General features: G+C 32.3%; 2 protein-coding genes, 1 long non-coding RNA gene and 3 pseudogenes across 3 annotated transcripts; 4 read left to right on the forward strand and 2 right to left on the reverse strand.

The window, feature by feature from the left end:
• The first annotated feature begins 36 nt into the window (after positions 1-36).
• LOC128159970 (uncharacterized) lies at positions 37-1,435 on the forward strand. Its single transcript, XR_008240219.1, has 2 exons — positions 37-264; positions 702-1,435. It is a non-coding gene; the product is annotated as an uncharacterized LOC128159970 (long non-coding RNA).
• A 21,793-nt stretch (positions 1,436-23,228) lies between these two features.
• LOC128161716 (prion-like-(Q/N-rich) domain-bearing protein 25) lies at positions 23,229-109,835 on the forward strand. Its single transcript, XM_052825079.1, has 19 exons — positions 23,229-23,241; positions 31,474-31,528; positions 31,913-32,004; positions 33,189-33,368; positions 33,488-33,613; positions 40,785-40,916; positions 61,350-61,481; positions 73,966-74,097; positions 75,948-76,079; positions 81,783-81,914; positions 83,912-84,043; positions 97,079-97,210; positions 102,172-102,303; positions 105,378-105,509; positions 105,712-105,843; positions 106,024-106,065; positions 107,500-107,617; positions 107,704-107,803; positions 108,001-109,835. Exons 4-19 carry the CDS (start codon positions 33,338-33,340, stop codon positions 108,220-108,222), a joined length of 1,959 nt encoding a protein of 652 aa, XP_052681039.1. The 5' UTR covers positions 23,229-23,241; positions 31,474-31,528; positions 31,913-32,004; positions 33,189-33,337; the 3' UTR covers positions 108,223-109,835.
• LOC128161717 (nuclear apoptosis-inducing factor 1-like) lies at positions 62,451-65,625 on the forward strand (annotated as a pseudogene).
• Positions 109,836-122,655: 12,820 nt separating the features above from the next.
• On the reverse strand, positions 122,656-126,934 carry LOC128159244 (uncharacterized). Its single transcript, XM_052822309.1, has 3 exons — positions 126,929-126,934; positions 125,118-125,359; positions 122,656-122,785 (listed from the first exon to the last, which is right to left on the reverse strand). The coding sequence occupies exons 1-3, from the start codon at positions 126,932-126,934 to the stop codon at positions 122,656-122,658; spliced, it is 378 nt and encodes a 125-aa protein (XP_052678269.1).
• Positions 126,935-131,550: 4,616 nt separating this feature from the next.
• On the forward strand, positions 131,551-139,474 carry LOC128159245 (prion-like-(Q/N-rich) domain-bearing protein 25; annotated as a pseudogene).
• A 3,204-nt stretch (positions 139,475-142,678) lies between these two features.
• Positions 142,679-144,179, reverse strand: part of LOC128160272 (uncharacterized) — a 4,590-nt pseudogene continuing 3,089 nt past the window's right edge.

Below are 144,179 nucleotides of genomic sequence, written 5' to 3' on the forward strand. Positions count from 1 at the left end.
CGCGCGCTGATTGGTCGATCAATAGCCAGCCGCCAATTTTCACATTCGATGCTGCCATGTTGTCTGCCATCACCGAGATGGTAAAGTGAATGAAAATAAGGGAATAAGGCTGTGCACAAGGTAAAAGAAACATTGTCAATGGAGTGTTTACTTTTGGAAAATCCACGGCTAAACGGAGGACGAATATAAGTGAATGAATCGAGTCTCAACACCCATGGCTACTGCATGCACCATCTGCATGATCATGAGCACGTTTTTGAAAAAGTAAGTGAAGTAATGAAAACATATTCGTTGAATGGCAGTTTAAACAGTTATTGGAATTTAAAACGAAAGACTGTGATCTTTTATAATGAGTTTAACAGTATAAGGCCGTCCCTATGACAATGCGGGATGTCGAATCGAGCAAAACGCTCGTTATTGACATCGTTGTGATGCATGAACAAATGATTAAAATTTATTTAAACAACGCCAAATTTAGGAAATTATCATTACATAGTGTAAAAGTACATTTTATATGATTTACATTTTTATTACTTAAATAAAAGAATTCATGTTCTACTCGCATAGTCAGAGTTAGAGTAGGCCTAGTGCAAATTTGTAGCTTTATATAGATTTATAGATTGAGTAAGTATATGATAGGCTAACTTGTTTTAATCTGAAAACAATTGTGCTTATATGAAATCCATTTATCTTCCCAATAGGTGTCTGCCCTGGTGACTGGGTTACACAGACCTAAAGAAAACCATGCCAAAAAAAAACCCCCACTGATTTTATGATCAAATGATGCAACCTAAAAAGAGTGAAGACAGAATTTGTGTAAGACTTACGTAGAAAAGCATATAAACAACAGTGCTGAAGTCTGACCATTCCATTGTGGGCATTATTGTGATATTCGGCTATTTGTGTGATATTGTTTATGTGTGAAATTAAATCGGAGAGCAGGTACAGGAGACCGTCATAAAAAAGACATTGAGAATGCCTTAAAGAATCCGTGATTAATTGTAACATGACCAGTGACCGTGCAGGGCTTAATTGTGAACTACCGGTAAAAGTATCGACCTAATTTCCGAAAAATATGGTATATGGTTTGAACTTCGCTCGCTCATTGTGAACTTTTGACAAGTCCATCTGTGCATGCATGTTGTGATCAAACTGCATTCAAGTTTATCGATCTGCAGCAACAAATCATCACCTATCGGTTGAGTACCATTTGTCAAATTTCAATATGGTTTGTTCATCAGTTTTGTGTTTATTTTTGAAATTTATAAAATGTGTAAAATTTTAAGTTAATTACTTGTGTCCTTTATCTCTAATTTTGCTGCAACTGTTTAAGTTAAACAACATCTTTGTCAATCACCAGTAGAAGTTATTTGTTAATTGATTGAAAAGCATAGTACATGTATTAGTAACTCATTATTAAATGATTATTAGTGTTTATTAATTGTTTTTCTTATGTTGTAATATCTTAAAGTTGCTATGTCTATCTGTAAGCTTGCGGCAAATTTGCCGCAAACAGTTTGCCGGAAGCTAATTTGCATACGAATTCTGAACTTGCTGCAAATTTGCCGCAAACAGTTTGCCAGAAGCTAATTTGCATACGAATTCTGAACTTGCCGCAACTTTGCCGCAAACAGTTTCCCAGAAGCTAATTTGCATACGAATTCTGAACTTGCCGCAACTTTGCAGCAAACAGTTTGCCAGAAGCTAATTTGCATACGAATTCTGAACTTGCCGCAAATTTGCTGCAACTGTTTGTCGGAAATTTGCAGCAACCTCTCTGCAAATTTGCGGCAACTGTTTGCCAGAGGCCTTATATTTTGGTAAGGGTACACATGTATATAAGTTCTACTTTCACTTTCTAAATGTAATCTCCCTTTGACAGCATACTGTATCATCATCTTTTAATATTTAAATAAGCTTATCATCGTTACCTATCCTATCGCATTTGTAAAGTTTCTGTCATTTTAGTTGCAAAAGTTATTTTTTTCATTTGTCAGACTGCATGCACTGTTGAGTTGACCCCATATTGACCCTGTATAAACAATTTCTTATTAAATTTGTGTATTACATATGTAAGTAAGTGTAGACACTTATATTTTTTATATGAGTAATAATAGGAAGGAAGGAGTATTTCTTTCTTAATGTATTATAATGCATCAAATACAATGTAGGTCATGACCTTATGGGACTGTTCTGACCCCACGAAACAGGAAAATACAAAATATCTTCTAAACTTATTATCAGTCATCAACTGGTGCAAAGTACATTAATGACCCCCAGGTGTTGTCTTTAAACCCAATCCCCCCCCCGCCTTTATGAAATAGGAAATGATATGATACACTGTATATTTTGTTAACTTCTGAGATCTGAGATCATCATCCCTAAACCGTTTAATTTATTTTTGCTCTTTGTGTCATTGCGCGTAAAATTGTATTGTAAGATTATGCCCCCTTGGAGACACCCTGACATTTTAGAACTAGAAATAATAATGTATTTTATCTTATTCATATGTTATACAGTAGTGTTTGATCCATGTGGGTAATTCCTAGCCTAATGATGTCACTGCTTTGTTTATGAGACTTTACAATTGCCCCAAATAGGTGAATACACATGGCAGTGATGCATATAACATTTTGTTTATAAATCTTAAAAATTGAATTAAGCAATTTCCAAAATGTTAATGTGAATCACGAGAGAAAAATCAATCAAGAAATGATTTAAAATTTGCTACTGTACACATGTAAGAATGTATTTTAATAAAAGAAGACTGAATCTTTATAAGCAGGTTAGATTGGGGGGGGGGGGATGAATGTGGAGTATAAACATTTATAATTTGAATCATTTATTGTTATTAATTAATTTTAACTTGTCAATGAATACTACTTATTGATCCCAAGGTAGAAATATGACCTCTGATCGTATCTCAATAGATCATTTGTCAATTATGCAAGGTGTAATGTAATTTTTTTTAAGAATAACATTTTTTACCAGTTTATAAAAGTTTTTAGACACCCAAATTATATTTTGATTTTAATAGATTATTCGACAAGGAAGGGGGGGGGGGGGAGAGAACAGTTTATATTTGAGTTTGTTTGGGAGTGGGGGTTCCAAGTCATATATTTGACAATTTTTTAATGTAATTTAAAATAAGACTAAGCCATACTACAGTCATGAACATGAATAGTATAGAACAAAACACAAACTAATACATGTACATGTATATATACATAGGAAGTATTACAAAACAGATGATTGATCTATATCTGGGTTCTTAAATTGAATCATATATCATGTACATATTATATTATTGTTTCTTTGTTCAAGGCATTTAAGATGGTATGTAGGTCATGATCCCAAGTGCTCTTCCTGAAATTATCAAATATCATAAAAACCATTGAGATCCCCACCTTAATCCAAAGATATTATTCCTCCTTAGGTCATGCAGGCGCATCAGATCATTATGGCATGTAAGTCATGACCCTAAGGGGTCATCCTGACCCCCTTAGAATCAGAAATTGTCAATTATCTTTAAATTATTGATGTTTGATGATCCTATCTCTATTTAATCTTTATTAATTATTAAGTCTCCTGAATGAAGTTTGGAGACTTATTGTTTTTGTACGGTTCTTAATACATGTATATATTCTTCATCTTCTTTTTCTTCTTTCCCGCTCTGAACTTGTTTCTCAGAGATTGCTGAACATAATTGTACAAAACTCTAGGATATGATAGGCCTGCAAATCTACATGTAGTTGTGCACCCTGGTTTGATTTTTCTCATTTTGGGTTAGACAACCACTTTTCGGGGGGGGGGGGGGAGGGGGGTGTCAAAAGGGTGTGGGGTCTAACATTGAACCTTGTAGGAAGAATCATAGACTCTATTGTAAATGGTAACTTGAAAACGGACAAAGATAATAATAGAGGGTTTTCATAATCATATATTGGCTGTTACTGGCAATATATAGGGTTTATTAGATCTGACCCCTGGGGTCATCCCCACCCCCCAGGAATTTGAAATTACCATATATCTCAGAAACTGTTATAATCATGACCCCTAAACCATATATATTCATGTTTCTGATGTCAAGGGGCATCAAATCTTATGTAGGTCATGGGCCCTGTGGGTGTTCCTGACGCCCTCAAACAGCAAGTCCCTTAATATCTTCAAAACAGTTGAGATCCCCACCCTTAAACCATATATATTCTTGTTCCTTGTGTCAAGGGGCATCAAACGGTATGTAGGTCATGGGCCCCGGGGGTGGTCATGACCCCCCTTAAACAGGAAGTGCACGAATATCTCGAAAACGGTTGAGATCCCCACCCCTTAACCATATATATTCTTGATCCTTAAAGGGCATCAAAAGGTATGTACCGGTAGGTAATGGGCCTCAGGGTTAAATTTAATTTATCAAAACCGTAATGCACATCTATGGAACAGTTCCTTTCATATCCCAAGATATGATGTGTCTATCCATTAAATCATAAAAGGAGTTCTAGGATCTATGTTTTTTTTTAAGTGATAAACGTCAATTTTCTGCAACATTTTGACTCCCTGGATGAAATTTAAATTTTGAAAACCTTACTGCACATCTATAGAACAGTCCCTATCATATCCCAAGATATGATTGTCTATCCATTAAATCATAAGAGGAGCTCTTGGATCAATGTTTGTTTTTTTAGTGATAAACGTCAATTTTCTGCTACTATTTGACTCCCTGGATGAAATTTAAATTTTTAAAACCTTATTGCACATCTATAGGACAGCCCCAATTATATCCCAAGAGATGACGTAGCTACTCCAAAAGTTGTAAGAGGAGTTCTGGGAACCATATTTTTTTTGCCAAAAAACGTCATTTTTTGTTGCCCACTGATCCCCTTAATTAAAAAAAAAATTCTGGAACCTGATCATGCCTCAATATGACACCCCCAATCATATTCTAGAAGATCATTTGGCTACTGCTTAAAAAAAATGACGTTTTTTAAACCAGTTTTTTTGTAAAAAAAACGTCATTTTTTAGCCATTAAATGACCCCCAGGACAAAATTGAAAATTCCGAAACCTTATTGCGCATCTATAGGATACCCTAAAACATATTCCAAAAGATGATTTGTCTACTTTTGAAAATGTAGGAGGAGTTCGAGGAAGAAGGTTTTTTGTGAAAAAACGTCATTTTTTACCAATTATTTGACCCCCAGGACTAACAGAGAATATTTGAAACCTTTTTACAAAACAACATGATACCCCAAATCAAACTCCAAGAGTTCAGTTTGCTAGTTTATAAGATGTAAGAGCAGTTTGAGAAAGTAAAACATGACAGACGGACGGACAGACGGACGGACGGACGGACGGACGGACAGACGGACGGACGGAACAGGGTAACAACAATATACCCGAACTTTCTTTAGAAAGTGCGGGTATAAATACATCAAACAAATAATGTATTCATGTAAGCGAAAAACAACGTAAAGAGTAAATAGGATTTGATGCCAATAAGCTTGAATCATTTGGGTGAAATGAAATTCTAAAGTACATGTACACCTACATGTATACATAGTTTCACATAATCCCCCCCCCCCCCCCCAAAAAAAGGAAGGGGACTTGAAAGTTCACTTTTTTAATGTAAATTTAAGAAAAATCTTTGCTGAAAGACCCCCCCCCCCCAAGATGATACATGGCTTTATTAAACTTTATTTAATTTAAATTACCTTAATATGTCACTAAATTAGCAACCACATTGCATCTGTCTTTGAACTCAAGAAAAAAATTGGATCCTGGATCATTCATTACAAAATTTTCAGGCTACATCAAAATGTATCTTTGAAACCTCTGTATTATACCCATTTCATACAAAATATAATAAATTCTATAGATAAATAGTTAGATATATCTAAATGAGTTGCAATTTCAGTACATTTGTATTATATATTATAACATAAACAAAATTATATGATGACATTTATACATACATATATGAATATGAACTTATTTTACACTTACTTATTAAAAGCAGATGTCATGCAACAATTTAAAAATTGTTTTGGTTCAAGTTAGCCGACTTGTTTCCATACTTTTTAGTACAAAGCTACAAAAGACAAATGGACTGTTGTTATAATACACATACATTTACAGATAACTATGCCAATTATGCGACTCCATACATTTCTGTATTTAAATGCATTATTTCCTCGAAATGCTTTCCATATACTTAACTTTATATACGCATCTCAGTAATCATTTCACTTAGCTGCAATAGAAGACCTCTTCGTTGCTTTCCTTTGGATTTGCTCTAGTTTTTCGCTATTTCATTTTTTTTAATTTTTGAAAGGTCGACATATGTCTTATGGGCTTCTATACGTAATGATTCTTCTAAAATGAAAATAGGAGATGACAGCCGAGTAGTAGCTCTCTGGGGGAAACATCACTTTTTATCGTTATTAATTTTAACCCGAATTTCCCCGAAGAACACAGTTACAGCTCCGTGCTACATGTTGTAGCTTTCCTCTTCTGCCATTGGTAATTTTACGGTATGAATTTCAAATGTCAAATGCTTGACAAATACTACCTCTGCTTAATTCATCATGCAGTTCGATCTCTTAAGTCCGCGACGTTTAACTGTGACATACAATAATTTGTCGACAACAAATCTAAAGCCGATTCCGGCTCAAATCCGGATTCGTTATCAAATTATTTTTAAGAAGGCACATGGATTCTGTTGATAAAACATCTTTATTCATTTATGACTACAAATATTACAGTATAGTTTAAACCAATAAACAGGGACAATAGCAAGTTCTTTCTTTACATATCATATGTGTTAAATAGCGTATGTCAAACATATGATAAAAACCACATGAATAACGTATGTATAACGTGAAAAACGAGTGTATAACGTATGTGTTACATTTGGGAAAATTAACATATGTTACACCTGTGTGTATGGATTAATGCGTTTACACACACATGTTTTACATGTGTTGGAAAACACGCTTGGTTCACGTATGATGCACATGAATTAATCGTATGATGATCTCAACAATATTTGAAACGTATGTGGCACATTTTGCTGTGTATAAGGCCACTTTTTCTTTTAAAAGTGCAGAAGTGCAAAAGAGGATATTTGAAAAACTGTTACATCTGGGAAGTTTACCCTGAGTAACTTAAGTGAGCGAAAAGCTTAAACATTATTAAACAAGCATTTAAGCAAACTTTTACATTGTTCTTACCTTGCAAAGATCTGGATGTAAATATATCTAACTGTCAATCTCAAACCAACGTGTCTTTTCTTTAGCGATTTCGTTTGCTTTTGATGTGATGGTTTGATTTCGTCACATATCTTCAAGAAATCTTGAAGTTCTGATTTATACTGTTTGATGTAACGAGTTTCGCCAAATTTCTTTCCAGGGTCCGAAGATATTGCGTGATTTAAATATGTTAGAGCTAATCCAGTATGCTTGTTCCCTTGAAGGTTACGATAGCGTGCATCCGCTACCAAAAATAATTGTTTCCTTCGGTCATCCATACCCTCCCATACCCTCCCTTATTGGGTATATCTCTGCTAATAATTTGCTAGCTTCCTCCAAATCATCTCTGTCATAAATTTTACGTTGCGAAAACATTTTTCTCCAAAACCCTTGGACCTATACTTTTTGTGTCATTAGGGTTTGAAGCCCCAACTCGATGAATTTTAAAATTTCATCCTTGATAGCGGATGTCGGATTTCTTTCAATCTCACACCCCTTAATGTAAGATGCAAAATAATACATATTTGTTATGATTGAACTATCAGATATTCCCAATGATTCCATTAAGACAGCCGATAGATATTTATTAGAATCCTCTATTTCCCCTCTGACGGCACTCGCAATAGCAAGTCTAGATTGATAAGCAACATGAAATAAGTTTGTATTTGTTGTAGAAAGATTTACCGTTTTTAACAGTTTAAACCAAGGATGATCTAGCGAGGATTCTGAAAATGACATAAAAATCGTATCAATACCAGCACATAAAACATAAGCTAGTTTATTAGCATCCCTCATATTTCTTTTGTATTCTCCAAACCTTTGGAATGATTCCAAAAGAGCGTCTATTTTGGGGGACTCTAGTATTTTATTATATGCTATTGTTTTCAAAGCATAGAATATTTCATTACACGAATCATCAACTTCAGTTGTTCTAGGTCCAACAAGCTGTTTACAAAGTTTTCTTGACAACTGCAAAGTAACACAGTTATATCCTGATTTAAATAGGACACTCAAGAACTCCTGAGGAGTAATATAAGCAGAGACGTATTCAATAATCCGTTTCCAAATTCTCTTTTTTTTTGAGCTATAATCTCGCCATTGATGAAACATATCCTCTTCCAGAACAATTTCGCTTTGAAGTTCAACAGCAACTTTGATCGGGTCCACATTATCTCTTAAAATACTAAACATATCATAGTCCGGTGTTATTGTGCTGTGGGTGATTCCGCCATTTCGGGTCCCAGTCCTAAACTTTGTTTTGACAATATCTCTTCGAGACTTGGGAAAACCTTGTCAGCCAATGTCAGTTAGTATATATGGCACAAATATTGAACTCGAAATATTAAACTGCATTTCTGTATTGATTTCTCGTTTGTAATGCAATGCAACAATATAATCATTCATGGTTACCGAAGAGAGGCAATTCATTGTTAGTAATAAATAAAAACTCTGCAGGGCAGTAGTTTAATCGATGTTTGGAGCTAGTTGAATTGATATTTTTATCGATTCAATCATTGAAAAAAAGCGTTACCTTTTTGTTTAATATTCTATTTTAAGTTTTTAAGGTCTTCCGTTTCCAACGGAAGACCTTATTGTTTTCGTACTGTTTCTTATTAAGGTTTTCCGTTTCCAACGGGAAACCTTATTGTTATTGCTTTGTTTCTTTTTCCCTATTCTTATTAAGGTCTTCCGTTTCCAACGGAAGAACTTATTGTTTTCGTTCGGTTTCTTATTAAGGTCTTCCGTTTCCAACGGAAGACCTTATTGTTATTGCTTTGTTTCTTTTTCCCTATTCTTATTAAGGTCTTCCGTTTCCAACGGAAGACCTTATTGTTATTGCTTTGTTTCTTTTTCATTATTCTTATTAAGGTCTTTCGTTTCCAACAAAAGACATTATTGTTTTCGTTCGGTTTCTTTTTCCCTATTCTTTTTTTTTCTTACATATTTTGTACAGGCGATTTCTCAGAAACTACTCGGTCGATTAACATGAAACTTTCAGATCTGATAGATATTGCTCTGAACCTTATTGGAAATTTTTTTAATGATGACGTCACTTCTGGTTTTGAGATATTAACAAATCGAAGGTTCTCATAAACTAAAAAAGATACTGAGTTCAAAATTTCAGGAATGATAGTCGAAAGAATGTATAATTTTACAGCTCAAAAAGCGCCGAAGCTCGGTAGGGCTCCAAAACTGAGATAAAAAGCATTGTGATTTTGCATGGTTTTCTTAATTTATTTTTTTATCCGGAAATATTTTGTTAAAACATGTTGAACAAAAAAGATTTATGTTTGAAAGATCTTTGATTTGACATCAAGAAAAAGGAGCTGGTCCTACAAATTAAGGACCTAGAGTTCTTAAAAGTTATCGCTCCATAACTCAAAAGCGGTTAAGATTTCAATATGGCTGTCGCTGCGAAATATGTCCATTATGATCTTATTATTGTCGTAACAATAATATTTTGTTCGTGTATTGCGTAATGTGAGTGCAAAAAGCTAGACTTGTTACCATGTATTTGTGTTTTATTTGGCAAATAAACGGGGTGTTTGTGCGTATAACTGACATAAAGGATACCAGTTCACATACGGAAAGTGTATAAACATTTTATTTTTTTCTAGTGAAACACATTATGGATTAAGGAACTGCTTCTATGCAATGCATTTGAGTCGCATTTAAATCTAACTGGATTCCGAGCTATGTATGTGAACAATTACATGTACGTATCCGATCTCTTGCCCGCGGCCGAAGAAATAGGTCGCGGCTACATTAGCGAGCGGTCTGCCGTTATCTAATACACAAGATTTCGTCTCGCTGTAATGCACACATGGGTGTATTTTTGTAGCTGCAAACTCAAAAATTCCGATTTTGATATAAATAAAAAAAAGTATACCTTTACCTACTTCCATAGACAGTGTAACAGCTTACAATCGGAAAGTGTTAAAAAAGTTTAATTCTTTTCTAAGGAAATACGTTATGTGTAAAAGAACTGCTTCTATGCAATGCATTTGAGTCGCATTTAAAATCTAGCTGGATTCCGAGCTGCATGTATGTAAACAATTATACGAATCCGATTCCTTGCCCGCAGCCGAGGAAATAGGTCGCGGCTGGATTAGCGAGCGGTATCGTTACTCAATACAAAAATTTTGCGCCTTGCTGTAATGCACACATGGGTTTATTTATATAGCTGCAAACAAAAAGAATTCCGATTTTAACGATATTAAAAGAGTAAATGAAAAAAGATTATACCATTACCTACGAAGTAATGCTGTTTCGACCTCGTAATTAAAAGAAAAAACAGATAGTATGGATGTCAATGAAAAAAGGCGTTCATTGTGATCTTGTCTATGTCATGAAATAGTGTTATTGTTGGAAAATCAAACTGAAAACATTTCACACCCACCACGTTGCGTGTACATTTACATAACACGGGCTGGTAGACGCCGCGCAAGTGGACAACCGATTCGCTGTAGTCTAGGACACATGCTTCTCGTGTTTACATGTATACGTTATCACACATTGATTCGTTGTTAAATTATTTCAATTTTAAAATATATTGGTTAAAGATGCATCAAACCATTGATTTAAGTCATTGTGCGTAAAATAAAGAAAAAAAAACTGCCATCAATAAACATAATACAACGTTTTACAGTCGTACGAGTTGAAATGTAAATACATTCACCTGTGTCCATTTCTGACATTTTACTGGTGAGAATTTAATGCATTACACTACCCATTTCAACAAAAAAGGGCGATATTCACAACATGATTATTCCAATCGCACAACTTAAGTATATTTAATCTGTGATAATTAATTTGGCTAACAAAATATTAGAATTCCTTTATGAGAGAGAGAGAGAGAGAGAGAGAGAGAGAGAGAGAGAGAGAGAGAGAGAGAATTAAGCAGGGTGTAGTTAGTGAAAGTTGAAATATATCTAATGAAAAACGTTCAAAATAAGGCAGCTTAAGTGGTACAATGATTGTGAACATTTCGGCGTGGTTTTACAAAAGGAGTGTAAAACGACCACGAATTTTTACAGATTTGGCTACAAAGAGTTAAAAAGAGATTGATACAAAACAAAAGTGCAATTTTATCTTGTAGATCATAAAAAATAATTAATCCATGCTTGCCAAAAATAAAAAATGTTATCATAAGAATTTTTTAACATTTAGATCCGCCGGATATTTCCATTTCCCTTCTTTGTTTGGTGCCTATTTCAGCTGCATGTTCCGATATGTCGGCCATTACAGTATCAAATTATTTTCAATGCAAACCAAATGAATGATCTTACAAAGTTATAGACGTATTTACACAGAATTGCTCTCCTTTCGACGTTAGAAATATTCAAAGTAAATAAAAAAAATTGGCATACAAAACAACCCCTCAAAAATACAACATGGTAATGTTTGGAAAAGATAACCGTTTGGTTTCACCCTTCGAATGATTGCCAATGGGTTTATTCATCCTGCATGTGTAGCATCGATTATAAATATCAAAACAACAAATCAACAAATCAGTTCAGTCCTGCATTCCGCCGTGTTTCAAGATAAAGTCAAATCCTTATATCTCCTACATTTATACCTCAACCATTGCTTTCAAACTCTTCAATTACAAACAAAACCTACAAGACCTTAATAGCGAACATCTGAAAGTTAATCCTCCAATGTGTTCATGTTCTTCCTAACCCTACAACTGTAGTCCCATCGGTCATGTATTTACTGGTGATGTTAATGTATTTTAGTGAACAACGAAGACTTAAGACCAACCAAAAAATAGGGAGCCTAAATCCTTTACATGGCGTCAAAATTTCATACCTATCATAAACTCTGTTGAAGAATACGCTAAGCGATGAGCAAAATCTGAAAAAGAAGGCATTGATACCTTGTCATAGTGGGTTAAAAGCACCAGATGTATATTAAAATCTCGTATTAAATGACTAAGAGGTAAAATGAAAACCATGCATCCTTTTGTTTTCAAATAAGCAGAAGTGAGAAAAGAACTAGATAAATTGTACGATCAGTATGTTCTGGTCCTTGTGGATAAGGCAAGTAACAACAGTGTCTTTGTTTGTAATGCACCTTACATTAATTGCATTTTCAAAGAAGTAAGTTTTGATTCTACACATGGTAATCCTACTAACACCCATAGCAGCCTCTCCAAGCAGGAAATACTTCAAATTCATAAATGGGTTAAGGATATCTTTAATATCACCAATAAACACAATTAATTTGATTTAAACCCCTGTCACACCGGAGCTGCGTCCTCACGGCGATCCCACTGCGTCCTTAAATAATGTAAAACGCCAAGTTAAACGCAGTAGAGTCTCCTATAGCGCCATAACAACGCAACGACATCTTTGTTTGTTGCGATTGGATTGCCTAGAACGTTTTAGAACGCCATGCGACGGCGCGCGCGTTGAACATTCACAAAATACGCGCTGTGGCTCTGCGTTCTGATCTATATTACAAATTTATACTAACCTACCAAAAAGTAAAGAACGTCTTTTGGACGAAGTCAGCGGGCAGAGCACGACGTGGACGTGCGGTAAAATTTTCTAGCATGTCATGAGCGCTCGTCGGATACTCAGCGAGAGCGCAGTCAATCGCTAAGCAGAACTCTATGGGAACGCAGTTATTCGCCATGGGAGCTCCGGAAGAACGCCTCGGTCGTCATCTGGACTCCGTGACATCTCAATTTAAAAAATTTTCAAATAAAATTGTACATATTATCTAAATTTTCCTTGCGACCTTACGGCGATTCCATGAAACGCCGTGAAGCCGTGGGAACACAACTTGGTGTGAGAGGGCCTTAAACGTATTTGTACTGGATTTCAAAGCTTCACAAAAGTTCCTACAAACAGAGATATATAGCAGGTTCCAGTAAATGTTCTACCAAACCTCTCTCTTTATTCCTTACTAAAATTCTTACAGTAGTGAAGGAGAAACTGCAAAGGTACTGAACAACAATATACTCCAGAAGTGGTGTGAATAAGATGTGGATACTCTTAAGAATTATTTGAAACTTTGAGATCTCAAAATCTTACCAAAATCAACAGCATTAAAACGTATGAGTTTTTGACGCTTTATACAATCATTCCTCATGACAAATCAAAATCTAGGCTTTTTGATATCATCAACAGGTGTTTCTTCTATAAAAATGGAAGTCATCAAAATGCTTACCTTATCATTGGAAATCTAAAATAAATTATTCTTAAAAACCATTCTGATTGCACACACACGTATTCTAAAGTTGATATTAAAAATGTTTAAGTTTCTGATAAACAAAATCTATGTAGTTTTTGGAAATCGAGTCTTCCAACAATCTGTTGGAATTCCCATTGGTACCAATCGTGCCCTATTGTTAGGAGACCTATTTTTGTATTCTTATCAAGCATAATTCATTAAAAAACTTGTATGTGAAAAAAATTAATCACTTGCTGTGGCCTTCAACTCAACATTCAGGTATATCGACGACGTATTATCAATTCACAATTGTTATTTCTATTCTTACGCCGACTCGATATATCCAAGTGAACTTGAAACAAGTATTCCTTTTAAAGGAATGATCGGCAATAATGATCAATTGATAGCTAGAAGCAATCAACATGATCAGTTTGATGTAAAAAAATTAAAAAAGTACTGTATTTTTACTAAATATAGAATATATTGAATCTGTACACCATAATTTCATCATTATAAACTGTCAACAAATTTAATTTTGAAATAAATTGGGGGAAAACGTTGGTCAACTCCTTGTCTAGTTTTATATTTTTAACGTAATTATTAAATGTTGATGTTTCTTCTTCTCCTTTAGAATACTGAGTAGGGCTCTTCAAAGAGCATTAACAAGTATACAAAGAAAGAGTTGTATTAAAATAATTTAATGCTACTGAAAAACATTGAATGCCATCATAACTTGCTATTGAGGTCGCATTATAACGTAACATTGTTTATAAATCAAGCCGTCTTCCTAGCTACTATTATGCAACATCAGTAGATCGAGGTCAGTTCATGGAGCATCTTCTTATGATTAAGGTCAGTTCATCGAGGTCAACTGCATTACTGAATGAATCTTTCGATCGAAATTCTTACGCATGAGACAAAATGTGCATTTTTGAATTAACAGGTTGAACTGTATTTTATGTATGTTTGCATCTCTTAAGGTAAATGAATTGACATAAAACTGAGTAAAATGTTATATAAATACTAAACCAAACTTCAAGTTTTTATAAGAACTACTTATGCAAGCGGAATGTGTGCGCACGTGGAAGCATTTGCCGGATGCCTCGTATGGACACAACAGTGATCGGCCGAAGCCGATCACAATAAAAAATACCACAGAGTGTGCGTCATCTGTTTCATATTTGGATATTGTACTGGAAATTGACATTGATGGTAACCTAACAACAAAACTTTTTTTGTTTCAATTTTTCTACAGTCAACTTTCCTTACTTATGTAGCAATATACCTTCATCGCCTGCATATGGTGTTTTTGTCTCTAAGTTAATTCAATACACAATGGCATGCTCCTCGTATGAACAGTGTCTAAGGCGCGGCAAGCTACTTACAAACTATTAACAATCCCGTTTGAAGTCATCTTTTCGTAAGTTCTATTGTCGATAAAACGACCTTGTCAGCAAATACAATCTTCCACTTGGTCGCATGTTGACTGACGTTTTTCATACTAATTGTTAGACCATAATTAATCACCTTATTGTCAACGGACTTTTTTCGATTACGACAAAGAGCACATGGCGGGTGTGAACGGTCAGCAAAGGATGCTCACTCCTCTGAGGCATCTAATCCCGCCTCTGAAGTTTTCCCGAGGTCCGTAATTGCTTTACTCTCGACAATTGATTGAATACCGAATTGTCCTAGGATTTCCCCCGTTTTTCCCGATCATAATATTTTTCACAATAATTTTTCCCGATAATGACAATTTTACCGATATAACATTGGGCGCACAGCGAGTGTGATCGGTCAACACAGGATGCTTACTCCTCCCAGGCACCTGATCCTATCTCTATCTTTTTGGAGGTCCGTGTCGCTCTCCTTTCAATTTGTATTTCGTTTAATGGATTTTTGAGATGGTTGACGGCTTGTTATTGTAATTTTTTTTTATTTCATCACTTTGCTAAATTAAATATACAACTTCAAAGCTTTATGCGCACCAATTGATCTACCAACAGAATAAAGTCGATTTTAATGTTTCTTCCCTCTTTTTTAATAGACACATTTCAAATAGGCTCCGTACGATTTTCCGGATTTAGATTACCTATAGGCATCTAAAAATCCTTACCTATATGTGTATGCTAATTTTGGTGAGGTTAAGCGTACATTTAAATAAGAGGTTTATCCTTCAGTGCTTATATACTACGAAGAAAGCAATTTGTTGATATTTTTTGCATACAAAAAGGCTCTGTTTCATATAATCAATAGCCCTTTTGCTATTGCTAGCTCCCTTGGACGTGTACCGCATGTACCGTACTATCAGTTGCTTATTATTCTATTATAATTAACGCTTGCTTAAAATAATGAATAGCAATTTTTGAATCATGCACTTCGTTTTCTCTTACTTGGATCGTTGGTATCCGGAAGACCCGGGAATCAATATTTTTAAAAGATTTAGTCTCATTGATGTAACGGAACGTCTTGTACCTACAAACTGAGTAACGTACATCATCGCATAATGAAAATTTGTTTGCAAACTCCGTTGCAGATATAAGACTATAACCATCGAATCAAAGTACTGAAGTATAAATGGAGTTCCATGATTTTAAATCATTTTAAAATCAACGACATGCAATTTTCCATACAGTTTGTTATATAGTTACATGTACCACCGCAGTGTTATCGGTGCGCAGTGTGACAGACTATTAGAGTTTGACTGTGTTTACCTTTGGTAATACGTGTACCCAAGAGTTGCAATGCATTGAACTAAATTTACTGGACTGTGTAGATCTGGTGTATGTTCATTAAAAACAGGATACTTGTTGATTGACAACAGCTGTGATCCAGGTAGTGAAAACGTTTCTTACTACATGTACACATTGAATTTATTCGTTAGTACATTGGCAATCTTTTATACATACGTTTACGTGAATATGCACCTCATTGCAAAGAATTTGGAGCTTTGATCATGTACCACAGTACATTCACTCCTTCCAAAAAATATCAAGTTGGTAAGGCAACTACTTCTCCATCGATATCCAGCCAAGTGGATTCTGCTATTTTAACAAATTAATTAATGCATGGCCACCTGCGAAGGCCAGTCGCTAATGTATAAGAACAAATGGTTTGTTCCCGCTTCCCAGACCAACCCTAGCTTTTACCCCCGACTCAATTTTTTAAAGGATTTTTTAAGCAAATCGTTTATGTCCGTTTTTATCCAATTTGGATAAAAATACTTAAAATTTGGGTCTCAAAAAACGCTTTAAGCAGTTACTTTTTTCAAATCCGTGTAACTCAAACGCCTTGATTTAAAATGCCTGTATTTTCCATGTGTTGATATCAATGATGCCCTCATCGCTGAAAGAGGCAAACTCTGATTTATAATACGGGTTTTTCATATTTAGACCAATTTAATAGTTAGGGAAGACAAACAGTATTTCTCATTTTATACCATTCGACAGTGTCAGTATCTAAATGGCAAGTATGGATACTGCTCAAAACACACTGCAATGGAGGAAAATTATTTTTTGTTATTCCACTGCTTTCTGCACCAGAAAAGTAACCTCCGATTGGCAATGTACTGGGACCAAGTCTGCAGCTTTATGTATGTAGAAGTGTACATGTCAATCGAGATACTTGTTGATTGACAACAACTGCTCCCAGGGTAAAGAAAGTGTATAGCATATTTGCTTTTAAATTAGAGTTGTCAAAAAAGTGAATGGAGGCGAAAACGTATCAATTAAGGCTTCTTTCTCTTTCCGGTACCAGAAAAGGTTTTTAAAAATGTTAAAACTTCCAGTAAGGACTCCTGAAAAGAAATTATGAGAAGACATATGAGCATGAAAGAAGGTGTCATTTTAGTAGAGATGCTGTTAAGCAATTTCCAAGAAGCGCATTAGGCATACACTTTGACTAAAACTCAATGATATGATTTAACTCAACAGAGAATTGCATTCGGAATGAATACTTATTTTCTTCATTATGTTTCCTGCTTAAAAAAAAAATTCAGCATTTGGCTATCAAATGATCACTATGAGAAGTATATTGTTTCTATGTGCCTACAATGTATATGTAAACGTTTTTGTCAACAAAAAAGGGCTGGACTTTCACTACACAATGATTAATACTAAATGTAAGTTTTATGTAGTCTTATTATTCTATTCGAGTCCTTGATTTAGTTGTTTTGAATTAATAAAATGATTGGGTGACTATGGTCTTATAGAAAAAATCTTTGTAGAAAAACTGAATAAGTAAACTTAATATTTGTAGCGATCAATTTAGTTGTGTTAATGTATTTAAAAAAAATGCACTATTACTAACAAATCAACATTTGATCATTGGAAGTAGATACATGCTTCAATATTGTATTTCCTTGTTGTCAAATACATAAAAAAAAATCCCGGAAGTTGATGAAAAGTATTGAAGATCTTATCACGTTTTATAATTGTGCTATGGTAGTCATGATTGAGTCCATCATATTATGTAAGTAGTTTCCTCTCTTATTATCTCTCTCTCTCTCTCTCTCTCTCTCTCTCTCTCTCTCTCTGAAATCACATTGAATGATATATAATTATTTTCTAACCTCACATTTAATTATATATGGAGTATAATGTTTATATTTTCAACCAGTGCTTGTATATTTACTACACTGTTTCAGATAAAGTATTTGATAAAACTATATAGCATATTTTTTTCCTAAAACATCTAGATTATATGTAAACTGGACATGTATATACATGTTCTTATCGAAAAGTAATATGTTTTGAGGGGGAAATTATTTTGTACATAATTATTTCCGTTTTGTTTATCTTCAATGTGATAATCGTTTGTTAGTTTTATTTACCCTGTAGTCATTGAACTTTAAATACATAGAAAAATTACTTTTCTAAAGCTTCCAAAGTGATTTAAAATCATGGTTCATGAAAGATTGACAAACAAATCTCTTAGCATACAATATTACGACAATATATCAGTTAAGTTGTTATGTTTGACTTTCTATAATATCAGACAAATATGTAAAGGAAACACTAGGATACAAACACAACTATTGATTAATGATTATCTCATTGATAATACATTGCATTCACAACCGCATTGGCCTTTACAGTCATCTTGTTTTGAAACGCATTCATGTACATGTAATATATATAAAAATGCAATACATCCGTTGCCTAGTTATATCGTTTTAATTTCATTTTAACATCGTTGTAGCTGTTTCGTTTCGATTGTAATATGCCGTAAGACAATTATTGTTAAGAAAAACATTTTTGGTGATTTTATTAGCCGATTTTTGAATTCTCCAACGATCTATACATTATAATTTTTTGAAAAACTGTAAAAGGTTTAATTATTTTTTGCATGCGGTAATCCAGCTATATAGGGCTATTACATGTAATCTCATTATTCTCCGAAACAAGGAAGAAATATGTCAGAAAATCATTAAGACAAGTGTTGCTAATTTCAAACAAATACAAAATAACTCTCATGGATGACAGGCTGAATTCTGAACTTTTTTTTAATTATCAGTTTTATATATTTAAACTTAATCGCATTGATGAACATATTTACAATTAACCTACCCTGCTGTATAGGTGCAATGTGCATGATGGTAAAACTTTACAACGTATGGCACAATGAGAACTTCCATCAGTGTAAGGGCTATATTCCACCGAATGGACATTTTTATCTTCAAGGAACACTTTTCATTTAAGTTGACGTTTAATGTTCATTTTGACTAAAGATAATTATAAATATCTTTCTCTAAAAAATCGGGAATTTTAATAAAATATGTGGACCAGTTTGACAGAGTGCGGATATCGGGTATATGGTCTCCATCTGAAATAATAACACCGCGTGCTCTTTCGATAAGTTCCTTTTTGCTACCTGATATAATCTGATTATTCTCTCTCAAAACTTCTCTTAGTTTTGCAATCGTCCAGTCATTTAATAGCGTTAATTCCGCGGAGGCATCCATAACAACATACGTTGTAGTCAGCAGAAGTTACGCTAACAAAGAAGAGTTCCGATTTTGCAAGGGATATAACTCACCATCTTGAAATGGGGAATAATGATCAATGAACTTGATGAGGCAACGGGGCACGTATCCGCACAGTAATTTGATATGTAATAGTCGGTTCTTGATATTTCATTTTTGTAGATAAAGACATCACTTATTTAAGTTATATTCAACTATTTACAGATGATTTTTTTCTTAATTACTGGTATACATAAAAACTATTATCATTAATACAATATAAGTGATGGTATTTTAATTTTTTTTCTATAGCATTGAATGATTTATACTTTGACGTCTTGGTATCAATCACTGCCGACAGGTGAGCAGACAAATTGAATAACGCGAGTTTGTCTGCTTAACTGGCGGCAGAAATACGAGGGTTGTCCCAAAATAGCGTAGACAAGTGGCGTTATTGAGTTAATCGAAGACAAAGGAAGATGAAATTTTTGCCACAAAGGGTACAAGAAATTTGCACTCAAATGATGTTTTAAAATCGAATATTGTTTGAGATTAAATTAGTGAAATGAAAGCATGTTAGATCAGAAATTCGACATGCGGCGCAATGTCAAAAACAAAAAGCAAAAATCAACATAATGAATTGAAAATTGGGCGGAAAAGTACTTTTCGAATGAAAAAAATTCAAATAAAACATACACTGATATTTGATAATAATTCTATTATTTACTGAGAAAATGTTTTGGCTGTAACAAAACTTTTAAATATTTTATAGCGCGTTTTGTGAGAAGTTGAAAAGTTAACTAGTAATAAAATGACGTTGTCAGCGTTTAAGGCGGCGCAGCATTAACTGATACAATTTTGTAAAGACCATGAAATAAATCCTAAGCGGCTTTGGAAGTAAATGAAATTAACAAAATCGATGAAAAATGCGTTTTATGAATAAGTAGTTAAACAACTTTCAAAATATTTGAACAAGTATGATGACAATGTGTGGAAAAAAGAAACCCCGAACGATATCAATGGACGTCAAAATCTTGAACGACACATTTCGGTAAGACGGACGTTAGACAATAAGTAATACAGGACAAGTTTCGAGCCGACAGATCGTTTGTACTTAAAAAATATTTAGAAAAAAATAAAAACTAGAAATATATATTGAATGTACATGCTGGGTAAATGTTTAAAGATATTATTTTTTCTAAGACATTTTCGGAAATAAAACGTAAATGTTATCGTAAACGATGTGGAAGGTTTAGGAGCAACATAAAACTGGAAATTTTCGACGTCGCACATTGCGCCGCCTGACAAAACTTGTTGTTACTAATTATTCATTTTCTCGAGAAATAAATAACGTACAGATTTGAACTTTTCAGCATTGTTTGCCAAAGGGTCATTGAAGAAAACATAAAAGTCTAATGAAATTGCAGTGAACAGATTATAAATTATGTGTCTTGTCTACATTATTTTGGGACAACCCTCGTAGACACAACGACGTCAAAAATAAATCATCCAATGCTTATATTTACATTCCCTTACTAATAAAATCAATGATTTATTTAAATAAATCGATACAAATTTCAGATCACGGAGGGAGTAAACTAATAACAGCAAGAACAGCTATTTTATTAAAACCTGTTTAAATTGGTTATCACATACACTGTTATGTTGAGATCGATTGGTATGAAAATATAATCCATGAAAAATTACTCTTTAAATTATGCTTTTAACAATAAAATCAAACTTTTTGTCGAATAAATTGTAAAATATGGTGCTTTGACAACATATATTAAATATTTTATTCACCGATAACATACAAAACAAAGTTTGGGAACTACTTGTGTAAATTATATGTAAATTCATATGCAGTAAATAGTTGTTGCATTTAGGGGCATTTAAAGATCGTACAATTTAATGAAAAAACACAGTAGAATGTAAATATAATGAACTGTTTACATTGTACCGAAAGTAAACCGAAAGTTAAACGGAAGTTTTATTTAAAGTAGATCCAGTGTTCTGTGACGTCACACTTTTTTGTAAAACTTTGAATTCTTTAAAAATTGTACAAGATAGTTTTATTTATTTTATGTGAATATAATCACATGGATGTAATTAGAATTATTGGTAGGTTCAAGATATTTTCGCACTTAATTTTATACTAAATTTCCAAATTTTTATATATTTTATCTATGCAAAGGGGAAATAACTCTTTTTCTGACTTTTCTTTCAGTTGTATGTCTATATGCTATAGTTTTTCTTATTCCAACGATTAATTTTGAAATATTTTTGTAATTTTAGTTTTCTGATAAAGTTGACATTAAAATTAAACAAGAAAAACAAATTTCTGCCTTCAAGATTTAACTTTTAACAGAAAAAAATACAATTTTCTAATGCTAAAATATGCTTTAGTTTATGTTTATCTGGCATCTCAAAAAGTGTGATGACATGTATATTTTTTCTAACAATTGATGACATTTAAGTCTATTAAGTCGAAATCAGTTCGGTTTTTCAACTTTCCTCAGAGAATTTTACGAGTATGGAGCTACCTTAACTGTATGGATTTTTTTTTTTACTTCAATAATTTAATACTTTACTTTTTTACTTTAATACATTTTTCAGATTGTCGACAATAATAAGACTTATTAAACTGTCTACAACTTGTCTTTTTATATTTCCTGATCATGAAAAAGGTTTAAATGTTAATAAGTAAAATTAATTTATTTTGTAGTCTTAATTTCATGTTTAACGACACAACTCGCATACAGAAATAAAGATTTACATATTAGATTTAGCAATTAGGTAGACATGTATCCCACCAATATTGAACACCAATGCAAATCTTCTGAAAAACGTGGCATTATTCAAAATAGAGTTATTTGATGTATCCTGGAAAAAGGCAGTGAAAAAAAAAACAATTACCGAGTCAAATACATTATGTAACCGATTTCAAGATATCTCAATACATATATTAGATGAAATTCCTCAGAAAAAAATGTTTTATTTTAACACACACAAAAATCATAAATAATAGAAGTGTTATTCACAGGATTATATAATTTATTTTAAAACCACGTGTAGCTTAGTTTTGTTGTAATTTGCTTTAAAGAAACGAATTGTCAGAAAGGTGAATAGAGACGAAGACGTATCACTGAAGATATCTTGTTGGCACCATAAAAATGTTTTCAACTTTTCAGTAAGAACTCGTGAAAAGAAATTATGAGAAAATATATGCGCATGGAAGAATGTGCCATTCTTGTAAAGCAGTGTAAGCAAAAAGAAAAAAAGTATAAGCAGTTTTTAAAAGGCACATCAGCCCGACATATCGTCTAAAACTCAATGATATGATTCAACTAAACAAATCATTGCATTCAGAATAAACAAAAATATCTTATTTATTATGTATCCTGCTTTGAAAAATGCAGCAGTTGGCTTATCAAATGATCACAATCAGAAGATTGTTGTAATGTGCCTACAATGTTAACTTGTTTGTCAACAAAAAGAGCTGGGCTGTAAAAACACTATGATTAATCTAAAGTGTAAGTTTTATGGAGTCTTTTTCTTTTATTTGAGTCCTCATTTTTGATGTTCTGAAATTAAAAAAAATGTTAGGTGACTATGGTCAGAATAACTTTGTAGGTAAAATATATGTAGCGATCGATTTATTTGTTTTATGTTTTCTAAACATTGTACATGTTTTAACAAATCAATATTTTGATCAATAAAAATATATATCAACATCAACATTGTATTTCCTTGTTGTCAAATACATAAATAAAAACCCGGAAATTGACGAAAAGGGTTGAAGATCTTAAAACGTTTTATAATTGTGCTATGGCGGCCATGTATCAGTCCATCCTTTTATGTAAGTAGTATTCTCTCTTAGTATTTTCTAATAATATGTAAACTGGACAGGTATATACAAGTTGTAACATTTTTCGAGGGGGAACTTATTTTGTACATATTTTCCGTTTTGTTTATCTACAACGTGATCTTCGTGTGTTTATTATCATTCACCCCGTGTTCATTGAACTTTAGACATGTAGAAAAATATCTTCTCTAAAGCTTTAAAAGTGATATAAAATCATGGTTCATGAAAGATCGACGAGCAAATCTCTTAGCATACAATATCACCAAAATATATTTGTTAACTCGTTATATTGTAAACGTAATGTTTTAAATTCTATAATATAAGACAGAGATGAACAAGAATCACTAGGATACTAACACGACCATTGATTATCTCATTAATTATAATTGCATTCACAAACACATTGCCCACTGGTTGTGAAACACATTCTGGTACATGTAATATATATAAAAATGAAATACATCCGATGCATAGGTATAAGGTTTTATTTTCATTTTAATACGTTGTAACTGTTTCGTTCGATTTGTAATATGCCGTAAGTCAATTCTTGTTCAGAAAAACATTTTGGAGATTTTATTAGCCAATTTCTAAATTTTCCAATGATCTACATTGTATGTGCCAAAACTGAAAAGGATTTAATTTCCTCTTACATGCGGTAATCACGCGAGATAGGGTTAATACATCTCATTTTTCTCTAAAAAGAAGGAAGAAATATGTGTAACATATCATTAAAACAAGTGTTGCTAAATTTAAACAATAATAAAGTAACTCTCATGGACGACAGGTTAAATTCTAAATAGTTTTTTTTATCATCAATTATATATATTAAATACAATTCATCGCATTGATTAACAAATTCCGACGTAGCAAGCAAACAATTTAAATTTAATTACTATTAAGGTTAAATCAAAGTTAGTTAAAATTGAATGAAATTAAACTTATTTAAGTTGCGTTATACTTTTCATAACATTTTTTATTTGTAATGTTTGTAATGTAATCTTCTCATTTAAACTAAATCACCCCTACTTTTAACACTCTTAAAAAAGACATATTCTACCTTATCATCATAAAAAGATTTTACACCAGCGGCCATTTTACCAGTTAAACTTTTAAATTCAGAAAATATGAATATACTAGTATATAGTATCTTTCATGATTTACGATGGTATATGTTTTTATCCAACGAGTTGTGTGTTTTCTATCCCCGAATCTTGTTATTATCGATCTTTTCTGTTCTTTTAAGACATTCATTCAGTAACGAAGTATTATTTACCCTGTGTAAATAGTATTTAATTATGATATAATTAAACATATGGAGAAATCACGTACACTTTATTCATGAGCTAAATGCCACGTGACACTGTTCTCATTAATATTCATGTCTTCAAATTGTCTCCCCTAGGAATGAAAATTACATACCTTTTGTGTATGAAATGTGTGTGATTACGCGCGTTAATTACGTCAAAACTTTAATTTTTTAGAATGAGAACATGTGTTGGGGAAATGCATAAATTATCTGTGTATGTTTTTGTCACCACAATCAGTGATTCACGCTTCAAATTCACTTTGAATGCCTCTCTATCCAACCATTATAGATAATCTAAAAATAGGACTATACTGGCTTAAATAAGTTAATAAATAAATAAACAGCGAAAAATATCAGCTTGAAACAGAATAGAATTATAATATGAAAACTCTCATTCAATTTATAACGAAAGTTCTTAAATAGAAATATGCAATATGCCTAATGATTCAATATAAAGCCTAAATGCATATAGTTGCAAGTCCGACAGCGTACTGAAAAGTCTGAAAAATGCTAAATTGAAAGTGAAAAGGAACAGACAAAACTTTTAAAATTTGAGTCAAGATTTCTGACACAACTAGTTTGCAATGTAAACTTTGTAAATATATGAGGAACTACTTTACCTATGTATGGCAAATATTTTAAAAATAATTCCAAAATCCCTTCATGACGCCTTTCATCACTAAAACACACTTTATTCCTACAACGCCCCGCTTCGATTTTTCAGATTCAAAAGGAACCGCCATCTCAATGTCAAATGTAAACAAAACAGGCACATTCCGATCCCGGATGTAGTAAATGAGAGAACCAAATGAGGAGAAAATATTATTATTATATTATTTTTTAAAATTTGTGATTTTTCTCATTCCTTTCTATATATTCTATTGTATTAAAATCGCCATTGTGATAACAATATGGCCGCTATGCAAATTAGTAAAATGTACACAATTTCTCCATATGAAGAGCTTTTATTCTGATTTCTTTAAACAAGGTACAAGTAGACTAGTGTCACACGATATTCAATTTAAACTAGAGTAAAGCCTGGAGGCTCAATGAGGAAAAAACAGCCCGATACCCTCAAATACGTCTTTATACTCAGAATGAAATAGAAAAGATTTATTGTCAGCTGCCCGATTAATTTCACAGCTTTATGTAGAAGAGCACTTGTCTGAACTTCATAAGAATTGACATCATAGTTAACTTTGACGTCACGATCTGCATTCCTTTCGATCGTTCTTAGGGAATACAGATCGTGACGTAATAAGTGATATTCATTGTGCATAATAAAACCGCTTTATTTCTTTACATAGACACTGTTGTAAATACTAGTGATACTAAATTCAATATCACCGATATGGAGTATAAAAAATCAAGAGTTTTAAAGCTTCATAATACATAAATAACTATTCATATACCAATGGGTTTGAGACTCCCCATGCTACGTGTAATCTAATGAATGGTGATATGTATATACATATAAAAACGGCTTGGCGCAAGTAATTTATTTCAGACTACGTATGGGTTTGGAATATACAATAAAAAATCAACCTCCCTTACTCGATTTCCGTGCGTGTATCGGATTTTTTGCTCACCCAGGTAATCATACAGATGTTTCGATGGCTGCTTCAGACTACTTAAAGAAACAATTCCCTTCAATAACCTTACGGGTAATATTTACACCAGGTTTCAAGTTTGAATTAAATGGTAACTCTCCCCGGGCCTAGGTCTAAATATCTGAATGCCTTGTCTGTGCTTTCGCAGGGATTATGCGCAAATGTGTCTATGCTATCTATATAAAAATCATTATCACTTTTGACCCCTACCCCCTGATCTGGTTGTATGGATACATCACTAACATTTAATATAGATCGGTACGTGGCCGCAAAATGATTCAACTGATTACAAGTGTCACATTTTTTAAGGAGACAAAGTCTGTGGTTCATCATGTGACCTGCCACTGTTCCCGCATTTCTCATTCGCATCCTTTGCGTATCTTTATTGAAATCGCTTTTTGTGCTGTCCCGTAAATCTTTGTCGGGTGGATCCGGAATCGCCTTGGTGGGGTTTTGGCAACTGGGTCGGTATGACGCTCCGGAAGCAGATCGTCTGTTAGCGTGAATGGCGTGTACCTCAGGCAAGTTGTTTTCCAGGTACTTAATTGCACTTGGGGGTATTCAAAGTTCTGGCTAATCTCAATAGCTTTGTCAAGCCACGTAGTTCTCTGTCTACGTTGATGAGCCTTTCCCTTATCTTGGGGCATGCCGCGCCAAACACTATATGCGGTTCCGAGTCATCTAGTCTGCATTGGTGTAGGATCAATATTTGCGCAAAAGGTTGGTGACAAAGTGGTCGTGTTGCCCTGAACTTTGTTATTAAACTTATATCGGGCGAATACGAGGTTTAACGTTGGTTTTACGTGATTTTTAAAGTGTTCATAAAGACAGTTTAATTTCTTACTGTCATCAGCATACATATCCAATGAATTTAATACGTCCCTTCTTTTGTCTCCGACCCACGGAGGTAAATTTAACCATCTTTACTTTACTATTCACTGTTGAGGGGGCCACCAAAATCAACTGAGCGTTCTGCTAGAGTTTCCTCCAGGCCTCCGGGAGGTTTGTGGATTGCAAGACCATCACAGATGGCTGTATTCCTTCCACCCCACTTCTGACTCACTGTAATTTTTTGGGGCGTTGGAAAATATATGATAAGAACGCTGAGTTCCTCTTACACATGTGTCTGTATTGAAACACTCGAAAGTACTGTCTTACAAAACACAGGGTTCACATAAGACATAGCATAACCAATGTGACGTAACAGGGGTTTTCTCAAAATACAAAATCAATATTGGGTGCGTTCACAATTCTTCCATTGGTTGATATTGGTCGAAAAATCTGCCATTGGCAAAACATTGGTACCAAAGTATGTCAATGGTAATTTTTATTGGTAACCAATTCTGCAGGCCAACCACATTCGCGGTAGATTTACCAACGCGGGATTTTAGTTAATTAGTGTCACCGATAAAAATGGCGACGAACGTGCCTAGTAGCGTGTGCGACATTTCTTCGCAAATTATTCCACTCCAAATGAAAATTAGAGAGAAAATTGCAAAATTTCTAATCAGAGGAAAGGACGTGAAATTTCTATCTGATCGTAAGTATATTAAAAGATGTAATTCCGTACATTTCATTGCTGCAAATCTGTCATCTCTGTTATACCATGTATGGGCCTACTGTAACGTTATAACATACATTTCTAATCGAAAGTGAAGTTTATTGAAGATATTTAAAATGTTAACTCTGAAATTGTGGAAATGTTGGAAGAAACGCAACTGTGTTATGATTTTATAGAGGATATTAGCTGAAAGGGGTTAGGTAAAATGGCTTTTAAAAGTCTTTAGAAACTCTAAATTTTGACTTACTTGTTGTTTGCACATGTTAGTCGAGTTATAGGCCTGCATGTTATATGGTGAAAGGACTTTCCATGAGTTTATTACTCAACGGTTTATTTAAATAATTACAGATCTAAAAGTGGTGACTGAAGATCTAACTTCAATGCTACCTGGTGACTTACCTGAAGATCCAGTTTATATCTGTTTTGTTAATGGAAAAGTACATATTCCAGAAGTTGTTTTGCGCAATTTGAATTCAAAGGACCAGACAGACCCGAGGATAGAACATGAAGAAATTCCTGAAACAATGGAAGAAAATGACACGGAGGATACCACGCCAGACAATTTTGATTTGGAAAATAGTAGCGAAACTGAAAAATCCAGATATGAATGGAGATTTTCTGACACGAAAGAACTGCTAACAGTTTTAAAAGCTCGAAAGGAAAAGAAGGAACATTTTACAAAGAACATGTGGAACGGAGTTGCAAAGGAATTAAAAGAAGAACTGAAAACCAAAAAAATTCCTAGTCCTGAACAATGTAGAGAGAAGTTTACACTCACTACCATTTTAAACTATGAGTTGTATAATTATATAATAAATACCTAAGTTTAAAATCCTACTTGAACTTGAGACTTGCGCGTTATACTTCCATAGACAAAATTTAAAATATAAAGAAACAATTATATCGTGTTTCGTTTTTTACAAAATTTCGGAAATTTGCTCATTCTGGTGACGTCATATATAAACAGGTATTGGACAATGATACTACTAAATTCGAATTTTTGGGCTTTAATACTGAGAAATCGGAGGAGTACTGTCTTTTGTTTTATATATTCTAAACATCATTGGTACTGGAAGATTACCAATTTGTTTTTATTTTTTTCTCAATCAAGCTTCGCTAATTAATAATGAACAAAAATTTCTTTAAAAAATCCGGAAATCATCTGGGTTTTTTGGATTTTACAATCTTGTGCATGCGTATTACATTCTCGCTAAATCACGGAAGGCTCTTTAGTTTACGTTTCCACAATATCACATTTGCATGGATAAACAAAGACACGCTAATAGATATACGTGTAAATTTTTATTGGAAATTTGCTTTATATTCTGTTCCTCAAAGAAAATAGGGAGATAACTCTAACTCAGTGCATTTAATAAAAAATCCCGAGAGTTCAGAGTGTCAACATGGTGTGTAAATTTGGAGCGATTAAAAAAAGTTGGTGAAAAAGTGTTGAATTCTTCATCAATATGAATTGAATTTTTAGATGAAAAGTATTGAAACCCTTAAAATAGTTTGTTATGAATAATTTGACTGTTATTTTAAATGTAGCTTCATTAATTTTCTCCAAAATAGTTGCTATATTACGGATGCATGGGGGCATTTTAACTGTGGAGAAGGCCTGTCCTGAGACAGTTAGATTATTCTAACTAAGCAGAGTGTAGTGAAATTAATAGCATTATTGTAGGCTTAAAACTTGGTTCAGTAAATGTCAACAATACGGTGTGTCGATGTATCTATTTCGTAAATGTCCGATCATATCATGCACGCACGGGTCTAGTAATAAGATTAATGTAGGAGACATCCTCTGAATAATGTTTTATGCTGATTTGATTTTGATTAGATACTATTTTTGAATATTGGTAAAATGCAGGAGGGGGGGGGGATATCTTACCCCATCTAATATTGTGTTTAGAATACTTTTTTGGTCCTTGTATTTTGATAATATCAAAACTTACACTTCAATGGCATTAATTTGATTTTTGTGCATTTCAGCTTTTTTTCATTTAACGAGGCCGAGTACAAATCGAGTACGCATGCTTTCGTGCAGCGTTTTATTTTTATTGTGACTTCATTTTTTTGCTTCGTTGACGCCATAGTGTGATAGTTTCAACTGCAGATTTTCAGCGAAATTTGTTGATAATAGGTCGTTTGATGCGTAAAATTGATATTATATTGTGGAATAAACAAAAAGGTTTCGAAGTATAAGCTATATTTAAGCTCAGGTCGAAAACGTGAAGAGGATTCATCCTAGCCCTCTGTCACGCCTAAATATATCTTAATTCATATATTTCAAGTCAGTAACCATGTATTTTATATGAATGACCCTTAATATGTGATGTTATATATTTATTTATTACTTAAATATGCCTGAATGTTTTAATAATACTATAAAGATCACCATTTCCGCCTTTATCAAATACAAAATAGCCAGTATCTGACACATCTGGGAAATTGGGCATACAAAAAACAACTTTGATAAGACCTCTGGAACAAACCAGGGGGTAAAAGGGTTTTTTATTTGACCATTTGATGACTTTTAGCAATAACTTTAATATGTAGAACAGAAAAAGAAATCCCTAAGGCAGAAGCTTTAAAAAAAAGATGTAAAAAAAATGTCAAAATTGATACATTTCAAGCAAAATCCCAGAGGGTCCTATGTTAAAAACTAACAAACTTTGAGATGACCCCTTAAACAAACGGCGTGGTAAATGTCTTATATTTTACCTACAAATAATAATTATATAAGTAGAAATTCATGTACAAAATTTCATTCAAAAATCCAGGGCAGAACAAATTAGACTCGGCCTCGTTAAAAATGGAAATTTGTGTTCCTTTTATAGAAATATTATAAAATTTGAAACCAATCATCATCAGTGTATAAATGTTATGTCAATTAAATTCGAAAATAATATCAACAAGGGAAGGTCAATTAAAAGGACGTCATCTAAGATGAGTAAATCAAAATTTATCTTGAATCAATAGTCAAATCTTATTGTATGACATATTTGAATTACAGGACCATGACAATCATACTGTTAAATTTTATTCAAATTTGATTTGTACAATATTAAGGCAAATAAATATGTTTATTTTATATTTAAAAAGAAACATATGGGATGAGCAATCAACACATAGGTTCATTGTATATCATAGGAAACTAAAAACGGACGAAGGATAAAAAATAACCAACAACCCTTGTTAATTCTAAGCTTTATCTAGAAAACAATATATACTTGATAACATTAGTACTGCTTGCCAGTTTGATATTTTATTTGCCTAGCTTTGCGTACGGCATTTTTTTTTTGTTTTCAAGATCAGGGGCATAAAGCAACCAATTGCAAGTCAACATCTTTATGTTATTGAATATTGAAATACAAACTATTTTTTTTCATTAGTTATGGAGATGTAAATTATTATTTTGTGTGTTGTTTTGTTTTGTTTTCTATTGGGAGAGAGGTATTATTCATCTAACATAGATAAAAGAGGGTCTTTGTTGAAGTCCTATCACGTTTCATATTTGTTTAATGTTTGCATTATCAGACTTTTGTGTTTTTTTTTATTAAATATTTTTTTAATCTTTTTTTTCAATACCTTAATGAAAGTTCTATGAATATGTTTCTTCTGCTTAAAACTTTAACAGTCATCAGAATATTTCGTATTTTTTTACGTATAGTTGATCGTATATTTACCAAAGATTTACTTTAATCCTTGATGCATTAATTTAGAGTTAATTTGTTTGCTTTACATAGGTACATGTATCATTAAGACCTTGGTATACGAGTCTGCTGCTTATGACGTAAATAAGTAAGTAATAGCAAGTTTTGTGAAACGTTTTAGTAACTTCATAAATCTCTGAAACTCTTTTACTTACCTTCTAGGCCCGGTATTCAATGACTAGTTGATATATTCATGACAAATAACAAATTAACAAACAATTATTTCATCACATGTTGTTTGCAATTAAGTAAATGTTCAAAGTCGTTGATTCAGCTTTTTGATGAATATACCAATTTCATAGCTGTTCCTCAAGCCTGTCATATTAACAATGTAATTTACTCACAAATATTTTATTTTGGAATATTCCTGACCTCACATCCGCATGAACCTTTTTTTTTAAACGTATGCACAAATAAAAAACCAACAACTGATCAATGGCCATTTGTTTTTTTTTGTTTTTTCTTTTTTTAGAAATTTGTGTTTAGAAACGGCTAAAAGATTTATAAGTTGGCGACACAGATGCAACTTTTATTTGGATTCTGCAGAGAGTATTATACAAGATGGTAGGTTGAAACCTTTTTAACTATAATATTTTAGGATTTTCTATTTTATTTGTCTGCTTTCAAAGTGTATTAATAATAGCTCTTTCCAATATTAATTTCAAAGTTTGTATCATGATATTCGTATAATTGGATACTTTTTTTAAACAAATGAATATATCTTTTTCAAGCAATTCGACTGTATCATATATACATAAAAACAAATGAATATATCTTTTTCAAGCAATTCGACTGTATCATATATACATAAATCTGAAAAAACACCTGCGAGTAAATCTTAATGTGTGCCTCATCTTCGTTAAGAAACACATCTTAGTTGGTTTAAATATTCTAAGATTTGAGATTTACTAATAAATTTGTTTATTAAGTTTCATTTGTTCTATACTTTGAATTTCTAGTAGAGGGCTACAAATTCCTAATATATCCATTAATTGTTTAAAAGCTGCTTTACTTCAGTCTGAAAAGATCACTTTCAAGACTTCATTCATATTTTTCTCTAAAATGATGAACAAACTAACCTAATTAAAGACAACATAGGATTAAGTTCACTAGTATATGAAAGTCGTCTTATTCAGCAGCCATGACAGGTCTCTCGTGATTTTATGATAATTATTTGAGTAGATAAGACAATATCAATAAAGTAAGTTCCAGTTTAAAAGGGATCTTATCAAATGTTTTAAAACACATCATTGAAAAGCTTTTTGATTAATCTTTCTTACTTAGACGTTATTCATATTCATGTAAGGTATACTTTTACGTTTCGTAAATAATGTATCCACTTCTGATTGGTTAAATAATGGTTATCAAAATAAGCAATCAAGGTCAGTAAGTTAAACTTCGAGCTTAAAGCGGCAAATCTGTAAGGTTAACATGTACTCGACATTTATCCGACATTTTGACTGTACATGATGTTGGATTTCTTTATTTCTTACTTAACTGCATTTTTTTTATTTCATTCATAATGATTTGAGCTAAATTCTTTATAGAAGGGAATCATTATCGCACTTGCAACGTAACGACAACCATATGGAGTTTTAATCATTCCCCACTACTTCACCCCCCCCCCCTTAAAAAAACTAATAAATAAAATAAGATAAGATAGAGCTACACTATTTTGAAGAAAAAAAATCATCAAACCGTAAACCAAGTAATTTGACCTAATTATCATATTTGTTTCATTATCACAGCGGAAACTTGTCCTCGTAAATGCAACGTCCACATAGATAATTTGGATTATCGGAACACATTTTCCTTACATCAAGTCAATATCACAATCGGAACTGATCAGTCATTCAAGTGGTCGTTTTGTCCATCGTCACAAATAGAATCTAAATACATGCATATCGATTGTTCATCGTGGAATAAAGGTAAGACACATATACACCTGAATTTATAGCGATAAAATCTTAACATTAATTTATATTTTTAACAGAAACAATAAATTAACTAATTTGTTATTGGTGAGTGCGTTATTTTAATATTACAGATAGATACAAAGTTATATATAATTATAACTACCCATTTAGTAATGCAGATTGTGTTGATATCAACAATTATAAAATCTGTCATTGTTACGACGGATATATCATAGTGAATGGACTATGTTTAAAAGGTAAGACACACATATTATTTTGTCATTATATATTTGGGAGACAGGTTTTTATTTTTTCATAAAGAGAGCTCTAATTAATTTTACATTAAATTTTTGAATTTACGTACTGTACATATTCTCGGAAGCGAACAATTTGAGTTTTGTGTCATACGTAACAGGCAATATAAAAAGATTTATGGAGTTTACAATGCTCCCTCCTTTAGTTCCCCCCCCCCTTTTTATTTTTAAAGTTTATTGATTTGAAATTTTACAATAAATATTCCTGCATATCATTTTGTTCTAAATAAAACGGAATTACAATCTACCAAGTCCTCGAATTTTTTCATGTCAAGTTAGTATTGATTAGTCGTTAATTTGTTTAAAAACAAATAAAACGTTTCTTTTCTTTTATAGTTTTATTTGTATGTCCACTTGCAAATTAAACAAGAGCAATCGCTTTCTATCTGTTAAACAATCTGCCTGAAAACTTCTATAAAATCATATTTTTTTGCTCTAACTTCGTATTTACTTTCAATATTAACCATAATGATATTTATGCTTAGATTATTATTTCTTACCTGCCATGAACAATTATTATATTTATTTCCAATATATAAGTGTCTAGCAAACTAGCAAATAGTGTAGAATAGTGCCCAGAAATAAAATTAATCGCTCATTATAAACCTCAATAATATCTTAACGAATATATGACTTTCGCTATACTAGAGCCCAAATTCATTAGGCTTAGATATCCCAGTAACTTTGACAAATATGTTCGTAGAAAATCTGTAAATTCGTTTAAAATATTCAACGAATTCGTTTTCTCATGTTTTGCAAAATATATAATATGTGCTTTTAGCTATTTACGAGGGTTTTAGAATATAATTTATTCTACGAAATCTAGACAGCAATCGATTCAAATCGTGATCGTCAATAAGGGGGGTTTGCGGACATCTTATACATTTCAAAATCAAAGTGTAATGATATTGTGAACTAGCTTGTTATTGTAAAAAAATAAACTGACCAAAACTGTCGTCAAAAGATAGAAAAGGCCGAAAAGGGACATTTTCCATGTATTCTTGTAAGGAAATTAGGCAAACAAAATCTGGAAGTTTTAGGTTTATTTGTGTCCTCTCTAAAACTATTTGTTGAGAAAAAGGTTGAATCTTGCACAGTAATGTTGTAACTTTGCCTCAAAAAGGATACCTTTTTTAATTAGTCGGAATGGAATTTATTCTAAATCAAGTAATTTTAAAAGTCCACTCAATACTTAGATCTTCTTGTCTGTGGATGCACATTGACGTTATATTTTTCCAAACATCTCTATACCTGTCTTTAGTATACTTTTAGTTTTATGAGTATAAATAAAAATAAAGTAAGATAATGATTTTATGTTATATAATGTTAAGTAAGGCCTTTAACGACTGTGTTTGTATTGTCGCATAGCAACCAAAGGAGAATGTCACGTGACCCAAAGACTTTATATAAGCGAGCGCATCGCAGTCGATGCGTTCTTTTACTTTGCAGTGTTCAAAGAGAAAGAGAAATTGTGATACTATTTAAGATACGATTTTGGTAAGTGGGTTGCCTTGAGGTAGAAGCTTTCCACATTGATAATTATACGACCAATCGTGTTTGGAAGCCAACCACCAACCTTTTGGAGATTTGCCTATGTTTCTCGTCACCGATGCCCTAGTAGTGTTAGGGAAGGGGTACGCCTTTAGCTAAAGGTAGTACACTGCCCGTCCTGTATAAGGCGATAACACAGTGACTTCATCTGCTGAGGATTTACCTCTTAAGTAGGTTATACATCTAGAGGGTGCCGCGGATAACTAATACCTCCTGAATAAGGCATATATAGTGTTTACCTTGTGATACAAAAAAGTTTCAATCCCGGCCGACAATATTCATTCTGTGATTTTATCCTAAGTAATGGAAGACAACTTTGTAAATATTTGTGGGCTAATCGTAATCAACAATCATTTTATAAAGGAAAATTATTACTGTTTTATATTTTTATATTCAACCCCCGGATCCTAGAATTGACTAGCAACGGACCCCTCGACACGTTACAGTAAGTTCTTTTAGGAAGTGGGGAAGGGGTCCAAAAAAATCCATTATCTTTGATAAAAACTACACAATTATTTAAAAAAAAAATATTTTCCAACATTTTCGGCCCCAAAATATTCTCAGTAAATGACAACAATTTTCAGTACCAACAGTAAATCTCAGTTAATATCAGTAATTATCAGAACTCACAGCAAAAGCATCAGTAAATATTAGTAAATATCAGAACCTACAGCAATAATCAGAAACAATAGTAAAATTACCAGTAAATATCAGCAATTCTCAGCACTAACTGTTCAATATCAGTAAATATTAGAAATTATCAGTAAAAAATCGCACTTTTAGTACTTTTTAGAACCAGCAGTGCTATGGCATTCAAACGTTGGAGTTCTGTTCGCTTTTTGCTACTCACTATTTAAATTGCAAAAGAATTCTGTGGTCGGTTTGCTATTCAAATTACCGTAAACATGCTAATAAACGTAAATTCAAATTTTCATATAAACTTTCCTTTTTAAATTGAAAAAAAACCAGTTTTATAGTTAATATTATTACTTGTTGACCTAACCTGAACATGGAAATAATGAACACGACCAGTAAGAAGCTTAGCTAGCCTGGCGAAAATGGGACATTTCGTATAATACAGTTATAATTATGGGATATCTTTCAAGGGGCTGGCTAACACCCTGTATTCCATATTTGGGCCTTCACGATTGATGATGATCGGGAGGATCGAGAACGCCAAGTCGACCCTTAAAAGGAATTGGGTTAACGCGGCCAGTAATATGCTTAGCTAGCCTGGCGAAAATGGGACACATTTCGTATAATACTGTTATGATGGGATCTCTTTCAAGGGGCTGGCTAACACCCTGTATCCCATATTTGGGCCTTCTTATTTGATGAAGATGGGAACCCCCAGTCGTCCCTCAAAAGAAATCGGGTTTACACGCCCAGTAAGAGCCATATACATGTAGTCCATTTAAAACATTAGGATATGATTAAAATCATTAATGACATATTTTATGTATTAGTTTATGTCCGTGAAAACTCTTTAAACTGTATTCACAACTACATTACTATGAGTTGGGAAGACGAGATCATTGAACAGTTTTAAAACGTAAAAAAGTGTTTAAATGAAATTCCTAATATATGAATTGTGTTATTAATTAATTTAGAAAAAAACCACTGCCTGTGTCAGTGAATATCCTCTGTGATACATCCGGAACCCAGTGCCAAAAAACCTTTATAAATTAGTATGCTATAAAAATAACACTTAATTACTGACTGCTCATTTCAGCAATTATTTATGCTTATAATATTAATTTAGAATTAATCAAGTATGTTGACGAAGAGATTCTATCTTTAATAAAAATGCAATGAATTGGTATAAATATTTTCAATGAAAAGATATAAACCATGTTATGTAAAATATATTTCAACACCAGAAAATCAATTATTTTCTTTGGGTTTTTCAACATCTAGCTGTAATAGAAAACAAGCTCGTTACTTATCAATGTTACGTATAATGCCCTAATAACGTTTTGTTTCAATTCTGTATGAATGTTTCTCTGCCTTACTTTTTTGCTTGAGTATCGGTTTTCGTCAATTTATTTGAATCCAGTGACGTAACATTCGACTTGTGTATTGGGCATTTTACGTTTACTTAGTATTTAATATTTCATTTAGTATCTTACATATTATTACTTAGTCTTTAGTACTGGTGCAGTGTTGTCATCCTGAAAGTTGACAAGGACAGGATAGGATAGGATATGATGCAGGATACATAATAGAAAAAAAAAAAAAAAAATTCTATCCAATCCTATCCGGCATCATGTAGCCAATCAGATTCGAGTATAAATTTCAAAGTGATTCTGTGAAACAAATGTTAACGTAACAATACATTTACAATGTCAATATAATTTGTTTTCAAGTTAAATGATATAAAAATGATTATTGATGTAACAGTAGTATATTAACAATTTAGGCGCGCTCGTAGGCGGTAGATGTTTGTCAATTCAGTTACTGTGAGAATTCGATGTCAAATATGATTACTTCATTTAAAGTCTACAAAATGTTAAAAACTAAATTCATTGACAAACAATTAGGCACATTAATAGATAAACATGTAAACAAGAAACATACTTTGTTTGTGTGTACTTTTCACATTTCATATAATTTCTTCGATGCCCGATAACATGGACGTACATATCTGTCCGATATTAAACTGAATATATTAAATTAATAAATAGAAAAATGGAAGGGGGGTCAACTCCATGTTAATTCAATTTTTTTTGTGTGTAAATTGTAAAATTAAGATAAATCTTTGCTGTGCAAAAAAGTGCGCCAACCCCCTCCCCCCGATGCTACCTGCCTGAAAAATAACACCGAATGGTTTAACTATAAATGCGATCTTTTTAATGATTCCTTAAGAAAATATAATTTACATATTTAAATGTGAAAAGGAAAATAATTTTATAAAAATGTGTGTTTAAACAATACGTAAATAAATTTTTTAAAGTAATTTCTCTGTTTTTAATACATGTTTGTGTACGTTATTGTGTACAACCCGCGTACGATTTAATTTTTGTCATTACACATGTAATTATATGAAAGTTAACACTTTCGAGGGTTTTTTTTTCAGTTTTATGTTTTAATCAGTAATTTTGAGTACTACATTAGTTGAAAAAACCATTTGTTTCTTAAATTTAGTTTATCGAAGTTTTATTCAAATGTTTGGATGGGACAGGATAGGATATAGATTATTTGAAGGATAGGATGCAGGAGACTGGATATAGGATAGGATTGTTTTGTCAACTTTCACGATAGCAGCACTGTACCCTTACTAGTCGCGGATCATCTCCAATCTGCAGTAGTTGGTAAATACATGCAGCTGTCTGTCCGTAGTTCTTTTTTTTTTTAACATGCTTTGGTTGTTTATGCTGCGGCCTTTTTGATTATTCATTGATTTACCTAAAGTTCCGTATTCTATTTTTATAACGTAGTACATTTTGGAGGAGAAATTTTATTTGCTTGTTTATATCGATTATGAAATATGTACTTGTAAGGTATCATTTTTGTGCCTGTACTAACTGTAAATTGGTTTCCTTATTTACTTTATTGTACAGAGTGATCCATAACTTGTGATACTATTATAAAACTGCATAAAATTTCTTTTCAATTATAAACACTGTTAAGTAAGGTATTTTATAACATTTGTGAGGTATAAAAATATCTACTTTAAAAAAAAAAAAATAGAAAATTGCTATTTGGTGTTCAAAAGTGCCCTATTTTCCTCAATATGCTACATTTCGATCTTTTTATTTATTCCGAGACTCATTCACCTTAAACTATGGTCTGTATTATGACAAACTGGTATTTTTGTTGCAGACATAAAACTTTTTATAGTAGTAGTGTAGTAAAAAATCAAAGATAAGGGAGCTTAGCGTTCATCATACAGACTTATATAGTGTATGAAGATCTAAGGAAATCGATGGACAACAAAGGAATTCAAGATCCGTTATCTGCAGGTTCTCTGACTGGTGATCTAAATACAATGTAAAAGATAAAATGTTTCAGTACCCATAACGTTATTTTTTTACAATCCTATCCTATCGTATCGTGTATCAATCCTATCGTATCATGCGTATACACTGTTCTATTGTGCGTTAATCCTATCATATCGTGCGTGTATGCTGTTCTATCGTACGTTAATCCTATCCTATTGTGCGTTAATCCTATCGGGTTTATCCTTCAATTTCAACAGTTTTTTCCGTTTATACTATTAACGTGTTGATCGTTTTGTGCCTTTACATGAGCAAGTAAATTCATTTCAAAGTTGCAAGTAGTTCAGTGGGCCGTATACGAAAATTTATCGAAGAAGAATTGTAAAATCTTTTTCAGCATTCTATTACAAAACCAATTTCTTAATTTTTTAGATCAAAATTAACCAATATGTTAATCATATCTGTAGGCATTGAAAATAAAAAATGAATGTACCTATCGAAGTTCTAAGGAACAAGTCAACATATTTACCTGTTTATCGAATATATTAAATTGCGGAGTGTATATCTGTGTAAACATTAAATTTTATGCAATAATTTGTTTTTATGCATCACATTTTACAGAAACGAAAATATTTATGATATAATTTATATTTAATTAAAACCAGAGTTGTATTTTAATTGAAAACGTTACTTTGCGCGTGATATTTTATTTCGGGCTGAAATGTTCTCGGCAATCGGCTAGGATGTGTGGTACATGTAATAAAAACAATGTTAACAAATCGTTCGTGGAATGTGTATCTGCGTAAATATTTATTTAACTTATGTGTAATTTAATTCATTTTTAATGCATCATATTCTTATATCGATAGAAATGTATTTATGATAGATTTTATATTTACTTTAAACAAGAGTTGGATTTTTATAATTTAACCCGCTATTTATCGTGTGATTTGATCTCGGGCTGAAATATTCGCGGCGAGGGTGTTCGGTACTGAAAACAATGTTAATAATAACAGCGGATATATTTATCCATAGATTTTTTATTGAGATCATTCAATTTTTTTGTCGGGGGAACTAACGTGTATAATATATACTGGATAAAAGTACCAGCCTATTTTGTGTCGGTATTTTCACCGATTTTGTCATCGTCCCAAGGAATAAAGCCTGTCTATAATTTTTTTTGAACTACTTTTTATTTGTGCTATGCTACATGTATTTATAGTTGAATAAATTATAAAACATTACATCGCTTGTATATTTCATTACATTTTTTAAAAATCTGTTGACAATATTTCCGTTCAAATGTACACGTCATTTAACTTTCAATCATGACCTCATCATAGTGAAAATCTACGTAATACAATTTAAATTGTGGAAAAACAAATTGTCTCAAATATTTTCTTAATTGATTTAGTTTACGTTTGTTTGCTTAAATAATTAAATATATGCATAATAAATAAGATTTATGATTTCACAAATTTACATGTAACTCAGATTTCAGATGCTTCCTAAACATCCCTGAATTTAAATTGGTTTTTTTCTCTAATACTCTGATCATAAATGGAATGATTAAACAAACTTTTAGACTACGTTTTATTTAATGCTTCAGTATTCTTCTTTTAAAGGGAACATTGTCGTCGGTGACTCATGCTATTACGATGGACAGTGCACAGGAACTGCAAATGCCAATTCATGTAAATTTAGCAAGTGTACATGTCAAACAGGATACAGGTTGATTGACAACAACTGCTATCGGGGTAAATTGCTAATGTCACACAACAGTAGAGTAGATTAAAATAAAATGCATTTTCAAGAATTGTACTGATCAGACCCAACCTAATAGGAAGTAAGCCCCAACTAAACCGTGGGTTAACTTTATGGGTTTACTCAAGGTTTACTGCGGGTTGACTAGAGTGAACCTATAGTAAACCCAGAGTAAGCACAAAGATTAGAAGCCAAATTTTACCATTGAGATGTGAACATTCATTCTTTTAGATAAAAGCATTTAAACGAGTTAAAAGCATGTTGTATGCTATGCTATGGTATGGTATGACATTACGAATGATAATCTATGAGATTGTCTGCTATGGTATGAGATTTCAATGCCATGGTATGAATTTCTAATGTTATACTATGAGATTTCATTGCTATGATATGCTTTGATATGTCATGATGTAAGTTGTAACAGGTATTGTTGAATTAACTCTAATAAACAAAAACAGGGCGCTTTTGGCCGTAAAATTCACGATGTTTTCAATGTCTATGTTTTGTTCTTTGATGAGGTGCATTATACTAAGTTCAATCCTGGCTAAATTCTACAAGCACCAAAATGACGTCATTTTTCATTATGGCGTCACTAATGTATCCTAAACATAGAATGATCTCAAAAAACTGTTACAATATATAGAAATGTGAATAATCTTTGCTGAAATTAAAACCTTTCAAATGCATTAACCACTTTTATATTTAACAATCTTATTTTTTTGTTTTTTGGGGGTTTTTTTGTTTGTTTTTTTTTATAATTTATTGTTTTTGTTCCATACAAACTAATACTAATGTTGACATTAATCAATTCAGTTTTTATAAATTTTATACACATGCATACTCACTCACACACAAGTATATTTACATACATTTTTCAATATAAGTGGTAATTGGTTACTTTGCTTCAAAAAAAAAACCAAAGAAAAAAAAAACCAAAAAAATAAAAAAAACAAAAAAATAAATAACAAATAATAATACAGGTAGTAATAATCATAATATCATAAACTAGTCTAAAATGTTTTTCCATGTAAGCCACAATTTTTCAAAATTGTGCAGCTTTTGATTTTGGATAGCAGCATATTTTTCTACATGATATTTTATTCTTAAATAACTGAGTAATCCAAGAAAATTTGGCATTTTATTTTGCATTAAGGATATAAAAATATATTGTTTAACATATAGAATTCTGAAGTTTATAACCCTATTATTGTTTGACAATGGTAGCTCACCAAGTATAACATCGGAAACATTAGAACCAACTCTTTCAGAGGTCTTTCTGTATATATGAAGACCTAAATCACTCCAGAGTGTTTGTACTTGATCACAGGCAATGAAAACATGTATTATTTTTTCAACATTTTCCATACAAAAACCACAACAATCAGAAGTTTTAATGTTAATTTTCTTAGGGTATTTTCCAACAGGAACAATTCTATGCAAGATTCGAAATTGTAACCACTGGGCAGAAGAATCACTAGTGGTTTTATAACAAATTTTAAAAACATCTTGCACTGATATTGTGTCTACACCATAAGACATAAGCTCTGCCTCCCACTTGCTGATTGAGATTGGAACAGCCTCATTTTTATTCAAAAAATTATAAAACATATTTCAGAAGATATGAGAGGTTCAAAAAATAAAGGTACATATGGATTAGGAAGTCTTTTGAAAGAAGACCTATCTATTAACAATGATTTCAAATACTTTGAAATAGCTGTAACAATGCTATTGTATTGCATCACGCAACTATCAGATAGATTGTATGTGTTTTTATGAACTCCAAAGTCTAAAAGATAACAATCATCATCAAAAAAATCTTGCATAACCTTTATTCCTTTTTCATACCAGGATTTTAAAAAAAAATGGTTTGTTGTTCACTTTTATATTAGAGTTATACCACACTGGAATATAATGAAATTTGTTTTTAAAATGCGGAGAGTAAGTAAAAGATTTCATATAACATGACCAAGCAATCAAAACATCTTTCCAAAAGGCGTATTTTCTTTTAACAAACAATCAAACACAAAACTATCTCCAAAATCATACAATTTCTGTAAAATATCATCTCCATTGAGAGCATAGAAAATATCCATCCATGGTTAATGTGAACAAGTTAACCTTTTAATCCATGTACATTTAAGTGATGTAATAAAACTTCTAACATCTACCATTTTCATACCACCTGACAAGTAGTCTTGTGTTATAAGAGACCTGTTAACTTTGTCCGTTTTGGATTTCCATAGAAACTCCAAAATAGCTTTGCATATAAATGATACAAGCTCATTTTTGGGAGTAGGAAGCGATATAAATAAATGATTTAGTTTTGGAATTAACAAACTCTTAATGACAGTGACACGACCAACTGGAGGAAGAATTCTTCTTTTCCATTGTTCCATAAGTGCAATGATTTTTGGAATCTGAATACCAAAATTAATATCAACAATTTCAGAAAGTTCAACGATAAAATTGGAAACCTAATAAATTAAAAGATGTAGATCCCCAGTCTAATTTCCATCTGGTATGATGAAACACTTGATCGGAAATTTTTTTTGAATCAATCCACACAATTTTTTTTATCTTAGATGTATTAATGTTAAGTCCTGAAAAGCTGGAGTAAAAATTTATAGTTTCTAAAGCTTCGAACAAGGATTTTGGTGAACCATCAAGGGCTAACAAAGTGTCGTCTGCATACTGTGATATTTTATGTTCTTTATTCTGAACAAAAATGCCCTTAATATCATTATTTTGCTTTATAAGAATTGAAAGGATTTCTGCACATATAATAAATAAATATGGAGCAACAGAATCTCCTTGTCTACAACCCCTTTGTATGTCAAATTGTTCTGATAAAAAACCACTTTGTAAAATGCAGGCACGGAAATTTGTATTTAAGATTTTTATCCACTGGATAATATATTCTCCAAACCCAAAATAATTTAAAACTTTATAAATAAACGACCATGACATAGAGTCAAAGGCTTTTTCGAAATCAATGAGGACCAATAGCCCTGGAATTTCATGTATCTCTGTCTACGACATCAGATCATAAACAAAGCGAGTATTTTCCCCTATGTACCTACCTTTTATGAAACCAGATTGTGAATTTGAAATAAAAATATCCAAAACTTGTTTGATTCTAAAACTTAGGCAACCAGATATGATCATGTAGAGAACATTTAAAAGGGTTATTGGTCGCCAGTTCTTTAGAAACTGTCTTGGTTTGTCCCCTGTTGGCAAACATGAAATTATTCCAAGTCTTTGAGAGATAGGAAGCTCTTTTTTAAGAAAAATACAGTTAATAGCTCTAACAACATAATTTCTAATATCACTCCAAAAAAAATTTAAAAATTCTGCAGTATACCCATCACTACCGGGGGACTTATTATTCTTCATGTGCTTTAATACGTTAAGAACTTCTCCTTTCTCAATGTCTTTCTCCAGACCTTTGGACGTATTTGTACCTATTATAGGAGTATTAGAGTTCAAGAACATTTCTTCTAAATTTATATTAAATAAACTTGAATCTGCACTTTTATACAGAGTTTTATAATATGTCTTAACTTCATCAAAAATTTTTGTTTGTTCATATATAGTGCCAGTACCCTCTAATTCAATTTTTTTTATTGTTTTATTTAAATAATTCCTAGATTCTAAATTACAAAAATATGTTGATGGTTTTTCACCCTCCTCTATCCAGCGAGCTCGGGACCTTATTATGTGGCCTAGTAACTTTTCTTTTCTAATACTCTCGAGTTCCTGTTTTTTTTCCATCTAATTTATCAAAATCAATTAAAACATCTGATTCTAAATCCTCAATTTCTTGCAATAGTGGTTTTTCTTTTTGGTCTTTTTCTTTTTTGATATATGAAGCATATGAGATAGTATTCCCCCGTATTTCCATCAGTAATACATCAAGAAATAAACTTTCATCAATGTTATTTTTACATTGGAAATTTTTACTCTCTGCATTCTCTATATATTGATTACTAACACATTTTATTACATTTTTTACCTTTTGAACGTAGTCTTTATCTGTAAGTAAATAATTATTAAATTTCCAAAGACCACGCCCTCTCCGGAAGGGATTAAATTTAAGCTCGAGTAAAACAATAGAATGATCAGACCTCTATCCAGGTTTGATATTGCAGTTTTCAACAAGATTTGTTAAGCTGTCAGAAATGAGAAAATAATCAAGGCAACCTTGTTTTAGAGGATTTGTTTCTGCCATGTATAAACTTTTTTTCAGGATTTAGGACTCTATAGTAATCTTTGAGGCATAAGTCCTCCATTATTTCCAGTACTTTACTTCAAGCCTTTGGATTGTTAACACTACAGTAGTAATAAGTATCCTGCATGGGGTTCAATGCATGATTAAAGTCCCCGCATAAAATAAAATATTCATTATCAATTTCAAGGAAGATACTTCTTATAGCGAGCGCAGCTCGCCGGCGCGCAGCGCCGGCGCGAAGCGAGCTCTACCGGCAAGGCGTGTGTGAATAGAAAATTCGGACTATTTGCACATTCATTCAACGGATTTTTTTGGCGTCAGTAAATCGGACCAGAAATGCCTTGTTTTAATCGTCCCAGTAATTCCCTGTAAGTATGGTTTCCCATTTCACACTCTCACGAGAACAAGATAAAAGACTATGAACATCATGCGTTGTACGTAAAATAATTCCATTACATAAGACTAACAGAGTTGTCGTTCCTTCGAGTGACGTCACAATGGATTTCTTGCACATTGATCCCACAGAATTTTTCGGAGTCAGTAAGTTTCGACCCACAATGCAATTTATCAATGTCGGACGATCTCACTAGACTTGATTCCTTCTCGCGAGAATCAAAGTAAAACTTTTGAGAAACAGATAAATTGTGTAATTTCAAGAATATCATGCTTTTTAAGTAAACAAAACAGTATATTTCGCTTAGTTTTTTTTCAGGGTTTTTTTCAAAGAGACAGACGACACTTGACCGACGTGAACTTTGACGTCACAATAAGGGGAAATTACTCTAAATAGTTACTGAAATATAAATACCAAAGTCTTCTCAAAATTTTGCAAAGCTAACGAATGGGGACATATTTCCTTTTTTTTTTTTGGAAATAGGAAACAGTTGTAACTTGCTCTCATTTGGATGAATGCTCACATTTATTTTATTCACTACATATTTACAGCATCATTCAAAAAATATTTACAAGCAAAATGAAAAAGAAATTCTCAAAATCAGGGAAATTCTAATCCGGGTGAGGAATGGTGAGTGCGTAGTATGCATTTAGCTCTTTAACTGCTCAATGATATCTTTATTTTCACATTTATTAACATCCTCCCGGGTGGGGGGGGGGGGGGTTCCAAAACCGTTTTTCTTATATGATGAGCAAATTTTTTTTTACGTAAATTATATTCTTTTTTAACGGGGGGGGGGGGGGGGGGGACTCTATGATAAGTCAATTTTTTATATGTAAGTTTAAGAAAAATGTCTGCTGCAAGAAAAGAGGAAATAAACTGCAATAAACATTATGTTAAAATCTTTATTATTCAACAACATTGTATCTGAGATATATTCTATTGAAATAAATAAACAATCGTATAAATTATAAATAATGAAAATTAACTAGAAAAAATAGGCATGTTTATATTTTATTTTGCATTCAAATTCATTTACGTTACGTTGATAATTTTATTTTTAATGATTTATCATAATTCATTATTTGATCACAACCTGCGCTCGCCCCAACGGTCGCACCGTAAAACATATTATTTTCATAAAACTCAGGGTTGTCAATATAAGACCATATATATTGATGAGGGTAACCTTGTGGTCCTCAATTGTCATGTCCAAAGCCAAGAAATTACCTTCACAGTCGTTTTTTACTCTATGAATTTTAAACTCGAAGTTGTTGTTGAAAAGTATACAGACCCCTCTTGAGTTCGATGAATATGAATTAAACACACATTTATATCCCCACTGTGTTTCTATAAGCTGTTCATGTTCAGAAATAAAATGAGTAACTTGTAGGCAAATGAAAGAATAATGTTTTTGTTTATAGTAGTTAAGAACATCTTTACGTTTTGATGGTGCGGCGAGCCCCTGACAGTTCGCCGTAGCTATTAAAATCTTGTCAGACGACATCACATTGACGTATTAAATAGAAAATAACAAAAGCAACACATGCAAGAACAAAGAAGTATTCAAAAACTAGAGCCGAGCTCGTTGCAAAGCAACGAGTAGGTCTTCCGTCGCAACTTCGTGTCGCGAAAGGATTGTCCATCAGTCTCATTAAAATACCTACTTCTCCTGACACTTGTCAGAGCCTGACAGACCCTGTATTGATAAAAGGTCATCTTTACATGACAATTTCTTCTTACGAATTAGAGCTTTAGAAAATTGATTGGAACTCTTCAAATGGAGACAAAAAAATTAATTCATACCTGTTTTCTATGTAACCTCTAGATTGAGTATTGCACTACTCATTAAACAGATAAAGGCATATCTTTGCTTAGTAGGTGTTTATTTAATTTGTATGCAAATGTGGAGGTCAAGTGGGTATAGTCTGTTATTGATACAGGTCTATCAGAACCTGGCGAGTGTAAGGAGAAGGGAAATGGTTTTTAATTATACTGGATTATCAATATGATAATAGTAAGTTCAAAAAATCGAAAACGAGACTCAATTTCAAAGTATTATTTTCATACCAGGCAAGTTCTTCGTTTAACTTACTTCAAGTTTAGGATAACTTTAAAAAGTACATCATTTATGTACATGTATATAATTAATTTAATTATAATAAAAGTGTGGATGGCGGTGGGGGAAATGACCCAAAAATCAATTTTCTAAGCGTTAACTTAAGGGAAATTTTGGTTGAGAGAAAGGGGGCATTGTTCCCACTGGACCATCTAAAAGGTACTGTTAGCAAGCTCACAAATGATATCCCCGCTAAGAAAGAAGTCATTACTCACGTATTTCTCTATTAGAGAATAATAGATGGTTCGTTTTCTTTAATAAGTGAGTCAGACAAGGCAGGGTATATTTACAGGTCACAAGTAATCTTTATGACAAACTCTAGCTTTTACTCATTTCCATTAATACAAGATATGACACATGTTTAATATGACTTTGAACTTGCGCAACTGACCCTGGGTCAAGTTCATGACACATCATCGGTCATCAGGAATCTTTACATGAAATAGAAACTCCCAATGTTTCTCCTTAAATGACTTAGGAACAAATCATTACACACCCTCAGGTCATAAGCAATCTTTGTGTGAAGTAAGAAATTCCAAAATGGACCGGAAACAAATTTTGCACTTTTCCTGCCAGTGACCTTTACTTTGTCCAAATGACCTTGGGTTTAGGTCATGAAGCTTCGTCAGTTAATGAGTATTATTTGTATGAAGTAAGAACACTTCCAATGTTTCTCCATCAGAAAGATATAGACCGGACACGACGTACGGACGGACAAGGTGATTTTTATTTAACCCAACCCCCCTCAATTTTTTTTCGTGGGGTTTAAAAATCTTTTTCGTCCGTTTTGTGCGGCACAAAAAAGACCTATATTTTTCAATTATTTCTATCATATCATATATAAATATACATGTAAATGTATGATTTGTATGCACATTTGAGTTCTTCTCATCATCGTCGGAAAGGATAAGAAACCCTTGGGGTCCAATAATGTCTTTTCATGGGCATTTGTCAATTTGCATCACTAAATGATTTCCAAGCGATAATAAGCTATCAAAGCTATTGAGATGTTACATGTAGATATTGAATTTCTATAGATTTAAATTTAAGGTTAGGAAAAACAACACTTTTTTATACAGTAAAAAAAAAATCTAAAATAGCTTTATGTACGCGTACACATAAATAAGAAGATGTAGCGAAAGCTATAAAGACTTTATTTCTTCTGTTCTAGACTTTTTCAGAGTTAACAAGCTACAAGTTAACAATCTCCCATTTTGACAAGCTAGATTAAAAATAAAATATTCAGCTGAGTTTTAATCTGCATTACAACCTCATATTACACAACTTCAATGATTTTTTTTATCAATGTGCATATAACAATAAGTAAAATCCCCAAGAACAAATATCTATCGCAATTAAATGCATATATTTTTGGGAGGCAGAAAAGTCGCTATATTATAGTCTGCAAGTCAATTGAACTACTACAATTATTTCAAAGAAATAAGAAACTGTCGACACTTGCAGTACTCTGATGATTTAATGACGATCGACCGACTTTATTGCTTAATGTAATCGTATATCATTACTTCTAATCCTGAGAACAAATTTTATTTAATATTTGACTTAAAACTGTTAACTTATAAAACCAGAGACATAAATAACTTATTAAGTTATTTAAGTCTCTGATAATATATATTTTATTCTGTTCATAACTATAGAAGTTTAGCGTGTTCAACAGGTTAATTTTTTAGCCACATTCTCAGATTACGATATCGCACCTTTAATATGAGGTTGATTGACATCGAATATTTAAACACTTATTGTTTAACAATTGACCGCTGCATTGAAAGCATCCTTCCAAATGTTACTCAATTATTTATCAATTGCTGATCTGCAGCCCAGGGGCAATATTCTAGGCTATGTGCGCTGACGCGACACGAGATTTTCGGTCGCACGTGGAGCGGATTCATTTGACTTAGCATAGACTGACCGAATAAACACACGGGTGGGAAGGTGACATACATTAAGGAGAAAAATGTACACATGTTAAGCAGTCGCCAAAAATGGGTCTTCGCCACATTTTGAAAAAAAAATCCCTTGCACTGTGATCCTGAAACCGATAAAATCTAAACAAATCTTGTTTAAAAACTCATGTGAACATTCTAAAAATAATCACTAAATCCCTCAATTCTATCGTGTCAGCCTCTACCGCCAATCGCAACTTCTCGGGCCTTTCTGGCAAGCTCGGAAAAACACTTCGAATGTATTACCTAGGCGTCCATGACGACCCCCTTTTTTTTAAAACTTGATATAATTACAACACATTTTATGATCTGTTGAGATGTGAGCTATATTTCATTAAAGGTATCAATATACACTAAAATATAACACAGAAACGACATACAAAACTTCTTGCCGATACTTATTTTAATGGGAAGCGACTCCATTTTGTATAATATTCTAACATCCGGTGATGTTAATACATTCGAGGTGTTTTTCCAAACTTGCCAGAAAGGCCAGAGAAGTTGCAATTGCCTCTACCGCATGTGTTAATTTGATATTTGATTTTTTTATCCTGCCTTGAACGCTTGGAGACTGTTTCATTTCCTTAATTCGGCTAAATAATGCTTCCAATTTTGAGCGCGCTCTCTCTCTCTCCTTCTCTCTCATTTTATGTGCAACCTTATGAAGACGTCAACTACTTTCTACGATATCTATAAAACCTCTCAGCAGTATCTAGCGGAAATATTCGTGGGTAAATAAAAAAAAATCTTAAATTGAAACACAAGTCAATCTTACATGTACCGGTCAAAATCTCGAATAAACAAATAGCTGGAATCGTACAAAATATCAATAAACATGCACGTGTGATCAAGTACATGCAGAAGAACACTAGCTACCGCGGATCACTTGTCCACTCGCGCGGGATCTCCTTGGCTATGTTCTAGGGGTGATCATTTGAAGGTTTAATCTTTGTGGTTTTTCGTTGTTTATCTATAACATTATTAGTACATGTATAGTTTTTAGAACATTTTAGAATTACAAATTCACTATTGATTTATGTCTGATGATGTTTCTGATTTGGAACAATATCGCTTTTATCAATTTTTAGAGGGGCTTCTCAATTCACATTCTAATGTTTCATTCAATAAATTGAAGGTGAACAAAAAGAACATAAAATTGAAACAGTTCTTGTATATATATCTTGTTATTAGATAACCGCTGACCTCTAGGTAGTGCAGCCGCGACCGATTTCCTCGGCCGCGGATGAGGGATCGGATAACTTACGTAAAGTTAAAACACACATAAAAAGCTCAGAACCCAGGAAGATTTACAATGTTTGCAGTATGATGAATAAACTCTAATTAATATAAGTTTTTTCCCCCTTTAATCCCACAGTTGATCTATCTGTCTGATACTGCTTCAGTTCGAGTTTATGATTAAACAGAACGATTTCTTATTCTATCGTTTAATTCAAATTAAGAAGAGTAAGCTTTAATGTCATTGTGTACGATTCTTGTGTTTGCTGCTAAGTAAAATCACATATGACAGACGCGATTCTTGTGTATTAGATAACCGCTGACCGCTAGGTAGTCCAGCCGCGACCTTGGCGATCGAATTTCTCGGCCGCGGGCGAGATGGGTTATGTAATGACCCACACAACTAAGAATTTAGGTCGATTTGAAATGCTTGCAGTAAAATGACTCAAATCCATTTCATGGAGGTTATTTTTTTTTAAATCTAGTTTATGTATCTCACTAGATAAGAAAAAGAACGTTTATATTTTCTCGTTTTTGTTTTTCTTAACGGTTGTCCACTATAGGACCTAAACAAAGGTTACTCCAAAAAAAAAGGCTGTAAGAAAAACATGTACACGTATACTTTTTAGACACTTTTTCAAATGAATCAAAGCATCCCGTATATGCTGGAACACTTTCAGCTGTTAATATATGTACGTTATTCGCACGAAGACGATTCGCTTACTTGCCAAATGAATACAGGTACATGTTAACAAGACAAGCTTTTTACACTCATAATACGCATTACCGGTACAAAATAGTTTTGTAACGACATTGATAACACAATAATGAACAACTTTTCTATCGACAGCTATAGCGAAATATTAACCATTTTTGAGTTATAAAGCGAAGACTTTTAAGTGCTCTAGACCCCTAATTTAAGGGGCCAGCCCTTTTTCAATGGTGTCAAGTAAAAGCCCTTGACATTTTGCACATATTTTGTTCTATATGTGTTTAGAGAAAATTTTAAACTAAAGAGCTACATAACAAAAACACAACAAAAAATCAGCATTTTTTGAAACACAAATTCAAATTAATTTTTTGAAACTTTAAAGGAGGAAAATTGTAAAAACAAAACTCGGAGGACAACGTTCAAACTCTCTATTTTGAAGATTTGTGACTTTGTAACACAGGCTGTGAGCGGTTTCAGAGCCTTTGCGTGCACAAGAATGCCTATATTTTGGGAAAAAAGGGGAATAACTCGGTACCGGAAGTGTCGATATCAACGATTTTCCATAGATATTGAGAAATAGTAACTACCAATAAGCTCTGCAAATTTGAACTTTATAGGACAACAAACAAGCAAGATATTTGAGTTTTAAAAAACGTCTAGAAGAAAAAAAAGAATAAAAAGAACTAGAGCAAAGCTCGTTGCAAAGCAACGAGTGGGTCTTCCGTTAATGTTGGAAGTAAAGCTGGAAGTTCCTGTAAGAAGCAGAGCTCTTAAACCAATAACAAGAGTAACTAAAATAGAAAATGAAAAATCGAATATTCCTAGTACGACTTAACAAAATCCGAATGATTTTAAGTACGACTTAACAAAAACCTTTCCGATTTCAAGAACGACTTAACAAAAAAAATCCGAATGTGTTCAAGTACGACTTAACAATTATTTTTGGTACGAGTTAATTTTACTTTGAACATTAAACTATTTTTTAAACCAAGGACGCGGAATAAAAATTTCCGGAAAAATCAATTTTTAAACCCCGATATCTCTGTAATGCATCGTCCGATTTTAAAACGGCTTTCAGTGTTAGATTCAGCTTAATAAGCTCTGAAAAACACATATTCATTTTTGATTTGATCAGAAAATTCATTTTTTCGAAAAATTTGTTTCACTTCCGGTTTCGACCGGAAGTGACAGATTTTCATTTCGAGCCTTATTACAGAGGTAAATCGATTAAATCATAACCATTGAAAATTTCAAGCCTCTATCTTAAAGCGTTTTTGAGTAAAGTCCGGGACAAAATTACTTTTTAAAATTTTTAAAAATGACGTCACGTCAAAACGGAAGTGACGTTCTCTTTAAAACTTTAACATTTTTGAGGGACGCCAACTTGCAACAATCTCTGAAAATTTCATCAAAATCGGTTAAAAACCTTTTGAGTTATGAAGCAAAAAAGGAGTCAGAAGAAAAGAAAAAGAATAATAATAATAATAATAAAAAGAAACCGAAGAATAACAAGAGGGTCTTCCGTTGAAAACGGAAGACCCTAATTACCAACAGAATCAGTACAAGGTCTTCCGTTGAAAACGGAAGACCTTAATAACACATGCGAGAAGCAATTACCAAATTTTCTGATCCAACCATACCCAAAAATATTACTCACACACAAGAAACTAAGCATCCTACCAGTTCATTAAGAACACTTATAAAGGAAGAAACACGCACACTCACAGATACACACATGCATAAACAGAAAGTAAACAGTTCCGAAATTGGGAGAACGATCCCGATCTGAAAACCGTTGACCGATGCATTCAGGTTCCACTCCGCTGTCTATCAAAAAAGTGTACTAGCGCCGTTTTAGTTTTTTAGAAACATTGTCCAGAATATCGAATCTGTGGCGGCGACCTTGTTCGTCCAGCGCAAAAATTTTGCCGTTGTAGTACCAGGCAGACTGGATTCGAGGGTCACCATTAAGATTGCGCAAAAGTTTTGCGTTGAAATATGTTAGGTGGTCATGCATGGTAAAACATTTTTTGAGTTTGTCATTCGATCGATTTTTGATGACCGCGATCTTGACCTCCGTGTTACGGAATTTGGCGATCACAGGGCGTGGTCCTTTCCCATCTCCCCCAGGAATCCGATGAATCGCAAGAACATCCGAGGGGTCAAGGTCCATCTTCACTGCCTCCTTGAGGATTGTACACAATTTTCTCCTGAGGTTTTCGTTTTTCTCCTCGGCCCAATTTAGAAATTTAATATTGGCTTTCTGCGAGTATTGTTGATTTTGATTGGCGAGGGTCATTGCAGACTGTGCCGCAGATTCGCATTGTTTGAGTTTGTCGTTGAGAGATCTCAGTTCACTGGCTAGGGAGTTCAATTTTTCTCTCAGAGTGTCGAAATCAAGGTTAAAACCCTCAGAGATTTCTTTTGTTTGTGTTTCGAACTCTTTACACTTTTCGTCGATTTTATCTTCAAACTCTCTCTTGACTTTGTTTTTGATGCTTTCTTCGAAATCTTTTTTCATTTCATCAACAATTTCTTGTTTTATTTCACCTTTTATTTCACTTTTCAATTCTAACAATATTTCCGAAACCAAGACCTTGACATCCGAATTGTTTACCATAGACTCTCTTATTTCTGTCAAACTTTGCTGAATTTGATGAAGGTCACCTGAGATATTAACGTGCTGGTCAGATGTACTACCGTCGTGAACAGGTGTATGATCACCGCTGCTAGTTCTCGGTTTTTTCACTGCGGCCTTTTCAGAAACAATGGATTTTCTGACGGACACTGGTGCCGATTTTAAGGAGGCCGATTTGGGGTTTTTGCGGAACAACTACAATAGCATAACTCTTTATCTTTTAACCATATGTAATTTAAACCATCTCTAGTTTATTTGCGAAGGTTCATGAAAATCGACCGTCTGGTTATTTTTAGGGACCATCTCAAAGTAGAGGTACATTTACTATAGGAATATATAGGAAACTGTCATTTTTCGCACATCAAAGCAGTTTAAAAAAATACTACTATAGCTTTTTTTCTCATATTGTTATATATGATTAGTAATATCATTTCCTACCTTATATGTAAAAAACACAAAATTCCACCGTCTGGTTTTTAGTAGGGGCCATCTCAAAATATTAAAATGCACCAAATTTTTCTATATATTTGGATCATCACGAATGGTGATTGGTTTAATGGATTCATTCCAAAAATGAGGAAAATGTCTTCGAAGATGGCATCATTCTGTATATAAAATGTCAACAGCGTACAATTTTTACTTTTTCTTTTATGTTTTTTCTTATAACGTACTCCTACAAAGCTTCATTTTATCATAACGTCATGAAAGCGCAATGGCAATGCTCCCCTACCGCACAACGTAAAAATCGTGTTAAAAATAAAAATTTCCTTTAACAATCTAAATATTTTTATCTGTATTTTGTTTATTGTGTTTAATTTTATAAATGATATCGAAAAAAATTCATGAGAAGTATAAATCAACTGTATTATATTAGAATGCGCAAAAACATGCGCAATGCAAACTAAAGTCGGCCCCCTTAAATCGAGCTGAACAAGTTTTTTTGTTCTTTTTCCGGTGTTATTCTAAGTACCCCTGACTTTTCGGCCATTGTTACTATTGTCACTATTAGTGAGTAAGAGTTCACCACAGTCCGATATTTTCAGAATGCTTCTTAACAACAATATCAAGGCGTAAATTTTTAAAGTTATTTAGCACTCACCAAATTGAGTTTTAAGTCCTTTATCCAGTATTTTAGTCACTTTAAATATTACAGAGACGTATTTAAAGAGAAAAAAACAGCAGAGCTTCAAAAATATGGTCAGTCGCAGACCATCACGTGACCGGAATTCTCACATACTTATTTTTTAGATCATACCATATTTATATCCATGAAATGGTGATGGTTAATAACAGTGAACAATGTTGATTTTAGTAGAAACGATTACGGAATTGCACAATTTACCAACGTAATTCAAACAACGCTATCCAACACGGGCTGTTACTCGGCGTAACACGCGGTTTTTACCGGTGAGAGAGGGTTTATGTGATAAAAATCTGAAATATTTATTTGTATACGTAACGTAAGAGTAGCCAAAGAAAAAGATATTGCAACCGAAAAAGAAATAAAAAGATAAAAAGAATAAATAGAAAATTACAACACACACAGTATTTATAAGTAAATCATGATTGTTATGATGGATTTCGCCGACATGTTGATGGAATTATCAAAACACTAATAAATTGCTTTTTAAGTAAATAGTTTATGTTTAAGTCAATTTGTGTCTAGAATATGTGAGTGAAGTTTTCGATCAATCGTACAACCAGAACGAACAGTAGACAATCTGTAATTGTCATATTGTCTTTGTCTACCGTGATCTTACTTTCAACTATTGTCTGTCGCAAGATATTTATGCCGAACATTTTCTTAAACTGTTTTTATAAATACCCTTTGGTTTAAACGCTGTTCATTCAAAAAGTATGAAAAAATCCCAGGATTTCCCTTTTGAAACGTCACCTCTAGATTGTCAGCTTTCTATACTCTTTACGGGAATTTTCCTTTGCAAAAGAGATGAAGTTATCCGGGTGACTTTCGAATGGAGAAAAGATGTAAACATTCCCGTTATAAATCTCCTTAAGAAATCGGTTTTTATTTTTGTGAATTTTTTCGAGTGAAAAACAATAGTATGCCAATGAAAATATGATAAAATATTTTTCTTTCGTCGATGTCAATTGCACATCTGTAACAGATATGTGTATTTTTATAAAAAAATAAATCGTCCAAATGTGCGGCAAAAATTTCCAGAGACAGACTTTAGTAGGTCATAATTAAACTGATGGTCGGTCAATTACAAAGACAAGTTCGCAATTGCTGAATATTCACCAGTAGCTTTGTGGGAATTGCTTCTATTTATTGAGTAGAAAAGTTCCACGACTGACCGCCGCTTAAATTTCAACCGATAGACTGTAAATGTTGAACGTAATCCGCATACGGTCGGTCGTCAGTGCATCAGCCGATTTATCAAAATCACCCCCTAATTACATGTAGTTGTTTGTGTATTAAACAAAATCATGAAACTATCAAAGTATAAGTAAGATATTTAAACAATGAAATGTTTTGTTTTTTTTGGTTTTACATGCGGGATATGAAGGTGTCTACTTTGCAGAAAATAATATACTTTTAACCCGCGTTATTTTTTTCCTGCGTTAACTCATTGTATATGTTTACATGTACATTTTTCTATCAACAAATTAATAAATTGGTCGGAAAAAATCAGAAAAATTACATAAAATTATCGTTACGTACATTAGTAAATCTTTTAAAAATTATAAGAAAAATTAAAGAATTTTTTTAATTGATTATTTATACTGTGTGATATCACCTTTCACTCATTTTGGTTTATATATACATGTATATATATATATATATATATATATATATATATATATATATATATATATATATATATATATATATATATATATATATATATATATATATATATAAATGTATGTATATCAGGCTTGGGGTAATGCTAAATGTAATGGTAATGCATTGCAATGCATTACATGTTTTCAAAGTAATGCTAGTAATGTGTAATGCCACAAATTTACCATTACAAGTAATGGTAATGTAATGCATTACTTTCCAAAATCTAGTGTAATGCTGGCATTACATGGCATTACTTTGCATTACTATGCTTTTTTATGCATGCTCATGTTCATAAAATTGTGATTAGTTGAATAACTTAAATTGTCTTTGATTAAAAAATGTTTTTAAAAAGAAAAATAATTCTTGAGAATTAAAAATATTAAGTTGTATACTTTTTTTAATCACACAACTAAATAGTTTTTAAAATTAAAATTAAAAATCCATTCTTAAATTGTCAATATAACTGCATATAACAACAAAATTTCATAACATTTTAAGAGTGTTGTTATTTTATATCATTTGAAACATTTAATCCAATAAGTTGTGCATTTAATAAATTCTTTACTTTGAAGAATGTGTCAACAACACACAATCCCCCAAGGATAATCTAAATATCAAAACAATCTATTGTTTTAAGATGTGCCAAATACCCCAATCCCGCACCCTTCTCAGGGCTGTGTTCCATTAGAATAGAGAACAGACAGTTGCATACATCATTAAAAGCAAAAAAAATACACTTAAGAGAATGCAGTGTCCAACCATGATCTCTGTAAGCTTAAAACTTACTTCTAGTATTATAACCCATTTAAAAATAACACCTCTCTCTCTACCTCTCTCTCTCTCTCTCTCAATATCTGTGTTTTATATAAGTACAATAGTTTGGACTGATAGAAAATTAAAGATTCATGTATTTTTTCTATTATTGCCTGAACACTTATATCTTAGATTTTCAAACCCGACATAATGCAGTTAAAGATGAACCCTTGAAACTTTGATGATCATAAAGCGCAACAGAAAACTTGTATATTAAGTCTTTAAATTTAAACGTGATAGTGAACAGAACATGCACCTATAAATATGTTTTATCATGTTTTAGATATGAAAGTTTTCCAAAAAAAAAATTCAGCTTTTTAATCACTTTTTAAAAACTTATTGATTTTTCACAAAGTGATGGTAATGGTAATGCATTACTTTACTCATGTAATGGTAATGTAATGCATTACTTCAAGAAAATTAAGTAAAGGTAATGGTAATTTAATGCCCAAATTCATGAAGTAATGGTAATGTAATGCATTACTTTACAATGTAATTCGCCCCAAGCCTGATATATATATATATATATATATATATATATATATATATATATATATATATATATATATATATATATATATATATATATATATATATATATATATATATATATATATTAAAAAGGTGCCGTGTTTAACGTAAAATTAATCATACTTATTTGAAAGTTAAGTGGATAAATCATACACCATTGAGTTTTGTTTATTATTGGCTTTTGAAAATGGGAAGTATCATTACGTTTCGAAACACGGCCTTGGCCTACAACGTCCCTTGTTCTTTAAAATTAATGAAGTATATATTGGTTATATATATTTAAAATACATAGTTACTGTCTTGAAATATAAAGTAAATTTGGACGAAGGTTAAAAAAAAAAGTGACAGAGTCAACTGAATGATAACTGAATGATCTGGAAAGGTGACTGAATGGCACAGATATGCCATTCAGTCACACTTCAGTTACCTGTCAGTCACCTTTCAATTGACTGAATGGCAGAGATTCATCCTGTGAAACAAGCCAAACATAGCAAAAATGAGAGTTAGGTGGCGGACACGCTTTGGCGGATCAAAGTCAGGGATAATTTGCATCAAAAGAATGATTACGTAAACAGTGAATATATTTATTAGAAACTAACCTGGATAACACATAGAAAATAAGTTTTGACAAATGTTGATAAATGAAATAAGGCAATTCGGTTCTTGAGTGAGCGATTTTAGTTTTGATATACATAAGCTAACGTAACGCGACATCTAGAGAAAGAATTGAATAGAACTTTCCAGAACGGGGTAAAAAAGAACGCGATTTGACTAATTAACGGCTTGACGAAAAGTTTAGAATGGGTTTATCATGCATCTCGGGTAGATATTCATACCTTGGTGGCATCTTTGTTTAATACAAAAAAGTTAATAAATAAATGGAACAGATTGATGCCATTTAAGTTTTGATCAAAAGAATTTATTTTCCAGAACGGGGTGGCCAGGAACGCGGTTTGACTAATTTACACAATGTCGGAAAGTGTTAGAGCGAGATTCTTTGAAAATGACAACTTTGGTTTAAAAAATCCAAATAAATATGCATACACTATCTTTTTATTAAACCACGACAGATTGGTAGTAAACTTTATTCATAAATTGTGTTATCAAACTCAAACGGGGAAATTAAATTGGGATATATATATATATATATATATATATATATATATATATATATATATATATATATATATATATATATATATATATATATATATATATATATACAGATGTATATATATATATGTATATATATATATATATATATATATATATATATATATATATATATATATATATATATATATATATATATATATCAAAAAAGTAAATGAACAGTTCCAAAGTTTCTATTCACTAGCGCTTTCTGGATTTACATCCTTCTTCATCAATTTATTGATGCCGTTATGATCATATTGTGTCTAATTCAGTTTTCCCGAACTTTAACGTTTTATACATGTATTGTATTATGACGATATGGATTTATTCCTTCCCTGAAAAGACTCTCGTTACATCATGACGTCAAAGTAAACGTTTCTAAGGAAAAAAATTTCAAAACTTATGTACATTCACCTGAAGAAGGATGTAAATCCAGAAAACGCTAGTGAATAGAAACTTTGGAACTGTTCATTTTCTTTTTCTTTTTTGATTATTTATTATAATACTGTGTGATATCACCTTTCACTCATTTTGGTTTATATATATATATAGATCCGTGCGATGACGCACGGATCTAGAGAGGGCGGTCCAGACGGACCCCCCTTGCAAACAAAATTATCCTTTGGAACCCCAACCCCCCCCCCCCCCCGGAATGTTATTTGGATCCACACATACACATATAGTTACAGAGAGGTATTTAAATACATGCATTCGTGTTTGAATTTATCTGTGGCATAATTTTTTTGACCTTTTTGCACTTAAAATAGATTATTTCTACAGAAGTTACAATTCGAATTGAAATAAAAACATTTTTGATATCAAGAACCTAATGCGATTAATCCAGTTTGCCTACACATGTATTATGTAACATTTTACATATTAAACATTGGGGTCAGTGATCTCAAAGTTTAGATATATGGCTGACAAATTGGCTTAAAAAATCAGACATTTTCTATATGTTTGCATGATTTTATTCTAAACGTCTATCACTCTCTCAAAATTTAATTTTGTAAATGTTACACGGGACCTATAGAACATTGATCAAACATATCAAATATGTTTAAAAAAAAGTGAATATTAAATTAAGTATAGTGAAAAGAAAAGTATATTGAAAACTCTCGAATTTGCTTGTTTATTTCATTTTTGTCTAAAAAAAACCTTCCGCGGGAAGAAATAGTTCTCCAAAAACTTGTTTGTTTCTTGAATTGAAATAGATTTTCTTTATGAATGTCGTGCAATTATGAATTAATGATCTTTCTGTGATGATTAGGAAAACCAAAATCATATGCATTTAAAGTAGAATGATTATCTGCAAAATTAAATCAAAACGTAAGGAGTAAGATACCTTAACGTAAACGTAACATTATCATAGTTTGTAATTGTAGACGTACGTTGTTTTTTTTTTTTTTGTTTTTTTTTTTTGTTTTGTTTTTTTTCAAAGATCTCTTGGCTTTGGGGGCACTAATGCTGGGATTTTTAAATCTGAGATTATTTAGAAAAATTTAAGCTGTTAAAAAATAAAGAAAATTGGTGATTATATTTGTAACGGAACTTTTAAGTAAAGTTTTTTTAACTTTACATAGAGTCAATATTTTTGAGTTTTTAAGAAGTCACTTAAGTGTATGATTTTTCGTAAACATGCCGTATCCAATATTGAAGATGGCTTTATTTCTAAAAATGCTGTAACATTTTTAAAAGATAAAACTATTACTTTATGTTAGTTGTTCTTTTGAAGTATCTACATTGTTTTTCCGTAATGCTGTTTTCATAAATGGAACATTTTAAATGTGTTTTGTTGAATCATTTTGTTTTTTTTGTCTTTTAAAGGAAATATTGCCGTTGATAATTCATGTTCATACGATTGGCAATGCACTGGAACTCAGCTCGCAAGTTCTTGTAAATATGGTGTGTGTACATGTGACACAGGATACTTTTTGATTGAAAACAACTGCTATCAAGGTAAACAAATTGGTTAGCATATTTTTTTAACATCAATCAATACAGTAACGACTAGATGAAACCTAACAGAAAGCAGAATTGACCCTGAGTAAACCAAAAGCTTACATGGAGCAGACCCGGAGCGAACACAGAGAGTAGACTCTGATTTAGAAGCAAACCTGAAAGCAGACGCGGGTTCTAGTCTAGCTCTAGTCTAACTAACAGACTTGTCAATCAGAAAATCGTGTAGACAAATCAGTGTGTCGCCTAATCAGATATCTTGTTAAACGCGTTGACCAATGAAAGCGCCAACCAATCAGATTTCCAGTTGACAACTTATTTGTAATCTATTCATCGAGCAGCGGAAATTTTTGTTTACCCTTCATATTGTACAGTTAAGATATAGACATTTAAATTTTTACATGCACTTTACATACACCTATTAAAGTAACTAAACTTGTTTATACATGGGTATGTTGAATTTTTTTATACAATGTAAGAAAATTAGATAATCAGACAAGCACAATTTTGCACAATTAACTGGTTCAAAAGTTCCGCAACTTCACATATCAATATCAATTGACCTAATGTGTCCCAATAAGTCAGCACAACAATACATAAGCATCAGTTGAGTTGGTGCTTGCAAACACCACATGGCTACAAATTCCCTATGAAAGGTCTCAGTCATTCTACACTGGGGGAGGGGGTAGTCACAAATCAACTAACCCACGACTAATGTTGTCTAATGAGAATTAGTGAAGATAAATATGTCCCATATTAAAAACAATACTCCAGACCCCTACCCCTTCTGACTTATGTTTTTCAGCAAGTCTAAGTATTAAACACCCCCCCCCCCCCCATTCTAATACTTTCAGAGCAGCTGTTCTGTTAACACTTACACGGGACGTGTTCATTGCCGCAGCATCCTGCGAATACCTTTAGGTTTTATGCTGACTTATCTGAGACCAAACTGGTACTAAGTTTTGAAACCGTTGCTCCATAGCTTCTATATGATTAAAAACGATTTCAGTCAATACATATAATAAAAAACGTTTAAGACAAATAACTTTATCCCTAGGACGCATTACAAGGGCATCTTGAGCACGTTCAATTTTTTTGGTAAATGCAGCTTGCTCTTAAGATGCAGAAATTTCAATTAGAATTAACTCTGCCACCATATATTTATGACCAATCTCTCTTGTCCTAAATCGGTTCCAACAGCTATGAAAAGTACTTCAATAAATGAATGTTTGATGATTTCGAGCCAAAACACCTGGGAACCGTTTCACAAAAGCATCGTAAATTAGGTACTACTTAACGAGTTACGACACTCTTAAATACTATGTACGCACTTAGTTAAGACCGTTTCACGAAAGGTACTTAGTTCCGACGTAACTTTCTCGTATTTACGTCCGTCTTAAATTACCGGAAGTTGATTTCAATATGGCAGACGAACTCGTAAATAAAATTAAAAAGGAGAGGAAAAAGAATTTTTCTGCCAAGGAGATTGAAATTTTGGTGGAAGAAGTTGAGAAGAATCGAGCGATCTTGTTTGCCTCTCACAAAGATGTCAACACAACAAATGTTGGAAGGACATTTGTTCCTTGTATGTATCTCACAGAAAATGTTTCACGATTTATATTAATTGTTTATCTATAAGGATAATTTTTGATTTCAGTAATTTCATCTCATATACAAATAGCCTATTTGCGTTTTTATATTATAAAAGAGGGTATATTGTCAAAGGAATCTCGGATTTATGTTAGATCTACATGTACATGTGAAAGTTCGTAACATGGGCTGACAAATGTGCTATACTTATAAATCAGTGGTACAAAATCAATATATGTCAATATGTAATCTATAGGAAACTTTGTTTGCACCTAACCTATAAAAAAAAATTTCAGTTATTAAAACACTTACATTTTTTTTATTGCTAGACATTCATGATCAAAAGCCGTTTCAGCGTCTGCATGTTTACAAAAACTGTATGATATATCCTTGACCTTTAATGTTTACCCATTGCGTCATTAAAATAATCTCTAAGAAAGGACTGAATCTAAATTCTGATGCATTAAATACAATGAGTATCGGTCTTTTCCATTTAAAAAAATGTTTTAGTACAACAAAAAGGGATCTTTTATTGTAAAGTTTACTTTTGGGACCGACATAGATTTTTTTTTGGCGGGGGGGGGGGGGGGGTGGATATATCAATTTTCGGACAAAATTTAGGCTACTTGTAATTTATTTTCGGTTCAATATTAATATTTTAACAACTTGGACAGAATCAACAGTGTCTCTGTCCAGGAGAGGTCTCCTGCTGAAATATGCAAGAAGTGGAGGGATTTTTCTTCACAAACCAAGAAAAAGGAGGCGGAGTTTCGGCGAGATAGGTCCAAAACGGGAGGTGGACCAGCCCCCACCCCAGTCAACACAAGTGATCTCAGTCAGAAGGTTCGCGAATGATGTCTAGTTTATTTTTTAAATAACTTGCAAACAAGTTATTACCATCAATTAAACAAAATTAAAATTTGAAACAATTAAATCGATAATATTGGATTAATAAAACAATCTTCATAAAAAGTTTGTCAATGTGTATAGCATGCAGGTATGCACAGACACATGTGAATGTATGATATTTAAAGTATGTGTCGAAAACAATCTAGTATACACATTGATACAGGCAGAGTATATTTATAAAATATGGAAGAGAAAATAAGGAAATTAAGACTGAAATTGAAGGGTAATCCCCCACGGATTAGGATTTTCAAGATTTTGGGATTCGAAAATTTCCCTTTTTTTATTTTTTACTTGTCAAGATTTTTGGGATTAGGTTGCCCCCCCCCCCTTTAAAAAACGATGCTGCGTGTCTGAGATAAACATGTCTTACTTAAAAATCTTATTATTCCAATTTGTCCATGGGCAGACCAAGAAATTTTTCCCAGACGGGTTCTTATTTAAAATGGTCTTAAGTTGAAATAAATTTTCAATATTATTCTAAATCGATGAGAGCATTATGTATAACGTTACGTTTAAAGAAAATCGAAATCTGTTACTTGATTTTTTTTAATTGGCTCAGCTTAAGGAAAATAACATACTCGATACTGCAACCCCTTCTTCCTTAAACAAAAGATTAAATAAATTCTATTTCAGAAAGCAGAAAAAATCCTGCGTTTCTCACTGGCTCGTATATACATATAATCATTATTGCTAATTAAATTGTAAGGTTACGCCATTTTAGGAATTCATTATTGAAGTGTCGATAATTATTTCTGGTTGTCGCAATAATAGGAAAAACTTCCATTGAAGGGATTGACGGTGGTTTTGATACTGACCTGGAAAATTTGGGTACATTAATTCTCTCTCTCTCTCTCTCTCTCTCTCTCTCTCTCTCTCTCTCTCTCTCTCTCTCTCTCTCTCTCTCTCTCTCTCTCTCTCTCTCCTCATAAGCTGACAATCAATAATATTGTCATAACACGTTTGTAAGCACCAATGAATGTAATTCCATCGGCGAATATGTCCAATTTACAATTGAATAATTTCAGACGTAGATTTATTCAAAGTTGAAGACGTATGGCTGTCAACCGAACACAATCACTTCAGAGAAAGCCGCTGTCCCCTCCCCAATGCTGTCTCAGTCTCCTGGGCCATCCCAGGCTACCTGTGAGAAGGAAGAAACATCGCGTGGGAGAGAAGCAGAAATGAAAATAAAGGCATCGGGGTAACTCTAAACATAGGAACTTTTACATTGATAAAATTTATTAACCAAACAGTATTATGCATAATGTTTTCGTTTTGAATTTAAGACTTGTTTTTTTTAATCAAGTCAGTAAACAGAATTTCATGTATCGTTCTATAGGAAGAATAAACTGAAAAGGAAGCGAAATGTGGATGATGTTCACGAGTTACAGTGCCAGGTGCTCGAGCAGGAACTTCAGAAGAACAAGTTACAAATTGAACTTCTGAAAAAGCTGAATGAAAAACTGGGAAAAGGCAGCGATTCTGTGACTGAATTATTTGCATAAAATAGATATTAAATCGTTATGCATTAAATACAAAAAAATCAATTTACTTATCTTTCTTTCGTTCTCTCTCAAGAAAATGAAAATAGTCTGTCACATAGAAGATGTGCAAGTTGTAAACATCTTCCTGAATCGTGGACGGATTAACCATGGAACCCGCTTTTAATATACTAGTATTTCATCATTGTTTTTAAGTTTTGCGTGTCAAATATTTTAAACAAGATTTCAAAAATATATTATGCAAGGTGAATTCTAATTGGATCGGAATTTACAAATTTTTTAAAGATCAGTTGCTTTTAAATATTTTTTTTTTTTGATTTGTTACATATCTGTTCTTGCCTTTAGAATTGTTCACTGTCGTTTAACGTCTCTTAGAGCTGCCAAGTAGAAACCCGTCAATTTGCAGGCATATCTCAATAATTCTGCATAATTTATGCAACATTGTAATGTTATGCAACATTGTAATGTAATGTAACATTACGTAAGATGTATATTTTTATTGTATTTGCTTGCAAATATAAACTATTTTAAAGTTTGTTAGTAAATTGCCTTCATTTGCTAAGCCCATATTTTCTTGTAGTGAAATAACCTCTTTTTGACTGTGATCATGGGGTGTTAGATTTTATTTAATTTTGTAACAAAAGAAAAAAAAGATAGATAGATATAGTAATTTTAGGTATTTCGAATCACTATTTATAACTTGGGTCGTAAAATATGTAATATATGTTTACAATAAGTTTTTTGGTATTAACAGAAAGAAGATTGTTTCAGAAAACATGATACGGGTTCTTTCGACACCACCTTTTAGTGTATTGCGTGTCACTTCCGGGTATTTCGAACCAATAGCTAATCTGGCAAACATAAAAGGCAGACAAAGATGATACTATTACATGAACGAATTATTACATTTTTATTAGATTAACTCGTTGTTTAATTCATTTAGTTTTTCAAACAAACAAGAGCAAATTTTGTTAGTACATAATTCTGACTTCAAATCATCGTACAACAAAAGTAAAATCGTTATGACGGACTATATGATGTATCGTCTGCAAAAACTGAGGATTTATAATGAAAAAGAGGTAATGTTATGAACACAGATTTATCTGATAATGCAATTTAGTTGAAAGTTGAAATTAGGACATAGTAATTTTGCCAATAGATTATACTTTGTCAATGGAAGTAAAAAAAAAATAACCAGCTGACTTTTTTTAAAGGACAATCTATGATCTTTATTCAGGATAAACGTTTTTTATTTTAAAATTATAAAAATTGCTCATTAAATTTATAATAAAGACGTTTATTTTGACACTGTCGAAATATTAAGAAAAAGATGATATATATATATATAACTTTTGCGATTCGTGAAGGTCCCGGGGACTGTCTGTCCCTTAAATACAGTGTTCATATGTACATTTTAAAGCACTTGTTCGTCATCAAACCTCATATCGCTGACATTTTGAGATAATAACGCTAAGACGTAGATTTACGCCACCTCCGAGGTGACGTAGATTTACGACGTTACATACGACGCTGCGTAATTTACGTCGCTTTCGTGAAACACCCAAAATTAACTAAGTATTACCTACGTCCCACTTACGTACTACGTACGATTTACGATGCTTTTGTGAAACGGTTCCCAGACCTTAAATTCAAGTTCTGTAATACTTTGTGAGTTTAATATGTGAAAAATGTTTCGGTAATTAAAACATATGAACTGACAAATATGATTTCCTATTTTATCTCTATGCTACTGACATAAACCTAGGACAAGACAACGAATATATGATTTTTACAAATTTCCACCGATCTGCTTCTATAATAAATTTTGAATAACAACCAGCCTCATATTCAGCTGATGTAGCTGCCCTATCTCGTAACTCTGAAGACTAGCAGCTGATACACAGGTTCTGGCTGTAGAGTATGTATAATATTTATAGAATAAATATGCAATTAACTGCACCACGTAATTAAATGATGGAAGTAAGATCTGATTGTACCCTGGGTCAAGGCAGAATTTTTCAAAAGCTTTCAAACCAGTTTTTATGCATTTTTCGTGTTATTTGAAAACGTGTGCAGCCAATCAATTGTTAATTTTGAGTTTTAGATCATACAAAAAAAATTTGGTGCTGGTTCTAGAAAAGAGTTTGTCATTGCCATTATACCAACTTCTTGAATTCTGTCAATGCTTGAGAGAGACAGACAGACAGACAGACAGACAGACAGACAGACAGACAGACAGACAGACAGACAGACGGACGGACGGACGGACAGACAGACAGACTATGCAGTCTTATTGTTAATACTAGGTTCATGTATATGTAGCCTTAAATAGAACATTGAGCAACACTAGTCTAACAAGAAATGTCCAACAAATTAAATTACTTGTTTGTTTTTGGAAAGCTTCTTATTAATAACACTATTTTTTGATCCTGCAAAATATGACCCAATAACCCTACTGCTATTACCACTGTGACGAACTCTTAAAATATCATGATCCTCAGAATATCCTGGTATATCTGATGGTTAGGCCATGGGAGAAAAAAACTATCTATGCTGGAAGTATTCACACCCCAAGTCAGCTAATCCGGCACCGTTGGAAAAAAAAGTTCAAAAATATTAATATCACACCGTAATCTTACTTCTAAAAGTATGTAATCACATTAAAACTCTTCAAAAACATAAGCCACATCATAAGATCACTTTTTATTCCAACTAAGAGCTTTATACGGGGATGTTGTTTTAAAAACTATTCATAGAAACATACATTCTTGTAATAAAAGTCCTACTTGACCTAACTGTCTTCTAGAAAACGTATTCTTATCTAAAAGAAAGATAATTCAACTCCATCAAAATTTGCAGTTTGTTTCAGGAATTCCAACAATCATATTAGCTATGTCAATTTCAAAACCAAAGCATGCAAGTTTTGTTGTAGGGCCTGCTGTTTTGACATCAAGTGAAAGTACCTCTATTTCTTTGGTCAGTGACGTTAATTGTACCATTATAAAAAATTATTATAAGCAAAATTAAAGCCATCTATAAATAGTCATCTTCAGTATCTGATCCTGTCCTATACTGTGTTAGCCAATGCAAAAAAAAATTGCAACTATCTCCCGTAATTTACAACGTAAAGAGCAGCCCATAGGAAAACATTTATCCACATCATAGTCTGCTTGAGCAACAGGAATGAGACGAAATGCACACTGGATGTCCAATTTCTCTATAAGGCCCCCTTTCTGAATTTTTATATTATATCAACCACCCAATCACATGAAGCATATTGGACAGAACATAATTTAATGTCCACAAAAATAGTTAGTTTTGCACTTGACACTGGTTATGATTTAGGTGTAATCATGTGTCACCCCCATCTGATTTTTGAACAACTCCTAATTGGCTATCAATAATTGATCAAATAGAAAACGTTATACGACCAAGTTCTATTTCTTTAAAAACCTTAATTATTTAACAATTCATCCAGATGTTGTACAGCCGAGTTCAAAATTTTGGATGTGACATGTAATCGGGTTTCATTAATTGTACTTTAACTGTAACATTTTTGCAAATCCATCCTTTGAAAAAACTAACTGGCCCAACATCTGGGCACTCATCTAAGTACTTTGAAAAGCTCTAGACTGTAATATATATATAGATTTTCATTTAAGAGACCACAAATCACTTGGGTCAAAATCTGAAATGGGGAGGATAGACCGATAACGGGTTTTCCTTGGGGGTCAAAACTGTGGTGGATATGTCCCCTGGGTGCTTGAAAGATAGAACTTAACAGAGGTAAATAGTAGAGTGAATGAACCTTCTCACATCTGATACATAATTGCATGTATTGACAGCCAAGTCAGTAGCAGCTTTGAAATTTAAATAGTAGCATTTGTGATGCGAGGCAGTGGTAAGACTATAGTGATTTGACGGGGTTTTGTATGGTGTTGCATGAACACAAACCATAATTCATAATCTTTTTTTTTACCATAGAATAGATGTACCGATGCTTCGCCTAAGCGTGAACTGTTCGTCATACTTTCCCCAACCGTTATTTCCACCGGTACATCACGAGGTGATATCAGGCACGTAGCATCGTTTTTGAAAGTGGGGGGCCAGACTCATCCAAATATTCTTGATAAGCCAAAAAAAAAAAAAAAAGAAAAAGGGAATGTAAAGTTTCCACAAATCTTCAAAATCCTAATCCGGGGGGGGGGGGGGGGGGGTAGAGTAAACTATACTTAAAAAAAAAATTTCCCTCAAAATCCTAAAATTCCTAATCCGTTGGGGGGGGGGAGGAGGAGAAAGAGAGAAGGTGATGCAACGTTGTGTTATGCAGTTATTGTGACCTTGCGCAATACGTCATTTCTGAGATAAATCTTACTGTTTTAATGTAACGTTTCACTGAAATAAACCTTGAAATAAATCTTTCGCTCTAAATAATTTTTCTTAGAGCTTATTAATTTGATTAAATGGAAATACTGATCAAAAGACTTGAAATATTCAAGTTTGTTGACAAAAAGTTACACAAAGTTGCGAATGCTCGTTAGTTTAAATTGGCTCGAACGAGGAACAGTTGCTAGTTGTTGATGTTTTATAACACAAACACCAGTTTCATGATTAGGGATTTAAAATAGTGAATAAAGATGCTTACTGGTGGTGGAATTAAAGTCTTATGAAACATTATTTCGGTAAGTTCTTGTATATACATGTAAACACAACCAGTACGATCTTTTTCCATCGCGCCGTCAGGATGAACTCCTTGATAGTTAATGTAGTTTGAAGTTTCATAAACTGCACAAAGCAAATTGAAAGTTTGAAGGTGGGTTAATCTTATAAAAAATCTTGACAAACAAGAAAAAATGTCTTTTGGTTACGGTTATGTATAACTTTGCAAAAAGAGTTGGGGGGGAGGCTAACAACCCCCCCCCCCCCCCCTAGCCTTTTTGTAGTAGATATAGTAATGTTGAAAGTACTAGCAAATCTTCGAAAATAGGTCACTGAAGCGGTGAAGCGAGAGGCTGTGTCAAAAATAGTTCGGACCGGAAGTATTTGATAAAGCATCCCCCGTTTCATATAGCAAAGGTTTATCACACGGGTAATATACACCACACGTATGAGATTTTATTGTACAAGTATTTATTGGCAAAATATAATGATTGAATTTTGAAGAACCCATTGATTGAATGTATGCATTATATTTTTGAAAATTGTAGTTTTGTAATATTTGGATAGAACAATGTATTGTTAATGTTGATTTGATTACTAAAAGTTTCAATCAAGGACTCAAAGACCAGTTTGTGCATAAACAATCGGTTCCCATTAAAAATTCTTCCAAAGTTCGTGTAATTAAAAGTTTTGAATAAAGTTTTGAAATTGAAAAGTACTTGTGAATGCATATTTTAGTTTAAAAATATAGAAAATTATTTGTTAAATTTCAAATGTAAATTTATTGTCTTGCTGTAAAAAAACTGGTAGATGTTTAGGCATTCTTCTTTATGAAAGACGTTTTGCCGTGTGTAATGATATTAATCTGCAGATAGTCAATGATTTGCATTTTGTGTAAAAATGAAATGCTTTTTAAAGTATTGGAATAAAAATACTTGTAACTAAAATTTTGTAAATGACTAGCTACTTTTAATTTTTTGAATTAATGTCTACTTCAGAACTCACAACACCTCCTTTATATATTTTCGAAATTTATAGAATTAGTCTGTTCTCCTTGAACATTTATACATTTTTCCACAATGTCTGTTATCTATACTGTACCTCTGATGTTGCATGTAATTTGTAAAAAAATATATATGTGTACTTCATGTACCGGCACGTTTACGGTTTGAGTGAAATAAATTAAATTGAACTCAAGAGCCCCCCCCCCCCGTTTTTTTTTTAATTATTGGGTTTAGAAAATCGGTGAAATTTTGTAAGAAACACCCAATCTGCTTTAGATCAATCAACATTTACAGCGAGTTTGGCTGTTCCTTTTCCAGGAATATAATAACGAACATATAGGCCTATAAACTTTCACGGTAACACTGCTGTTCAAATTTGGAAACGATAATTTTTAAATTTACACACGTACATGATCGGTCCTCAGAATAAGCGTCGTAAAGAAAAGCTATGAGTGATGCATCAACTCCTTCAGCGCATTCCAAGCGGCAGATATACCATTTAAGTACATCACTGGCTATCTAGTTAACACACAGTTTACAAAAGTCGCTTATACATACCATTCTTTGTCGACATATCAGGTGTTTTCGTCCACGATCGCCTTTCCTTGGATGGTTATGTCCAGTTGCATATTCCAGCGATCTCACATGAAAACTACTTTTATTACGAGTTTTTCTGCACAGTGAATAATATCACAAGCTATCGCATGTATTTTCCTTTCGTTTTCATTTCAGCCGGTTCAGATTTTAACTCACTACTAGTATTTGTGTTTAATCCATTAAATTCAGCTCAATAGCTCTGCATCAGCTGAAGGCGCATCCATTTTGAATATTGTTGCTGTTTTTGTTTTGTATTCATACGCGCCGCTTCATTTACATTATTTCCATTTTTGATCAATGACACTTCACATTTTTTTTTATTTGAAAATATTTTATTAAATGATAAGAAATGAAGATAATAATTTTTCTATTGATCGACGTATCAAAGAAAAAATTGACCGGAAAACTTTTTCATCAATGCGCTACGCGCATTGATGAAGTTTTCCGGTCATTTTTTTCTTTGATACGTCGATCAATAGAAAAATTATTATCTTCATTTCTTAAATCATAAAAAACATTACTCGTTTTATCAACACTTTCTGCAAATACGTACTTAGATTCTTTAGTTTTTAACAACGAAAAATTCTGAGTGACATATGGCCTAACAGACAAATGCTCCAGTAACTATATTCAATATTTGGCCAAAATTTTAAGTTTGAATGGTCGAAATTCAAATTACGTAATCGGAATGTTTTGGTCATTTGCACATCTTGACGTTTCTTTCTGAATACCTTCAAAAGTTTATGAAAATTGGTCTAAGAGGAGTTGTGCTGACAAATAAGTCATTACTACAAGTTATCAATATACAGATAAAATTCTATAATCCAATGGAGTCCGATTAGTGAACTAAACTAAACTAATGTGAACCATGTTTAAAAATAATGATTATCGTTACTTAATAAAATCTGTCAATTTTATCAAGCTGTTCAAAAAAGAATAAACCATTTCTCTGATATGAACTGTTAAAAAACATATTTCTTCTGCAGTGGCTTTTAAAGCATTTGAATAGGGGTAGGGAGTTATTATATACTTATACACTCTGGAAGACCTATCTGTATATTTATTACCTGTAGTAATGACCTATTTGTCAGCACAACTCCTCTTAAACTGCTTTTACTAATGGTTAACGTTATAGCAATATATTTCATACAAAGCTGAGACACAACTGTGTATTAAATTATGTTTATTGTATACGTAATTTTAGAAATAATTCGTTGTGTTAATGAAGAAAAAGAGAAGATTTGTATTCTTTCTTTTTTTTTTTTTGTGTAAAAATTACTCTACAGCGAGAAACAACTTGTTTGATTAATTATTTATGCTAGATTTAGTCAATTTTGACACTTATTTTTTTTTTTATATGGTAACAATAAACTACCTTAACATATAAACATACATATCAATAAAAGCATTTATGTTTTTGTGCTTAAGTTAAAAGACGAATCATTGAGATTCAAATGATTTGTCTTGTAGAAAACTATTGTTATATTTAAGAAGAAAAAGTAGGTTCTTTAAAATTTTGTCTGATCCTTTTGAGCAATCAATAAAAACAATCCACTGTATAGTACGTTTTGCGAAGGGGTTATGGGCGAGGCTACTGTACAGCCAGTTTTTTTGGGGAGGGGGCTACTTAAGCTACAATTCCAACTTCTTTTTAAAGTATAGTGCTTTTATAAAGTGAATCTTTAAAGATAACAGTTGGTAGTTGACATCAATTGGAAATATGAAATGGTATATAAGTCCAAGTCTGAACGTATTGTCAACATTTATAATAATGTAAATCAATTAGGTAAATATGTCATGATATTTGTTCCGAATCCTCCACATATAGTTTTTTTTTATAAAGATTAAAAATTATTGTATTTCAAAGAAAGAACCCTTGTAGCGTATGCTTAAACATGCGATACTTAACGAGGCCGAGTACAGTTTGAGTACGCATGCTTTCACGCAGCGTTTCATTTGCATTGTGACGTCATCTTATTATTGGTTGACGCAATGACATGTAAAAAAAATATATTATGGCAGAACAAATTAGACCCGGTCTCTTTAATAATGAAGACATTATTGTAAAAAAAAAAATTCACATCTTTTTTTTCACAGTATTTTAGTAAAAAAAAATCACATCTATTTTGCATTTTCTTAAATACTCTTCTCATAAATTGAAAAGAATAAAAGACATTTAAAATATGTTTTTAAGTTAACCCTTATGATTTTCGTTTTTTGAAGGGAACATCCCCGTTGGTTCCTTTTGTTTATACGATAGACAATGCACAGGAACTACATATGCAAGTGTATGTAGATCATTGGTGTGTGCATGTCAAACAGGATACACGCTTTTTGGCAACAAATGTTATAAAGGTAACTATTGATTAACAAAATATTTTGAGCATTCGTTCATAAATACACAGCCGCATAACAACATTTGAAACACTAATCAAGTATATCAGGCAGTTAAAAATATATGCCATTTGATCTGGTCAAAACTAATAAAAAAGCGATTTCAAGTCTTACCTACACGACAATAGCCATGGGAATACGCAGGCGCTTTGTAAGCATTTATTTTACCTTTTCAGGGAATGTTTACAAAGTCAAGTATTCCTAGATCTAAAATCACCGAGTATCCTTTAAAAATTTCTTCAATTTTCGACTTTTTACCACTTTTATTGTTATTTAATCCCTGTATTTGACTCAGACGTTTCCACCAAACTAAAAAGTTCAAACATGGTGATGTTAAATTGTAAAACTACGATGATGCGGTTGGTTTAAAATATTAATGGTGTTTCAATCCAAATTTCTTGGAGCAGACAAACGCATCCCTGAGCTATAGGTTGGCTCTACTGCAAACGGCAGTTGAATAATGAAATTGAAATGCAAGTAAACGAAAATACGATCCTTATCTTTAAGCTTAAAATTATCAAGCAGTTTGATCTTCTGCCGCAGTGACGTTTAGTTTGACATATTTGTGAACAGTGAAAATAAAACCTATTCCAGCTTAAAGAAGAATTTTATAACTTTTTTATTTTATGAAAATTTGATAAATATTTTCTATACTAGTACATGAAATCATTATGACATGTTAAGTTTAAGCAAACAAATATGTATAATCAACGTTAATTGAAATGAAGACATATGTTAAGCATATGTCTAAAACAAAACACATTATAAAGATTGTCCAACGTATGCTTTTCATTTCTTACAAAATAAGTATGTTAAATATATTTTTGTAAGCAAATTTTTGTCATATTTTTAGAATTACTGTGAAAATTATTATGTTAAATGTATGTCTACGTAATTTCAAAAAATAATGTTCAAAACATATCTTAAACACTTGTTGCAATAAACAATTCAAAAAAGTGTTAAAAAAATAATGTTCAAGATATATCTTGAACACTTGTTGCAATAAACCCCCTTACGGCAAATCTGGTACTGCTTTTTGTAGGTCAAATTGATAATGTTTAGTGAATTTTGACGTAAAATCCCCAAAAATATATTAATTACCCCTGCAAGAGAGCAATACCGCAGTTATCGAGAAAGATTTTATTTAAGAGTGAATAATAATACACAAAAATTATTAAGAAATGGTATAATTTATCATATAGTGCTACTTTCAGATTTGATAAATTTATTCATTTATTTTGCAAAATCCCTTAAACTATTTAGCATTGATTGAAAAGTTCTGTAGAATTATTAGAAATCGTGGTGACTGAATTTTCGTAGTATTAATTGGTAGCCCTCATCCACGAATTTTCATCTCCGACGAAAACAAATTATAAAAATGTTCGCTTCTTTTTTAAACTGAAAAGCGACGCAACTACGAGCTTACATCCCCACAAATAAGCAAAAATCCCACAATTCACAAAACTTGGCCCCATCGAACTGAACATAATTCCACAGTTTTGAAAATTAGAAAGACGATGTTCATACTTGTAATGTGACTTAATGTTAAGTTTTGATTTTGAGTCAACATTTATTAATTGCGTGTTTAAGATGTTAGATTTTTACTGTATGATTTTTCTTAAGCATGCCTTATTAAAAATGAAGATGGCATTACTTCAAAAAATGTTTTCACATTTAAATCTGAATTATACAGGTACCTTCTGTTGGTAGGTAATTTGATATATAAACATTGTTTTCCCCTTGTGCTATTTTAATAAATGGAATAATATAATAAACACCTTGAATACGTTTTATTTTTTCTCTTTTTATAGTGAACATTGCAGTTGATAATTCATGTTCATACGATTGGCAATGCACTGGAACCCAACTTGCAGGTTCTTGTAATTTTAGTGTGTGTACATGTGAAACAGGATACATGGTGATTGACAACAACTGTTATCAAGGTAAACAAATTTGCACCATATTTTGAAAATTTATCTTAATAAACCCGACCTAACAGAAGGCAGAGCTGAACCCGTGTAGAGAGCTGAGACAGAGCAAACCCAGAGCGAAAACAACGACGGCTTCCTAACATCCAGACATGTCTTAAACTTATTAGAACCCGACACTCTTAATTAATGAAACATTTTGTCAATTGCTTAAATGGCATAGCTAGTTAAGAGTATTTCGGCGGTATTAATAGCACATGTCATTTTTGAATTGTAATAAAGCCCGCCTCGTCAGAAGTTCACCTTATGCATAAACCAATTAATCTCTTTGAACTTCATTTGGTTTTAATTTGGATCTAATTATTAGATCACCTATATTTTTGTGTTTACTGTATGCAACCATAGGAGGGGTCGTGAATAATATTTTGCATACTTCGTCATGTTGTATGTTATCCCAGTATTTCATAAGTCATTTCCTTAACCCTTTAATACATGGGTTAAATTTGGTAACCAAAACGTTCGGTACAACCTTTTAAGTGTTTTTCTTCTTTTGTTTATTGAGAAGATCCATTCTATTTGCAGAAAGAGTTTCTTGCATAATAGGTTCAATTTCTGGTTGTTGTAACCTCTTTTTTTCGAGATGAGTTTTGCAATCTTTGAAAATATTTTGTAATACAGCCTGATCGATAGTATTTCTCAGATGTCTGGTACATTCTCCTTTAATTAGGCCCTTGAAAACTGATGAGCTATGAGCACTTTGTCTGTGCAGGTATTGGAAGCTGTTAGTAGGTTTGAGCGAATGTCTAATCGCTGGCTATCTGAGAATCTTGTTCCTTTGTATATGGTCGTGTCTAAGAAATTGACATTGGTGTGAGATAATTCATAAGTAAATCTCAGATATTTATGACAATAGTTACCTATGTCAAAAAATTCTTTAATTTCATCCGGGCTTCCATTGAATAGAATAAAGCCGTCATCTCTATATCTGCTTTGATAGATAAGATTGTCGGCATGTTGAAATTTGGATACTACATCATCAGTGATGTCTTTCATACGTATATCTGTAATTTCTGGTGACGGGCGTGCCCCCATCGCCGCACCTATAATTTGTTTGTAATATTTTTCGTTAAACTCAAAAAAATTGTTTTCAAGTATGCATCTGAGAAAAAAGATTAGATCAGAACTGCAAGGTCGAGGTAATTATAGACTAGAATTGTCTGCTAAATATGCTTTCTCGACAGAATAAAGTAATTCATGAAATTCCATGTTGGTATACTGCTTGTCACGTCAAAAGTAACAAAGATGGCATTTTCAGGTACAATCAGAGATTCGATTTTTAGTATAAAATCAGACGTGTCCTTGATGTAAGAATTCTGTTTCTGAACGATGGGCACAAGGAAATGATCAGAGTAGTGACCTATATTTTCCGTTGGTGTGCCGCATTGAGAGATAATTGGTCGACCAGGTGGAATTTTTCGGAGGCTGCATTGGCCTTTAAAAAGTGCATCAAGCACTTTTTTGTGTATTTTATGTATTCTAGGGAGCAAATACAGACTCCCACATTTCAAATTGACATTTATATTTGTGATTAAAAACCGATAGGTTTCCTTGTCTAAAGTTTTGTTATGATACATCTCATAAAACTTTATATTAAATGCTCTGATGTAGAGTTTCTTAATCAGGTTTTTCTGTCTGGACATATACATGTAATAGGCAGAATCGAGTTGTCTCATACCTTCTGAGGTATATTGATCTCTGTCCATTATAACAATTGTGTTGCTTTTGTCCGCCTTTTTAATTACAATCCCAAGATTATTTGTTAATGAGACAAATGCTTCTCTCATGTTAAGTGAGATTGTCTTCAAAACATTTTATTGGCATTGACGTAAATTCGAATTTAGTCTTATTGATATCCTTTTCTTATGCATCACAAGTGTGTTCTTGTATGTAACCTTAGCGCTGTCTAAAAGGATGCAGTGAATTGTCTTCGGAATTGCTGAACATATATTTGCATCTTACTTTTCGTCAGAATCTCTTAGTACAATGTTTTTGGCATTGTCCGACTTAGGACTTGGTATAAACTTTAGTCCTTTACTTAAAAGAGATTGTTCAGCACATGTCAAACAATGTTTTGACAAGTTTAAAACTTGCATTTCAGTTTTCTTTAAATTCTTTAGCTGCAAGTTACGAGCAGAGATAGATCGTACTCGTAAAAGAGCATTCTTAGGCTGCAAGTTACGAGCAGAGATAGATCGTACTCGTAAAAGAGCATTCTTTGGCTGAAAGGTACGAGCAGAGATAGATCGTACTCGTAAAAGAGCCTTTTTGGATATCTGTTCTCTTTAAAACGTCTACCCATTTTGATTGTCACATGCATAAAACGTAAATGAATGAAAAAGGTTTACACCGATGCCAATTTGTATGTAGCGCAAGTGCAAGCTTAGACACGCCTACAATCGTTGTAAAGAAAGATGAAACACATATTTAATAATGTTAGAAAACGGCGTAAAAAGCCAGTATCATAAAAATAATAACGTAAAATATGTTAAATCAAGAGTCCATCAAAACAAATGTATATTCTGATATACTGATTTGAAAATCGTAATGTTCCTTTGATGGAGTGATTAAAAAGACACCAGTCACTATTTCAATAAGACTTATAATTTGTCCGCCTAATTCCACGAAATGTTCCTTGGCCTCTGGGGCGCCTATAAGTGGTAGGGTCAGGTCCGGATGTGTCTCGAGAAGAGGATGGCTGTCCATTATGGAGGTTGTCCCGAAAAGCTTTCAAGCCCTTGGTGTGATCAACCTGCGCTTCTTTAATTTGTCTATCTAATTTTCTTTTAGTATCCGCGCTAACTTTTGTTTTAGATCCAAGTTTTGGAAATGTTTTACTCCTCACATTGTTTATTTCTTTGTTTTTGTTCTCAATACAACTCTCAAAATAATCCGTCAGGTTTTTCAGTGTTTTCTGTCGTTCAGTTTTCTGAGTATCCTTCCAGAATTTAACAAAATCGTCGTTCTCCTATGGATTAGTTAAGTTAACATGACACTGAAATTTTAGTGAGAGCCAGCTTGGAAAGGTACTAGTTCTCAAAGCAAATTTCAGACTCTCATTCTTTTTGGCAAGTTCTTGTTGATCTTGCTTTAATTTGTGGATAGTTCCAATAGACGGCTCAATTTCATCCTTTAGTAGTAAGTCGGTTTCCGCAACATCTTCATTAAGTTTTATGGCTAAATCCAACTCGTCATCCTCTCGCAGATAAACTGATTCTTGATTGCAGGGAATGATTTTATCTTCAATTACAGATATATGTATAAAAGACATCACTGATGATGTAATATCTAAATTTCAACATGCCGACAAACTTATCTATCACGGCAGAATAGCAATGACTTCTTTATTCTATCTAATGGAAGCCCGGATGAAATTAAAGAATTTTTTTTCATAGGTAACACTTGTCATTAATATCTGAGATTTACTTATGAATTATCTCACACGACCTATGGCCTATATATTAGCAAAGTTTTACAAAATTATGTGCAAGGGATCAGGGGAGTTTTACAGAAAAAAATTCCAGTAACTATATTCAATATTTGGCCAAAATTTTAAGTTTGAATGGTCGAAATTCAAATTACGTAATCGGAAATTTTTGGTGATATGCACATCTTCACGTTTCTTTCTGAATACCTTCAAAGTTTTATGAAAATTGGTTTAAGAGAAGTTGTGCTGACAAACATGTCATTACTACAAGTTATCAATATACGGATAAAATTCTATATTCCAATGGAGTCCGATTAGTGAACTAAACTAAACTAATGTGAACCATGTTTAAAAATAATGATTATCGTTACTTAATAAAATCTGTCAATTTTATCAAGCTGTTCAAAAAAGAATAAACCATTTCTCTGATATGAACTGTTAAAAAACTTTTCTTTTGCAGCGGCTCTTTAGGCAATAGAATAGGGTAGGGAGTTATTAGATACTCATACACATGGAAAACCTATCCGTATATTTATTACCTGTAGTAATGACCTGTTTGTCAGCACAACTCCTCTTAAGCTGCTTTTACTTATGGTAAACGTTGTAGCAATATATTTCATACAAAGCTGAGACACAGCTGTGTATTAAATTATGTTTATTGTATACGTAATTTTAGAAATAATTCGTTGTGTTGATAAAGAAAAAGAGAAGATTTGTATTCTTTCTTTTTTTTTTTGTATAAAAATTACTCTACAGCGAGAAACAACTTGTTTGATTAATTTTTTATGCTAGATTTAGTCAATTTTGACCCATATTTTTATATTGGAACAATAAACTACCTTCACAAATAAACATACATATCAATAAAAGCATTTATGTTTTTGTGCCTAAGTTAATAGACGAATCTTTGAGATTTAAATAATTTGTCTTAAAGAAAACACTTGTTATATTTAAGAGGAAAAAGTAGGTTCTTAAAAATTTTGTCTGATCCTTTTGAGCAATCAATAAAAACAATCCACCGTTTAGTACGTTTTGCGAAGGGGTATGGGCGAGGCTACTGTACAGCCAGTTTTTTGTTCGGGACGGAGCTACTTAAGCTACAATTCCACCTTCCTTTTAAAGTATAGTGCTTTTATGAAGTGAATCTTTAAAGATAACAGTTGGTAGTTGAAATCAATTGGAAATATGAAATGGTATATTAGTCAAAGTCTGAACGTATTGTCAACATTTATTTAACATATGATTAATAATATTACACTAATATGTGCAATCTATGTTTTAATTAAACCATTAGTAATACATGTTTTCTTTATATATATAATAAAAATAGTTTTCAAAAACAGTTTTTACATACAATGGAAAATTTTTATTTCAAACTATATTCAACAGATGTTCAACATGTGTTACAATTGTAATTATGTACGTAAAGCAAAGTAAAAAATACATGAAAAAGTATGTTAAATTTGAAATAGTGATTTTTTTTTCCAAATGCATCAAACAGTTTTTACACTGAATAGATAATGTAAAACCAATTAGGTAAATATGTGATGATATTTGTTCCGAATCCTCCGCATAAAGTTTTTTATAAAGCCTTAAAATTATTGTATTTCAAAGAAAGAACCCTTGATGCGTATGACTCTGCTTAAACGTGCGATACTTAACGAGGCCGAGTACAGTTTGAGTACGCATGCTTTCACGCAGCGTTTCATTTGCATTGTGACGTCATCTTTTTTATTGGTTGACGCAATGACATGTAAGAAAAATCATTAAAAATTTAGGGCAGAACAAATTAGACCAGGTCTCTAGGTTCATGAAAATCGACCGTCTGGTTCTTTTTAGGGACCATCTCAAAATAGAGGTACATTTACTCTAGAAAGATATAGGAAACTGTCGTTTTCCGCACATCAAAGCAGTTTTAAAAAATACTACAATAGCTTTTTTTCTAATATTGTTATATATGATTAGTAATATCATTTCCTACCTTATATGTTAAAAACACAAAATTCATAACGTCACAAAAGCGCAATGAAATAAAAATTTCCTTTAACAATCTAAATATTTTTATCTGTTTTTGTTTATTGTGTTCAATTCTATAAATGATATCGAAACAAATTCATAAGAAGAATAGATCAACTCTATTATATTAGAATGCACAAAAACATGCGCAATGCAAACTAAAGTCGGCCTCCTTAAAATATGTTTAAGATAATCCTTATGCTGTTCGTTTTTTGAAGGGAACGTCCCCGTTGGTTACTCTTGTGTACACGATAGACAATGCACAGGAACTACATATGCAAGTGTATGTAGATCATCGGTGTGTACATGTCAAACAGGATACACGCTTTTTGACAACAAATGTTATAAAGGTAACTATTGGTTAACAAAATATTTTGAGCATTCGTTCATAAATACACAGCCGCATAACAAACATTTGAAACACTAATCAAGTATATCAGGCAGTTTAAAATATATGCCTTTTGATCTGGTCAAAACTAATGAAAAAGCGATTTCAAGTCTTATCCACACCACAATAGCACGTGGGAATACGCAGGCGCTTTGTATGCATTTATTTTTCCTTTTCAGGGAATGTTAACAAAGTCAAGAAATCACCGCGTATCCTTTAAAAAATTCTTTAATATTCGACTTTTTATCACTTTTATTGTTATTTAATCCCTGTATTTGACTCAAACGTTTCCACCAAACTAAAAAGTTCAAATATAGTGATGTCAAATTGTAAAACTACGATGATGACAGTTGGTTGTTGAAATATTAATGGTGTTCAATCCAAATTTCTTGGAGCAGACAAACGCATCCCTCAGCTGTAGGTTGTAGGTTAGCTCTACTGAAAACGGCAGTTGAATAATGAAATTGAAATGCAAGTAAACGAAAATACGATCCTTATCTTTAAGCTTAAAATTATCCAGCAGTTTGATCTTCTGCCGCAGTGACGTTTAGTTTGACATATTTGTGAACAATGAAAATAAAACCTATTCCAGCTTAAAGAAGAATTTTATAACGTTGTTTTTTTTTATGAAAATTTGATTAACATTTGTTATACTGTGGTTTCATTAATATTCAAGGGTATCAATTTTCGTGGATAAGGTGAAAATCACAGTTTCAAGGATAAATAAATTCGTGGTCAATGACCCTATCAATATAAATTATTTGCAGAAATTGCACTCCAATGAACATTTAATTTCATAAATTAACTCAACAACGTAATTCACGAAAATTGGTATTCAACGAATATTGATGAAACCACAGTTCATGAAATCATAATGCCATGTTAAGTTTAAGCAAACAAATATGTATAATCAACGTTAATTGAATTGAAGCCATATGTTGAGCATATGTCGAAAACAAACACATTATAAAGATTGTCCAACGTATGCTTTTCATTTCTTACAACATAAGTATGTTAAATACATCTATATTTTTGTAAGCAAATGTTCGTCATATTTTTAAAAATACTGTGAAAATTATTATGTTAAATGTATGTCTACGTAATTTCAAAAAAATAATGTTCAAAACATATCTTGAACACTTGTTGCAATTAACCCCTTTACGGCAAATCTGATACTGCTTTTTGTAGGTCAAATTGATAATGTTTAGTTAAATTTTGACGTAAAATCCCCCCAAATGTTTAAATTACCCCTTTAAGAGAGCAATACCGCAGTTATCGAGAAAAACTCAATTTTAGAGGGTGTAATAATACACAAAAATTATTAAGTAATGGTGTAATCTATCAAAAAGTGCTACTTTAAAATTTGATAAATTTATTCATGTATTTTGCAAAACCCCTTAAACTGTTTAGAATTGATTGAAAAGTACTGTAGAATCATTAGACATCGTGGTGTCTCAAATTTTGTAGTATTAATTGGTAGCCCTCACCCACGAATTAACATCTTCGACGAAAGCAAATTATAAAAATGTTAGCTTCTTTTTGAAACTGAAAAGCGACGCAACTACGAGCTTACATCCCCACAAATAAGCAAAAATCCCACAATTCACAAAACTTGGCCCCATCGAATTGAACATAATTCCACAGATTTGAAAAATAGAAAGACGATGTTCATACTTGTAACGTAACTTCAATGTTAAGTTTTGATTTTGAATCAACATTTATTAATTGCGTGTTTAAGATGTTACATCTTTACGATATGATTTTTCTTAAGCATGCCTTATCAAAAATGACGACGGCATTTCTTCATAAAATGTTTTCACATTTAAATCTAAATTATACAGGTACCTTCTGTTAGTGGGTCATTTGATATATAAACATTGTTTTCCCCTTGTGCTATTTTCATAAATGGAATAATATAATAAACACCTTGAATACGTTTTATATTTTCTCTTTTTATAGTGAACATTGCAGTTGATAATTCATGTTCATACGATTGGCAATGCACTGGAACCCAACTTGCAGGTTCTTGTAATTCTAGAGTGTGTACATGTGAAACAGGATACATGGTGATTGACAACAACTGTTATCAAGGTAAACAAATTTGCACCATATTTTGAAAATTTATCTTAATAAACCCGACCTAACAGAAGGCAGAGCTGAACCCGTGTAGAGAGCTGAGACAGAGTAAACCCAGAGCGAATACAGATGGCATACACTGATACAACTTACGGACCAATGAATCGGAATATCGTGTTGACAAATCATTGTGTCGCCCACTCAGATCTCAAGTTAAACGCGTTAACCAATGTGAACGCCGATCAATTAAGTCTTCTGTTCACATCTCATTTGTTTCTAATCACGTAAAACGAAAATCGGCGTTTACGATCAACATTGTACAGTCAACATGTAAACATTTTAATGTTTATATACACTGCACATGCAAATGCACGTACATGTATATAGATACACTATATGCATTTTTAATAAGTTAATTTTTTTTTTTTTTTTTTTTTTTTTATTGAGTTTTTCACTTTCACAACATATATACATACATACATGACTTATCTTGTACATGTATTTATATAAATTTCTTGAAAAGCTTCTAAGTATATGATTATTCTATATTATACAGTTCTTATGTAGTGAAAGTAAATTTTGAGAGAGAGAGAGAGAGAGAGAGAGTAAATGAAGGGGAGAGAGCAAGGAAAAGGTTTGGGGCATTGTTCATATATGAATATAAAACTTAAACCATAATCATGTGATAGATCCCTGTTCTACAGGGATACTTAAGGGAGGAAAAAAGGATAAAACACGAAAAAAGGACATCACAGTTCAAAACAAGATTGAGATGAGACACATAAAGAGACAATTTAACTATATATAGTACAATGCTATAGCTTATCACATATATTTTGCCAATGGCTTTCATACTCCTAATATCTACAATTTTTCATTAGCATATATTTTTCAGTCAAGAGCCTTTCTATTACAATAGAAATTATTAATAAGTTAATAATAAGTAAGTTATATTTTCATGAAAGTTGAGGTTTAATCGTGTAAATACATATACATATAAATATATTAACACAGATAAAAAATAGATTTACTATATTTAAAGACCTCCTTCGCGATTATTAACCGGTCGGTACATTTGTAAATAATATTTGGGATGCTATTGACAACATCTTGACAAACCCAGTGGGCACGCAATGTTGTTTCAACGTTGAGAAATGGTTAAAATCAAGTTGCAACTTTGATCAACCATTATTCAACGTTTAATCAACGTTGAGGTTTCAACGTTGAAACCCAAACCATAACTCAACGTTGATTCCACGTTGAAGACCCAACTTATTTTCAACGTTGAAGACATCAACCACTGTTCAACGTTGAAGCAACGTTTTAATATATAAATGAAAATGGACACATATTTTCAAATTTAAACTTCCTTATCATTTGTTAAATTTATGTTTTACTCATATTTTGTAAAGTGAAAGCATTAAATGATGTGTTTTTACAAATGTTAAATGTTAATTTGAATACATTTTTTATTTTTTTTATTTTCCAATGAAATTATTATATTGTTGTCTTATCCAATTAAAATATAAATTGTCTTTTAAATGAAAAGTTAATTTAATTTTGCACATTACATTTTTACCCCAAAAAAATTGTTTTCCTACAAGAATTTTGAGATTAAGCTGTGCGTACAGCAAGTGGCTAATTGCATTTTAACTGTGTCAGTGAGAAGTGAGAAGCACGGACCCATCACTACTGCAAGCACTGCTGATCTAGGGGGTTGTGCAATTTACCAGGCTGCTCTATGTCAGCTTGACCGCTGAAGACGATATTGGTGAACAAAGAAAGTCAGTTCTTATAGGTACACCTTGTGCAGTCACTACACAGATTCTATGTGCAGTATCTATGAACAGCCGGGATTTTAGCTTTTGGACTATTAATTTGTGACTAATTTATATTTTACACTGGAGTATCTTGGGAGTTATTTTTTCAAACAGTCTGCAGAATGTAAATGATGTACCGACTATTGTGAATTCTACGTTTTTATGTTGGCATCCTTTGTTTCATGTCATGGACAACAAGCATGGCTGCCATTTGGCGGAATGTACGTGGTTTCTTTGTGAACGTATTCCTACAGCCTTACTTAAGACATTTTGAAGTGCCAAGTTCAACTTTTTAACGAGGACTTTATACACAAGTTGTTAAGCGAAGGATATAGTCAAATATACAACTAGGATTTAAATAAAGGCCGACTTTATAAATTTGGATTTTTTTTCATAAAGTGTCAAAACACAAAAAACAGCATAACGTTATGAAAGAAGATAAGTTTATAAACAACATTTTGCAAAAAATCACTTAATTTTAACTTATTTTTATTATCATATCTATATATTTTAAACCAGATTTCAACACAATTTCTACGTTGAATCAACGTTTAATTCTGACGTTAAAACAACGTTACATTGTCAACTTTGCCTTAACCCCTGCGGGCATTTCAACGTTTAAACAACGTTGTTTTAACGTTAGGCATCAACGTTGAATCAACGTTGAAATAAGGTTGCATATGAAAGTTGAGGCAACGTTGAAAATGTAACATTGTTTCAATGTCAAAATTCAACGTTGATTCAACGTAGAAATTGTGTTAAAATCTGGTTTTAAATATATAGATATGACAATGAAAATAAGTTAAAATTAAGTGATTTTTTGCAAAATGTTGTTTATAAACATAACTTCTTTTATTATTTTGTGCTGTTTTATGTGTTTTGACACTTTATTAAAAAAATCCAAATGTATAAAGTCGGCCTTTATTTAAATCCTAGTAGTATTTGAGTATATCTTTCGCTTAACAATTTGTGTATAAAGTCCTCGTTAAAAAGTTGAACTTGGCATTTCAAAATGTTTTAAGTAAGGCTGTAGGATACAATCACAAGGAAACCACGTACATTCCGCCAAATGGTAGCCATGCTTGATTTCCATGACATGAAACAAAAGATGTCAACACAAAAAAGTAGAATCCACAATAGTCAGTTCATCATTTGCATTCTGCAGACTGTTTTAAATGATAATTACCAAGATATTCCAGTGTAAAATATAAAACAGTCACAAATTAAAATCCCGGCATTTTACTGTACATAAAATCTGTTTAGTGACTGCACGAGGTGTACCTAAGAACTGACTTTCTTTGTTCACCAATAGCGTCTTTAGCGGTCAAGCTGACATAAAACCGCCTGGTAAATTGCATAACTCCCTAGATCAGCAGTGCCTGCAGTAGTGATGGGTCTGCGCTTCCCCTTCTCACTGACCCAGTTAAAATGCAATTAGCACTTGCTGTACGCACAGCTCAATGTCAAATTTCTTGTATGAAAACAATATGTTTTTTAAAAATTTAATGTGAAATATTGATTTAACTTTTTATTTAAAAGAAAATTGATATTTTAATTGGATAAGACAACAATATAATTATTTTATTGGAAAATATTTAAGATAAAAATGTATTCAAATAACATTAAATATTTGTAAAAACACATCATTTAATGCTTCCACTTTACAAAATATAAGTAAAACCTAAATTAAACAAATGATAAGGAAGTTTAAATTTGAAAATATGTGTTCAGTTTCATTTATATATTAAAACGTTGTTTCAACGTTGAAAAGTGGTTGATGTCTTCAACGTTGAAAATAAGTTGGGTCTTCAACGTGGAATCAACGTTGAGTTACGGTTTGGGTTTCAACGTTGAAACCTCAACGTTGATTTCATGTTGAATAATGGTTGATCAACGTTGCAACTTGATTTCAACCATTTCTCAACGTTGAAACAACGTTGCGTGCCCACTGGGAACTGTCATTTGCAACCTTATTTCAACGTTGATTTAACGTTTATGCCTGAAGTTAAAACAACGTTGTTTCAACGTTGAAATGCCCGCTGGGAACCTACTAAAACAAAAGTCACACAAAAGATACGTCAACAATCAACATATAATCAGTATTGCAGTTTAACTGACCACCTAAGGATTATAACTTTCCTCTGTGAGGTTATATCCCATCAGGCCTCAAAAACTGATTTAGGTCTTCAAGCAGCTGCTCTTTTAACATATACACGAGACCTTTTCATTGCTACAACACCCTTCGAATACTTCCAGGCTTTTCGTGGAGATATCTGAGACCAATATAGTACTGAGTTTTGAAACCGTTGCTTTATAACTACTAATTGATAAAAATAAATTTTAATCACTACATATTATGAAATACATTTAATGCCAATAGCTTTATCCATAGCATGCATTACCAGGATATCTTGTGCAGGTTCAGTAAATGAAGCTTGCTCTTAAATGCATAAATTTCAAAAAGGATTAATCCTGGTACCAAATATTAATGACCAATCTCTCTAGTCCTTGTATTGTCCTACCAGCTCTGCAGAGTGCTTCATGTGCTTCATGCTCGCATGTTTGATGGTTGACGAGCCAAACACCAGACCTTAACTTCAATTTCTGCAATAATTTGAGAATTTAACATATGCGAAAAATGTTTCGGAAATTAGAACGAGGAACTGACAAATGTGACACCCTCTTCTCTCTTAATGCTACAAACATTAACATAGAACTTGACAACGTAGATAGATAGATAGATAGATAGATAGATAGATAGATAGATAGATAGATAGATAGATAGATAGATAGATAAAGCCTTGGTACAATATGCTGGATATCATTTTGAAACCGCTATGCACCATAGTGACAAGTTCCGTTCGTGATGATATGGATTTTCTGAACTACATCCCACAAACAGTACCAAGAGACACGATCCTTGTTACGATGTAAGCAGCCTATATACTAATATTCCTTATAATTTAGGATTAGAGGCAATTCAATATTGGTTAGACAAGCATCCAGATCAAATTGATAGTAGATTTTCAAAAGAGTTCATCTTAGACGAACTAAACTTGTAGTAGAAAATAACACTTTCCTCTTTGATGATGAAAATTACCTACAGATAAAAGGTACTGCCAAGGGCACAAAGGTTGCCCCTACTTATGCCTCACTTGTAATGGGGTATCTTGAAGAAAAACTTTATAGGATACTGCCGGTGTAACGAAGAATATTGACCCGGGTTGAAAATGGACCCGGGGGTCATTTTTCAACGTTGAATATTGACCCGGGGGCTCATTTTTCAACGTTGAAAATTGAGACTAAAATCGTGAAATTTATACCCGGGGTCATTTTTCAACGGTATGAGAAAGATTTTTCTAAACTCTGATGTCCTCGACCCGTTGAAAATTGATCCTGTTGAGAATTGACCCAAACCTCAGAGTTTTGATCTGAACTCGAACTTACTCTACACGATTTAGATGTACAATCATGCACATATTTGAAAGTTTCAGTTTTAAAATGTACATACTGTCCGATACATACGCGGACGTGGCTAATTTCTTTTAGGCTGATATGTCCAATTAATAATTTAGTTTTTAGATTGAAAATATGATATCCATTTATTATTACAATAGTATGTATAAAAGGTAAGAAGATGACCGTCTGCTTCGGAATGGACCAGGCGAGTAGGGCTAGAATATTTTTTGACATAGATGACATGGTTTTCATTCCTTCATGTGACAGAATTTAAAGTTTAAACTTGTCACAATCTCTGATCAATATATCTAACAAACATATTGTCCGTCACTTTTAAGGCAATTCAACAATTTTCATATATACTGGGTTTTTTTTTATACGTATAAATACAGCATATACATATTTACACATGTTTTTAATTTTTTACGACTTAAAAATGATTTTTCATAAACTTGTCTGATTAACTTTATTGAAGCACCATCCAATTTTCTGCATATACAGGCATGGTTCTTCTTAAAAATGCAATTTATTTCTATTATTTTGAGTTTTCAATTCTATTATTTACCTGTAAATTAGAAACACAGGCAACTGACGTAATATATTTTCTCAAAATTAAAAACATATACCCTCTACAGCAAAAATGTTATCAATTTAAAAAAAAGTAGGTTTGCATCTAAATATAGTCGGAGGATAGTTGATCTAATTATATTAATGTAATATACATTAAAAAGATATGCGAAAAGTATACAACTGATAGATATGTTGTGTGGAGCAGCTGTATCAATGAAAAATCCGAATTGCTTAAACATGTACATATTGAAGCAACCAGGACAGTGACAGGGATCAGAGTTAATTCTTCTAAAATAATTTTATATGGTGAGCTTAATTTGGATACCTTGCAATCTCGAAGGGATAACCATAAACTAATTATATTCTACAAGAATATAAATGAAATGGTTTAGCACCACAAGATATGTTAGATTGAATTCAATCATATTTTCTTACTGAACATGCATATAATCATAGATCGAATTAGCTTTTTTACTATCTACCACTATATACTTATTACAATAGCTTTGCTCCGTCTACATATGAATAATGGAATAAAGAAATTTTCATCAACTTTCAGTTAAGACAATAGGAAATATTATTTTACATCAATTACGGAATAAAGCTAGTAAAGCTTACTTATTTAAGGATTTTTTTTACTGATGTGAGTCGATGTTTATACTGTGGGTCTGAATCTGAAGGAAATGTGATTTTCCCCTGGATATCCAAGATACACTCAACAAAGAGACGAACTTTTTAAACAACTTATTGACATTAGTGTACCATTTTATATGAACTATATACTTTGTGGTAGTTCTGATTTTTCATATAGATAAAATTGTAAAATTGTTTCCCATGTTTATACTTATATTAGATCTCCAAAGCGTTTTTGATTCTCTTAAGGTACACTGTTTAAACCTATTTAAGTATTATACCTGTATATTTACTTAATATATAGTTCCCTTTTATTTACTGTTCTTTTCAAATGGGCTGGATCATGAAAATCTCATTCTTATGTTTGTATCTCTGCAGGTATAAATGAAGGTGATATGTTTGTTAATATAGGTGTGAGTGGACATGTCTACCAACAATATGTCATACAATCATACATGATAAATATTTAGATAATTATTTAATATCCAAGTACCTCATGTCTCATATACACATAATATACACATTTAACACGTTTAAATTAAATTAATAATGTAGGTGGCTGTGATAGGAAGGTCAATCATCTACTCCAACGCTGCTGTATGATCTTCTACTACTTATTTCTATTCAAAAAATGCAATTTACCAATTTATTGACGAAAACAATTACTGTTAGTAAATTTATGATAAATTTTTGTGATCAAAGCAATTTAGAAACTTAAAAGCAAAATTCTATTATCATCCTGTACACAAAATAGGTTGTTAACTTGCTATAGATTCCATGAAGCAGAATTGTTAATGCCTAGAAAACTTAGCGATTTGATGATATTTAGTTACATCAAAAGTTATTCTAACGAACCAAAAAAAACCCACCAAAATTCGGCTTTCAAGGTATAGTTACTACATCATTGTTCATGAAAGAGTGCAATCATGTTAGCATATCATAATTTTGTAAACTGTTATTGGCTGGATGGGTGTGAATACAAAATTCAGACAGTCACAGTTTTAACAAACTGAGTGGATGCAAACACAAAAATCTCGATATGACATACTGTATTTTTTTTTATTCACACCCACTCAGAAAATTTACAATGAACAATATCAAAGTTTCAATTTACTAGGTGAACGTAAAACCAAAATTAAATAATATGACGTATTGTAATTTTTTAGAATTATTTATATTTGTACACTTCTCCAGCAAATTAAAAAAAAGAGTTTTACAGAATTGAATATTTTAACGTGTAACCATGTATACTAATATTATTAAAAAAAATATATTTCTTTAAAAATATATCGATATCACACACAGCAATTATACGCGAAAAGTTTATTATGAATAAAATAGTTATTACATGTACATATTTAAAGGGATACTATGTAAATTAAAAAATGTTTATCAAAAGAATAAATATATAAAAACTGATAATTTTTAATCAAATAAACTCAAGTTATAATATTGATACGTTAATTTGTGCTTCTTTGCTGTTGAATTTTGAACCGGTTTCATGATCAAAATTCCACGATGCGGGTCAATTTTCAACGGATTATATAGATCTTTATTCAATACCTTTGGTCTCAATATTCAACGTTGAAAAATGACCCCCAGGTCAATTTTCAACCCGGGTCAAAATTCTTCGTTACACCGGATATCTTTGATGCCGATTTTACGCTATACATCAAAGAGAACATGAAAAGATACCTTGATGACTGTTTCATCTTTTGGACCAAAACGGAAGAGGATCTTATAAAATTTCATTCTATCTTAAATGAACTGCAGGCCTCGATAAAATTCACTATAGATGTCCATCGTGAGAAACTTCCATTCTTAGATATTCTTATTATCAAGGACGGCGAGAATATCATTACCGATTTATTTAGCAAGGAGACAAATTCCTATCAATATTTGGATTTTCATTCATGTCATCCGTCTCACACAAAAATGAATATTCCATACAACATGGCACGGCGTGTATGTACTATTGTGACTCACCCTTCTCTTCGCCTACAAAGGATTCAAGATTTAAAACAACACCTGAGACGACTTAATTATCCCGTGGAACTTATCAATGACGGAATTAACCGGGCTATGGATATTCCTTTAGTACAACTTAGAAGGACTCGCATTAAGGAGGAGAAACAAGATGAAAAAATTTCGTTTGTAACTACACATAATCCGTGTAACCATAATATTTCTAAATCAGCAATTTTTTTTTTTCAATATTAAAACAATCAGAAAATATGAAAAAACTTTTAAACCAATCATCTATCATAAACAGCAGAAGACAAGCGCCGAATCTGAGGAAAATTCCCTCCAAAGCAAAGTTCTCGTCCAACAATACTATTTCCATCAAAAAGTGCGGCTACCCCCAGTGTGGAATATGTGACCTTATACAGGAGGGAGAAGGAATATATTAAAAAGTGGCCAAATTTTAAAACCTAATGCTCCAATAAACTGCACATCGTCTAATGTAATATACTGTGCAACTCGTCCAACATGTGGGGAAAATTATATAGGCCATACCAACTAGCTCAACGCCCGAGTGAGAGTCTACAAACAACAAACAAAGGACAAAACAGTGAGAAACACTCCATGTTCGGAACATTTTGCGAAGTGTGGAAAGGGAATATTTAAAATATTTCCGTTTTACATCACATCGCAGAACATCGCTACCTTGTCTTGCAATCGATATGATTTTTAACTTGATACGTTTTGCCCTTAGAATATTGAAATTGGCCCGAACAAATAATACATTTACACATAATACAGTTTTAGGCGGTCGGAATTTTCGAGAAGTTTTTGACGTTTTTTTAATATTTGATGAATATTTGGTAGGCCTCTGGAATAGTTTAACATAAACGGAACACGGTTACACGGTTACATTTTTTGTTATTTTTTCTGTAGTTCAATTAATCCGAGCTGTTGAGTTTCTCCACCTTTACCAGCTGATCCTCGACCTCCTTGTTAGAATATCCACATTTGCGTAAATTAGTTTTGATTTTCTCCCGTTGTTTCAAATATCCCTCATCTGTTGAGCAGATTCGGCGCGCACGGATACCCGATCCAAATGGTCTAGATTTTTTTGTAGATTCAGGATGACTGGATTTTTTTATTTAGGTACATGTGTTTGTCAGTGGGTTTACTGTACAGGTCGGTAGAAAGAAATCCTTTTTCAATAGAAATATTTACCTCTAGGAACTCTATGCTAGATTTAGAAAAGTGTAAAGCAAGCTGACTATTTGGGAGCATACCATTTGCCATTTTATGGAAATGTAGGAGATCGGCTTCTGTCCCTGACCAGATTTCAAATATGTCATCGATATATCTAACATAAAAAAGAGGTTGTATGTTACACTGTTCCAAAAGAAAACATTCCCAATCCCCCATATATATATATATATATATATATATATATATATATATATATATATATATATATATATATATATATATATATATAGTTTCTGCCAAGTTTGGATCCAATAGCAGTTCCTTCTGTTTGAATATATTGTTTGTTGTTAAAACTAAAATTGTTATTTTCCAGGACACCATCCATCATCTGTAAAATGGCATTTCTGTCAACTTCTTTTTCCTGTGTATATATATATATATATATATATATATATATATATATATATATATATATATATATATATATATATATATATATATATATATATATATATATATATATTCAATAAATCCTTTTTCTTGGTACCGGGGATGAATAAACACAAAGAATAAGTCCAATGCTCAAACGACGTTTATCTATAGCACTTTCGCCCTACCGGGCTCTTCATTAGATTTAAACAAAGTAAACAAGAACATTATTACGTCAACCTCGTGACGTTAGGTAGGCAACGTTATACAAACAAGGCGTTGAAGACGTGATTATGACGTCAAAACATAGTGACGTCAAACATTATACAGTGCATAAAAAGAGTCAACACATTTATAATTATAAAAGTCAAGTGTCTCTTGTACATAATTATATACATGTATATATATGTTAAAGAGATATTATATGCAGATGTTAAAAAAACATAATATTAAGAATTTAACTTAGGTTTAAACAATTTAAAAAAATGATTTTCTTTAGCTTTACGCAATTGTACATTGTTTTCTTTCACTTTATAAAAAGGGAAAATATAAAACATTCCCTTTCCGCATATATCGAAATGGCCGCTGCATGGTGTGTTCCTCACAGATTGGTCTCTAATCTGCTGCTTGTGGACGCGCACTCTATCTGCGAGTTTGGTTCCAGTTTGTCCTATATAGTTGTCACCACAAGTAGGGCACGTCATGCAGTAAATCAGGTTCTTGGATTTGCAATTCATTGTTGAATTAACGTTGAAATGCATACCGTTCTTGAACACTATGGATGGGCCGGTTTGAAGAAAAGGACATGTCCTGCATCGTGGATCCTCGCATTTAGATACAGTTGGTTTTACGTGGTTTGAGGTGAATTTGGCTTTGGTAAGAATGTTCTTCAGATTTGGAGATTGCCGTCTGCTGTGAAGTACAGTGTATATCATTAGTCTGGGTCAGTTCTTGTTAGTTTTCCGATTGTTGTAGAATAGGGAAAAACTGTTTGGCTGATTTAAACATGTTGTGATTCCTCGGGTTGTGGGTGAGAACAAAAGGAATTTTGGTATTGTTGCTTCCCTCACGTTGTTTAATCGATCTAAGTTCTGCAATATGTGTTTCTGTCGCCTTACTTATTGCTGATTCGATGAGCTGTATAGGATATTTTTGTCTAGTAAGAAATGTTTTAAGTTCGGACAGTCTTGTTTTTCTCCGTTCTTCATCTACAACGATGATACAGATTCGCCGGGCCATATTAAAAGGGATGTTTCATTTTGTATGAGAAGGATGATCTGAATCAAAAATCAAATATTGGTGAGAGTAATTTTCATTCCCTCTTTTATCACTAAAATGTCTAAAAATGGTAATTCTTTTTCACTAATTTCTATTGCAAATTGTAGGCTGTCATGTAGAGAATTAAGAATTTTGTGGAAATTTTGTAAGTCGTCCAGTGATTTTGTCCAAAAAATGAAACAATAGTCTAGGTAGCGTTTCCAGTTGTTTTTGATGTATAGGGCATATTCTTCTCCAAAAGATGTTTTGCACTCTGAAGTAAGTTTTTCTTCGAGGTAACCAAGAACCAAATTGGCGTAAGTGGGGGCAACCTTTGTTCCCATGGCTGTTCCTTTTGTCTGTAAAAAATATTTGTCATCAAAGAAAAAATGGTTATTTCCAAGTTCGAGTGTAATTCCCTCAAGAATAAATTCTTTCGAAAATCTTGATTGTAGAATGCTTTCATTTTTATTTATCCAGTAGTCAATGGCCTCAACGCCCAGTTTGTAACTATATTTTAGGATATACTCCGTAAGAATAGTAACTTTGTCATCAAGAGAAGAAAGTTTATCTGATATTACTTCTAAAACGTTGTCCTTAATTGTTTTGAGTCATTCTGCCGTATACCAGTAAAACACATTCAATAAATCCTTTTTCTTGGTACCGGGGATGAATAAACACAAAAAAATAAGTCCAATGCTCAAACAACTTTTTTCTAAGAATTATACTTTTTGCGGCCCATTGGACGATTGCGTCAATATGCTTTCTTGTAGTGCTTGGAATACATTATTATAACGTAAACATCAGTAACTAGTATACAAAATTTCCGATTGAATATTTCAATCTTTCGCCGTGGTCATAGACATGGGGAAATTCGAGTAACTCGATTTACAGCCATATATATATATATATATATATATATATATATATATATATATATATATATATATATATATATATATATATATATATATATATATATATATATATATATATATATATATATCAAATTGAATTTATAAGCCCCCTCCCTCCCGATTTTTTTTTCTTTTTGATTTTTTAGGATCAGAAAATCGGTGAAATTTTGTAAGAAACGCCCAGTCACGAATCTATGTTAAACATGAGCAAAAATAATAAATGAAAAGAGGAATCATAACAAATTACATGCGTACGGATAACCTCCCCCTTATACATTTTAACAGTACAGTAACTCTTTACAAAAATCGAAAGTCTATTCTAATGAATTTTAAAAGTAGGTCAGTTAAAAGTTAGTTTCAAATAAAAGTTATTATAGTTAACTCTTTGGTATAATTTATAGTTTAGGGATTGATCAACAAAGCTCCTGGGTAAGTCTTGAACTTGAACTGAGTTAAGTGACCCCTACACAGTAACGTAGGATACATCTTGAGTTGAATCATATTGCAGTCTTAAAAAACAAATAAACCTTTCATAAAAGTAGATTGGTTCACGGTTAGTGTGCTGGTCATACCTAATGCTAAAAAAATCCTCTAATTGCATTATGGTGTGTCATTTAAAACAATATTCCTTGTTAGCAGTCATACTTTCTGAGTAGTCTTCTTTATCTTTGATTAGCTTTTTGACGTTTTAGATTTTTTTTATTAAACACTAATGATTATGTTTGCATTTTAAGTTAGCGTCAAAACATAAGTTTGTTAATTAATATATATATAAATTCATATAATTTTTATCATTCCAGAAAGCATACCTGTTGGTGGATTCTGCAGTCATAACAACCAATGCACTGGGAGTGAACATGCTGAATCATGCCAAAATTTAAGATGTACATGTTCAAATGGATACATTTTGATTGATTTTGAGTGCAAAAGAGGTTTGTTTATAACAGAGAAACGGTTTATGTTTTGTTGAACAGGTTTATGATATGAAAGAGACTTGGGGTTGACAGATACAAGTATCGTAAAAAGCATTAATCGTTATATCAACACTTTCTGCAAATATATGATTTAGTTTTTAGCAACAAGAAAACTCTGAATGTCCTGAGTCCTATATAATAGCAAACAACTAGTTTTTTACAGCTTATTAAATTATACAAAATTATGTTTAAAGGAAAAAGAGGAGTTGTGTAGACAGATTTTCCAGTACAATAAATGGTTTGAATTTGAATGGGTCGAAATTCCAATTGCATAATCGGTAATATGCACATTTTCTACATATCTACAAAGTTTTACGAAAAGGGGTTTTAGAGGAGTTGTGATGACAAACAAGTAATGAGTACATGTAATCATTAGACGTATAAAATTCTATATTCCAATGGAGTCCAATTTTTCCGGTATTATGCACATCTGAACATTGTGTTTTAAATATCAAAAGATTCCAAAACATTTCGGGCAGCAAATTCATAAAACATCTATGTATTTATAACAGGTCATAACGTGCATGTATTGAATGATTACGAAAGTAGAGTTCCTTATATATCTTGAATCAAATTTAAACGTTGTCTATATGAAATAATTAGTCAGCAAAACGGAACTCCAAGTGTAACGATGAATGCAGGAATATGCAACCCTTCAGTATTCAAAACATTTGTTTTATTCCCGATTGGCTTTCCATTAACATTTTTTGAAAATCTAAATAAAAATGCAAGCAAAAGTCTGATATGGGAGAAAATCTACTATTTCCTCAAACAAGGATCAATTTAATTTTCCAAAGTGCAGGTTATATCTACTATATAACGTAATTATTTGTACTGTTGTAGTTTGATTTTTTCACTACTGTATGTGATATATATTTTGACTTTGCGTTGTGTTTTTTTTAATGACATTTCACCCAGATAATTTTTAGTCCGCCTGTTAAGGCTATTAAGGTATACGTTTACTCAGAATGAAAAAAAATCCACTGATGATAATGAAAAACCAACTATTGTGTGTTATAGACCTTACATGGTAGTGTTATTCTTCACTTTCAAAAAAATAGGTCAATGACCTACTTTTTCAGTTAATGACCATTGAATATTTTTTGGAAATTCAAGAAAAATCCATAAAAATTTTACACTATGATTCAGATTTATTTAATTGTGAAAATAATTCAAATTGCTTAACTCTTTAACAAATGAAATACAGTTTTTGAATGGTAGTGACATTAAAAAGATACAAAGAATTAACTTTTCATTCACAGTTTTTATAGATATTCTAGTCCGAATTTCCTCTATCAGTTTTCAAATTACTACCCATTTTTGATTCAATATAACAAAAAACTGAATGATGATAATGCTGAAACATTTATAGTATTAAACTAAGTATATTGCCTTTCTTTGCTGGTATAAAATTTATATGAGGTCAATGATCAAAATTTTCAGAAATTGTGTCTTTTATCATTTTTAAGCATTTTTCAATATTTTTTTAGTGTATGCCATACGATTATCTAAACGAAAAAGCAAGACAAAACCAACAGAAAATATGAAAAATTATGTTCACTAACAAATAAAAACTTTAGATATCATAGTACTACCAAAAATATTTCAGTGAAAAACAAAATCTGAAAAATTTAGTCCGAATTTCCTCTGTTTTGCAAAAATTCAAACTTTGTCAGAGCCTAATTTTAAAATTTAGTAAAAATATTGATTGTTATATTAATAATAATTCATTTCATAAATACTGTTTGTATTTAAAAGAAATTTTACTCATGAAATTGAACTTTTTAACAACCCGGATTAAAGAACTCAAACCCTGAGTAAACAACGTCCTTAACAAGAAGAAAAACAGAAGAATTTGATAAGTTGAAAATATAATTTATTCGTAATGGAATAATAGTTAATTACGATGAGGAGCGAGTGTACATTAGTGACCAAAATAAATATCGAAAAATTAAAGAACAAAAAAAATAATTTCTTAAAATAAATACTGAATTTGAGTCAGCTTAAAATTGCCATAAGGAGGGCGACTTCGTACCTTGATGCAAGGTTCAGTGATGAAGCCCCGAGCACAAATGTGCTCGGGTTTATATACTTGGTAAAAAATAGTGAACACTTTTAACAGAATTGGCCAATAAGAATTTACGTTTTATAATAGATGAAAGAGAAAATGAATAACGAACCCGATGAATTAGGAAATAATTTAAATAAGTACTACTACAGTACCAAACTAAATGTAGAAGTTAGAACAGCCACCTCAATTAATTTGTTTTGCAAACATTTGCCTAATGTTACAAAACCCCCCATCTGCAAGGGTTGATCCAAAAGTAATGTCACACTATGCACTGTGCCTCTCAATGACTCGCTATGGTATAAAATGATACATCAACATTTTCCTTATCAAAAATTAAATTCGAATTGAACTTTTTATTAAATTTCGTTGAACACTTAACAAGATATTGGTGTTTATAGCATGATATATACGAGACATAGCCGCGTCATGAATTTATATCTTTTTTAAGGTTTTTTTATATTAAAAAAAATTACATGCTTCAAAATTGAAAAATGCCCTAATCAACACAATTTTTTAAAACAGATATATTATTAACTTGTTCTGTTTTGAAAAATGAGGGACAGTTACTGCCCATCCATTTGGATATCTACCCAATGCCTTTTGTCTCTTAATCGGGGATAAAAAAAATTGGACATGCAAATAGTGAAACGATTTTTTTTGCATCGATGGATAGAAAATGTACTGGAATTGATATATCAGCCTAAAATTGAGAGTGAGTGAACAAGGTACCTTAAACGCGGTTCCTATTCCTAATAAAAGCATTTGTCATGTTAATAAATAAATTCGATAGATAGAAGACAAACGCTCTGAAGGAAAATTAAAGCTGGGTTATAGCAATGGCGATATCATATAGCTACGTTGAAGACTTCTTGGAGAGACCGCGACAAACCGATCGCACATTAAATAATCCAATATACTACATTATCATTTACAGAATGATTAATAAGTTACTTTATGGAGAAAAATTATTAAAAAAAAAAAAAAAGCAAAATAGAGCATAGTGGCGAATTTTCATAGAGTACTAAATTACGAAATTCAACCAGAACGCCAAAAATCTAGAAATGACGACTATCGTTACCTCATGCTCTATTAAATTTATTATCTTCAGAAATAATTATCACAATGCATTAAGATTTCCAGGTTTAAATTGAATTAGGTAGATATCGTAAAGCACGAATTTTTGTCATTTTACATGATTTTTTTTACGATTTTATCGCATCTGTGTCATTACTTTTGGATCAACCCTCGTAATTTTATGGTAAACGTTGTACCAATATAATTTATACAAAACTGAGACACAATTGTGTATAAAATTATGATTATTATAACGTTATTTAATAAATAATTCGTTGTGTTTTTTGTGGTAAAACAGAAGATGCGTATCATTTTTGTGTAAAATTTACTCAAAAGCAAAAAAACTTGTTCAAACAATAATTTATGCTAGATTTAGTCAATATTACTTTTATATGGTAATAATAACCTACCTTTACTTACATATCAACATACATATCAACAAAAGCATTTTTGTTTCTGTGCAGTTTATAGACTAATCTTTGAGATTCAAATAATTTGTCTTTGTTTCTATCAATAACATTTCTTTTTGTTTTAAATTGAAATGCACAACTGTTGTTATTTTTTGAGGGAAGAAATAGTAAGTTGTTAAAATTGTATCTAATCCTTTTGAGCAATCAATAAAATATGTTCAAAACAATTCACTGAAAAGTAGGTTTTGCGAGGGGGTATGGAGGAGGCTACTATATAGCCAGTTTTCCGGGAGAGGGGGCTACTTAAGTGGATAAGTTTTTATACAATACTGATATTTTATAGTGCCTTTTCCCCAAGCCAATTTTCCTATAAAATGGTTTTATAGCCTCCCTCCCCCTCCGAACGGAAGGCCTACTACATAGATACTAGACATTCCCACTTGTTTTAATTCCGGTCTTGGTTTTTTTTTTTTGGGGGGGGGGGGGGGCAATACTTAGCAATATCTGAGATGACTATTCTAAAAAAAGAGTTATAAATATTTAAATATATATACATGTATAAAATAAAATATATTATAATATTTACAGAAGTTAAAACTGTAAAATTGATCATCTCAAATAGCTTTGTATAAGCTTCTGAAAATCTAGCAACGACTGAGTTCATGTACATGATGAAAAATTGAATTTTTGATTGCTAGGGAAAATTATTGACTTTGTTTATAAGACGCTTTTTAATTAGTATGCCTTCAAAGCAGTTTAATTTGAAATACAAAGTTTAGCAGTGTTAACACATGAAATATCATATTACAACCAGAATTAAGTTAAAGTCTTTGCTGAAAATACGCTTGGTCAGAATCATTAATAGCTAGCCTACAAAATTGAAATGGGGCCTTGCCAAACTTTGTGTTTGCCATCAATCGCATCGATCATTGATAGCTAATTTTAGATTTATACCGCTTTTTAAATCGTTTATTCTAAAATTTACTCAGCATTCCAGAGAAAACTTTCGTTTCAATCCATATGTATACTTTAAAACTTTGCGAAGTACAGTCTTTATGTTCCATGATTTATAAAAAAAAAAAATAAAGTGAAAACAAAGAATGTGAGAATTATTCAATCGAATTAAAAAACAAAACCACGTTTATTTAATTAAGGTGACTTGATTGACTACATCAGACCTGCATGCCTTAAAAGTTTAAATATAATTGGTTAGACTTTATAAATTTTGTAAAGAGAGAATCAGCATATTGAAAAATTTCCTTACAATTTCTATCGATCTCTACGTCTTTTATACTTTTATAAGAACTTAAGTTGTCCAGCAAGCTCTTTTTATACGTATTTAGATATTTATTTTTTCTTTTAAGGAAATATGACAATAAACCAGTCATGTTTACACAACAGGCAATGCACAGGAACTAAATTTGCAAGTATATGTAGATTTGGGAAGTGCACATGTGACACAGGATACATATTGATTGACAACAACTGTTATAAAGGTAAACAAATGGTTGAACATGGAATATTGCTAATGCATTAATATACAGTCACGTCCATTATAGCTATATGAAATATACACATCTAGCATCATGGTGTATTGAAAAATAAGTCCTTTAAATTAAAATGAACTCGTAAACATCTCTAAGCAAGTTCACTTTATCTGCGATATAATCATGATGGTATACGGGGGCTAATCGAAAATTACATTCCGTAGAAAGAGTAGACCACTCCATGGTAGACCCAAATAATGTTACCTAGAATTAATTGGACTAGTATATATAGTATATAAAGATTCCAGCTGACAGCAGCCTTAATTACATCCTTCTTATAATCTGACAAAAAAACATACGTCTATTGATCACCCACAGACGTATTGCAACGTCATTTTAAAGCATTTAATTCCTTTTTTTTTCTAAACACTTCATGACCGAACTGAAAACATTTATTCTTCATCATTTGCTACCTGCAGTAATCACTTATAGGGTGAACAAATTACCTTTTTTTCAAAAAATTCTTTCCGAACAATTCTGTTTAATTTTTTGGGAAAAGGAATATTACTCTGATAGTTCCTTAAAGGAACTTTATTGCGATTGTTCCAATTTTTGGACCAATATCGTTTGGTTATTTATTATTGTACGGGCCATTTGGTTCCCATATCTCATTATGGCCAAAAAAGGCTTAAACATTTTAAAACATTAGTTTCTGGACCCACTTCCGCACAATAGTAACCTAAGGTCAAGATCTAGTAAATGATTCTAGAGTGTTGCATTGCTACTAGAACAGTTATGAGGTCATAATCAATCTGATAAATCTTTTACTTTAATTTACGGCTTTAAAGAAATTGCATAGAAAAAGAAACAGTTTCTAGATATTCTAAATTAAATCATGGGGAAAGTAATCACAATACCTTTGTTCAATTTGAAATCAATTTGAAAGGGAGATCAAAAGCTTGTTTATTGCCGTTTATGGAGAGCCTGTAGGCATTCTTTATCGAGAGACTGTAGATATTCTAGATATTTTTCTTAAGTCAAAAATGGACAAAACTCCGAATTTGTTTCTTATTTTCTTTATATTACACAGAAATTGATTATTAAAATCATGATTTTTTACTGTTTACCAAACATTACACCCCAGTTCATCCTATCATTCGAAGCTTTTGTTATAATGCATCATTGAAAGAATTCATATTTTGAATTTCATATACCTGTAAGCACCTTTAATTTACTAGATCTTGACCTAAGCTCTTTCTAAATTAAAGAAGATATTCCCTACGGAATACTACCAATTTTATAGATAAACGCTGTGTCGCACTAAGTAAATTTAGCTTTTAGATTCGTATGGCTTGACTTGATACAAAGTACGGTTGCAAATATTAACTAAGATTAACTAAGATTTGACAAAAAAACTTTCATATTGTCCTCAGTATTTTGATATTGCCGAAATACCATTAAAGGAAGACTCAAAAACATATGAACATTTTAAACAAAGATGAGTTTCAAATACATGGATTTCATATTGAAAGATTAAAAGGAAAAAAGTACTATCATAATAGAATTTTTCGTAATTTGATTTATTGCATCGAACGACAAAAAAAAGCCAATGATATATGTAATACCATCTAGCCAAGGTCCGGACAGAAGCAGATCGTAAACCCTTGGCTAGCGAAGATGATGTAATACATGTAGATGGTTTTACCGAATAAACATTGATCGAAATTAACGATACTGCTAAATCTCAATTTTTCGTATAATAAAAGACAAATGCTTATCTTTTTAAACCGAGGAACTTAAAACTCATTTTAGCTAAAACTCACTAACATAAGTAAAAAAAATCCAATTGAAAAATATATATTACCGACAGTCAGAAGGCGGTGGGTTATATGGTATAAAAGTAAAAAGTATATTCTTCGGAGCTTACACGAACAAGTCTCTTTCAAACAGACGCTTTGTCGAGTAAATGATTCGAAGCTTAACGCAAAAAAAAAACCATATTGAACTGTGAATGATACATATAGTGAACAATTTATCTTAAAATTAATAATAACGTTTAAATAAAAAATGGTATTTGAATTTCTCGTGCATATAATAGAAAACATTTTGAAAATAAATAGAAGTTAAGAAGTAAGGAATGTTAATTATTGCGATACGATATGAGTATACAAGATAATTATGTTGGTATTTTGAATAAACTAACACAAAGCTTTTTTTCCTATACGGATGTGATATTTTGATGTTATATTTGACCAATATAAAACTTTCAAAAAATAGTAATTGAATGAGTTTTCCTCCAAAAATAATATCAACTATGTTCGACATGTCTTAAAACGTGTTTAACTCAATGACAAGCATGTTGGCGTCATTCATATGTAAAAGAACTATTAGTTGATTCGACATTTTTCATTTTAAGTTGCGGCCGGATTCTTTGTGAAAGAAATCCTTTATTTGTGTAAAGTGAACTATAATTGCACTAGACGTTTTGTTGGAATGTGAAACTCTATATTAAAGCATTTGATACTCTTTCAGGTTTTAAGGGAGCCACTCACAACATACAATTCTTACAGTTCTTTGTCGAACAAGCTTGAAAAATGATAGGGTAGTTGATTCCAATAATTTCTTTATAAGTTTAGAACCCTATATAGTATTATATGTACGTAAAGAAAACATATAAGTAAGAGTTTACATGTCATACATAATTTGATTAATATTCATGGGCATCAATGTTGGTGTATGTCATTCAAATCAGAATTTCATGGATATATACATTTGTGGACAATGATCCTATTAAAAGATTTTGCTTTTACAATTTCGAGTTCAATAGATATTCAATTTCGTAGATCAACCTAACAAGGTATTTCCGAATCTTTAACAAATATTGATGACACCACATTAGGTTTAATACCAACACCATTTTGTTTATATATTAATGAAGATATGTTGTATGTACATGTAATGCAATGAATCATATTTCCCCCCTTAATTTACGTTTGACATAGTTTTGATCAAAGAGAACAATTGGTTTGCGCTCGTTTTGATGACGCTAGCATCAGTTTGCTACTTGTCATTAATTTATTTAGATCATGTTCCTGTTGGTGGATTCTGTATTCTAGACAAACAATGTACGGGAAGTAACAATTCTGAGACATGCAAAGACAGGAGATGTCAATGTTCTGATGGGCACTTGTTGCTTGATTTGGAGTGTATTCAAGGTAGTTTCTTTTAATTAATATACCATAAGATTGACATACTATTTAATTTGTTGGTGTGTTTTTAAATATTAATATAAAAGACTAGATATGTTTTCTTTGAATAAAAAAACGCGCTGTTGTTTGTGTTATAACGCTTCTTGAAGAATGGACATTGATATCGATACTTCTCTAACGATACAGTTGAACTATCTTCTATGCGTAGGAAACCTTTCTTTGAACCAGTCGTGCACTGTCCATGAACAATGTTCTTCATCAAATTACTCTCGTTGTGTTGAGGAAAAATGTACATGCATGGAGGGATACACTGCGGAAAATCTGACCCATTGTATAAAGTGTAAGGTTTTCATATCACATTATTTACACCGATGATGTTACATTATGCCTGTAATAACAAATGTAATTATTTGCATCATTTAGTGTAAATCAGTCAACTAATTTCATTTTTTTAACATTCATGTATGTATCAATATATAAGGTAAAACATGTTGTAATCATTATTATTTTTTCTTTGAAGTTCAGGAAAATGAATTTGAACATTTTGTTCAAAATCAACAAGGTACGTAATACGAAAAGAAAAAAAAACAACATTGAATTACACGCGAACTTGTGTTAAAGTAGTAAAGACATATATTATATTATTGTAAAAATATACAGTGCATATCAGTGCCTTGCAGGCAGTGTAAAATTTATCAAAATTTTAATAGTGTACAACTGTTGATATGGAATTACAAATAACATTTTTATTACCGTGTATATTTAATCTTACCTGTACAAAAGCTTAAATATACAGTTAGAGGACAAATCATCTTTCTATGTTGACAGCTTTTTCTTTGACCATTCTTATGTTCAGTGGTCTGTTTGATATAACGTTTTTCTCTCGCTAAAACCGTGTGCCTGATTCTTTGACGAATCATGTAAATTGCAAATATTCTAAAACGTAGCATCGATACATGCCCTTGGCCATACTTTCTTTGAAATGCAGCCACACGTCCGAAATCCCAGGTAAGACTTAAGTAACGGTTATTTCATCTGGTTACTGAAATGTCGCTTTAAGACAATAACATTTTAGCTGTTGATATTGTGTATCGTATCGCAGAAGAGCTGTTGCACATGTCAACTTTTAATTATATAGACTATCATTTAATATAAAAAAAAAAATCTTTTACTGATTTGTTTAATTCACAAGACCTTTTACAACGCAATGCCTTTACACATGAAACGAAATGTGTAATACAATGCTATGTTGTAACATTATAGCTGTGTTTTATTTCCTTTTTTATTATTTTTTACAAAACGCCATAGTATGCTTTTATGTACAAAAGACTTACGGCTAAATGACCTTTTTATTTATCAATTCAATTTATTTTGCATAATAACATAACCTTCTTTAAAGTAATTGATATCAGTGGTTTTCTAATCACACGCACAGGGGGGTAAACTGTCCTATGTAACCCTTTATTATATATTTTCAGAATACAAATGTGGAGCTATTATACAATTTATTCCTCACGAGGTTCTCAATAATACAAAATAAATGTATTATGCTTTCAGCTGGAGGAATGATCTGCTTAATAAAGATACATTTAGTCATGCGTTTTGTTGCAGTTGAATTATAACAACTTTCCAATAGGTGTCTGAAAAGAAATATATCGACAAAATGCAGGAAATTAATTTTTTCTTACTTTGATTTATATCATTTTTAGCTTTTAGAATAACTGGTTTGTAAGCGAATCAAAAAGTAGATCAAACCATTCAATTGATTTATTGATTGGTTGTCGGTTTAAACACAGTGTACAAATTTAAATTAACATAACCTACTTTTGGAGAAAAGTGCAAATACATGTATGTCGAAAATCATGGTCTCTTAGTGACCTCAGTAATAAAAGTTCCAATTGTTATTTATTTGTTAATCAATCTTTCCGTGCATAGAGACGCGGCTATTCATTTTATTTAATATTACTTTCCGCATATTTTTAATGTTACATAACAGATGACAATATTGGAGAGATATTGGGGACCCTGTTTGGTGGGATATTTATCGGTGTTTTCCTTACAGCTGTCATTGTGTTCTTGATGTTTAAAAAAATGCAAACCAAAATGAAAAAGAGGTTAGTAGGCACGTCAATTTGCAAAATATATAGTGTATGTTTATTGTAGGAAGGATAATAAATTAGAATAAACCTTTTTTTTAAAGCGAGGAACCAAGTGTATCGTTTGCAAATGACGCAATATACAGTTCTTCAATCGTTGTTGAGCGTGAGGATATCACAGGTTCCCAGGCAAACGATAAAAAGGTAGTAAATTACATTAATAAAATTGAATAATTTTTTTTTCTACATTTTGACGTGATATACAATGTAAGAGATAAATATTACTGAATAAGTGCACGTGACGATTTGTTACATGACAAACTTACAAAATATGGGGAGTATCAGTTTAAAAAAAATGCATGTAAGCAAATCCAATCTATATTTATTTTCTTTTTTAATAGCGAAAAGTCGTAAACGTATTGCCATACGCCTGCTCAGAGAAAGGTGCAGTGTACAACTTCGTGACCAGAAAACCAAGAACTGAACAACCGACGACAGAGGGTGTTTACAATCATCTACGTGAGCAAGAAAAACATGACAATGAACATGACGATAATTATGATCACGCGTGTGCTGCATCGTATCTCGGTACAGAGCCCAGCGTTTATAGTAACATGCCGTGAATTGAATATTTTATAGTATATAACTGCTTAAATGACAAATGACAATGTTTAAGAAAGTGGTTCATTGTTTGTGCAATTTGTTGATATCCCTTATCAATGAATTTTCAGCATCCCGAAAGAATAATGAAATACTGTTTTTTTTTAAACAATGTTCGTTTGTACTGATCAAAATTCTACTAACTCTACAAAATTACAATCAAATGGATATTTAAAATGTTATGAAGCTGATGAATACAGGATTTCATGGTTATCTACGATGGAAGATCATTGCAAAACCTAGCACAGATTAACAGTTTGCATTTTATCATTTAACATGTACCTTTTCCTGTTTAAGAGTTTTCGTCATGATTTTTGAACTTTTATTATTTCCCAGGAATTTGTAATACATACATGCATGTCACATTCCGTTTGCATGTCTTTGTTGTTTTTAGCCGGGCTCTGCTGAAAGCAGAGTCCTGGCTCTAGGCAGGCAAATCGCCAATTTTACTATGAATAGCAAAGTAAACAAAAAACCAAACAGCGTCAAAGTAAAGGCTTCCGCTATACTAAATAGTTACACAGAGAGCCAAGTTTTGTCAAAAGTGTTGGCATTTTGTTTTATTTTTTTTATTTTCGAGAGAATTGTCTATCTTTTTTAGTTTTCTTATCAATAACGTGTTTAAAAAACAAGACTATGCATTCTGGACACATACAATGCGCTTGAATTTCCAAGAACTACTTTACTGTGCGTTGAAGAAATGGGGATTGTATATATAACGCTTCTTGCAAAATTCAAAGCAGCAACTGTTAATCTTTTTTTCTACTAGAGAGACATATTTTTGTTTATAGCCGCTTACAACATTTGGTCGCTCTTTGACGCTTTGCCGACATTTAAAGCATGAGAGAGAGAGAGAGAGAGAGAGAGAGAGAGAGAGAGAGAGATTTTCAGTCTTTACTACACACTATGCATAATGACACCAAAAGAGCCCGGCTTTCAGTACTTCAGTACTTTGATTTTTTTTTTAGTTTAAAGTCATTAATATTAAGTAATTTACATTGATTTTTAATTCGTGTAAAATTGTTTCTAAAAGAATTCATTATAAGATATGCAGCTACACGATCACTGCAGTATCTTATAATCAACTAACGACAACAAAATGCCAGTCTATATTTTTTAACAGGATATTAAGACACGTATTTTAAGAAATTATTTTTTTTAAAAACAAGATAAAAACAAGTTCAATCATATTTGCAAATTAAAAGAGAACACAGACATAAACAACCTTTTTTATGAACATAATAAGAAACAAAGTGGATGCTTCTTTTCATGCTAAAATATAAAATTTGTGAAAACATGTTACATGAATAATATTTTTGTTATCATTATTATGAAATCAATAAATCATAACAAAGTTATGGAATTGTTGTTGCCTAATTACTGTAAAAGTGGTTATTTACGCAGGAGGTTAATCTGATAAGTATGCGTTTTCTATACTCAAACAATACGCGTGCGTGTTAAATACCCGGATGCGTGATTTAGCACACTAACGTTCTTTTTTCCGATAATCACAGGTGTATTTTACGCGGATTTAAGCATTCAGCGTAACAAGTGTGTATTTCATCACCACTTTTTGCAGTACTCATTGTAAGAGAGAGAGAGAGAGAGAGAGAGAGAGAGAGAGAGAGAGTTAACTTACTAGTATATCAAAACAAAATCATTTGTTTTAGAGAGAGAGAGAGAGAGAGAGAGAGAGAGAGAGAGAGAGAGGTTTTTTGCACATGTAGGGTTGTTGGTTGAAAAATTATTGGGTCTAAAAAGGATAAGAAATGAAGATTCCCATTTCTGATAAAAACCATCGGTCTACAGTTTTTTACCCATGCTGATATATGTTTTGATGAAAATGAATTTTTTGAGTTTTCAATATATTTTTAAAAATATTTTTTCCTAATGAGAGAGGATTTTATTATCAAGAAGACAAACTAAATTGCTGCAGAACTAGGATCGTGCTGGTTAAACGGTTCATCTAATTTTTATGTAAAATGCATTGCATGGTCTTCCTGCTAACATTATTTAACACAGGTTCGGGGGGGGCAGTCCTCTTCGCATTTAATGGTCTACCTCGTTTCTGAAAAGTCTTGATAACTGATCTACAAGTAGATTCTGGCACTCCTAACATTCTTGAAATCTAACAAATCCTTGATCCATCATTTTAAAAATTATAACAGCTTATGTTTTGTCCAGTGACAATCCTTTACACCTACGACCAATCTTTGATTGCATAAAAATCCTACGACGCCATTTTGTTTTCCAGCAGACGTATTCATATACCCCATTTATCTAGGGATTTTTACTCATTTCGGGGATCGTCTGACTCTCAAGATTAAATTTCATTAAGTATTAGCATCATCTTTGCTAGCCAACATTAAACTGCAGATGCGTAGAACATTAATAAATCTAACAATGCCATAAAAATTTTGTGGACTCTGTAAATTCGCTCTATACATCAGAAGGATAAAAAAACCAGAGAAATATATATTTAAAACGGATACAAAGATACGATAGTAAAGTCATGGCATCTTATAGTTAATTTGGTTTTATATCTTATATGTACAAGGTCGTCGAATACAATCCTGCATATGATAGACCATTTCTGTTTTAAATATTATTAAGAAACATGAATAAATAAATTGGTAAAAATGTTTTACAAAATTCATTCTTTGAACAATTAAAAGACTGACATGATAACATAATAAGAAGACAGGTGTTTTATAATATGTGAAATCAAAGCTGTATGAAAAACAACTTTCATTTTGAAATTTCTATTTTATGAGAAATAATGTTATAAGATATTTGGTGTTTTTACTATGTAAAACCTAATGCGTTAAAATATGTTATGTTACTAAATGTAGCAAAATCTCAAACTACAGTCGTATTAAATATATTTTTTAAAAACATTCAGTTGGATTTTAGTCATTTGTTGATTGTAATTTATAGACATTTAATGTTATGTAAGTTATATTATTTATGATCTGAACGATGTAGAGCTGAATAAATAATTTAAATGTAACATTAATCCATTTTAGTCTAGTTATTGAATATCCCTTCCAATAATAAGGTTAGAAGCAATACTTACAGTTAACACTAGTATACTCTATACAAGCTAATAGGTGTGACTTACGTTATTGTGTAATACAACCTATACATACATGTATATCACCTTTCTGTCAATGAATTTGAATAATTATGAATCTTTTTCAAAACCAAAGCAGTATTCATAAGTTTATTCGAACAAAATGAGAGTAATTTAAGAATGAGATAACTGTATCATGAATAAGAAAAGTATCATTTTTGAAAATTTATCAAATGTTGCACGTGGTAAACTTGATTCACACATTTATAAGTAAAGCTCAAATATTAAGATATTTATTTTAGAAAAGTATGATGCATTTCTAAGGTAAGAAATTCTCGCAAGTGCTGTTCGATTTCTTGGGTAAAATACATGATAACAAGTATCTAACTATATACATATCATGACACAAAGTTTGAATATAAACCTACCATCTTGTAGCAATGTCTTTGCATAGCTTGAAGAAAAACTGCAGTTGTTCGGATAATCTATAAGTCTAACAGGTGTTTTTAAACAAACAAACAGTTCTTTTAAAAAAAGACGAACAGCATTTATTTAAACATTGGCATACTCTTACAAAAAACGTTCACGCAGGTATGAATTCTTGATCAGACTTTTTGGGCAATATGATGCATCATGTTTGTAAATATTTAATTTTAATATTAAATTCTTGTAAAGGATCAATAACATTTCATAGTTTTTATTCAAATTACATATTGTACCAGTTAATATATCTTGTAAATAATGTAAAATGCAACATTTTTGTTTCACAAATCTTGTTTATACTAACGTATTTATGCTATAGGCAGCAGATTCTTGTATCGTGATTCCGAAGACACCTATACAACAGAAGCAAACATATTCTTATATAATTGCACCACTGATTTTGAGAATTATTGTAAGTCTTAATTTATTAAAACGACGAAAAAATAAATCAAACAACAAACAATTCTATGCTTTACGTACAAAATAAAATTTCCTGAAACATTTGAAAAAGTTGACAGATAAAAAATTCCAATAAAATACATTAACATCTTGTATGTTTCAACACATTTTTAAAGAATAAATAAGGAAAACTATATATCAGCAGTGCACTGATTAAGCAGAGATGCAATAAAAACCGTACCCAATATATTTAAAATGACAAATGCAAAACAAAACAAAATTATCAGGTACAAATCCAAGACAAATATAAATAAATTGTAAAAACATGATGTATTAGTAAATTTCAACCTGTGACCACGGTCACCATCATCCAAACATGAACAATTATTAATTTGGTTTGAACATATTTTTATTATACAAAATTACACTTGGACTAGACACAGGTTCAGAAACTGTGACCGCCAGCCATCTCTCAACAGATATTGACTATGTTTGATGACAATATAGGTTCATTAGCTTTCTTAACAAGCAGAACGGTGGAATAGTATAAGCAGATGAAAAAAAAAACCAAAACAACGTTTGTTGTTGTTATATAAAAGTATATTTAATTTAAACAAATTCTATTATCATTTCTTATTCTTTTTTACTTTTTACAGAGGAATTTAGAATATAGAAAACAAAGTCAATTAAGTTGACATGATTCATTATTAATGTTAAATATTAATATTTACATTTGCAGTTATGCTTCCTTATAGGAACCTATTGAATAACGAAAACGATTAACTTTGTGTTAACGTTTTATGACATAATAAACAATATCGCAGGCACTTATCGTTTGACGGTTCCATTATTACAAACTTACAAAGAAAACACCGTTATTTCTATGATATCAAACGTCTTCCCTTTCTCAAACGTTTACATAAGCAATAAACAGCAATGTTTAAAAGTTCACGTTAATGTGAACTTGGTTGTTACACGGTCAAATCAAATAAAAACCCTTCGGGATTAACATCATTTGATCACATGACCAACCAAGTTCATTTCCCAGTAAATTTTTTAACTTGCTGTATATTTCATAAATAATGAAAACTTTAGCTATTCTATATGTTTATCGAATGTTACCTTTTAGATTTACTTGTTATCTTTTCCTTTAATGTATTGTACGACATGACTTGAAATGATGCGTTTTGAAATTCACATACATGTTAATTGTTTTGGTATAGTTAGTTAAATGTTGAGGTTTTTTATAAATGAAAACAATAACAATAACAAACTGTCAACCATCTCAAAAATCAATAAAAGAAATACAAATTCAAAGCAGAGAAACTCGGAACCCTAACAAATAGGGGTAGATCAAGTGCAATCAAGGAGTGAGCATCCACTGCTGACCGGTCACACCCGCCGTGTGCTCTTTGTCGTAATTGGGGGAAAACAGAAAATTCCGTAGACAATTAGGTGATTACTTATGGTCTAACAATTAGTATGAAAAACGTCAGTCAGCATGCGACCTAGTGGAAGTTTGTATTTGCTGACAAGATCGTTGTATCGACCATAGAACTACGAAAAGACGACTTCAAACGTTGATAGTCCTGTTTCATCAACTTGTTTGTCAGTAGCTTGTTTTGCCATTGAGATTGTTCATACAAAGAGCATGCCCTTGTGTATCGAATTAACTAAGAAACAAACACACCATAAACAGGTGATAAAGGTATATTGCTACATAAGTAGCAAATATCTTTCTTAAACCATGATTATTCCTGTGAAAGTACATTTTATAAAACGTAAACGTAAATCCGTCATGCCATATGATTTGCGCATAGGAAACAAAAATAAGAAATAAAAAAAAAATTCAGAAAACAAAACTGTGGTTAGACATACAACAATATGATAAACTACCAGACAAAGATCACATGATAGACTTTATCTCTGTAAACGATTCTAATTCTTCCTCTTTGACTGGAACTCTGTTACTTCAGATAGTTATTGTCATTGTATATCCTGCATTCTGAACGTTAAAATGGCATTTTTCATTTTGTCTTTTTAAAAAAAAAAAGGTGTAATGAGATTACTAATAGGGCAGAATGTTTTGGTGTGAAATTTTACATTTAAAAATTCACGAATGGATTTGTGAAAATCACTGAAGTCTGTTTTGTTAGACGATTTATATATAAACGTTTTGAGCAACATTTCATGAGTATGGTGACGTAAAAAAATGTACACGATGATTGCTAAAAACGCATGAAATGTCAGTCTAAAGAGTGTAAACAGTGGCGATTAAGTAAAGATAATCAATTAAAAAAGGCATGTGCATATTGTCATTAAAAAGTTAAAGTCAGTTTGTAATTGAAACATCCGTAATCAATCCGTTTTCCTGCTAGGTGGATCAATGATAATCAAATTAGAAAGAAATCTATAAAATTGATCATCAAAATTGTAAATAATCTTATTGCGTCTTTTAAAGTAATCTGTTTTGTATAAAATTAGCGAAACTCAATGATTTTGTTGGTTTATATCATCAATGTTTTGAAGCTGTATGAGCTCTTTTTGCTAAAATACCAAATATACAAGGAGCCCCTTTTCAGTTTTGCCTTAATGGCTCGTAAAAAAATATACATTCGGGCTTCAGAAAACTTTCATTTTTTTTTCTCTTAACTAAACTCTCGTATGGCGAGTTTTTAAGCTTCCACCACTTTTTGCTTGATATTTCGATAATCATAAATACCTTTGTGCTCCAACTACGTTCATCCATTTATATGTGAAATGTCCAAATTATCTGTTTTAAAGCGCCCCTATACCGCTTCAAGTTTCAATACACATTCCAAAATAAAAATTCTGCATTGCATAAGCCAGGATGATAACGTTAAAAAATTGCGCGAGGTATTCAGATTACTTCCGAATGGAGTAAAGATGTAAACATTTACCAGTGTCAATCTCCGTAAGAAATTTGTCTTCGTTCCTGTGAACTTTTATTAGTTTAAATTATGATAATTATTCAATGATGAAGATTTCTTGGATATATTCCCTTTCATCGATTTCAACTCTATTTCTTTTCGTTTTTCAGGTATGTGTATTTTTATTAAAAATCATCAAAAAGTGATGGAAGCAATAACTTGGGACAAAATATAGTTGGGTATATCATACCTCTCTAACTATTTTTAGAATCGGTTGGACAACAAAGTAGTGCTTTTAAGCAAAAACGTTTCTATACTTCAGAGTGTATATACACTTATTCGGACATATCAAATCAGAAGCTCAAAGCCACATGGTTTATAGGCATTGTATACATTCATGTAAATACATAATCAATGTGAACAATTTTTTGTAATTGTAAAATAAATAGTTTGTTTAATTGTTTCTTATTTCTCGATCTCAGCAACTGAACGAGCTCGAAGCAAGAAGGCTTTGACCAGTAATAATTTTTTAATTAATTCACCGTAAATGACTGTACTTTGGACATTCTAGAACGAAGTGATATTCATCTTCAATCCTATTAAGAGTACAAAATCTACAAATGCGACGTGAACGTGCATTTTGATTATACCGACCTTGTTTTATTGCTTGTTTATATGCAGACAATCTATATTTTATCAAATAGTGAAAAATATTTTCTGATATACATTTTTTTAGATAATAGTGGAGACCAAAAAGGTCGTGCAAATATTTGTATACGTAATATTTAGAGGAACATGCAAAGAAGGCGTCTCTTTTTTTGGATAAAGACATCATATAGTCTTTGCTAATATCTAACAAAAGTTTTGTAAATTATATAATTTCTTTCAGAAACCAACTTGAACAGCCTACCGCATTGTAAAGTAATTTTTTTTATCATTATTACCCCTACTGTATAATTATTCTTTCCTGTTTTATGTACATTTGTGTATACTTATTTTGAACCTTAAATACCTGTAAACTGGTCTAGAGTAAATAAAGAATTGAAATACATTTCCGAGCAGAACATTAAAATCACATTCATAGCATCGCATAAAAATGTGTTTAAAACAATGCCTGGAATGAGTCTAAAAATTACAACCATGCAAGTACTTTCTTTTATAGCCATAACATGTCAAAATAGTTGTAGTTCGAAATTTAAACTTCATTAGTAGATATGTATTCTATGCATAGAAAACCTTACGTTGAACTAATTATACACCTCTAATTACCAATGTCCTGCACCAAAGGACCGTGATTGTTTTAATAGACAGTCACAAGGTACATTAGATAAGCTATCTATTTATATTTTTTCTTTTCAATCATAATCTGCTTTTTTGTTTGAATTTGTTTCCTGGCTCCGATTTCTCTATTTCAAATAGTAACTCAATTTTTACACTTGCTTTTAAAAATGTAAATCCTCTTTTTTCAAGCATTCTGATTTGATATGTCCGAATAAGTGTATATACACTCTGGAGTATAGAAACTTTTTTGCTTAAAGGCACTACTTTGTTGTCCTGCCTATTCTAAAAATAGTTACAAGGGTATACTATTCTTAATTAGATATCTATCTTGAGATATCAATTAATCTGCATAATATATAATTAAAATTTGCGCATGTATTAAACTATGCATCAGATTCAGAATATTACGTCCTTGTTGATTGACAAACACAATGAAAAACCCGGAAATTAATGATGAAAAAGATTTATGCTAACAAGTTCTACAATTGCGCTATGGCGGCCATGTATGAGTACATCATATTTTGTAAGTTAAACTCTCTCTCTCTCTCTCTCTCTCTCTCTCTCTCTCTCTCTCTCTCTCTCTCTCTCTCTCTCTCTCTCTCTCTCTCTCTCTCTCTCTCTCTCTCTTCACCCAAGCATTTAGCATGCCATTATTTTAATTTCACATTTTCTCTTTTGCAAATTTTCCCAATCTTCAACATTGTTTCTAATATTTATGTTTTCAATAACTGTTTTAATTTTTTACTTCATAAGTGAGATAATTGAACTCCAAATCGTATTTTCTTCCTAAATTTTACATATTTTTGAAAAGCAAACAATAGTGTTTAGTATAAACAGATTTTAATTTAAAAAAATGGTTTTTGGGATTTTTTTTAAAATCTTCCTAATTTTATTGAATTGTTCATGATTGTGTTTCATTCAGATGTATTTATGCTATGTGTTCTATAGACACTAGATTTATAAGAAATTAACTTTTCTACAGCTGTAAATGTGATTTCAAATCAACACAGAGATACTTATTATATTTCATTTTCATGACTGAAGCAATCCAAAAGTTCTGTTAAAGAATTAACATTAAAATATCATATTTAGGTAACTTATTGAACTTGTTTCACAAAAGATTGACGAGCAAAACTCGTATCATAAATGTTATCACAATCTACCTCTTAGGTTGTTATATTGTTTACATTATATTGTACATGTATCTACTAGAGAAAGTTACTTTGATATAATAACCTGTTCATAAAGTAATCATTAATTGCATTTGTATCCACTAAAGCATGCGTGAACATTTACAATCATCGTAAGAAAACCTTTTTTTAATTTATTTAACGATGCAAGACATTTGCTACATGGTTATTGTTTCGTCCGCTGAAAAAATCGCCATATGAGAGTTTAGTTAAGAGAAAAAAAATGAAAGTTTTCAGAAGCCCAAATGTATATTTTTTTTTACGAATTAAGGCATTAAGGCAAAACTGAAAAGGGGCTCCTTATTTATTTGGTATTTTAGCGAAAAGGGCTCTCACAGCTTCTAAACATTGAGAAAAAGAACCAACTAAATCATTAATTGAGTGTTGCTAGTTTTATACAAAACAGATTACTTTTGAAGACGACAATAAGATTCTATACACTTTTCATGATCAATTTTACCGATTTTTTTCCCATTTGATTATCATTGATTCACCTAGTAGGAAAACAGAATGATTATGGATGTTTTAATTACAAACTGACTTTAACTTTTTAATGACGATATGTATATGCCTTTTTTATTGATCATCTTAAATTAATCGCCCCTGTTTATACTCTTTAGACTGACATTTCATGCGTTTTCAGCAATCATCGTGTACATTTTTAACGTCACCATACTCATGAAATGTTGCTTAAAACGTTTACATGTAAATCGTCTAACAAAAAAAATTAAGTGATTTTTACATAGCCATTCGTGACTTATCAAATATAAAATTTTACACCAAAAACATTCCTAATAGTAATCTCATTACATCTTACTTTAAAATAAAAAAGACAAAATGAGAGATGTCATTTTAACGTTCAGAATGCAGGATATACAATGACAATAACTATCTGAAGTAACAGAGTTCCAGTCAAAGAAGAAGAATTAGAATCGTTTACAGAGATAAAATCTAACATTTCACCATGTTATCTTTGTCTGGTAGTTTATCATATTGTGGTATGTCTAACCACAGTAAGCTTAATTTTGTTTTCTTAATTTTTTTTATTTCTTTTTTTTTTGTTTCCTATGTGCAAATCATATGGCAAGGTGGATTTACATTTACGTTTTATCTTTTCCTTACTTATGTAGCTTAATACCTTCTTCACCTGTTTATGGTGTTTTTGTCTCTTAGTTGATTCGATACAGAAGGGCATGCTCTTTGTATGAACAGTTTCTAAAGCGAGGCAAGCTACTGATCAACAAGTTGACTACAGGACTAACAACAGTCTCGTTTGAAGTCGTTTTGTCGTAGTTTTTTGGTCGATACAACGACCTTGTCAATCCTCCACTGGGTTGCATGCTGATTGACATTTTTCATACTAATTGTTAGACCATAAGTAATCACCTAATTGTCTACGGAATGTTCCATTTTCCCCCGATAACGACAAAGAGCACACGGCGGGTAACACCAGTCAGCAGAGGACGTTCGCTCCTCCATGGCACCTGATCCTTTATCTTTTTAGAGGTCCGTGTTGCTCTGCTTTGAATTAGTATTTCGTTTTATGAATTTTTGAGATGGTTGACAGTTTGTTATTGTCATTTTTTAATTTATTAAAAAAACTCAAAATTTAACTAACTGTACCAAAACAATTTACATATATGTGAATTTTAAAACGCATCATTTCAAGTCATGTCGTACAATACATTAAAGGAAAAGGTAACAAGTAAATGTAAAAGGTAACATACGATGAACGTATAAAATAGCTAAAGTTTTCATAATTTTTTAAATAAAGTGCAAGTTAAAAAATTCACTAGAAAATGAACTTGGTTGGTCATGTGATCAAATTATGTTAAGCCCGAAGGGTTTTTATACGAATTGATCGTGTAACAATCAAGTTCACATTAACGTGAACTTTTAAACATTGCTGTTTATTGCTTATGTTCACGTTTAAGAAATAGAAGACGTTTGGTATCATTAAAATAACAGTGCTTTTGTGCGTTTAAAATAATGATAATGAAACCATCAAACGATAAGCGCGTGCGATATTGTCTTCGACGTCATGTAAAATTTACTTAGAATCAAACGTTTTCATTATTTTATAGGTTGATAAAAAGGAAAAACGGAAGCATAACTGCATACATGTGTGTGTGTATATATATATATATGGTGCTTAACACATTTTTGAAACAACAGAGTAAGAACGTCACAAACATATGACGTTACGTGAAAACGTCGTCTGAAAAGCGTAAAATTTATAACGAGTCAATTTACATCGCGTATAGTTTTTATATTTTTTCAATTTTATTTTTCAGATTATTGGAAATAAATTTTTAATTCCGCAATTCAGTCGTTTTCCATTAAATCGCGAGAACATAAAATCGCTAATGCCGAATTTTTCTAATAATTTAATGTAGATTACTTATCCCAGATACCTAATGAATAACATGAAAACCAAGTTATCTGAGAATAGTTTATTTGGCGCTTCTGGCCGCGGTGAAATTATGGGGGCTACCACAGGGCCGCCCCCAACAAAAGCAAGCAAGCGAAAAGCAAAGCAACAAGCATTAAGCAAACATGATGTAATCAATAGGCAACTATGACGTAATTATGACGTCATCAACAAGAAATATGACGTTATCAATTATCAATAAGCAAGTATGACGTAATAATGCACTGGGTAAACGCAAGTGCATTAACGTTCTACTAAATATTTTAACCTTACTTAAGCCGTATACATGATATAAGCAACCTTGAATGACAAGTAAATGGACACAAAGGACTAAGTGCGGTTTTATGCAATTTTTGCCCCCCAAAATCAAAGTTTTAGAAAGAGCTTTGAAATAAGGTGAAAGATAGTTAAAATCATATTGGAAATAAAGGTGTAAAAGGTTATCACCACAGTGACGTCATAATGTAGAAATGACGTCATGAATATTGCATTATTTTGATAAATTTATCTTTTGTAGCAAAATATGGGTGTTTTCCGATGGTTTTTCGACTGGGAAACATCGAGCGCAGGCTTGCTCAAGTACCATATTTTAGTATAATGTGTATAACTATCTGAAGAAAAACATATGTTAAAATCGCACTTGAGCAGACCTGCGCTCTATACTTCCGAATGCAAAATATAGAGCAAAAATGAGAATATTTTCATTTGTTTGCAAATTTGCGGGAATTGGGCCATTTAGGTGACGTCATAGATACACAGCGAAAGAGCAATGATGACTAAAATCATTATTATAGTTATAGGCATCCTCTTTACAATAATTTGTGAAGATTTTATTTTTATACGATACTATTCAAAAATTGGTTAAAATCGGGGGCAGATATTTGACCATACCGCACATAGTCCTTTTCACATGTGCATATCCATCATTATGGATTTGAATTAGGATCAACTGTCCAATATGACGTCATGAACGTAGAATATGTGTCGACTCTTCCATTTGTGTTGAGGAGCGGTCGAAATACGCCACTTGCAAGGGTCATAAATGCCTGATGTCTGACGCAAATCTATTACGGGCATTCATGGAACTGCAACCGCCACAATGGGAGGACCAAAGACCATTAGTGACGGCGGCAGTACCTCAACACAGATGGTCACCAGCGGCCAGAGCTTGCTCAATGTCTTCTCCCTCAACTTTAAGTAACGATGTAACAACCTTTCCAATGTTTTCTAGGAATGAATCATTTCCCTTTTTTGACAAATGAACACCGTCATCATGAAATAATGTTGGGTCCTTACTGTCAAACTGAGTATGTTTAATAACCCCCCCCATAGACGTAACTAACAATATTGCTTCCCTATTGGCTCTTTTTCTTGAGTCATACATGGCCCTAATGTCCTCTGAATACCTCCAATTGAATCTAGGGAGCAGGTTTGACCATACCAATTTAGAACGAGGGAAAAACTTGGCTATTTGTTCCAGTGTGTCTTGGAGCTTTTCCAGCAGTGACTTTAATTCAATGAGACCTAGACTATTTGCTCCGCAGTGTATAATTAATACATCTGGGTCATTCTCAATTCTTCGCAGCACACGAAGCTTGGGAAGTAACTGACTAAGGACCATACCTCCATAGCCTTGCCACCAGATTTCGGTATTAGCTATTCCAAGGTTTAATCCCCCCTTTCGTTCCCTGGACTCTATGCTCGCTCTCTTGACTATGGAGGATCCTATGACCCACACTTTATTGACACCTATGTTCACAAAACTTGGTAGATGTTAAGCTTAAATACTATTTACTACAAATAAGGAATGTATGATATAAGACTAGCCCAATAATGCTTATCATTAACGAATATATGTGCGATAGGCATTATATTGCCATCTACCCGCCAATTGGACGACATGTTGTGTTTCGCCCTGAAGTGCTAATGTAGTAGCTGCTCCTATCCGAAAGGAGTGTGACTTAAAATTCTTACTATCAATGGATGACTTTGCCAAGACCTTAGCTAGGACCGCACTAAATTTATACCGTGTTAGTGGTTTCCCCAAAAAATGACAAAATAATGGCCCCGTAATGCTTAGGCGCACTTGCAAAAACTCCCGCATTGCTTTTACTGGGCACGTTAGTCCATGTGATGCATTAACTGACAATGTCACTCCCCTACCACACTGATCGGTTTTGGAGCGTTTAATGCTTACCATAAGTTTGTTAGTTAACAGTGAAACATCTTGGCATTGGATTATGGTTTCATGTGAATTACCCTTAGATAGAGCAATTTCACCTATCCTAAGTAATGCATGGAATGCAAGGGAAAAGGCAGACTTATACAATGAGGTTTCACAAATTGAAGGTTTGGGATAATTGTTTGTAAAATGTCCAGTGTGATTGGTAACCGTGTGTCTGCTGTGTTGGTGGATCTTCTCATACCTTGGAGTAGCTTTTGGGTGACAAAGTTTTTTGTGGGATCATATAATGAATGACTTTTGCATTTGAAGCTTATCGCTGCAATTAATGATTTTGCCGTCGAGTGTTTGTAGTGTTTTATTGATAGATATGCACAAGTGTGTGTCTGATGGCGGCCAAACCAGTGACAACCCTTGGCCAATACGAAACTGTTCAAACGCTTGGATCCTTACCCTGTATGCCTCGCTAGTGTTCACTTACATAGATGCACTGAATAAACGCTCTATTTGGCTTGCGAGAGCAAGGTCTGGAATTGCTCCGGAATTGGCTGAGGTTGTGCGTCTGCTGCAGGTGCCAGGCTCCTGAAAGTGTCCCACTTTTTGCAGGGAATAGAGTCAGCTATTTGTTTAAGTTTGCCTGGGATGTGGTTGGCTTTAAACTGAATATTGTACTTTAACGCAACCAACAATAAGGGCCTAACTAATGACATGACACGCTCTGACCTAGATAACTGTTTGTTTAAAATATGAACCAAAGCTATATTGTCTATGAAAAGGATAAGTTTTTTATTATGCAGGAGGCTTCCCCAGACCATCAATGACAACACAATTGGAACTAACTCTTGAAAAGTAATATCGCGCAAAATTTCATTGTAAGCCCATTACTCTGGCCATTGAAGGAACATCCATTGGTCCTGAAAATAACAACCACAACCTAATTCTGCTGACCCTGCACTATCTGCGAAGAGTTTCAGTGTATCTGAAGTACTCCACTCACTGTCCGGAAAGTATACCACCCCATTAAAACTATCGAAGAATTCGATCCAGGTTTTCATATCTTGACGCATGGACCCCGATATCCGAATATGATGATTTGGTTTACTAGTTCCTATCATAGCATTGTAAAAACCTGCGATTAAATGCTCTACTACCAGGTATAGCCTTGCTGAAAAAATTTAACTTGCCCACTAGAGATTGTAGCTCCGACAACTTAATTTTCCTCTTACCTACCCAAAATTTTAATAGAGTAGAAAGTTGATATACTTTCTCATGTGGAATAGAGACTTGCATTTTGACCGTGTCTATTTCCAGACCAAGAAACACTAAATTAGAAGTGGGCAAAACTGTTTTCTCTACGTTCAAGGGTACACCAATTTCCAAACACAACTCCTCAAATTTTTGCATAATAAATTTACATTGACTTGTGTTAGCACTCCCTATGAAGATGAAATCATCTAAGTAATGATGAATGGTATCGAACCCTGATCTTTCCTTAGCTTACCACTCTAAGAATGTGGAAAACATTTCAAATAGTTTACATGAAATGGAACACCCAAATGGCAAGCACTTATCAAAATAGAATTTACCTTCGAACTGTAAACCTAATAATTCAAAATCCCCTGGGGATATCTTAAGTAACCGAAAGGCGCTTTTTATATCAGATTTTGCAATAATTGTCACTCTCCCCAATTGACTTATTGTTTGAATGACTGTGTCAAATTATGTGTATTTTACTGATGTGTGAATAGGGTCAATGTTGTGATTAATGCTTGCAGACGGTGGGTATGAAAGGTGCATTACCATTCGCCAACCGTCATCAGCTTTTGGAACAATACCTATGGGGGACACATGAAATTTTAACATAGGGGGAGACTGAAAGGGGCCTGCCATTCGCCCTTCTGTAATTTCCTTATCTATTTTTTCTTGTAAAACATTTGGATGCTGCTTTGCAGACACTAAATTGCTACCAAAAATTGGAAACCGGGGACCCTCATATTGCAACTTAAACCCATTAACTAGACCCTCCCTTAAAGTATGTGCTGCCTCTCTATCTGGGTAGTTAATTAAATGTTCCAGTATTTGCTGTGTCTTTAGTGGGGAAACGCCCAGGGCCCATTTGTCTTGACTGTGGTGTAAGATGTCTTGACTGTGGTGTAACATGTCTTGGCTGAGGTGTTAATTGTCTCGACTGTGGTAGGCTTGCCTTGGTTGATAGGTGGACTGAAACTGAGACGGTCTAAATGTAAATCCTTGTCCCCAAAATGACTGACCATTTGAGTGGGTAGGAGTTTGAGTGTCCATGCAGCGAATTAATGGATGTTTATTGTTGCATCTGATGCACTGGTGCAATTAGGCGCAATGGATTCTGTTACAAGATTATCTGTAGTTAAAGTCAAAGCACTTGGTTGGCGAAATAGATGGACGATTTGTATTGGACTGCATCCCGGGCGTCATATACACCAGCCACAATTCACTATCTATTACCCCCCCCCCAGTTATTTGATGGGTTAATTGCCATCCGAAGCCTGTATTGCTCATCATATGTGACCCAACCCTGCGATTTTTCGGCCCCCAACCTAACGTCATGCATGTATTTGAATAGTTGGTGCGTTTTGCTAGGGTGGGCTGTAAGATATATGCATGCATTAATGATAAAGGCATCTGTCCATTTCTCAATGGTTGTCAATCTATGATTGTGTTTGGGCTGGGCTATAATTTGACCTTGGGAGTCCATTGACAATGTGGATAGTTGTAGCCTATTAGCATCACGCACAAGCAGGGTGGCTAAATTAATAGATTCCCCATTGACAATTTTTTGTTTGGTTGCATTATCTACATGGTAACCTAAATCTACTTGGGTTGAATTGTTAATGACAGGCTGACTAAAGTTATTGCCAAACATTAAAGACTGAGCACCAATGTTAGTACCTTGTGCCATTTCTGTCGATTCTTGCTGGGTTGAGCCAATAGCATCTGTTGGTCCTGCCACAGTGACGGATGGCGCCACCATCATGGGTGATGTGGAGGGCTGAGGGGAATGGGAAGCCACCATCTGATTTTGCACCGGAGGTTGCGCTACATGCTCTGCTGCTGTACTGCTGCTTGCACGCCCTGCCCTCTCTGGCCTCTGTCGTCTCCGGCCCCACGCTGGCTCCTCGTCGCTGACAAATCTGTTTTTATTTGGGCATTTTGCTAATCCCCGATTGTTTTAGAAAGGGGATTGTTCTAGAAGGTAAGTAACTAATATAAAAACACCCGTTAAAACCCAACCCGATCGTACTCAAAATTCCCGGCTAATAGTTACCGAGATAAATGCGCATATCTGAGACAAGCTCCAATATGCGATATGTCCAAAAATAAAAGCGAGACTTGTTTGCGAGATGCCCTTCTCGCGATTTAACGCTGATATTAATTCCTTAGTAGGCATCTACGCTAATAGTGGGTGGATTTAGAAAGCCCCCCCCCCCTTCCCCAAAAAAGAACCTAACCAATACATGTAGATGTATCATCTTTATTCAGCATGTACCGTTACCGGTATTGTTTCAACGATGTACGACCTTTAAAGTATGCTGCATGTGCATGTACAATGAACTTAAAATGCAGTGACTAGAAACATATCTGTTGAACAAGTTGAAAAGAACACAGTAAAAAATATTTTCTCTATTTCAATATAAGAGAGATGAAAGTCTGCAGTTCTGCACAAATCTCACCCATCCAGTAAATACTTGTATTATTTAGTTTGTCCTAAGTTAGATAACTTGTTTTTTTTTTTTTGTTTCCTCACACAATCTTAATTAATGTTAAGTAAAACACTACATTTACATGTACAAATTGAATCTGACATGCCCTTAAAAATGGTATTTTTTTTTTTAATTTTTAACGAGGCCTAGTCTAATTATTTCTACCCTATATATTTTGAAGAAATTTCTTGTATGAATTTTTGCTTTTATATCAATTGATTTTAGATTAAAAGAATATTAGCGACCAGGATTTCCTTTGTAGTCCTAAATGTTATCATTTTTTTAGAAGGAATTTGTTGAAATTGCGCTAAATCTCACTTTCTCTGCATATTTTCTGTATGTATACCCATGATTTCTTTTCTACCGATCGATTTAATGTTTAGAACTGGATAGTCAGAATGTCAGCTCTCTCAGTTTTTATAGAGCTAAGATTCACACCTGTTTTTTTTATAAATTGGAAGGGGGACAAAAAAAAGGGTGAGTAAAATAAGCGCGAATTAAACAATTAAATGCTTTCTAAGCTGATTAATGATCACACACAAAATGCAGGCGGCAACATTGCAAAAATAAATAAATAGATACATAAATATAATTTGTAAACACGCCCTAGCGGGCTATGCATTTTTTCTCTCCGATGATCACTAACTCCGTTACCCGCATAATCATCAATGAACGTATTTTATTGTATATATTTATCATACTTTTAACATATTAATGGATTGGTCAAAAAGGGTAAGTAAAATTAACTAATTCATTGTTATATGTGCATGAATACGTGAAATAAACGATAAAGCTACATTGTTAGTTGTCTTAAACGGGAGGTTGAGTCTGACATCATCGTGATTCATTCGTGTAGTCCAGGATGTTTATGCATTTTGTGCATTGAAAATGTCAATTTACAATCAACATGCAGTTAGAAAACCTTTTCGCGACCAGTGAGTTCAGCTCACGGGTTATGGACTAAGGAGTAAGGACAGTCATTTGTTTACTCGTATTTACCCACATGCTTGTGCAAAACTTTATGTGCTTATACCTTTATGTGTCTTTATGTGTTTGTGTGAAGAGTGATTTATATTAAATTAACAATGAGTGGAAGAGGTAAATCGTTCAACGGTAACAGGGGCAACAGATCATACAGATCAAGTAAACAGCCTCAAGCCAGTATTCATTCCACACCCATATCCAACTCATCTGACAAACCAAAATCACTTAAAAGGTACAGACCAAATTCTGACTCTAAAATTTCCCAAGAACTCCAAGATCTAAGTAGCATACTTGATAATTTGTCAAACAATAAGGAGCTTCTTAAACAAACCACCAGCATTATCCTCGACAAACCAGCAATCAAAAACAGTATTCTTGAGGAACTCTCTACTGAAGTTCAAGAACTCAAGTTTAAAACTATCAATCTCGAGAATCGAATTGATGAGCTCGAACAGTACTTAAGAAAGTCATATCTCAAATTTTCCGATATACCGGAAAATGTAAACGAAAATACAGACGACCTTGTGATTAACACAATTAACTCATTTGTCCTGCCACCTGATGCTAGAAAACTGGACAAATACGCAATAAGCACTTCCCACAGACTCGGTCCTCCGAACAAGGAAAAACCACGCGACATCATCGTTCGTTTTGTTAGATATCGAGACAAAGCCGTGGTTTATGCTAACAAAACCAACCTTAAAGGGTTCAACACAAACTCTAATAATAGTTACATAATCTTCATCAATGAAACCATTACGAAGAAGCGATCTATCATCTACGACAGCGCCAGGCAGGCTGTTCGCACCGGAGGTGCCAAGGGATGCTGGACTATCGACGGGAAGATTTTCGTTAAACGTTAATCATTGACAATGGGTAATTCATTAGAACAATACCGTGCTGCAATCGGTAACTTCTATTTTTCATGCAGATGTGTATACAGAAGTGTTCTGGTGAATTTTTTGGTTTCTCATTTTTTTAATAAGATCTTTATGTTTCCAAGTATTGGTCTTTTTGCATTAGCTATGAAACACTTAAGCCGTCACATTATCGTTTATAATTTCTATCTACAATTTTTTATGTTTCTTTTACTTCTCTGCGGTGATATTGAAGTCAACCCGGGACTTATTATGACCAATGTCCTTGACATTTTACATTTGAACATTCGCAGTATTAGAAACAAAGTCGCGAATCTTAATACAATAGTGCATGATTTTGATATACTTTGTTTTACCGAAACACATCTAGATTGTAATGTTACTAACGAAAGCTTAATGTTAGATGGATTTAACACTATTAATTGCAAGGACAGAAATTGTTTTGGGGGAGGGATAATGATATATTTATCAGATTTTTTACGAGCAATAAGGCGTCCTGAATTCGAAACAACATGTACTGAAAGCATATGGATAGACATTGAAAGCCATACCTGTAGTTATTTTCTATGTTGCGTGTATCGACCCCCAAATTCCGACGGAAATTTTTGGACCAGTCTTTCTTGGAGCATTGAAAAGGTCGGGGAAATCACAGACAATATCATTATAATAGGCGATCTTAATGTTGATTTGTTAAGTATTCCACAAACTCATGTAATTCACGATATTATATCCAACGGAAACTTTGTTAACAATATCAGTGAACCCACCCGTGTCACAAACACTTCGAGCACACTCATTGACCTAGTTTTGTCAACACCGGCTGTAAAGGTACACGAGTCCGGCGTACTTAACATAGACTCGTCCATTAGCGACCACAAGGCTATTTATATTTCCTTCTCCATCGACATTGAACTTAATCGTGCATAGATATAGCATAGATTATGCTACGTTTCATCATAGCATAGATGAAAGCATAGAACTATATATAACAATGTGACAAGATCTAATAACAAAATGCTTTATTTCACGTTTAATAAACAAATAATTCACAATAATGATTGATCACTTTTATTTTAAAAAACTGTTAACGTTGCGTATGTGAAACACGACATCGTGATTTTTGTATATAAATAGTACTAGAGTAAAACAGAATAAGACATGATAATATAATTTGTTATAATTAAATTAAATTAAATATACTTTTATATAATAACAAGAAACGTTGTTATGGGGCTTTTTTATCTGCTTATACTATTTCACTGTTCTTCTTGCTTAAGAAAGCTAATGAACCTATATTGTCATCAAGCATAGTCAACATCTGTTGAGAGATGGCTGGTGGTCACAGTTTCTGAACCTGTGTCTAGTCCCAGTGTAATTTTGTACAATGAAAATATGTTCAAACCAAATTCATAATTGTTCATGTTTGGATGATGGTGACTGTGTTCACAGGTTTCAAATTAAGTTTTCTTACTTTACTAATGCATCATGTTTTTACAATTTATCTATATCTGTTTTGGATTTTAACCTAATTATTTTGTTTTGGTTTCATTTGTCATTTCAAATATATTAGGTACGGTCTTTGTGCAATCTATAAGTACTTTGAATTCAATCACGTTTGTTTGGGTTTTTTTTTTTTATCTCATCTCTGCTTAATGAGTGCACTGGTGATATTTAGTTTCGTTCATTCATTCTTTAAAAATGAGTGAAACATACAAGATGTTAATGTATTTGTATTTTTTATCTGTCAATAACTTTTTCAAATGTTGTCAGGAAATTTTATTTTGTACGTAAAGCATAGAATTGTTTGTTGTTTGATTTTTGTTTTCGTCGTTTTAATGAACTAAGACTTACAATAATTCTCAAAATCAGTGGTGCGATTATATAAGAATATTTTTGGTTCTGTCGTATAGGTGTCTTTGGAATCACGATACACGAATCTGCTGCCTATAGCATAAATACGTGAGTATAAACAAGATTTGTGAAACATATAAGCTGCATTTTACATTATGTACAAATTACATTAGGTGATACAATATGTAATTTGAATAAAAACTTTGAAATGTTATTGGTCCTTTATTTAAGAAATGAACTCAATGTCTACCCAAGTTATACTCGTATAACCTGGGTTGGGGCAATTTACGCTTTATAATCTGCGAAGCGGATTATAAAAAAGCGTAAATTGCTCCAACCCAGGTTATACGAGTATAACTTGGGTAGATATTGAGTTCATTCCTTATAATTTAATTTTCTGGAATTTGCTGTACAAATTGAGTCCGTTTTACTTTTAAAAATGATATAAATCTGTTCAAAATTCATACGTAACGTCAAGTGAATTAGTACGTTGGTGCATTGTGACGTGTCTTGTGACGTGCAAACCAGGTTATACAAATTTAACTAAATTTTTCTATCCAATCAAATGCCGCGTTACAACCAGAATTAAATTATAAGAAATTAACATTAAAATGAAATTTTACAAACACGATCCATCATATTACCCATAAGTCTGATCAAATCCAATATTCTCCAATCCATTTTCGAATTCATACCTGCGTGAACGTTTTTTTTTTGTGACAGTTTGCCAATGTTTAAATAAATGTTGTTCAATGGCGTCTTTTTTTAAGAACTGTTTGTTTGAAAACAGCTGTCAGATTTATACGTGATCCGGCAAGCTGCACTTTTTCTTCAGGCTATGCAAAGACATTGCTTCAAGACGGTAGGTTTACATTAAACTTTGAGTCATAAAATGTATGTAGTTATATACTTGTTATCATGCTTTTTACCGAAGAAATCGAACATCACTTGTGAGAATTTCTTATCTAAAACGCATCATATTTTTCTAAAATAAAATATCTTAATATTTGAGTTTTACTTTTAAATGTGTGAATCAAAGTTTACCACGTGCAACATTTGATAAATTTTCAGAAATGATATTTTTCTTATGATACAGTTAGCTCATTCTTAAATTGCTCTCATGTTGTTCGAAAAAACTTATGAATACAGCTTTGATTTTGAAAGAAAAAGATTCGTAATTGTTCATACTCATTGACACAGAAGGTGGTATATATGTATATGTATTTATAGGTTGCATTAAAAACATTTTTTTACGAATTTAATTATTCGGTTTCTTAATAATATTTAAAACTGAAATTGTCTATCGTTTGTAGTATTGTATTTGACGACCTTATACGTACATATAAGATATAAAACTAAAATCAATTATCAGATGCCATGATATTACAATCGCATCTGTGTATCCATTTTAATATACATTTCTCTGGAGTTTTAATTTTTATCCTTCTAATGTATAGAGAGAATCTACTGAGTTCACACAAACGTTAATGGCGTTGTTAGATTTATTAATGTTCTACGCATCTGCAGTTTAAAGTTAAAAGAAAGAAATGCAAATCTTATTTTTGTATTGATTTGTCTCCGTAAAAAGGGATAGCTTTATCACAACAGCTTACATATGGCTAATTTAAAAGAAAGATCATATTTTCCCTTATTTTCACTATTTATATTTACTGTCCTTTTCTGTTTGTATGAACTTTTTTAAACATATAATATGTATTTTGCAATAAGTGATGATATTTCTTTTGTTTCACAGAACCATTTTGTCGCAGTAGATGCAATGTCTATATTGATAATTTGGATGATGAGAATATATACATGTACAGACTACGCCGAGTCTGCGTCTTAATAGGAACTGAGCAGAAATTTACAAAATCAAGTTATCAATCGTCACACAAGAAACCTGTATCAATGCATATCGAATGTTCATCGTGGAATAAAAGTAAAATATATGAAAATGCTTTTACAATGATTTGTGACAGTCTGAACGTCAATTTTAAATTTTGAAAGAATCGGTGTATAAAGCATAAAGCCCTTTGATGAATGCCATAGTTTTCTTACAGATACATACAGAGTTATGAATACAACTGAATGCGAACTAAGTAGTGCACAGTGTGAGAAAATCGACAAATATTGTATTTGTTATTGTTTCCCTGGATATGTTACGATGAATGGACCTTGTTTAAAAGGTAATATTTGTAGAAAATGTGAACACGATTCCTATTGAAGACTGCCATATCATTGATTTGATTCTGAGACGGCCAATACTTCGTTTACTTGTAGTTTGTACATGTATTTGGTATATTAGTCCTTTAATAATAGTTGTATCTTTAATTCTTTTAATCTCATGTTTGACGTTGAACTATATTAGATCTGATGAAAAATGATTTTTAACGACGTACAGTATATAGTTCATCTATCTTTTTATACTAATAACTGTATCACTTTTTTTGCAATGTTCCTTTTTTGATATCTAAAAAAGTAATTATAATAACTGAAAATGTCATGTGATTTTACATCATGGATACACATCAAATCAGTTTTACATTTTGAAATCATATACAATGTTGCTTGCTTTGATCCTTTTACAGAAGATAAAACCAATTTTGTTATTTCACGCATCTTTAATGTTTACAAAAACGAATAAATTCTTATTGAAAGCTCATAATATATAAAATAAATTCACATGATTGCATGTTCTCAACTAAGAAGATTGAATGCAATATAATAAATTATTTGAATATGACTTAAATGAAAATACTACTTACTGCTGGATTTTTGGGGTTTTTTTATTGGTAATGTTATGGAGTACAATTTATCTAATACAATGTACTGTTTATGAACAGGTAATGTTTAACTTATTTGATTATGACATTATTTGCTTTATAAGAAAACCTAACCGTCGGTCACGCTTGTAAAAACGATATGCAATGCACTGGAACTGAATTTGCAAGTGTATGTTATAATAATCGGTGCGGATGTCAGTCAGGATACATATGGAATGGCACCAACTGTTACCCAGGTAAAGGAAATATGTTTTCATTACCAGCATTTGTGCAATCTTTAATACCAATAGCAAATAATTATGTATTACAGTTCTTAATTGTGGTTGCGTTCCCTTATCGCAAACTCATTTCACTCACGTCATTGCACTATAAGGCAGAAAGGCTGGTGGCTTACCCAATCTCTTATCGACATATTGTGTAAGGTAAATACTACTGCTGAGCGGCCGGACATATAAACGTGTTTTGTAGTAACTCTCGGGTTAGGGTCGTTGTGAGACACATTATTCATAAAATGATACCTTATTTTAACTTTGAAATAAATATTCGTCGATATAGATAATTATATTATGAATATATTCATTGTTTTTTAATGTAAACAAGGTACGTTTTACAGTGAATCATATTGTTGTGGTGTTTATTTTATGTCAAGCAGCTTTTATTATTATTTATGTTTTAATAGGCAATAGTTACTTGCTATGTACATGTTCATATATGCACACCTTTTTATAACTTTTTCTTGGGTTAAACAAATCCCTTTTACGATTCTTTTTAAATGAAAATGTGAACATGCATTATCACTTAATTTCTTATAGCAACAATAGTACTTATTAAGTTTGTTACTGACTGTTTACAGAAATTTGTGGGGTCGGTAAAGTCCATAGAAGGCGAGGCGGAGCCTCGCCTTCTGTGGACTTTACCGACACCAACAATTTTGTCGAGGACCCTAAATTTGATATGTAAACAACAAAAGATAATATATACCAATTAAATTTATAGGCTTATTATCTATTTTTGTACCTTTCTCGCCAGTTGTTAGCTGCAATAATGTAGCCCTCTCCCAGTTTTTTTTTTTTGGGGGGGGGGGGGGGGAGATCTCCGTAATGGTGCAAGTGCGGGAGTGATTAACTTCCGCAACAATTTCGTCTCAAATCGTATATAAATGACAATAACATTTGCATTTCTTACCTGAACTCAAACATTGTAGATGTCTATGGCATAAATGAATCCAAAAATATCAAGTATAGTCCATATATCGGTTATTTTTCGTGTGTGTAAAGAACACAAGTTGAATTTGTCCGCCATGTTTACTGACCTTTACCGGTCATATTTTTGGACAGCCAATGAGAATTCAGGAGCGGATCTTGAACTGAATATAGGAATTCCCCTATTATAAACATAATTAACGCGGTAAATATGAATTTTCCATTATATACCATTTCCTTAAATGATATTTTAGTGATAGAACGAGGTAAGATCGATTATCTACACTGACATTCACGTTATCAAGCCCATCAAAACTCCAAGCGTAAATCCCATAAAATCACGCGAGAACTGTCATGGCTGCTGAAAAAGACGACTGGTAAACATGCTGATGTGTTTTATCTGGTTTTGATTTATATACGGTTACTTTGTTCAACCTGAATTAAAAAATCATTTTATCTAAAGGAGGTCAATTATAAAATCGATCTTTTCAGACCGAAGTCAGTCGCATTAAAAAATTAATTTTGCACCATTACGGAGATCCTGTTGAATTGTAGCCCTCTCCAGTAAACATCAGATATAAAAAATCGGAGAGGGCTACATTATTGCAGCTAGCCAGTTGAGTGTGCAAACCTGGATGCCATTGTATATAGGATCGTTTTATTACGTCACGGGCAAAGGGGGAGTCACTCTAAATATGTTAGGGGTTAAAAATTATAGGTATGGTTGAACATTTGTGTTAAAAATAAGCTAAATAACGTTACGTCCGCCATGTTGCCGTAAAAAATTTTGACGCCAACCGTGTAAAGAAATTTATAAGGCAATCACGTGACGCGATTCATCCAATGACGTCGAGACATTCTAGTCCGAGGCAAAACAAATGAAAATATCATCGATTGCGACGATAATATATAAAGGAGGATTGCATAACTTGAAAACAAAGCAAAATGTCTTTTTATCATAATATGGTGCAGTATTGCTTCTCACAACCCCATATATGCAAGAAAATAATAAAAATAATGTCTGAACTCCTATACGAAATGTTGACTTTTAAATGGAATCTAAATTGATGCATTTTTACAGATGTGACACTACTTTTAATGTTTGATATACCATTAACATGTGACACAAAAACATGAAATATATTTAGGTTAATGATACACTAATGGTAATATATTCCAAAAAAAAGATTTATCATAAATACCATAAATTAAATTTAGAGATGTTTTATTTTTAACCTTTTTCATTAAAGGAAACGTTATTGTTGGTCACCCTGTTTACACGATGGACAATGCACAGGAACTAAACGCTCAGGATTATGTAGACATGACGTTTGTACATGTTTAGCAGGATACATAATGATTGACAACACCTGTTATCAAGGTATAACAATCATTATGTCTTAGCGCAAATAATATCCATCACATAAAGCACAAGAGTATGTACATCGTATTACCCTCAAAATTCTAATCAGTTATTTCAGACGCAAAATGTACATTATGAAAGATGAACATTACTTATATCATTTGCAGACATGCACAGTTTTATTATATCCAATATATGTATTAAACACTTTCTGACGCGTTCTAATGACCCCATATTTTTACGAATTGTTTAACAAGCAAGATTCTTTTTTTATCCCCAATCTTCATTAATAAGGACTAGTAGTTAAATAGTCTCCTCAGTTCAAAGTGTCAAGACTAAAGTTCAAATGACGGTGGGTTATATTCATATATAATGACGTTTTATAAGTCTATAGTTTCTTAATATACCTGTATGTTATGAACCTGGACAATTCATTTGCATTTGGTATAATCCAAAACAAGATAGTAATATTTGATATGTTCTCATAGAAATTTGATTTACATATCTTAGCATGACAAAATGTAATGTGCATACGCTTTGCAATATATTTAACTCTTTTTTTATACAAAATATTGTTTATTTAATTCAGAGAACGAGGGAATAATTTGCTTAACTTCACGCACGCCATTTTCACGTTATATTTCGTATTTCGACTAGATCAAAATGCATTCGATTTTTTTTCACCATTTTTTTTTATTTTTTAAAACCTTTAAAGGTCTCGACTATTTTAGCAGACACATATAACCATACAAAGAATTATTGAAAAATATCATAAAAATTGTTATGTTTTGTTTGTATTTGCAAAATACTCATGGGAAAGCAATAATGATTTGAGTTTGATAACCTTCTCATACATTATGCAAGGACATTTTCATCATATGTGTTTATTTAACAATTTCAGGGGTAACTATACCTCTATCAATAATTTGCAAAGCAGTTCATTGATAATATCTAAAATTACAGAGACTGTTGTTTGGTGTGACAATTTACAGTTACAAGTTTGTTTAGTCTTGATAAATGTTAAAAGCACATGTCATGTAATAATGGTTTATATCAAGCTCAAAGTGAGAAGAAAATGAGTATATTTATATGTAAACAAATTAAAACTAAATTATTGTTTTGAGGAGAGTAAATGGTCAACATACTATATGTATTTATCATATGTACATTAAATGATAACAAAATATATTAAAGTTATGAATTATTAATTGTTATGAAAAATCCTAGATATTTTATTTTTTTAAAATTAAAAATTATCATGTAACATTTTTTCCATAACAGATAATTACAGAATAAAATGGCAACATCATCAAACCTTCTGAAGTATATTTCTTATAAGATTATTTAACATACCAACAACATGAATGCATTGTTAGCTTTAAGAACTAAATTCATACTTTTTTTCTTTAGATATCAAATTATTGACAGTATGATTTATCGAGTGATGATACACATTCGTAACTATGAAGATTGATTGCAATATTAATATAATATTTACATTCACTTTTTGTACCTCTATTAAATTGCATTGGTTGATTTGAGTGATATTTACGCATTGTTGCAACCACTATTGAAATCAAACCACTATTGAAATAAATTATTTCAATAGTGGTTGGGAATGCATTTCAGTAGAAAAATCACTTTGCAACCACTATTGAAATAAAACCACTATTGAAATAAATTATTTCAATACTGGTTGGGAATATATTTCATCTGAAGAATTACTTTACAACCAGTATTGAAATACAACCTCTAATAAATAAAATATTTAAATAGTGTTCCGGGATGTATTCCATTTTGAAAATCAATTTACAGACACTGTTGAAGTACAACTACAATTAAATCAATTTTTTTAATTGTAGCTTAGAATGAATTTCTTCATTAATTTTTCTTTGAAAATTTACATTTTTTTCTTTACATTTCTTTTTCTACAAACATATGTCCTATGATATTGTATATTATTTGCACAATTGTGAACATCTTGTAAATTGACAAAACTTCTATTCAAACCCCCTGTATATTGAATAATTATATATTGATAAATATTATTATAAATATCACAATTAATATAAATTATTTCAATAGGGGTTGGGGGTTACTTCACTACGAACACTATTGAAATATATTATTTCAATAGTGGTTAAGGATGCGATTCATTTCAACCACTATTGAAATAATTTATTTCAATAGTGGTTGGGGATACCTTTCATTTCAATCACTATTGAAATAAAGTATTTCAATAGTGGTTGATGATGCATTTTAGTTTTATGTCTATTATTATGTCTGTTTGTAACACTTTCCTTTCTGCTAGGGGAGTTTCTTAAGAAAAGAAGTATGTCTTATGAGATGATGAATTCCTTTTTGATTATGATGTTCTTTGATTTACCTCTATATGGTCTATATGTTTCCCATACCACCTGTCATCTGGAACCTAAAGTGTTATGCACAGTCGGAATAATAGGGATTAGAATAACATCCTACTACTATTAAAATATTTTATTTCAATAATGGTTGTTATGAACCGCATCCTTAACCACAATTGAAGTAAATTATTTCAATAGTGGTTGTAATGAAATGCATACCTAACCACTATTGAAATAATTTATTTCAATAGTGGTTATAAAGAAACGCATACCCAACCATTATTGAAATAATTTATATTTCATTCAATATTGGTCTTAATGAAGAACATCCCCAACCATCATTGAAATTATTTTTCTTAATAGTGATATTCATTATTACATAAATCTATAATGATATATAAGCTATATATTATTTTTTAATATGCAGGGGTTTTGAATAGAAGTTCTGGCAATTTACAACGTTGTCTTCCAGTACAAATTTTTTTTACAATTTCCATAAAACATAATATATCTATAGAAAGAGACAGGTAAAGATAAATATGAAAACAATTTCATATGTTAATCTGCGAGGATTGGTTATTTCTGCACAACAGTAAAAATCCTAAAATAAGTACATTTACATCATAGTCATGATTACTATTACCATAAAATATGCAAGTCTTTAGTACCTTAATTGAGTATTTGAATTGTTTGTTAAATAAAAACAAATGTATATGCATGTTTATCTGCGAGAATTGGTTATTTACTTCTACACAGCAGTGAAGTGAACATTGTACCATAATTGTGTATTTGATATTATTCGTTACATTTCTTGCATTTCAAAATAGTTTGCAAATATGATATACACTTCTTTCTTTCCAAATGCATTACATAATAGTGATTACATAGTAATATTTATAAGTAATTCATTCCCATTTACAATTAAAAAAAATAAATTTAATAGTAGTTGAACTTTAATTGTGTCTGTAAAGTAGTTCTTATCATGAAATACATCCCTAACCTCTATTGAATCATTACTTCAATAGTGGTTGTATTTCAATAGTGGTTGCAAAGTGATTTTTCTAATGAAACACGTCCCCAACCACTATTGAAATAATTTATTTCAATAGTGGTTTTATTTCAATAGTGGTTGCAAGGTGATTTTTCTAATGAAATATATTCCCAACCACTATTGAAATAATTCATTTCAATAGTGGTTTTATTTCAATTATAGTGGTTGCAACAACGCATAACACAGAAGACCCAATCACAAAATCTGGGGCGTATGAATACATTCAGTATTCCTTCAGTATTTCTCGAAGAACATAACTGACTCTTCTCGCGACTTAAAACCGGATCCCGACCTGATATTATACTTACGCTGATTAATATTTCATTGGTGTAAATATATGTTGACGGTTAAATGAATTCAATTGATTAATTTCTTAGTATGTCAAATGTAAATTCATTAAATTACAGAAAGAAAAATAAAATTGTGCTATTAGAATTTAAAACGCTGTGCATTATTTTTGTCAGCATAATTCGGCTGGTCCAATGGCTCTTCCGTTAATCTCGCATTACTCGTTGAATAAGACAGAGCGTTTTAAAAATAAAACATATTTGCGGGAAGGAAAGAAATGTTTAAAAACGTAAATATAAGCATTGAATCATTATTGTTTGAAGGATGTGGTCTCATAACTGCAACGGTGTGTGCAAACAAATTATCATAACGCGCTAGCGCGCGTTATTCAATTTGTATGCACACACCGTTGCAGTTATGAGACCACATCTTTCAAAAAATAATGATTCAATGCTTAAATCAAATCAATATGACTACTATGTACGTTATAACATGTCTTTTCCAATTTTATCTTCTTGTTCGGAAATGTATCTATTGGCAATGCAAATGAAGTCACTTTGCAAGTATAAAGCTATTAAAATGTACTGCATATGTACAGCATATGTTTTACTTATTTGATTATGGCAATATTCTCTTTATCAGAAAACCTGACGGTTGGTCACTCATGTTCATACAGTATGCAGTGCACTGGAACTGATTTTGCTAGTGTGTGTAACAATCGTAGGTGTGAATGTCAGCCAGGATACATATTGAATGGCAGCTACTGTTACCTAGGTAGTTAAAGATATGAATTGATAAGAGTGTTTTGTAATTTTTAACTTTCAACAATATCTAATAACTAGAGAAGAGCTCCTTGCAAGCAACGATTAGGTTTTCCGTCGTAGCTGCGTCATACTTGTGACGTATTACAAAAAATTGATAGCTGACCATAGTACAATATTAGATGTGTAAACACCGAGAAACAAAGTATTATATTTCTGTGACCGCGTAGATTATACGGTGATAGAGAATTCGTCTGGATCGGTCGTGTGCAGTACGAACATGGTGAGGGAATGTTGGCGTAAAGTATATAAGGTAAAAGGTTGGGGCGCGCTGTGGGCTTTAAGCTAAAACGAAGGGTAGGTTTGCCGTATTCCCAAAGGTCCACCAGTATACAGTTCCAGAGAAATAAACAGGCAATTGATGCAGGATTCCACATTATTGGACGAGACTCAACAATGGCAACATTATAACAAATTAACAGACAGACATGTTACAAACAAGTCGGATATGGCCAGAAGTGACCTCCGGACTTAAGACTCTGGGAGAGTCGAACCTGGCCGGGGCTGGCCGCCGTATTCCAGACTGCGCATTGACAATTGTACATAACTATTTATAAGAATCTTAATGAGTATAAATTGACAGGTAATGATATAAGTAAGCTGAGTGAAAGGTTCACAGATATAAAATAATTAAATAAACTCAATGAGTCTTGGATGTCCAAGAAATGAAAATCTGATAATTACACAATGTTGTTTTAAGAGATTAACAGTCATTGAGACATGACACTCTGTCTCTTTGAAATCACATATAAAGTCTGAAAAGTGTCAATCACTAAATAAAAAAGTAACTATTTTACGAAAATAATGGCAATTTTCAAGAAATTCGGATGGACGATATGTGTCCTAGATTGTCCATCCGATTCTTTTTCTGACTAAAAGCTACAGACCTGCAGTTAGTGATTGTCAAACTCTTATTGATTATGTCAATTTGTTTGTCTCAAACAATCATTTTTTAAATCAATAAAGTTTTACCTTAAAAAAAAAAGAAAGAAATCGGGCACACTTTTCAATGTTAGCATTTTACAATTTTATGGTCTAATAAAATTTCAAGAAACAACTCTTCATTGTTTTATCCGAAATATTGCATGAAAAAAATTTACATCGCATTTTTTAGATTAAAAAACGGATATTCAAAATGAACTTGGATTAACCGCTAACAAACAGGCATAAAGAGAGACTGAGAACTAATTTCTTCTCTCTTTTTTTTATATCAAAAGAAATTCAAAAATAAATCAAAATATATTTTTTCTTTGTATGCGTTAATGAAAATGTAGATCAGCAAGGGGTTTCTTTTCGTGCAAGCACCTACTTAACAGATTGTTACACGGGTCTACAACGATGACAACTATCGAAAAGGCAATATTGTGGGTGAAGGATGCATGTGTAGTTTGTTTTTTAAGTTTATTTTTGATACATGTAATTATATTTATATGGATCGGTTATGTTGTTCATTAAAGAGGGGAATAAAGAAATGAGTAATTTCCAAGCACGTAGCATCGTTTTTGAAAGTGTGGGGGTGGGGGGGGGGGCAAACTCATCCAACAAATCTTGACAAGCAAAAAAAGAAATATTTTTTTTTGAATTTTCCTAAATTTTCAAAATTTCACTCATAATTTCATGATTTTCATACCATTTTTTTACATGCTACCAAAATGGGGAGGGGGGGGGGGCAACTCCATGATAATTCAATTTTTTTATATAAATTTTATAAAAATAGTTGCTTCGAGAAAAAGTGGGGAGAGGACATCTTTATGTCTTATAACATGTGAAACTGATTTCATTCCACCCACAAGCTTGAAATAATGAAATAATTTTAATGAAAACAATATAAATAAACGTCATAAATCCCATATCAAACGACATATTACCACTTGATTCTGCGCGTCTTTTTAATGAATTTATAAACAGCGGCAAATTCTAAAATGTATTTTTAAAGGTAATGTTAGCTGCAAGTCTGTAGACCTTGTATGAAAAATTTCGGATGGTAGTCAATTTTACCGGGATACAGACCGAGCGGTACATATATATGCAGCTAAGGTAACTAAGAATGGTTCCTATAAAATACTTTGTTGAGTAATGCAAGCTTTTAAGATTTGTTTTAAATATAACATCCAAATACTTCGTCTTACATTCGCTATTTGTAGAACAAGCAGAACCAGTATCAGTCTGACCGGCCTCACCATATACATTGTTGGAATTTTATTGTCCTAGCATTGCATTGCTCTGCATGTACACAATTTCTTTTAAAAATTAAACACTTAAAGTGTTCGTCTATATGGCTACACATAACGTACACACGTGATTCAAAAAAACCCAGACGGAAAACGGTAAAGAATTCAGTCATTGATTCTACATTTTATAGAACTTGTAAAAAAACATTGCGGGTCTGAATGTTTGTTATGTCAATCTATCAATATACAGTTTGCTAATTATTTTCGATTGCTAAGGCTACAACGTATTTGATGAATATTGAAAAACATTTTTTCCATGCCATTTTTTTTCATAGAAGATAGCGAATACAAGTATAAAGCATTTATAAAATTTATTTAATTACCTCTTTAGAATTATGTATGGAATAAATAATTTATAAGTTGCTGCTGAAGGTTGTTTGGTATTTTCGTTTGTAGATGTTTTGCAAGTAAAAAACCTGAAACGCGGGGCAAGTCACAATCAATATCCGTATAACCGTAACTTAAAACTAGCGGCTTTTGATTCAAATATTATCGTATACGAATATTAAGTTCACTTAAAATCATCTCCACGATGATAATTATATTATATCCATCACAAATAAGTATTTTTTTTTTTTGCTTTAAAAGAATTGTTTTATCGGGAGCATTCCCGCGTTCGTTTAAATTGCCAGCGTACATTTGTCATGTCAGTAATACACATTGTGCTTTATATGACGGCCGTGTATACGTATTGTAGAAAAGTTGAGTTTAATTACCATGCATTGGAACCATTTTATTAACACATCTCCCAGTACTGAAACAATTGAAGATTTTGTGAGGGCGCGAAGCGCCTGAAATGAAATATAAATTATATGATAATATTGTAGTGAGATATAATAATGCATTGACCTTCAATTCAACAATAAAAATACAGCTTTTTAAAGGGTGACTACCTATAAATAGATAAAACTCACTCAGGTATGAAACCCCGATGCGCATGCCCCAGGTAAACCCTAACCGTTCGATAGATACAATCGATGACTTTCAATGCGAGCCATAAAAAGAAAACTTCAAAATGTAATTTTGACAGAATTTATATAATATCTAAAAAATATTAATTATTCTCATCAAATTGCACAGTCAGGATTGTTCAGCAATTCACTATGATCGTTTTTCATCTGTCACTCTTGTTGCCGTAGAAACACAGTAAACTGTAGACTGTCTCAACTTGGCGTCGAGGCGTTTGTTGGTACAGAGTTATCCTCCTACAACACATACGACACAAATTAACCCAACTGTAATGTGAAATGTAATATTTATACATAAACAATAAATCAGTACCACCCTCATTAGCCAATAATCGGGCAAGGGTGGGAGGGAAGTACATGTACATTATTATATCTCACTACAATATTATCATATAATTTATATTTCATTTCGGGCGCCTCGCGCCCTCACAAAATCTTCAATTATATTTCAAATATTTCCGTGAGATATAATAATGCATGTTTAAAGCCGAAAATTACCAAACTCACCATATTCAACACATTACGTGTATAAGATATATCAGATGGAGTATTGCGCAAATGAAGTGTTTTAAATGTTCGCGCATTTGACCAGTCTGCTTTTGATAGAATTTCTTCTAAAGATATTCCAGTATTATGCGCTTTGCTTGAAGAGACCATCCGGCACGAATGCGCTTGAAATCTTGATGTATCGATACCTGCATCTAACATAACAGATTTTATCCAGTTACGGACTGTTTGTGCAGAAACTCTATTATGAGGTTTCTTGGTTGTACGCAGCAGAGGATCAGGTTCGGATTCAAGCTGCGATCAAAATGATTCAGTTCGTTTCTCGTAAACGGAACAACAATGTAAAACGCAGAGTTTTTCATTATCTGTTTTATCATACTGAACAGATCTACATTTATTATCCCTCTGAGATTTTGATAGACCTGGTAAGTGAAACACGATACTCCCCTCCTGTCTTTCCATTAAACGACGATCGAATCTAGCAATCTCTGAGACTCTTTTTGGGGCTCCTAGAGCAAGTAAAATGGTAAATATTTTGCTCAACTGTAAAAGAGAAAGTTCGTTATCATTAGGCAAGTCTAATAAATGTTTAAGAAGAACATTGATATCCCATGAAAAACCATATTTAGGCAGAGGGGGGTCTTTTATTAATATCCCCCTAAACAATTGTTTTACAATAGGAACCTGTCCTACAGAAACTCCATTCACTTGCGGTAACACTGAGGATATTGCCGATCTATGAACATTAATCGTTCGATATTTATAGCCCTGGAAAAACATCCAGGCTAAAATATCTAACACAGAGGCCAAAGGGGCTGAAAAGGGATCAATTGACCGTTCCAAACACCAGCTATTCCATTTCGAACAGGCACTGTCGTAAGCAGATTTTGTGCCTGGTTTCCAAGAGTGCAAGAGAAGTTCTTTAACTTGCTCTGAAAAACCTTCTTAGGTGTAATATCT

This window comes from Crassostrea angulata, chromosome 8 (assembly GCF_025612915.1).
Source record: "Crassostrea angulata isolate pt1a10 chromosome 8, ASM2561291v2, whole genome shotgun sequence".
NCBI lineage: Eukaryota > Metazoa > Mollusca > Bivalvia > Ostreida > Ostreidae > Magallana > Magallana angulata.

Coding starts and splice junctions, on each gene's coding strand:
- LOC128161716 (XM_052825079.1), top strand. CDS start 33,338: ATGCATATCGATTGTTCATCGTGGAATAAAG. Junction 97,211..102,171: donor TGATTTTGAGTGCAAAAGAG/GTTTGTTTATAA, acceptor TTTTCTTTTAAG/GAAATATGACAATAAACCAG. Junction 105,510..105,711: donor TGATTTGGAGTGTATTCAAG/GTAGTTTCTTTT, acceptor TTCTATGCGTAG/GAAACCTTTCTTTGAACCAG.
- LOC128159244 (XM_052822309.1), bottom strand. Junction 122,786..125,117: donor ATCGACAGAAATGGCACAAG/GTACTAACATTG, acceptor CCCTGCAAAAAG/TGGGACACTTTCAGGAGCCT.